The 119,648-nt window shown below is 39.0% G+C and overlaps 11 protein-coding genes and 3 pseudogenes across 17 annotated transcripts; 7 read left to right on the top strand and 7 right to left on the bottom strand.

Annotated features, from left to right (window-relative positions):
* Window positions 1-746: 746 nt before the first annotated feature.
* Window positions 747-10,422, bottom strand: LOC110042674 (vesicular glutamate transporter 3-like). The gene is made up of 10 exons (XM_089283768.1): window positions 10,244-10,422; window positions 8,402-8,435; window positions 7,538-7,737; window positions 7,339-7,426; window positions 5,323-5,418; window positions 4,891-5,015; window positions 4,336-4,491; window positions 3,717-3,846; window positions 2,789-3,027; window positions 747-1,546 (listed from the first exon to the last, which is right to left on the bottom strand). Exons 1-10 carry the CDS (start codon window positions 10,403-10,405, stop codon window positions 1,388-1,390), a joined length of 1,389 nt encoding a protein of 462 aa, XP_089139894.1. The 5' UTR covers window positions 10,406-10,422; the 3' UTR covers window positions 747-1,387.
* A 730-nt stretch (window positions 10,423-11,152) lies between these two features.
* LOC110042675 (vesicular glutamate transporter 2-like) lies at window positions 11,153-18,096 on the bottom strand. The gene is made up of 10 exons (XM_089283790.1): window positions 17,444-18,096; window positions 16,598-16,631; window positions 16,163-16,362; window positions 15,519-15,606; window positions 15,054-15,149; window positions 14,599-14,723; window positions 14,325-14,480; window positions 13,846-13,975; window positions 12,945-13,183; window positions 11,153-12,133 (listed from the first exon to the last, which is right to left on the bottom strand). The coding sequence occupies exons 1-10, from the start codon at window positions 17,597-17,599 to the stop codon at window positions 11,969-11,971; spliced, it is 1,389 nt and encodes a 462-aa protein (XP_089139916.1). The 5' UTR covers window positions 17,600-18,096; the 3' UTR covers window positions 11,153-11,968.
* A 1,272-nt stretch (window positions 18,097-19,368) lies between these two features.
* On the bottom strand, window positions 19,369-23,043 carry LOC110042676 (microfibril-associated glycoprotein 4-like). The gene is made up of 4 exons (XM_089283767.1): window positions 22,706-23,043; window positions 22,301-22,391; window positions 21,586-22,012; window positions 19,369-20,831 (listed from the first exon to the last, which is right to left on the bottom strand). Exons 1-4 carry the CDS (start codon window positions 23,018-23,020, stop codon window positions 20,612-20,614), a joined length of 1,053 nt encoding a protein of 350 aa, XP_089139893.1. The 5' UTR covers window positions 23,021-23,043; the 3' UTR covers window positions 19,369-20,611.
* A 957-nt stretch (window positions 23,044-24,000) lies between these two features.
* On the top strand, window positions 24,001-33,076 carry LOC110042688 (2,3-bisphosphoglycerate-independent phosphoglycerate mutase-like). The gene is made up of 12 exons (XM_020748054.2): window positions 24,001-24,261; window positions 25,245-25,417; window positions 25,977-26,093; window positions 26,401-26,533; window positions 27,330-27,508; window positions 28,052-28,145; window positions 28,645-28,754; window positions 29,085-29,211; window positions 29,683-29,831; window positions 30,390-30,507; window positions 31,208-31,342; window positions 32,007-33,076. The coding sequence occupies exons 1-12, from the start codon at window positions 24,192-24,194 to the stop codon at window positions 32,147-32,149; spliced, it is 1,548 nt and encodes a 515-aa protein (XP_020603713.2). The 5' UTR covers window positions 24,001-24,191; the 3' UTR covers window positions 32,150-33,076.
* A 12,248-nt stretch (window positions 33,077-45,324) lies between these two features.
* On the bottom strand, window positions 45,325-50,786 carry LOC110042683 (uncharacterized). The gene is made up of 7 exons (XM_020748047.2): window positions 50,666-50,786; window positions 48,822-48,996; window positions 48,061-48,165; window positions 47,047-47,100; window positions 46,507-46,605; window positions 46,120-46,221; window positions 45,325-45,861 (listed from the first exon to the last, which is right to left on the bottom strand). Exons 1-7 carry the CDS (start codon window positions 50,731-50,733, stop codon window positions 45,748-45,750), a joined length of 717 nt encoding a protein of 238 aa, XP_020603706.2. The 5' UTR covers window positions 50,734-50,786; the 3' UTR covers window positions 45,325-45,747.
* Window positions 50,787-50,790: 4 nt separating this feature from the next.
* Window positions 50,791-55,814, top strand: LOC110042677 (uncharacterized). Of its 3 annotated transcripts, XM_089283753.1 has the most exons (7): window positions 50,791-50,903; window positions 51,885-52,019; window positions 52,736-52,840; window positions 53,752-53,805; window positions 54,114-54,212; window positions 54,693-54,794; window positions 55,037-55,814. In XM_089283753.1, the coding sequence occupies exons 2-7, from the start codon at window positions 51,891-51,893 to the stop codon at window positions 55,148-55,150; spliced, it is 603 nt and encodes a 200-aa protein (XP_089139879.1). In that variant the 5' UTR covers window positions 50,791-50,903; window positions 51,885-51,890; the 3' UTR covers window positions 55,151-55,814. The 3 variants fall into 3 exon arrangements, with proteins under 3 accessions (XP_089139879.1, XP_089139868.1, XP_089139877.1); XM_089283742.1 differs by having other exon boundaries at window positions 54,693-55,814; XM_089283751.1 differs by having other exon boundaries at window positions 50,794-50,903; window positions 51,871-52,019; window positions 54,693-55,814.
* A 541-nt stretch (window positions 55,815-56,355) lies between these two features.
* Window positions 56,356-60,462, top strand: LOC110042685 (uncharacterized). 2 transcript variants are annotated; one of them, XM_020748049.2, is made up of 7 exons: window positions 56,356-56,470; window positions 57,548-57,692; window positions 58,025-58,129; window positions 58,714-58,767; window positions 58,903-59,001; window positions 59,315-59,416; window positions 59,857-60,462. In XM_020748049.2, the coding sequence occupies exons 2-7, from the start codon at window positions 57,564-57,566 to the stop codon at window positions 59,968-59,970; spliced, it is 603 nt and encodes a 200-aa protein (XP_020603708.1). In that variant the 5' UTR covers window positions 56,356-56,470; window positions 57,548-57,563; the 3' UTR covers window positions 59,971-60,462. The 2 variants fall into 2 exon arrangements, with proteins under 2 accessions (XP_020603708.1, XP_020603709.1); XM_020748050.2 differs by having other exon boundaries at window positions 56,356-56,475.
* A 742-nt stretch (window positions 60,463-61,204) lies between these two features.
* Window positions 61,205-86,627, top strand: LOC149117654 (uncharacterized). Of its 3 annotated transcripts, XM_089283704.1 has the most exons (8): window positions 61,237-61,332; window positions 62,363-62,498; window positions 63,265-63,369; window positions 67,263-67,316; window positions 67,556-67,654; window positions 68,059-68,160; window positions 68,809-68,918; window positions 84,549-86,627. In XM_089283704.1, exons 2-8 carry the CDS (start codon window positions 62,370-62,372, stop codon window positions 84,682-84,684), a joined length of 735 nt encoding a protein of 244 aa, XP_089139830.1. In that variant the 5' UTR covers window positions 61,237-61,332; window positions 62,363-62,369; the 3' UTR covers window positions 84,685-86,627. The 3 variants fall into 3 exon arrangements, with proteins under 3 accessions (XP_089139835.1, XP_089139830.1, XP_089139841.1); XM_089283709.1 differs by lacking the exon at window positions 62,363-62,498 and having other exon boundaries at window positions 61,205-61,332; XM_089283715.1 differs by lacking the exon at window positions 84,549-86,627 and having other exon boundaries at window positions 68,809-71,580.
* Window positions 69,194-71,122, bottom strand: LOC110042684 (dynein light chain Tctex-type 5-A-like; annotated as a pseudogene). The gene is made up of 2 exons (XR_016205735.1): window positions 70,823-71,122; window positions 69,194-70,232 (listed from the first exon to the last, which is right to left on the bottom strand). The product of XR_016205735.1 is annotated as a dynein light chain Tctex-type 5-A-like (transcript).
* LOC110042681 (acid-sensing ion channel 1C-like) lies at window positions 72,437-81,759 on the bottom strand. The gene is made up of 6 exons (XM_020748046.2): window positions 80,454-81,759; window positions 77,960-78,107; window positions 77,025-77,090; window positions 76,134-76,302; window positions 75,744-75,835; window positions 72,437-75,196 (listed from the first exon to the last, which is right to left on the bottom strand). The coding sequence occupies exons 1-6, from the start codon at window positions 81,489-81,491 to the stop codon at window positions 75,081-75,083; spliced, it is 1,629 nt and encodes a 542-aa protein (XP_020603705.2). The 5' UTR covers window positions 81,492-81,759; the 3' UTR covers window positions 72,437-75,080.
* Window positions 86,628-87,028: 401 nt separating the features above from the next.
* Window positions 87,029-100,107, bottom strand: LOC110042711 (acid-sensing ion channel 1C-like). Its single transcript, XM_020748078.2, has 6 exons — window positions 95,158-100,107; window positions 91,242-91,389; window positions 90,194-90,259; window positions 89,555-89,744; window positions 88,935-89,026; window positions 87,029-88,618 (listed from the first exon to the last, which is right to left on the bottom strand). Exons 1-6 carry the CDS (start codon window positions 96,091-96,093, stop codon window positions 88,482-88,484), a joined length of 1,569 nt encoding a protein of 522 aa, XP_020603737.1. The 5' UTR covers window positions 96,094-100,107; the 3' UTR covers window positions 87,029-88,481.
* Window positions 100,108-106,261: 6,154 nt separating this feature from the next.
* Window positions 106,262-108,155, top strand: LOC110042679 (uncharacterized; annotated as a pseudogene).
* A 254-nt stretch (window positions 108,156-108,409) lies between these two features.
* LOC149117653 (uncharacterized) lies at window positions 108,410-109,338 on the top strand (annotated as a pseudogene).
* A 9,071-nt stretch (window positions 109,339-118,409) lies between these two features.
* Window positions 118,410-118,874, top strand: LOC149117652 (uncharacterized). The gene has a single exon (XM_089283683.1). The coding sequence runs from the start codon at window positions 118,410-118,412 to the stop codon at window positions 118,728-118,730; it is 321 nt and encodes a 106-aa protein (XP_089139809.1). The 3' UTR covers window positions 118,731-118,874.
* The last annotated feature ends 774 nt before the right edge of the window (window positions 118,875-119,648 follow it).

The following is a 119,648-nucleotide window of genomic DNA, read 5'->3' as shown; positions in this document are numbered from 1 at the left end:
AGTAAACAAAAATTTTCGCATGTCATCGTCCAGTGTATTATATGTCGTATACTAAATATCGCGGCAAGAATAGATTTGTCTAGATCTACAGCAAGAACTTAGGATAACAAAACAACTGAATGATTCACCGTCTCGTGTGATAAAAGACAGCTGCAACTGACTCATAAATTAGAAATTAATGTATGGAGCGTAAGCTAACAGCATGTTGAGAACTTCACCTTGCATATCTTTTTTGTTCCTTTGGGTACAAATCCACCCCAACTGAAAACAATCCACAAGCCACTGAAATTGTTTGATTGCAACTTTCTATTATTTTTTACATTAGTATACTATTATCTAGAGGTTTTCTCGACTCGACATTTTTTCCGCTCTAGCAAAAAAGTAGAAGATGCCCTTTTCAGTTTTAGTTAGCCTACATTACGAGTTAAGCCCCTAGCAATCCTTAACTTGAAATTTCACAAATCAACTCAAATAAAAGCTGCTTCCTGTTAAACGTCACCAACTGTTATGCTTACATATGGACACTCTTTTCTGACAGATTTTTCATTAACTTATATAACCTGCCCGTGGAGATGATCACAGGGGTTGTTTTACAACCAAATGATAAAAAAGTCTGCAAGATATGTTATTTCAAACAGACAAAAAAAAAAGTAATTTTTTTAAAAAAATTAAAGCTTTAAAAGCATGGGAAAGCGATTTTAATTGATTAACACATGTTAACACAAACGTTATCTGAGACATCGCGCTCCAATTTGACAAACTTTTAATCAAACAAAGAGACTTTCCTTCTTTTAGCTGGCACAGGAAACTCTACATTCATATATTTATCTTTCTCTATCTTGTTTTGTTTATATCAAATGCATACAAAGTATACGTCAAGTATACAATATGCTTTTTTGCCAAATGTGCTCGAATTATACGCCTACCTTATATAAAACCTCTCTCTCCTTTATTTATTCTTCATGGCTTCTATACAAGATGTAATTATTTTAAGGCTCAGTGACTACAAATTGAAAATGTACACTGATATAATGACACTATTACAAAAAAATAAATGAAACATGAATTTTAGTAAAATCATTTAATAAATTAAATAAATAATTTTATTAAAAGCAAATATAATTCATAAACCTAATAGCACATTTTTGAGTTCTAAGCGAGGCCTGGTGCACAACCATTCATATTAAAATGAGTTTAATTTGCATATAAATGAAATCTCATTTTTATATGAATGGATGGGCACCAAGACGCGCTTTGAGAAAGTGGCTAAACGTAATTTAGAAATGGCCTATTTCGCCTATTTGGCATGCCATTTGATGCCTTCTACAATGACCATCTATGAACTTGTACTACCTGTATAATATAAAATTACATTAACAAACAAATGCTATCTAGGCGTTATGGACCCCTCTGTAGGTTCCCTAGACACGCCCTCCACTTTGTCCCACTTCTGTCTGTCTGCTTTCATCAGCGTGTTAAACACAATAGAACCAATAAGATAGAATAAGAAGGTAATCCAAAAAACTGTACGCCATTCTCCTGCAGTCTGCAAAAAAAAAAAAGAAATGAAAGCAAAAGCAATGTTTCGTTTATACTCAGAGATGTTTCAACTTCCCTTTGTTTCAAAAAGTGTTTGCTTCCGATGTTCTCAAACTCATTAATAACTCATTAACTTTAAACAAAGGAAATCATTGTTGTGATAGTGTTGGGATATATGATCTTAAATAGCATACATTTTTACGACTTCATTTCTCCGTTTTCTTCTTATTTTTAGTTTCAATTGAGAAGATATATCAAACACACAAGACAGTGTTTAGCCAAATTTCCAAACACTTCGAATCCGCTGCGCGTCGAATTTTCAACTCTCTTCTCGGTGTTTGAAATGTGGTCAAACACGGTCGTTTGTGTTTGATATTATTTCCTAAGTTTCGGCAGCACGGATGTAATATGAAGAACTTGGATAGTTATCGCATTTTTGTGCTGCACTAGTTTCCCAACTGTTTCAAAACATGCCAATTCATTTAGTTAAGTAACTTACGTGACATGGAAATTTTTTTTGCCGTTAATTTTACGGGCCAAACAGTGGTCCATTGCAGCAAAGCAGAAGATCACATTTTCAAATAAAAAGGAATGTTCGTTATCTTATTGCACGACATTTTCCACCTAACTGAATTTTACAATTATAGAACAGAGAATTATTTGTACACACACATATTTGAGAATTTCCAGAGTCTGCTGAACTTTCCGTGTTCCGCTATATAAGACACTTTGTGGCGTTTTACTTCAACAAAGCATCATTAGTGAGAAGACTTAACCCTCACGCTACTGCCTTAAGTCAACCATGTTTCGCTCCTTGATTTCTACATTGTGTGTTATTTGAAATAGTTTGGTTTAATTTTGTCTATCTACTCAAATTCCTTAATTTCCTCTCTTTTCTCTTATTCTCCCTTTTAACTAAACTAGATAATACTGTTACAGTAATAGTAGCTCGCCCAGAATAGCTTGCTACTAAGGCTTGTAAACCTATTATATATTAAAGTTCCTGTTATCATTACTGTTCGTAAATGTTCCTTTGGAATCAGAATTTAACTCGGATTAGGTCTTAGGCATCTTTAAAGATTTTAACGACCTTTTAATTTTGGGTTAGTAAACAACAATGATCGAGAACGAAAGAGGAAAAGAGGACCGTATACTAATACTAACTGAAGAACGAGTACTAATTAAAGAGTGAGAGATACTTAGAGATTTCAAGGAAAGATTCTGCAAGAAGAAAGATTGAAAATGTTACCTTACGATGGGTTATAAACCCAACTAACATAGGGCTAAGGAAACCTGCTGTATTACTGGCAGCGTTGACAATTCCCATGACAATAGGAGCGTTTCGCGGGGCGATATCTAACATGTTAACTTGGAAGCCTGCATATAACGTGCCAGCGGCTGCCCCCGCCACGCACATACAACCAATAACGGCATCAGGTTTTTTAAAATACCCTGCCATTAAAATAAACAGGCCGGCAGTGAGTGCACCTACAAGAAAAATGAAAAGAAAAATGTGTAGGCATCACAGAAGTTTAAAAAAGCTCACTTTAAAAAAGCAAGTTGTAATGTTAAACGATATGGAAATATGAAAGTTTCGTTTTTGCAGAATGGAGCACGATGACACAGTCTGAGTGTAAAGTTATTTCTCTTGCATTTCTATCATTCGGGTGATAATCTATGGACATTATGAATTATGAATGATGTGAAGTGTCCAGTGGGCAGCGTTTCCGAGTGGTCTAAGGCGCAGGTGTTGTGAGCAAGGAGTCCTAGATTTGTCCTCGGTGATCCCAAGTGTGACGTAACTCTCGACCACATCATGTCACTAAGAATTGTATTCTGTGTTGTTTAAGAGAGGAAAACCCTTAACCAGTCCCTAACCGTGCCACCATACCGCAGGTAGGAAGTGTTCTCGAGATGACTAATGAACAGGAAAAATATAAAGACGCTCGTAATAGCGGAGCTCCTGCGCGCAGAAGAGCGCGAACAGAGCACCATTGGTTAGATAATTTTAACTAAACGGATTTAAGGCCGAGTTTAACAAGCCTCTAGCATTGTGTTAACAACGTTTCCTGCATTTTAACATTCATACCGGGCATTTACTTGAGAACGTCTCAGTCGTCGTGCTTCGACGATAACTCATTTTAGAGGAATTAGTTACATTTATAAACCTGTTTTACCTGCTGTGTAGTACACGCGTCTCACTGTTTTAGTGGAAAGAAAATTTCGTCTAAGAAGGTCAGCGGTGACACCCGCAATGGGACAGGACAGAGACTTGAACACAAACGGAGCAGCCGCTGCAAATCCCATCTGGTAAGAAACGTAAAAAAAAAAGCTTTATTCTAGATGTTACATTTTCAACTTTCTAAACGTTATCTATATAAGTGGAACCACGTCTTACAACCACCTCGTTAAAACGGCCCCCTCGTTTTTACGGCCCCTTATTCTGGCCTGAACAAAAGCTCAGTCAGTCATTTTCGTATTTAAAGAACCCCTTTAAAACGCCCGCCCCTTAATGCGACCAGATTCAGTTGTGGCCCATTAACGAAGTTCCACCGTACTGACTATTTGATCACTAACATAGGTCTTATGCTAAGAACCTAACCAGACGGAAAAAATACGTTTAATATTAAAACCTTATGATATTATCTGACGTTTAATTTTGATGAATTTAGATGAAAAAATAAACTAAATTACAAACTAAAGAGGATTACAAATGGTCCATTACATCAACAAACGTTTGTATATTGAGCAGATAGCAAGGAAAACTTTGGCAACAAAGCATTGGAATTTACGCACCGCTGCAACTTCGTAGTGTAGGATATCCATTAAAAATAATGGAACACAAATAAGTAGCACGTATAGGCCCCAGTCGGAGGCAAACGCAGCCACAATGATGCCCCAAACAGGTCCTGAGGTGATGATGGACCTCCATGGGACTGTGCCCTTCGTTACCTGTGGGAAAAATATTTTTGAAATGTGCAGAAATTCAGTGTGATGGTATTGTTATAAATTAAGTTATACCTAGCTGTGTGCATGATTGCATGAAAGTGAAATCGCTTAAAATGTCTGGTCCGTGAAATGGGATTATGCAGCCAAACTAAACCATCTGAGCAAGGAGATTACAAATATGTCAGGAAGGGCTGGATATTTCTAAGTCGTAACTATAAATTTTATTTGAAAGAGATTCTGAGTGGAAGTTATATATCTACGTTATTAGTTTAGATTAAGAGGTAAAGACAATTTCTGGATTGCTTTACATATATTACTCCGTCACAATTTGTCAGACCTGGAAGGCCCTACAAATATTTCATGAAGACAAAAATGTTTTTTCGGGTATCTTTCTAAACTTACCTCATCCATATTAACAGCACTCAGCTCGATATAAGATCGTTCATATTCTGTTATAGTTGGATGAGCAGATGGCGACTCAAACGCCAATACGTACCACGCCACGTACCACAGAATACCAAACACTCCTGTTTAGAACAATTAAAAGGTGAGCGTAATAGCGTCAATCGGAGAAGCATCGACCTCTCCCTGCAATATTCTTGGGAACAGATTTTTAATAAAAAGACCATTTTGTTTACATTTTGAACGATAGAGCTTTTGAACTAAACTGACACACGATCACAAAATCTACAGGATAAAAGAAGACCTTAAAGTTGAATGTCTCTCACAAACGGTCAGCGGTCCTGCGCTGAAGATAACTAATTTGGGAAGAATGTACCGCGAAAGTAAGTTGACGGAATCTTAACAAATAATTTTTTAGGCTACAACTCTTACCAAATAAGTAGAACACCGCTGGCCAGCCTCCATCAAAGTCATATCTTGTCAACAAACCTGAAATTGGCATTGTTACTATACTTCCAATTGTGCAGCCTGAAAAAAAAAGTCACATTCACATTCAGAATCGTCACTTAATTTAAGTTTGTAAACATCAACGATTTCCTAACACAAGCAGTCAGTAGATTACTCTAGCAGGGTTTGTATCCTTGTATTCAACACTAAGACAGAGGCTTTTGCAAAAGTGAATGGTTTGAATTATTCCACGAGCGCACGTTGGATATGGGTTGGCTATTATCATTCCATATCAAACAAAGACGAGTGGAATAATTAAATGTGTTTTATTGAAAACGCCTCCAAAGTATAGAAAAATAAACTAAAATAAAAACAAAATCGCCCCAAAAATTTACGTGTACGCTTACCATAATTATTTGTGAAGCATGGTATAATGGCTCATAACTCATGATGGCTAAGCCGATGAAAACTCTCGAATTGCATTGTCCGATGATCAGGTTTTCAATAATCTAATTTATACAACGTTTTTAGAGAAATTCAGTTTGCGAAATGTGTTAACAGGCAAAACGTGGACCCACCACACTAAGAGGTGGCTCAAAACGGTTTCCAGCACTTTCCAAGACTCAGATTTTGACGGGTCATTATAACCACTCTTAATCAGCTGATGCTGGAAACATGGTATCAAAAGCCTGCCCAATCATTGGTGAGCACGTTGTTATCATTTTTTGTGATACGATAGGTTACCATAGCAACAGTATGACCTGCTAAGATCACCCTAAATTATAGCTTTAGGGGCTTATAATTCAAAAAAGGTTCGGTGAATCTTTTTTGTATTATCAAATTTTGATAAGCAGGATGAGATGCAACTTGTGGCAAAGTTTTAATTTGAAAACTCTGTACATGGGATTCAAAGCCATCTTTAAGTTTCCAAAATCAACCCTTAAAGTTTTCAAACTTTGAGGTGGCCCTGAACCCCATGGACGGATTTTTTCGAAACTCTGCCAAAAGTTGCATCTCATCCTGCTTATCCAAATTTGATAATATTAAAAACTTCACCGAACCATTTTTGAATTATAAGCCCCTAAAGCTATAATTAAAGAAAGGGTGATTTTAGCAGGTCATACTGTTGCTATGGTAACCTATCGTGTCACGAAAAATGTAATTTGTGATGATCTTAAATTAGCATAAATTACTATTTTGCCGGCACGGACCAGAGGGCTAGGTACGGGTTTGAGGTGCGCAGTGTATAGTGGGATTTGAGTTTGTAATCGGTGACAGTTGGCGAGGTGAGACATTCTATGGCCAGCCTTTGCCGTGTTTAGGTTAAGTTTGGTTTTCTTTTAATAATATCATCAGTTGTAATCCACTGTTGTACGTTTATTTAGTTCTCTTATTGCTATTATATCGCTGTATGAAGCCTTAGGTTTATTATTCTACAGTACTGATGTTAACTAAGGATACCCTAAAACCCCGAGGGTTGCACCACTGCCTTGGTCGGGGGTACACGTTCCCAATTTTCTCCACTTGCTGGTTTTAGGGTTTTCATGTCCGGCTTTGGTGCACTTAGCAATTGTCTTTTTATTCATAGCTTGTATTATATGCTGAGATGGAATAAACGGGACGATGGCTTGGCTGGCCAACGCACCCAATTTAATCACTGTCTAGTGTGTCCGGATGTGTAGTGGAGGCAAAATTGATAACAACGTGTTCACTAATGATCGGGCAGATTTTTGATACATTATTGTAGCATCAATTGAAAAAGAGTGGCTATTATGACCCATAAGTAGAAAGTGCTGGAAACTGTTCTGAGTCACCTTAAGAAGCAGTACGTGGTAGGTTCCGATTGATTGATTTTATTACAATTAGCAAACAAATCCTTTGCAAAGCGAAAAATATCGTTTGGAATGTATGCAAAACAAAACGAGTTTGGCAGCAGAAATCAATTTAATGATTAAGCTATATCTTAAGACCCAGTCTAAACCAAAAATAATAATGGAATACCTGTGACTGCAATGGTAACCAAAGTAGTTCGTTCCATGCTGGGCGCCCATTTACTCCAGATGGCGTGGTTACAAGGAAACAACACTCCCTTAGAACGAAAATTTTATTGTTAACGCTAAGCATCCACCTAGGTTGATTTTTGACTTTCATAGGATGCTTTTGTAGTTAGAATAACACACCACAGAAGCTGTATGCTCACCAGTACCAGGCCCTCTCCAACTCGTATTATTATTAACAGTACTACACTGGTTCTGGACGCCACAGGCGTCAGTAATGTCAATGTTGAAGCTATCAACACCGCCAGACCAAACAAGCGCGTTCCTCCTACTTTGAGAGCAAGCCAACCACCAGGGATCTGTAACGCAACGTAGCCGTAATAAAATGATCCAAGCACCACACCTAAAATATACAATGAGTTACATGTAACGGGAGCAAGATATTAGGGACTTTTAGATCCCCATTAATCGCAAGCGGCAAACGCTAGGGGTCACGTGACCAGAGCCAGCCGTCACGGTTTTTAGGTTTGAACGTAAAGAGGTAGGTTTGCACGTAAGTCATTTACCTGAGACTTTATTGCCTTGAATTTTATTTTATACCACGTACAAATGCTGAAATCGAATAAAGTAACGCTTTTCCTACGAAGTGGTTATAATTTTTAGGCAAATAAGCAATTGCGGAGCGTAAAATTATATTGAGAGGAGATCCAATATGGCGGCGGCTTAAGTTGAATGTGCGTTTTATGATGCTTTTTTTCTTTAGGAAGTTACGCATGCTAGGAAACATACTTTTTCTTTACATTCTTTTTGGCATGATTTTGACAATTTCCAATGCATTTCTATTCGCCGAACGGCGGACGACAAACGTCCAACCTCAAACCGCAGTCAGACGTTTGCGGCAAACGTAGATCTCAAGGTCTCTATTGGGCCTTGTTTACATCTCCCACAGGGATTTTGTTTTAATTCGATTTCCCCTTTAAAATGTTGACTGGCATACGTACCGAAAAAATAAATCGCTTCAGTTAGGAAATTACTTTCATAAACACTCTAAAGACTCTACACCTCACCTTGCAATTTTGAGCTCCATTTAAATTCCGCTACCTAAGAGACAAATTCACAAAGAATTCATCATAGACTCCAGACGACCTTACTTAACACCACTTCGTATTGACACAAAAGGAGAAGGATTTGAAGAAAATTTACAGTTTGCCACTTTATTTTTCTCTAGTAAAATAACGAAACATCGCAACCCTGCAGTTGCCACTTGGTAAACTAATCTCCAATTTGTTTGGATATTAATAACCAATGGCCAACTAATCTCCAATTCTTTGTTTATTCTTTCCATAGCCATATGCAACATATATTTCTCTTCTCATATTTATTTTATAATACTGATGTAGTGTGGAATAAAAATTGACTGATTGATTGATCGATCGATTGATTAATTGAGTGATACTAAGAATTTTGTCTTTTAATTTAGACCTTTACTTAGTTCGAACGATCGACAGCAATTTTGTCCTACAGTTAACAGACTCTTAACAGTTATTAACCGCAGTGGAGGTAAAAAGCGATGGATATTTACCGAGCCGCGAAGCTTTCACTGAGACTTGGGTGAGTAATTGTTTCAGTATATACCACACAAGCTGAACAAATATCGGGCAAGGATTTCCTCTTCGGTAACCGAAGCAAAACGGGAAGCCATTTTGTTTCTCTTCGGCTGCTTGGAGGTGAATATTACTTCAGTTATCACCTCCAAGCTAACCAATCAGAACGCGTGAAAAGCACTTTTCACTTGTGTGGTGTATACTAATTATATCAATATAGAGAGTTTATTATAGGGGGTCATATATTCCGCAAACTACCATACTTTGTTCGCTCGAAACCGCAGACTGTTTTCGGTTTCTACTGAAAACCGAAATCGCCCTACTAGTAGGACGATTATCATCATAAGCGATTTCTTAACAGTAACCAACAATCGCAGTTCTCCTCACAAAGGCCACCAGATCTTAAGAACAGAACAAATTGTTTCTAACTATATTCAGTAACCAGCGAACAAAACGTTTTGACGTCTTATGGCCTGTTCACAAGCACAAAGATGCCTCGAAATGTTTACAAGGAAGCTTAAATGCACGAGTTTTGAAGGCTCTATTTTGAGCCTCTTAACTTTGTTTGAATAACTTACACAAAAACACGCAAAACCGAAAACCTCGAGCTAAATTTATGATTTCCTGCAGCCGCGCGACAATTTCTAAACCGTAAACCGCCAGATAAATGCGAATGTACCTGCAAACCGGCAAATTGGCTTAAACCGCCAAACCGCCAGAGTATAATGGACTCTTAGTATATTGTTAGCAGACAGGTTATATCCCCTTTGTTGATATTTAAACTTGTCATAACAGTTGTGAATCCAAAGAGAACACGCTGAGTGGACCAGCAGGTTATTTTGAAATACCAAGACAAACTGGTTTGTCCGCCGTTCGTCAAAGTCGGACTTAAAATGAAAGTCTAATTTAAAGACTCGGTTTCACAGTGTTAAAGGTCATTATATGGTCAAGCCATTGTATAAAAACTACTTTCTAAACAATGCGTGCTAAGTTTACCTTTTGCAAGGGTGATATGTGAAGAATACAAGATGAATTATTATTCTAGTCCAGTGGACAACGCAAACAAATGAATTCCGGCATGATTCACATGTATGTTGATGTAGCAGCATTTTGCTTTCCGGAAGAAACATATTTTTCAACAATCGACTTTTTACCATTTCAGTGTGCTCCTACCACAAGAACTCCAGCTTAAAATACAATACAAAGCAATACAATAACTTGCGCGAAGTTCTCAACTGCTTCATAGATCGATAATAACATTTCGTGAATAAGCTGCTTAAAAAAGGTTAAAGAAAACTGACTTACCTTTTCAGTTTCCACTCCATCGATAAACACAGTGTGGTTTTTTACCATTGCTCCGATGGCTACGTTTAAATTGGTTCGCAATGCATACATAGTAAAGAAGCCCCAGAAAACCAATATGGACAGAATGTATCTCTTTGGAATTCCATTTGAACACATAGTCATTCTTTTTGTAAAAGTCCCTAAAATAAATTAGCCTCAAGTGAATATAGGATAGCACAAATATTTGAACCGCGGAGAAAGATATGAATACATGATAGATCATCGAAGTTGTAAGTCATGTTTTCATATCTTTCTCCGCGGTTCAAATATATGATCTTTCATATAATCACTTTTATCTTTACCATCTACGGGTATATTTCGAACTCACAAAATAACAAGCTCCCGGCCAGTTGCCTCGATAGCTCAGTTGGCAGAGCACTACACCGGTATAACAAAGGTCATGGGTTCGAATCCCGTTCAAGCCTGAATATTTTTAAGAACTTAAATTTCACAACTGCTCTACTTGTGTTTATAACTGCGATACTTTTGCTGTAATAGTATTTACGAATATCACAACCCACCGTTTCTAGATGTAAACAATTTCTATCAGTCTAAATGTGTTAAAATCTGTCTCTTGCTTTTACAGTGCTGAATTTTCGATGACTGTTGCAAAGGAGCGTTGAGATGAAATAACATAAAATTTCTCATGATCGGAGACACAAACAAGACACATACCTATATTAGACGTGCGTTTCTTGTTGAGAGAAAGCAGTGTTAAGCTTATAAATTAAATATCAGTTTATCACGTTTCAATAGCAAAGCAAAAGAAAAGGATCTATTTCCGATAGTATCAGTAACTAAATGAAAGTTTCGTCTTGATAGAGCAGTAGAAAAGACAATGTAACCGAATTTATAACAATTAACAATCATGAACGATAGCAATCTTTTAATATAAAACTTCGCGGAAGATATGCTAATTAATTTCCGACCGTAACAGGTAGCAGTGGCTTTTTTTTTTTAATATGACATAATAAAGCACCAAATGTCCTTGAATAAAAGGCCTTATATACTTATTTCAGATTTCGCACTTTTCTCGACCTTATGTGATTAAGCTTGTTGTAATTATATAAAAAAAAATGTTTTGGGAAAAATAACCTAGAATAATAACGCTTTCTCGAGACTCAGCGATTCCTTTTGCTAGCTTTTAAAGAGAAGGCAGGGCTTTTATTTATTACAACTTACATTCGTTTGATAACAGCAATTTTCTTAAAAATGTTGACTTGCTATGCGAAATTTTATACCTCCGAGTCAAATACGTTTTCCGAATGGAGAAAAACGTATCACGTGTTATGGGTCAAAACTCACTAACTCCCCAACAAAAACAACAAGTTGAAGTTTCCACTCGCCCGTGATAAGGTCGTGCACCTTGAAACCGCAGCAAATTGTGTGCCAGCAGGCATCAAGCAACACCTTGTTCGTATTTTTTTTTTCTATTTTTGAGCCGGTATGCATAACAAAACACTTAATGACCGGCTCAACGGGAAACAGTGAGTTGGCCTCCATTTCCAAAATTGGTTCTTTTCATTTGTAAATTACTGTTCTACAAATCAAACCATCACTGATGGTTTTCGTGAAACTAAAATGTCTTTTCAGGTTGTCAAACTCGAACCAATAGCACATAAGTAGAGACTACGCGCGTAGTAGCGTAACGCAAAAGCAGTTTCGTTATTCGTTATTGGTGATTTGTTATCTGCCAGCAGCATATTGTGATTCCATAGCATCATCAGTGGGTTTTGAAGTAGCTTTGTCCCATTCCTGGCGTTCTCCCGACAGTAAGACACAAAAGATGACCGTCCCACCGACTAATATTGCAAAAGTCAACCAGAATACTCCCTGCCATTCTTCTGCAGTCTGCGACAAGAAAAACGGCCAACAGTTATTTAACGGGTTCGAAGAGATTAAGACAAAATCTGATACGAAACCGGACAATTTCGGTTTTTAGTGGACAGAATGATTTTAAGTGTATTACTGTCCATTTTGCATTTTCTAAAGGCTAAAGATATAAATATTTGCCTATAATAAGACCAATAATAATTTCGCATGCAAGGAAACTCGAGAAAATAAATTTCAAAGCTCAGAGAAATTGTGCAAACACAGGTAAAATTTCATTATCAGTTTCATTTCATCAGTACTTTCAAGTGCGGATATGAATTGCAAAATTTGTTTTCGACATTTGGTGTTGGTAGAAATGGTTTCTTTTGAGAATATATTTAAAACAGTCGCACAACAGAAGTTTAGATTCGCGCGTATTTTTTAGAATTATTTTATAAAAGCAATAGTTAAGAGCACTTTTTCCGTGTTTACATAGACTCATCTAAACACTCGGAGGTTTGGGAGAATTCTCGAAAGTTACGCAGGCCCTCGACTACGTCTCGGGTTTGCATAACTGTCTCGAATTTCCCAACCCTCCTCGTGTTTAGATGAGGCTATGTAAAGACGGAAAAAGTGCTCTATTGCTTAATTAGTCCCTCTATTCGCTGCTACACGTGCGCGAAAATCAAAACTGACCAATTGTCAATCAGACTAGTATACGCATTTCCACAAGCTTACGTCACGGGTCTTATCTCAGATATCAAGAGAACATGCGAAAAGAGAAGTCTGTTTGGCTAGTTCTCAAGCAAAATACCCGGATGTTTTTGTAAATTAAAGCTAAGGCACCAACCTTATCTTGGGTGATAAAGCCCACAATAGTTGGACTAACAAAACCAGCTGTTGTTCCAACTGTGTTACACACTCCCATGATGATACTAGAGTAGCGAGGTGCAATGTCCAGCATGTTCACAGTGTATGCTGGGAAGGCTAGAGACGTAGTCATTCCCGCAAGACTCATGCAGATAACGACAATTGTGACGTTTAGCGAGTATCCTGCTATTAAAACTAGAAATCCACTTGCTACAGCTCCTGTTAAGAAATAAGACGGAAGAATAAACAGTGATGGGGCAGTTTTGTGACCTGATACTAAGAGATCGAGCATTTTGACTTAAGTCTCAAAATTAACCGTAATTGGTTTTGTGTTACTACGCAAACACATTTGGCTTAGAAAACTCCCGTCACTCTATCATCCAGCAAGAATTAAAACCAAAACCAGTTGTAAATCGCTCCCACACGTTTCCCCGCGCTTTGCATCAGCTACTTAGGTCAAGTTTTGATTGGTTGATTGGATTGTCTGTGTCCTTACTGTTTACCCAAAGTCATAACATTGAACAAGCATAGGGTTTGGTTTTATGATAATCAATTGAAAACGGCTCTACAGTTTACTGCACCTTCAAAGCAGGAGGTAACAAGGACAATAGACAGATGTAAGGACGGACGCATGGATGGATGGACAGACTCACAACGATAGATCTAACAGGAAGGCAGAAAGACTCATTGACTGTCCGACCACAAATCCAACCACTGATCAACTGACCGACCGATTGACCAACAGACAGCTCCACTTACGAACTGACTGACTCTCTGTCGGTCTATTTGTCTGTCTGTCTCTGTCTGTCTGTCTGTCCGATTGACTGACTGACGGACGGACGGATGGACATTAAGAATGGCATAAACATGTGGTGGCCTACCTGCAGCATAAAAAACTTTCCTAACATTTTTGGTTGACACTTTGCTCTTTCTAAGAACATCTGCCGCTAATCCCGACAATGGAGAACACAGCCCTTTGACGAGAAAAGGTGCTGCAGCTAAGAAACCCATCTTAAAATAAAGGCAAAAAGAGAGTTAATCATCTATTGTTAGGCTTATGTCTACACAGGGCGTCCAAGGCGAGCGATCAATTCTCAAAAGGAAAAACGAAAAATTAGCAGTCGTGGCTCGCGTTCTTCAAAATATGCAAAATTTGATGATTTCACTTTGTTTTTTTTGCAGAGAACGTTACGAGATGTACAAAGATTTATAACGTAGGTGTATAGCTATTGTTTTGCTCATTAAACCTTTTGGTGACGTTCTCGTTGCCGTTGCCGTTGCCGTTGGGGTTTGCTTAAGCTCCCTACAAGGAGCAGGTTTTACAAAAAAAAATAACCAGCTGTCCTTTGATAATCCTCACCTTGGTGATGGTTGTTTTCATGACATCTATCAGAAAAGTCGGCATTGATATCAGCAAAATATAAAACGCCCAGTCTAAAGCAAAGTTGGCAGCAATTATTCCCCACACTGGTGGTGACAAAAGAATAGATTTCCACGGTATAACAATCTTGTCCACCTGAGATACGAGAAAAAATAAGTATAAGACAGATATACTTCAGATTTAACTGCTTCTTAAACTGCCAAATTTTGGATACTTGTAAAGTAATGTCCCTTTTTGTAAACACAGGATTTACCTTGGATAGATCCAATGCTGTTTCTTGTATTAATCTTTGTTCTTCAGTTGATATCGTGGGATGCAATGCAGGAGACTCGTACACGACCATCAACCAGACAACATACCACACAATGCCGAAAACACCTAATAAGGTAATAACGGGTCACTCTGTCATGCCATGCTGTTGCCTTATGGGTAATTAGCAACCTCGTTCCCAAGGCTTTTCCCTTAGAGAAAGGGAAAAGCCCTGGGAACGAGGTTGGAAAATTACCTCATGTAACCATAATAAACTGTACCTTCTTGAATTACCGGTGGGTCCAGTGTCCCAATGCATACATAATCAAACCCCGAGTTAACAACGAATCAAAGTGTTAGAAAAGGAAGTTGTGAGGCCTCATGATCGGTTAGTATAAATTCGGCGTTATTAAAGCTAATAAAATTTGCCAACGTGATAAATGCAACAGCAATTCTTACCAAAGCAGTAAAATACAGAGGCCCAGCCTCCATCAAAGCCATATTTGGTCAATAGACCGGAAACTGGCATAGTGAGTAAATAGCCGATGCTACCCCCTGCGAAAAAGAGTAGCACAGAAATGGTAATAGAGAGAAATTTTAAGGGTGAAACGTGCCTTTAAATTATTACACTAGAATGCATCCCTGTCAATCTTATTACTGCTTCCTTTTTTAACAAAATTTAGGCTTAGATCGATAAATTTGTACACAAATCCTTTGTTCCAACCGTGATTTAGTAATTATTATATTTTGATTTCTTATCGTGTCTGTTTCATCCTGAACTATACTATCAAATGAACTGATCAAGCTTTCAACAGGAGCCAAAAACAATACTTCTCTCTACTAATACAATTATCTTGAGACCAGGCAATAGTTTAGTATTTGTGACATAGACGGCCCACTGTGGACAGACACAAAAAGACAAACCTGTGATGGAAACAGTCACCAGCGTTGTTCTCTCGGCAGATGGCGCCCATCGGCTCCAGATAGCGTGGTTACAAGGAAATAAAACACCCTAAGAACAGTGCATACCAAAAATGTTAATTTGCAATCTTCTTTTAAGTTAATTGCACTTTTATCGATCGAGCTTTGATTTTTTTCAGTTGCACTTTTATTTGCCATTATACGGCTTTATCCTAAACCAAGCATTCTTCTCATTGAGGAAACACACAGGTTTTTTTCCATCCTTTTCCATCCTGAAGATTGAGCCAAAATAATTATATGCAAGTAAATTGTCACTGCAAATATCCATGTACGGTGATTAGCTAGTACTCTCTCCTCTCTCGACTAGAGAATTTATCGGCTAGATCAAATAGACCCTTCTCCTATTCCACTTCAGTGCGTACGAACAATAGTAACCAGAGCGAGGTTGCGGTGGACATTTCCATACATTTTCTTATTTTTGTCCATCCTGACCTCGACTCGGCGCCATTTTTTGTTAGAATCTGGGAGGTCTATATATGAAGCTGATGGACGCAGAAGATGTTTATCTCACGACTGTGCCACGACAGTAAATTTCTCCCCCTGTTCACCTCAGTGGGTAACACCGGTTTAAGTGCTAATGAGCTTACCAGCGCGAGGCCTTCTAATATTCTCAACACAATAAGAGCAGCAGGACTCCAGCGAGCAGCCGCTGGGGTTAACAAAGTGAGTACTGATGCAGCAAGGACTGCTGCTCCGAAAAGACGAGCCCCGCCCACTCGTAACGCCAACCAGCCCCCAGGGATTTGGAACACCATGTAGCCGTAATAGAATGCACCAAGAATCACACCTAAAAAAAAACATAATGTCCTTAATTTACACAAAATACACGGTCACCGAATGACTGCAGACACCTGTCACCAAGCTACGCTGCTACCAAGTCGCATCTGGAAATTGTAGAGGGATATCGTACCTCACACGGTCCCAGATCAATGTAGCGCGTGTTGTTTATAAGCATCAATTAATTATCAATTTCAATTTAATTATTTTCTTGTTTGATGTTACTTAAGTTGATGGTTTCTAACCTTTTAGCTCAGGCTCCCATTTAAATTCTGGTTCCTGTAGATAAAATCATAAACCAAATGTTTATATATAAATGCATTCAACTGAGAAATGTAAAAACGTCTTTAAGGTGTCGATTGCATAAATCATCGCATTTATATAAAAAAAGAAGTCTCTCTGCAATTTGCTAAGCCTCATTCACGAGCAGCTGTATTTAAATTTCTCACTGCTGTTGTTGTGTTTTTTGTTGCTTCGCTTGGATTTTGAGTTTGTTCTCTCTGTGTGCTCCACTCTGTGCACGGAAGCTTCTTCGTCTAGTATCTATGATATTCATTTTCTTTTGTTAAACTCAACAAAAAATGATGGCTATGCCATTTTATCTATAAAATAAAAATAAAATAAAATGTTGTTGTTAAATACTGGAATGTTTCAGACGTTTCCTGCTTCGAATCTTTTACACATTTTTCAAACCGGCGGTGTACAAAAAAAGAAAAAAACGTTAAGCAGCGACAGGCAGCTATTTCCAGCAGGTATAAAATGCTCTTACGTCTTCAAATGTCATGAAGCGCTTCGAAATTTTTCTCTTAATGCTCTGTTTTGTTTTGTTTTGTTTTGTTGTTGTTGTTATCTGGGAGTAGAAAATATCAAAAAAGCTATGCCCTAGAGAGTTGTAACCTTAAATGCCCAATAAAAAAAAAATTGCGTTACATAATACTAATGAATGGTCAGTAACGTTTTATATCGGTTTAAAAATTGCAATTATTCCATCTTATATACTGATTTTAATATTCCCATCGAGGGTTATACGCGAAATATAATTCTAAAAACAGTTTTATATCTTGTTTTTGTTATACGGTAATTTAACTTACCCTACAGATAGTCTCTCCGTCCACTACGGCGGTGTGATTGTTGACCATTGCCCCGATAGCGACATTCAAGTTTACTCTCAAACCAGACATCGCAAAAAAGCCAATAAAAATCATTCCAGACAATACATAGCGCTTTGGAGGCGCATAAACAGGCATTTTGTCTTAGATAAACATTAAACAATCTTTGTTGACGACAACGCAAACGGTGAAAAGTTTAAGTATTTTTCGCACCTTTTGAAGTGTCATGTGAGCTGTCGTTCCCTTGCATTTGCCCCTGCACTCCACACAGGTTTCGACAACATTTCCTTTAACAATTATTTATCGGTTTCCATTCGAAAGTTAAACCTCGAGCTGTAGTTTTTCTTGACCATAGTGAAACATTGGAAAGATTGAAGTCTATTACTTTCAGCTGATTATTTATTGAAACTTGCCTTGGAAACAAGAAAGCAAAGCAGGTTGTCAATTGAGTAATGTGAGAGATACCAGAGGTCTTTGTTTCTGGAAAGAAACTTTTGAATCCATTTACAGGTTTAAATCTTACTTTTGAAATTTAAGCCCACAGGTTTTGCTTGGGTATACGTATCAGATACACACCGTTCCTCTTCTTAAACATATCTAAGCAATTCATTGAATTAATTAGCTTCATATTGGGAAAATGAAAGAAATATAACAAAACATAAAATACACTGGAACTTATCACCTGCAAAGAAAAGCAACCCGCTTGAAACACAGTAAAATTATCGACAGTTAGTACAACAGGCTTTTGTACATTATGCTGGCATTCGGTCGAGCATTTTAGTGGCATTTACCCAGAAAATTAATCTTGTTTGCACAGAAAATAGAAATAAAAATTATTTTTTACAAGAAATGAAGACTTAACTCGAAATTGAAACACCAAAATGAAAGGCCACCCTAATACAGCAGAGTGGAGACTGAGGAGAGGTCAGCTGTAGTCAAATCAAATTAAAGGCGGCCATGTTTGTTTAGTCACAATTGTGAGACTGTGACCCTTTATACTACGTATACGGTTGTTAAACACCCGAGCTGTTAATTTCGTTAAAACGTTAAAATTATTAAAATTTAAAAAACCCTTTGTATAAGTATTAACCGAGCATTTTTAGTGACCTTTTTTTTTGGGGGGGAGGGGGGGGGGGAGACTGAGAATTTTAGTGAGAAAAATGGTCAAAAATGGAGCATTAAGGTGGAGCATTTTAGTGGGGGAAAAGTAAAATGTACAAAAGCCTATAGCACACTAGCGTGTAAAATCTCAAAGTTTTGACGGGGATAATCTATACTGTTTCTAAAACAAAGGGGAGAAATTTCATTCATTTGGGAATCACAATATCTCGACGTGAGGTCAAGAAGGGAAGATGGGTTCTGTGAGGAAAGCAAAAGGTATTCACATAGCCGGGAATACTGGGGTGGAGTGCACTGAGGCCACAAGGTGTACTCCGTATATGCTGAGAAATGCCCACCGTGTCATAGGCTCCGCCACAAAGTCGGCTACCGCATGTCCTTGTCATAACCCTGGTAATGCAGTCCCACTGCAGCTGAGCGACAACAGCATAAGGCCGGTATCCGGCCCCCTTTAGAAATTATGACGGGATATAGTAGCTAAGGGAAGGCCACCCTGACAGAAAACCCTGGCCCTCCAGTTTGGGGGTTGGGCATGGTGTCAATCTTCCATCCAGTAAAAATTACTGATCACGGAAACCGATATTTCTTCGAACAAACAGGACGCAGCACAACTACCTGCCTGACTTCAGAGGATGACTTTATCACACGTTGGAGGATGGGCTCATGATGGCAGCAGGCGCAAGCCGGAAGGAAACCTGTTCACTGAAAAGGTCGTTGGTTTCCCCAAAGGTCGGTCCAATATCTCCAGGGGGTATAGCTAAAGTAGTAGTAAGTACTGTAGCCGGGAATATGGGCTATTTGAGTGTTGTATTTTGACTATCCTTTCTTGTGTTAAATCCTTTACAAACAATAGAGTATAAACAATATTTCACATTCAGCGTTCGCGGAGTTCGTGCTTTTTTTTAAGGGTGCATAACAAGCTAATTTTTCAGAATTAATCTGGGACCCGCATGGCCACGAAATCAACAACAAATACGTAATAATGTGGTTAAACAAGGTTTTGAATCGCTGGCAATTTATATGGGTTCCTGTTCTTCCCAGAAGAAATGACTGAACTCCTATGTTCCCAACAAATTTCCCTGTCAGCATTTCCCAGCCAGCAGAGAGTAAGACATATAACCCACTTTGTACACAAGAGTACGGGTGTGGTTCACGGGCCATATCTGAGAGTCTCAATATAGGGCTAAGCGATAGCCTTTAAACAGGCCAGAAGCTTAGCTGTTAGGCGTAACAACTGGAAAAATGTTAACCGTAAACAAAGTTTACATCTCGGAATGATCTTTAGACCTTCAAAGGTTTAATTGCGTTTTACAGTAATCAAAACAAGTTGTTAACTTTTAGTACGATGAAAAATAATTTGTAACTTTTTAAAACAATTGTGATTAATTTCTAATTATAATCGTTAGCCGTAAAAAAGCCAAAATATTAGCTACTACCCCATTGAGACCCTCATATCAACGCACTCAGCGAAAAAGGGGATTAGGTATTTAGATAACAAAACAAGTTTCAAGCAGCCAATAAATACTTCTTCTTCGACCATAACCCTATGTGGGTATAGGGCCAGGGCCAATAAGTACAACCTATGGAAAATTCCCCAGTTAGATTAGTAAGGACAATTGCCTCTTCTTTTTTCCACTCATCAAGAAGCTAACTGCATGCCTCTGAATTTTGACCACTTTTTAAGGATTTAATCACAAGTGTATTTCGACTCGTCCCTTGTCATTCCTCAATGTCTTGAATATTAATTGACGAGAGACGCGCGGCGTGAGCGTGAACGCGTAGGGGGTTATGGGAAGGAGAAAAGGCTTCCCTTCGCCCCTCCCTTCCCATCAACCCCTGCTTTATCACTTTTCCCCAGTCGACTCTCGCTCTCGTCGGAGACTCAGAGTCGGCTGGGGAAGAGTCAGAGTCCCCTCGAGCTGCTCGCGAGAACTACGTGATAACTTGTTCTGGTGATTGTCGTTAGAAAACGCTTTGCTTTTTAAAGTAACAGCACCCAGTTCTCTACAAAGCTAAAAACACTACTTAGTGTCACAATGGTCGAAGTTTGATTTCCATGTGCTTTAATGAGTATTCTTGGCCTCTGAATGGCGCCCACGTGAGTCCTTCGGCAGGTCCTCCACCTTGGTACAGACCATTGGGGTTGGCAGTATGGCAAGCGTTATACCACCAGGCACCTTTGAAATACGACGCGCAGTTGTGGTTACCATTTACGTCGTTGTCTCTATCTTTGGTAGAGAACTTCATATTGCTAAAAAGACAGAAAAAAAAAAAACGGTTAACGGGGAATGTATTGATCAACGACCATACAGCTGTTTCGTGAAAGGTTGTCCTACAAGAACGCAAATGTTGAAAGTTATTAGGGAATTAAAGTAACCACGATGGCGACGACGAGGACGTCAGCGTCGATCAAAAAATTAATCAATATTTTATCTGCAAATCTCGAGATACTCTAAAGTCGTTTAGTTTATTTCGCTTTGTTAAAAAGTGATCTCGAAACTGAATATGAAACTCAGCGTTAAATTCAAGAGATACATTTTAAAGAAATAGCAGAATTTAGTCATTTCACGCTGTACAGAGAACGGCAGTGCAATGTACCATTTACAACGCACGTGCACAGCCATTGTTCTCCTTTGAAACCTTTTGTTTAGTGACGTTCCCTTGGCGGTCGCCGTTGTGGATTGTTTTAGCCTGGTTCACACTGGTGACATAATGACATATCAACATAACAGAACCGACCTCGCTACGCTCGATCCGTGGTGCCATGACCTCAGGTCATTATTCCCCAGTACGGTTCTTGCGCTCGGTTATCCTCCCTATTTGTATTTGATTGAATTTTTTGTATTTTCATGGTCACGCATTGTTATCATGAACCCCTGTCTCGGGAGAATGGGCAAACACTCCCTATGTCACGACTTTAGATAAATTACTAGTTATTATTACGTATTCATTTGATTATACACTGCGTATTGTTGTCAAAGAGTGGATTAATACTTGCTGCATACTTGAAGGGTTTGTTAGAAGACACCACTGCATCTCCTGCCGTGCCTTGGTATCCGTTGACCGTCAGCCGATAATCGTCGCTCTCGTCGGCCACAGCGAAGGTCGTGTATTCGGCATATCTTCGGTCACCTTCGTAATCTTCCATATCAAATCGAACTACCATGTTAGCAGATGCGGTCAAGCGATGAAGATTATCATTTCCCAGCCAGAACTCGCCTCTCAGATTTCCAAATCCTTTTTTGTACGATTCCCAGCCGAGAAAGAAATCCACGGATCCATCCATACGCCTTTGAAAAGTGGTCCAACCGCCGCCGTCATTTGTCATGTCGCACAGCACTTGAATGGGTTCTTGTTTGTCAGGGTAAACCCAATACACACCGTCAGTGGTGGAACCGTTTTGGTAATGGTCACGACAGTTTCTAGGGCATTCTTAAATTAAAAATGCACAAAGAAAACCAAAACAAGTATTAATTATGTATGTTTGAAAGATTATTTTTAATTAAAAGTTGTGACTTTCCGAAATATTAACCTGAAATATGTCCAGAATATATTACACTTGACAACAAAGTTTGCTTGTCGTTTTGAGATAATTTTCCAAATCCCTTTCAAACCATCTATTGTTAGTCACCTCATTATTGGATGTTTCTTACACTGAAGCTTCAAGTCGTTGCTTCCTCCTCAAAATGGCTGCAAAAAAAAAAATGTTAGCACACTTACCTTTGAAACACTTGCAAAAGTGACTGCCTGTATTGTAGTCAGCATCACATACTTCGTTTTCTTTGCACGGATTGCGTCTTTCGCAGGTGCTCTAACATAAAACAGCGACTGAGTTGTTGAACATAATTCCTTTTCGTTAATCATTTTCAAACGTGACAAGGTTTTGTACTAGAATGGTTGTTATAGCTGTTCGTATTGCAATTATAGGAACATTCTTTTTACCATTTTTGTGAGCTCTAATAAATCTTTGTGTTGAAAACTCATAAAAGTGTTTTCCAAAAAGTATATATTGTATAGCCCTCTTCGTTTCATTTATTTCTTAATTTCAAACTTCAAACTCTTTTTCTCCACCTTTCGGTCTAACGACGAGGCTGAAAGTTATTCCAATATTTTAATTTCAGTTACCTGTATTCCTCTGTACAAGACGTCTTCTTCCTTTGTGAAGTTTACGCGACCAACAAACCGATCCGCGTTACTTAGCTGACATTTCCCTTGAACAAGAAAAAAGTTGTATGACAAACAACGATTGTCTTCGACGCATTCAAATTGACAAGATCTTTCGGAAGTCGCTGCGAAGTCCTTTATGACGCTCCCATTGAGTCTTTGACCTCTTAGAACTTCTGCAAAATTAATTGCTTTGAAGTGAGGCTCTGTAAAACGATTTAATCCGTGTCCGAAGTTTGTAAGTGAAAACGGTAGAAGTACCAACAAGTACATCATTTTGTTAAGTATAATTTACACACTGAAGTGAAGGCTAAATTTACTTCAGTATTAGATTAATAATTTATAATGAATTAAGCAATTATGAAGACCCCCTCTGGAGTTCTTTTACCGTAATCCTACGCTTACGCTAGTCTCTAGCTTGTCTTGAAAGGCCCTACTAAATAATTCACAGCTATCTTTTCTCAAACTTTGAACAAACATTTTTTTAAATTTTTATCAGTCTTTTTTTATTTTTATCAGTGTTTGCGTTATATCCTGGGTTAGCTTAATCGGGCTTTGAACAACCCAGACAAGGAGCTCCGCTTTTCGGCTTGGGTAAATCTATATGTTAATTTATGCAATGCGTCAACGATCCGGGGGGTACTTTGGGAATTTCTGGGTGGAGATGTGCCGCTGGGACCCTGGAACCCTTAGCCTATACCAGAGTTAGTTCAGCTGAATTTTGCTAACCTATACTGGAGTAAACTCCCCAAATCCCCCCATCTATCGACACTGTTGAGGCTGATTTGCGTAAATTTAAAATTGCCGATTTGATTTTTTGATATATTTTTGAGAGGCAATTCCTGGTTTCCTTACTCTAGATAAAACCTTCAACCAACCAGTCAGTTTTGTGGAAAATGATACCCTATTGTAGACCCAAACGCTCTGATTTATATACCCTATCCTAGAGTAAACTGCTTGAAAACCATACCCTTCACAGCGGCACATACCTATATAGCCCATATATGGCAGTGCCCTCCCGGGGTCAACGAGCGAGAGCGGACAATTTGACAAATTGACGTCAGTCGTTAATGCTTCTGAATTTCGTCATAACATCGTCAAAGTAGTCTGCGGATCCATTCAGGTATCGCCTCGGCCTCGTGGATCCGCAGCCACTTTGACAATGTTATGACGAAATTCATGATCTATAACAAAACAGACGCATGAAAAACTGACGTCAATTTACCCAGAAGGCAACGCATGGCGCCATCTTTTTATTTTTTATTTTTTTATTTTTTATTTTTGTATTTTATTGGCCATCTTTTTAGTACTCGAGTATTCGTGCCATGTTCGAAAATACCCAGAGATCCGTGGGCGCGTGTCATTAACCATCATGCACAGGGGGATTCTGGCTGGCTCTTGAACTTTGGAGCAGGTTACCGGTTGGGTAAGAGATGTAACATTCGCCATGGCTGAGATAAAGAAAAAGGTCTGTTTGATTGTCATTGATGGCTGGGGCATCTCTGAAAACAAAGAAGGTAATTTGATTTTTTCCCCAACAAAGCAATGTTTGTTTATCGTTGGCGTTCACTGTAGTACCTCTGGGCAGTTAGTGTGATTATATTTCTGCATACATGTGTTTAAAAATGTCTTCATTTGCAGCGATTTTGTTGTTGTTCTGTTGTTACTTTAATGACTAAAATGTTTTACAAGGAAATTATTGCTGTCCTTTATGACTTCTATGACTTATAAGCTTGTAAACAGAGGAAAATCTCATTTTTGTTGGATCGATCGAACTGTCACGGTCTTCAAATATCGAAGTCTTACATCTATTTGTGATTTCAACACCAAGCACTGAGTTGTCAGAGGACATGCGCAAATTTGAATTTTTAGCTTTTTTTTACTACTTATGCGATTTTTAAGGTAACTGAGATTATTTTGTGCAAAGTAGTTTATGCTACATGTACCTTGAGTAAGTGTCATGTGGCGTTGCGTGACCATCTTGTTACGATTTCACGAACCAAGGGAAGTTGTGGATTAGTCTTTGCTTGAGCTTAAAAAGCATGTCAGCACCTTGTACATTGCGATAATACATAAGAATGACTCATGTTGGCTTTTCCTGCTGTTAATACAGGTACTGATTTAGTTTCAAAAAAGGTAAAAAAAAGTTATATTTAGGACAGAGAAAGTAAGGATGCAGTGGCCTCATCGTTAGGGCACTTCTCCCGGATTGAGTGGTCCAAGTTTGTGCCCTGGCGGGGGACATTGCATTGTGCTCCTGGGCAAGACACTTTACTCTCACACTGCTTCTCTCCACCCAGGTGTATAATGGGTACCGGTGAACATAATGCTGGGGGTAACCCTGCAATGGACTAGCATCCCACCCAGGGGGGAGTAGAAATACTCCTAGTCACTTCATGCTACAGAAACTGGGATATGCTCCAGCCTGATGGGCCACTTGGATCTCACTCCTATAGGATTAAGAAAAATACTTCCATTTATCAATGTCGTATTGCTACAGGTAATGCCATTGCCAATGCCACAGTTCCAGTCATGGATGCCTTCTGTGCCGGAGAGAAGAATGCTTACACCACTCTGGATGCTTCTGGCTTGTCAGTTGGGTTACCTGCTGGACTTATGGGTAACAGTGAAGTAGGACATCTGAACATTGGAGCTGGAAGAGTTCTTTACCAGGTAACTCTTTTTCTAGAATATGTCTGTAAAAAATTGTTCTGCACTTGTGGACCCAAGTGGTTCACATTGCCAGAGCCCGTCCTGTTGTCCATTATGTCTTAAAGCAAGCAAAAATATTGTTTAACTCCTCTGAATGGGCACTCATCCATTGCAAGCTGCATGTACATGTCAACAGCATTCACTCAGTCACACCTGGTGCAAGCAGTTGCTTCAATGCCACAAAAACTGTACAGTGGCATTGAATTTTTGGGTTTGACTGCTGGAGAAGTCTACGTGTACATATTTCATCCATCCCCCTCCGCACATTGGTACATATTTTGACTCAATCTTTGGTATATAATAATTTGTCAGGACCCATTTATTTACATGCACTCCTTAGTAGTTAGAAATGCCTTGAGATGAGAACATATGTAATGTATAACTACAACGTTCACATGCATGTAATTTAATGATCACTGATAGTGCAACAGTACAGTTTAAGGGTCAGTTATGATAAGTGCATAAGATGATTCTATATGTAATTGTAAAATTTCAACTTATTTTTGGTCTTTTTGCCCAGGATATTGTAAGAATTAACATGACCTCAGAAAAGAAGCAGTTTGCAAAAAACAAAGTTTTAGCAGAAGCAGCAGAAAAAGCAAAAGCTGGTAATGGCAGGCTCCATTACCTGGGTTTGGTGAGTTAGACGGTGACGTTTGTTCATACTATAGTATATTCAAACTTAAAATTAGCAATAATAGATTGAATAATAGATTGAAATTAACTGCTGCATTGGTCCAGAGCAAATGATACAATAAGCATTTTAGTAATTATTAACATTGTTTTCTCGGTTTAGATAATGTTTCCTTTGTTTTCCCTAAACAAAACAATCAGTTTGTATTTTACAATTAAGAAAAAAAAGAAGAATTTAAGAAATAAAAATAATGTTCCAGCTGTGACAATTATATAGACCCTTGGTGTTAATACTATTTATTGTTTTCCAGGTCAGTGATGGCGGGGTCCACTCACATATTAATCATTTAGAATCATTAATTGATGCAGCTAAAGAACTTGGTGTTCCAAAGTGTTTCATTCAGTTTTTCTCTGATGGACGAGATACAACACCCACAAGTGGAGGTGAAATATATCAGTCATCGATCTGTATTAGTTATAACCTGTAACTGAAATGCAGTTTTCTATGCACATTAACACATCATGTAACATGCCCCCAAAACTGTTTTTTTAATCCCTAGGGAAATGAAACTCCCTAGGGAAACAACAGCTTGAATGCTATCTGACTTGATCAGGACTTGCCTCTTGAAAACCTTGCAAAACAACTATGAAGCAGTTGAACTATGAAGAGGGTCATACAGGGGTATTCTCGTGATGCATGATTAGTTGATTTTATTTTCCGTGAAATGTAAATTTAGGAAATTATTCTTTGTGATCCGTGATGTGAAGGTTTTGCGTGACCCATGATATTTGTGATTTCATCATTCAATCACGTGATTTTGAGATGCGGATCCTGCAAATGGTTAGAGCTGTTTATCGACAGCTTGTGACATGCAATTTGCAATATGGAGCCTCGACTAAGCCTTTCAAGATTTTTCTTTCTTCAAACACTCTTTCTAGTGTAAGAACAGGTTATTAAAAAGAGTGATCCGTGATCCGTAATCCTCAATTTTTTCCATTTGTGAACCATGCCATAGACCCCCCCCCCCCCCCCCCTGTACGACCCTCTATGAAGCAGTGGACAAAAGCAAAGGTTTTATTATTTTATAGTCTTGGGTATAATTATTAGCCTTTCGAGTCAAGAACTGAAATAAGAGTGACATATTTTACAGACTCGCCCTGAGAGAAAAAGTGAAATTCTTCTGCCAAAAAGTAATTGTTGTAGGTAAAGTATAACTAGTTTTATATATGGGTTTTACAGTAACATATGTGGACCAGGTCTTGAAGAAGCTTAAAAAGGTCAATTATGGCTCACTTGCAACTGTTGTTGGTCGATATTATGCAATGGACCGTGACAAACGGTGGGAAAGGATAAAGATTGCCTATGAGGCATTAGCTCAAGGAAAGGGTGAAGTTACTACACCAGACAAAGTTATTGAGGTAGGTACATTTTATGATACAGATTTGATTTGTTTGGCACACAGTGTTGTGCCTATGTTACTTTTAAGTTGGTAGTTCCTTACCCAATAATAAAAAAAAATGCATAAATATTGAATATTCCTGAACTTTATTATTAATTAAGAAATAGAAAACATGTACCATGGCTTGGGAGAATGAGAAATGCTGTGGAAACACAGTTCGACAGGTGAGTGTTTCCACAGCTTTTTTAAATTCTCCCAAACTTTCACTCGTTTCTACAATTTGTATAAATCAAAAGAAACACAGAGAACATGTTTTCTATTTCTTTTAGAAAATTCTGCAACTGAAAAAAGAAAAACAACTTGTTTACATTGATCATCGAAATGTAAATTCTCTTTGCTGGGTGCCATCATTGCATCAACAGCTTGTACATGATTTTAAATTGATCAGCATGCATATTTTCTTTGGTCTATTTTCTAAAAAAAAAGGTATTTTTATTTTGCTCTCTTGAAACAGTTTGAGATCCTTCTGTTTAACTTGTTTTTATGTTTTGGTATTTATCAGGTGATCAAAGGTCGATATGAAGCTAAGGGAGACAAACATGAGACAGACGAATTTCTTAAACCTATTATTGTAGATCCAGAAGGAAGAATCAAAGGTTTGTGCTAAACATTAACAGTTATCAGGCTGTAGCATTTTGTACATACAGAGAGTTGTCCGCCATTTAACTGTTAGTAAATGCAATTGCAGTATCGAATGGATATGTTATTTGGTGGCCTCGGGCAGCATTTTCAGGACCTCGGTCACAGTCATTCGCTATATGGACCGACCCTAAAGTAGTAATATGTTATTTATTTTTCCTCTCTCTTGACTGTTGACCTTTTTCACACACACATTACGTGCCCGTTACCGTGACTGGCCAGAGATACATCTGTACATGTAGGAAAATCGAGGCCGTGCTAAAAACCAATCAGATTGCAGGATTCATTTGCTGACAATGCCCTCTTGGAAAAAATAAATAAAATAATGTAGCATCTTTTGGTAGGGAACTGCTTTTTTGTGAACAAAACAGTAACTTTAATTTATAACATTTCATTTTACAGTGATAATTTAATAATAATATTGAAATTATAATAATAAGTTTTCCATTTCCACAGATGGAGATGTTCTTTGCTTTATCGACTTCCGAGCTGACAGAATGAGACAAATCAATGAAGCTTTTGGAATAAAACCACCCTTTGAGACAGACGTCATTCCTAAAGATCTTGTAAGTATCTATAAACACTGTGACAAATAATACAAAACATCAAGTCATTTACAGATGAGAGCCCAATATATTTTGTGCAGAACATAAAGATGGATTACACATGTCCATGTATTACAAACCAGACAAAGGTTATAAACTGTAGGCTTAGCTTGCACAAAATGACATGAGGATATCTGCTTCATCTGATTTTTCTTCAGGATCTTCCCACCAATTGATTTACCTACTTGTTACAAAGACAACCTTTTTATTTTTTTTCTTTTATGCTTAATGGTAATGCTTAATGGTAACTGAAGTGATATTTTAAAAATAAATACATGTTCTGTTTTTCAGCATCAGATAACCATGACACAGTACAAGAAGGAATTTCCCTTCCCTGTTTTGTTTCCTCCTGTCACCCCAAAGAATGTGCTCGCAGAATGGCTATCTGTTAAGAGTGTTCCTCAGTTTCACTGTGCTGGTAGGTGTGGCCTTGAAAAACGACTTTATCAGTACTAAATTACAATCATTTACATCATTCTGTACTACAGGATTCACAGAATAATAAAGCTTTTTCACAAGCAAACTGTCACAGATCAATATGTTTTAATTTACCACTTGCAAAACATATTTAAGTAGTTAGAGCTGTTTTCAGTTGAGTGTCGAAAGAAATTAGGCAATTACTTTGGTTTTGGTTTTGGTTTTTACTACAGTTTGAGATTGGCTGAGTAGTCTAATTGGGTAAGTAATTGGTTTGGTTTTGGTCTTTCAACACTCTATTGAAAACTGCTCTATACATGATTAGTTATATAATTATGTGCACACATGTAAAATTATGATGCCTGCATAAGCTTGATTGCTGTCCTTGAAGGCAGCAGGAAATCCTTCAGAATGTCATGAATGCATTATTTTTCTGATAAATGACAGTCGCTGTAATTTTTATTTCATTCAGAAACTGAGAAGTATGCCCATGTGACCTTCTTTTTCAATGGTGGAGTGGAGAAGCAGTTTGAGGGTGAAACTAGATTCATGGTGCCATCGCCTAAAGTAGCGACATATGACCTGAAGCCTGAGATGAGTGCTGCAGGTGTCGGTGAAGAGGTAAAGTGAAAAGTGTTGTTCTAGTTTTTTTGTTCATATTACTTCACAAATTAATACTATCTATAAAACAATAAGTATAGTACTCTCTCATCAGTCAATAATAAAACGACAACAATTATGAATACCTGTGTGCACATTGTCACTGTTGAATAAACTACATGTATCATTATCACATTTATAAAGTTAACCTCTGATAGCAGGCACACCTTTATAATTACACTATTAATGGTTGGAAATACATTTTGGATCACATTTTGATAAAGATACAACCCATTTGCAGTGTGGCATAAAATTATGCAATTTAGAGCTAGGGTCAATTTCTGTAAACCAACTCTCATACCCTTTATTGTATCTGCCCTGACTTAAAAAAAAAATGAACATACAGTGTATTGGTGTCTGGAGAAAATTCAGAAATTGGAGTTGACAAGGTTTTCTTTGGGCAGGGAAGGCATCAAATTTTCCCTTCTAATTACATTGTGACCTCTTAAGATGATTCAGAGTCTTATACACTAACCACTTGGCCACTGTGCCTGAAACTTGTTCTGTATTAATTAACAGGTCTGTAAAGCCGTAAGAAGTGGTCAATACCCGTTTGTAATGTGTAACTTTGCTCCGCCTGACATGGTCGGTCACACTGGCAAATATGAGCCTGCAATCAAGGGCTGTGAAGCAACAGGTAAGTTACTAAGCCTACCCTGCGCATAAAGTCTGTGTCAGTCCAACTCTCCTTTGCCATTGGAGCCTTTCCCAGAATCAGTAGCATGAAGGAAATAGGAATACTTCTCCCCCTCTGGATGTAAATAATGGTACATGCATACTCCCCCTTCAGCATTACATTTACTGGTATCCCCCTGGGTGGAGAGGCACTGTGAGAATAAAGTGTCTTGCCTAAAAACACAACACAATAACCCTGGCCAGGGCTCAAAGCCAGACTGCTCTATACAGAGTCCTGCACACTTACCATTTGGCCACCATGTCTGGAACAGTAATCACATTACAGGGCCGTAACCAGGAAAAATTATGACGGAGGCATTGGCAATGTCCAAGGTTAAATTATTTTCCTACACTGTACAGTAGCTCAGCAGTGCTTTATTTTCCCCTTTCAAAAACCACAAGCAACAAAAATGAAGAAAAGCGCCTTGGTTTGCCTCATATCTACTATGACCATGCTTTAAAATTAACGTTGATTAATATTAATAGTGCTTTTAACACTTCACTTCCTTGTGAGGAGACTTGAAGGCATTTTCTTGATAGTGAGACAGTGAGACAGTGCAATGTACCTGTACACTGGCTTGGGAGACACTGCGGAATGTGGAAGTTTGGAGTTTGATTTGATTGAGTCAGACTGACTTACACTTATTTGCTGTTGGTTTCAGATAAAGCAATTGGTGAAGTCTTCAAAGCTTGTGAAGAGACTGGATATGTTCTGATGGTGACAGCAGATCATGGCAATGCTGAACAGATGTTCAGTGAGCAAGGTGGTCCTCATACAGCACACACCACTAACAGAGGTAACTGATTACCTTAACCTTGGTTCTCTTCACCAGCAATAGAGTTCAAGGTTCAAGGTTTCTATTGTCGTTTATATAATTGTGTAGTTAGCAAGGTTGGGCCCAAACCAAAGAGAACTTTAGTTTAACTGAAAAGGAGGTCTATAAAATTTCTTTAACTTACACAGTTAGTTATGGTGAAGAGATAAATCAGTGTGCTGAACTGTTCATGACGAAGTCACAAGGGTTAGCCCAGGTGGCTTATCTTGCCAGTGCTTGACTCTGCTTACTGTACTGTGAAGCGGCTAGGAGTATTGCTACAGGCCATTCCCCTGAAGGTTTGTCAGTCAGCGCAGTTCTGGCAATTCGCTGGTACCCATTAAATTATGCTCCTGGATAGTGAGAGGAACTGTGAGAGACTTTATTAATTCTTGCAAGACATTCAAGTGTCTTTCCTGAGAATGTAGAATGGGAAACACATTGACCCTGGACAGCTTGTGAACCCAGACTTAATCCCGAGTCCAACAAGCTTATCAAAAGTGCACCTCAGCTGGTATAGCCACAGCAGTTTTCACGCAATAACATACAGTAAAATATGATGAAGATAAAACAATAAAACTGTTGGTTTTCATTCACGACTTTACGAGGCCATCGGGTTACTGTGACTTGTTTTGTTTCATCTTAGTTCCCTTCATCATGACGGGTGGACTCAAGTTTAAGGAAATTACTCACAATGCAGCGCTTTGTGATGTGGCAACTACTGTGTTAGATGTCATGGGACTGTCCTGTCCCGAGGAGATGGGTGGACAGTCACTGCTGGCCAAATAGGCAGTGATCATCTTCTCTGTAGCAACATGGTTGTAGATTTCTTCAAGGAACAAGTAATAGTAATAATCTATTTTATTTTATTTTTCAAGAACAAAAAGCCAAGCTACATTTTACAAAGGATCAAATTAGTGGTAATAGTAAGTGGTAAATGCTGTATCAAAGTCGAACTAGCTATTTTCTGCTGCATTTCAGTCATCAGTCAAGACCATTTTGCAGCTGGCAGCCAGGGGTTTCATTGAGGACTGGGCACTGGGAAAATTGACCGGCTGTGAGGTCGATTTTGTTCTCCTGGTTTGACCATCTAGTGGAAAGTTTAAATACTTATAAAGAATTTGAGTTCAAATAGTTTGGCCCGCCTGTAAAAACCAGTTGCCACCCTGTTGAAAACATTAATGAAACCCCTGGCATCCCATCTCAGAAGGAATACGACTTCCATGTGACAAGCTGGTAAGTGTTCTGACATGTACACGTCGCGGTGACAAATCAGCAAAACATCTTTTTCTAATCAGTTGTTTTATGAATGATAGAATGCTCAAACCGTTTTTTTTTTCCTGATTTGATGATTATATTAATTTTAGTTACACCTTGATCTTCAAGAATTGAACAGAAACAGCAAATGCACTTGTTTCATCACTGATTGATGTAATTTAAAAGATTGAAAAACTTCTGTCGATTTATTTATTTGGAATTGGTGTGAAAGTCGTACAGCGTCGCTTCCAGTAATGGTCCTGGAGACAATACTGGGATGTCGTTTTTAAGCAGAGTGTAAACAGTAATAAGCTTTACTTTATGTGTTCCATTTTCAGAATCTAGTAAGTTAAGAGAAGTAAATTATAAATCAAACAATACTTATTAAAAAAGACAGGTTATAAAGCATGTAGGTCTGTTTGTGATAGAAACTATCCAAATAAATGAAGCAAGAAAATACATTGTGTATTACACATCTTTGACTCTATAGTACCTCCTATAGTGTACTAAGGACGTTCTGCGCAAAAGGAGTACCTTTTTCAAGCAGGAGGTAAATGAAAGGGTAGAGAAAACTGCCATTAAGGGCTACATTTTTAATCAAAAATGATCGATAAAAGGATAACGGTTTGGACCTCAAGGTAGAGCTTTGCCCATGACGAGATTCAGTAGACTCTGAAATACCCAGCAGAGCATGGATGCTTATTTCCGGTGACGTCATGGTGCTTGTGCTAATCAGACTACAAATCTCTCATTACTGCACAATTTGCGGATGTTTGTGGTGTATGAGCCATTTAGCATTTGACAGAGTAATTTAATGCGGTAAACCAGGTCACCAGATCATATATGGCCTGGTTAAAATAGTTAAAATAGTAAACATTACAACCAGCCAAGGCTTCGCAGTAAAATTCGATCAAAGAATGGGTGTCGCGAACTAGAGCATGGCGGCAAATCCATGTTCTGTTCGCTTCTATCGATCAAATTCGCGGACCGTCGCTCGATCTGGGCCAAATTTGATTCGCCGTGTCGAGCGAATGGTTTCATAAACCACGAGAGTTCATCGAAGGTGATTCCTTTCCGCTTTTCAAAGCTGACATCGCAGAAGTTTATATCACATGTGGAAAAATGATAAATTGGGTCACACTTAGAAAAATGGGTCAAACTTAGAAAAGTGAATCACACTTCCAAATATAGATCACACTTGGGCAAATAAATCACAATTGGAAAAAAGGGTCGCACTTGGGTTAAATGGGTTAAACTTGGAAAAATGAGTCACACTTCGAAAAAGGGGGTCACACTCAGAAAAAGACTCAAACTTTCGGAAAATAGCTCACACTTTATAAAATAAGTCACACTTAAAAAAGTCAATCGCACTTGGAAAAAAGGGTCACACTTAGAAAAATGGGTCCCACTTAAAAAAGTGGGTCATACTTGGAAAAATGGATTACATTTGAAAAACTAAGTACACTTCAAATAAGATTCACATTTGTAAAAATGGGTCACTCTTGGAAGAAAGCGTCAAACCTGTAAAAATGGATCACACTTGTAAAAATGGGTCACACTTGGAAAAATGGGTCCACTTAATAGAAAGGGGCACACTTGCTAGAAATAGCCAAACTTGTAAAAGTGGGTCACGCCACAATAGGAAAAATGCGGCACATTTGAAAAAATGCAGCACACTTGAAAAATGTGGCACATTTGGAAAAATGTGGCACATTTGGAAAAATGTGGCACATTTGGAAAAATGAGGCTCATTTGGAAAAATGCGGCAAACTTGAAAAAATGTGCCACACTTAGAAAAATGCACCACACTTGAAGAAATGCGCCACACTTAGAAAAATGCGCCACACTTGCAAAAATGCACCACACTTGGAAAAATGTGCCACACTTGGAAAAATACGCCACACTTGACAAAATGGATCACATTTTTAAAAATGCGGTACACATCGAAAAATGGTTCACACTTGGAAAAATGCGGCGCAATTGGAAAAATGGGGAACACTTAAAAAGATGCAGCGGACCTGGGAAAACGTGGCACACTTGGAAAACGGGTTACGCCTGGAAAAATGGGTCACACCTGGAAAAATGCGGCACACCTGGAAAAATGCTACATACCTAGAAAAATGGGTCACACCTGCAAAAATGGGTCACACCTGCAAAAATGTATCACACTTGGAAAAATGCGGCAAACTTCAAAAAATGCGCCACACTTCGAAACATACGTCACACTTGGAAAAATACGGCACACTTGGAAAAATGCGCCAAACTTGGAAAAATGCTACATACCTAGAAAAATGGGTCACACCTACAAAAATGGGTCACACCTGCAAAAATGTATCACACTTGGAAAAATGCGGCAAACTTCAAAAAATGCGCCACACTTCGAAACATACGCCACACTTGGAAAAATACGGCACACTTGGAAAAATGCGCCAAACTTGGAAAAATGCGGCACACCTGGAAAAGTGCTACATACCTAGAAAAATGGGTCACACCTGCAAAAATGTATCACACTTGGAAAAATGCGGCAAACTTCAAAAAATGCGCCACACTTCGAAACATACGCCACACTTGGAAAAATACGGCACACTTGGAAAAATGCGCCAAACTTGGAAAAATGCGGCACACCTGGAAAAGTGCTACATACCTAGAAAAATGGGTCACACCTGCAAAAATGTATCACACTTGGAAAAATGCGGCAAACTTCAAAAAATGCGCCACACTTGGAAAAATACGGCACACTTGGAAAAATGCGCCAAACTTGGAAAAATGCGGCACACTTGCAAAAAAAACGCCACACTCGGAAAATTGCTCCACACTCGGGAAAATGCGCCACAATTGAAAAAATGCGCCATACTAGGAAAAATGCGCCACGCTTGGAAAAATTCCCCACTGTTAAAAAAATGCCCCGCACACGAACAAAAGCGCCACACTTCAAAAAATTGCGGCACACTTGAAAAAATGCGCCCCACTTCGAAAAATGCACCACACTTGGAAAAATGCGCCACACTTAGAAAAAAGCGTCACACTAAGAAAAATGCGCCACACTTGGAAAAATGCGCCACACTTTAAAACATGGGCCACACCTGAAAAAATGCGCCACACCTTCCAAATTACGCCACACTTGGAAAAATACGCAACACTTGATAAAATGCGCCACAATAGGAAAAATACGGCACATTTGAAAAAATGCAGCACACTTGAAAAATGTGGCACATTTGGAAAAATGCGGCTCATTTGGAAAAATGCGGCAAACTTGAAAAAATGTGCCACGCTTAGAAAAATGCACCACACTTGAAGAAATGCGCCACACTTAGAAAAATGCGCCACACTTGGAAAAATGTGCCACACTTGAAAAAATACGCCACACTTGCAAAAATACGCCACACTTGGAAAAACTTGCCATACTCGGAAAAATGCAGCACACTTGGAAAAATGCCCCATACTTGGAAAATTGTGCCACACTTGGAAAAATGCGCCACAATTGGAAAAAGGCAGCTTACTTTAAAAAATGCCGCACACTTGGAAAGATGTGGCATATTTGGAAAAATGCGCCTCATTTGGAGAAATGCGGAACACTTGGAAATATGCACCACACTTGGAAAAATGCGCCACACTTGGAGAAATGCGCCACACTTCAAAAAATGCGCCACACTTGGAAAAATGCGCCACACTTGAAAAAATGCACCACACTTGAAAAAATGTCCCACACTTGGAAAAATGCGGGGACACTTGGTAAAATGTAGCACATTTCGAAAAATGCGGCCTATTTGGAAAAATGCGGCACACTTGAAAAAATGCGCCACACTTGTAAAAAAATACGCCACTGTTGGAAAAATGCACCACACTTGAAAAAATGCGCCACAGTCGGAAAAATATGCCGCACTTGGAAAAATGCGCCACTGTTGGAAAATGCGCTACACTTAAAAAAAAAGCGCCACACTTGAGAAAATGCATCACTGTTGGAAAAATGCGCCACACTTGGAGAAATGCGCAACACTTGGAAAAATGCGCCACGCTTAGCACACTTGGCAAAATGCGCCACACTTGGAAAAATGCACCACATTTGGAGAAATGCGCCACACTTGGAAAAATGTGCCACACTTGGAAAAATGTGCCACAATTCGAAAAATGGGGCACATTTGGAAAAATGCGGCACACTTGAAAAAATGTGGCACATTTGGAAAAATGCGGCTTATCTGAAAAAGTGCGGCTTATTTGGAAAAATGCGGCACACTTGGAAAAATGCGGCACACTTGGAAAATTGCGGCACACTTGGAAAAATGTGCCACACTTGAAAAAATGCGGCACGCTTTGAAAAATGCGTCTCACTTGGAAAAATGCGCCACACCTGGCATACTTGGAAAAATGCACCACACTAGGAAAAATGTGCCACACTTTGCAAAATGCGCCACAATTCGAAAAATGGGGCACACTTGAAAATATGCGGCACACTTGGAAAACTGTGGCACATTTGGAAAAATGCGGCTGATTTGGAGAAATTTGGCAGACTTGGAAAAATGCGCCACGATTCCAAAAATGGGGTACATTTGAAAAAACGCGGCACACTTGAAAAAATGTGGCACATTTGGAAAAATGCGGCTTATTTGGAAAAATGCGGAACACTTGGAAATATGCGGCACACTTGGAAAAATGCGGCGCACTTGGAAAATGCGCTACACATGGAAAAATGCACCACACTTGAAAAAATGCATAACACTTGGAAAAATGTGCCCCAATTTAAAAAATGCGCTACACTTGGAAAAATGCGGCACGCTTGGAAAAATGTGGCACAGTTGGAAAAATGTGGCTCATTTTAAAAATGCGGCACACTTGGAAAAATGCGCCACACTTACAAAAATGCACCACACTTGGAGAAGTGCGCCACACTTGTGAAAATGCGCCACACTTGAAAAAATGCGGCAGACTTGGAAGATTGCAGCGCACTTGGAAAAATGCGCCACAGTTGGAAAAATTTGGCACTCTTGGAAAAATTGTTACAGCTGGAAAATGGGTTACACTTGTAAAAATTGGTCATAAATTTAATAATGGGTCAGACTTGGAAAAAGTGTTAGACCTTGAAAAATGAGTGACACTTGGAAAGTCGGTCAAGATGGAAAATATGTGTTACATTTGAAAAATTTTTACAGCTGAAAAAATTGATCACTCTTGGAAAAATGGGTCACTCCTGGAAAAATGGGCGCCATGTTTGGCACACTTGGAAAAATGCACCACACTTAGAAAAATGTGCCACACTTGGAAAACTGCGCCACAATTCGAAAAATGGGGAACACTTGACAAAATGCGGCACACTTGGAAAAATGTCGCACATTTGGAAAAATGCGCCACACTTGGAAAAATGTTCCACACTTGGAAAAATGCGCCATAATTCGAAAAATGGGGCACGCTTGCAAAAATGCACCACACTTAGAAAAATGTGCCACACTTGGAAAACTGCGCCACAATTCGAAAAATGGGGAACACTTGACAAAATGCGGCACACTTGGAAAAATGTCGCACATTTGGAAAAATGCGCCACACTTGGAAAAATGTTCCACACTTGGAAAAATGCGCCATAATTCGAAAAATGGGGCACGCTTGCAAAAATGCGGCACACTTGGAAAAATTTGGCTCATTTGGAAAACTGCGGCTTATTTGGAAAAATGCGGCACACTTGCAAAAATGCGCCACAATTGGAAAAATGCGCCACACTTGGAAAATGCGTCACACTTGGAAAATTGGGCCACACTTGGAAGAATGCAGTGCACTTGGACAAATGCGGCACACTCGGAAAAATGCGCCACACTTGGAAAAATGCACCACGTTTTGAGAAATGCGCCACACTTGAAAAATTGGGGCACACTTAAAAAAATGCGCCACGCTTGGAAAAATGTGCCACACTTGGAAAAATGCGCCACACTTGGAAAAATGCACCACACTTTGAAAAATGTGCCACAATTCGAAAAGTGGGGCACATTTGGAAAAATGCGGCACACTTTTAAAAATGTGGCACATTTGGAAAAATGCGGCACACTTGGAAAAATGCGCCACTCTTGGAAAAATGCGCCACATTTGAAAAAATGTGGCATACTTGGAAAAATGCGCCACACTTGGCACACTTGGAAAAATGCACCACACTTGGAAAAATGTGCCACACTTTGAAAAACGCGCCACAATTCGAAAAATGGGGCACACTTGAAAATATGCGGCACACTTGGAAAACTGTGGCACATTTGGAAAAATGCGGCTTATTTGCATAAATTTGGCACAATTGGAAAAAATGCGCCACAATTCGAAAAATGGGGCACACTTGAAAAAATGCGACACACTTGAAAAAATGTGGCACATTTGGAAAAATGCGGCTTATTTGGAAAAATGCGGGACACTTGGAAAAATGCGCCACATTTGGAAAAATGCGCCACACTTGGAAAAATGCGTCATAGTTGCAAAAATGCGCCACACTTTGAAAAATGCGGTACACTTGGAAAATGCGCAACACTGGGAAAAATGCGCCACACTTGAAAAAATGCATCACACTTGGAAAAATGTGCCACGCTTGGAAAAATGCGCCACACCTGGAAAAATGTGGCACGATTGGAAAAATGCGGCTCATTTGGAAAAATGCGGCACACTTGGAAAAATGCGCCACACTTGGAAAAATGCACCACACTTGGAGAAATGCGCCTCACTTGGAAAAATGAGCCACACTTGAAAAAATGCGGCAGACTTGGAAGATTGCAGCGCACTTGGAAAAATGCGCCACAGTTGGAAAAATTTGGCACTCTTGGAAAAATTGTTACAGCTGGAAAATGGGTTACACTTGTAAAAATTGGTCATAAATTTAATAATGGGTCAGACTTGGAAAAAGTGTTAGACCTTGAAAAATGAGTGACACTTGGAAAGTCGGTCAAGATGGAAAATATGTGTTACATTTGAAAAATTTTTACAGTTGAAAAAATTGATCACTCTTGGAAAAATGGGTCACTCCTGGAAAAATGGGTTAGACTTGGAAGAATGGAACACACTTGGAAAATACGTCACAGTTGAAAAAATGGGTCACACTCTGAATAAAGGGTCATTTTTTGAAATAAGGGCCAAACTTAGAAAAAGGTTTAGACTTGGAAAAGTCGGTCAAACTTGCAAGACGGATCAGACTTGGAAAAAGAGTCGCACTTACAAAAATGGATCGCATTTGGAAAAATGAGTGACATTTTAAAAAAATTATCACACTTGAAAATGTTGTTCAAACTTGAACAAATGGGACACACATGAAAAATACGTCACAATTGAAATTATGGGTCACACTGGGAATAACGGGTCACATTTCGATAAAGAGGTCAAGCTTAGAAAACTGGTTCACGCTGGGAAAAGTCGGTAACACTTGGAAAAACGGGTCAAACTTGTAAAAATGGGTCAGAATTGTAAAAATGGTTCACACTTGAGAAAATTAGTCTTCCTTCGAAAAATGGGTCACTCTGGGAAAAAAGGGTCAAAGTTCGAAAAATGGGTCACACTTGGAAGAATGGGTCACAAAGAGAGTGTCACACCTGGAAAGCCGGTTCACATTTTGAAAATTTGGTCACCTTGGGGAGAAAAGGGGTCATACTTGGAAAAAAGTGTCAAACTTGGAAAAATGGGTCACACTTAGAGAAAAGAGGCACACTTGGATAAATGGGTCACACTTGGAAAAATGGGTCACATTTGGAAAAGTGGGTAACATTCGGAAATATGGCTCACACCTTGGAAAAAGGAAGTCACGCTTGGAAAAAATTGTCAAACTTGGAAAAAAAAGGTCATACTTGGAAAAATGGGTCACAGGTTTGAAAGTTGTCACACTTGGAAAAATGGGTCACACTTGGGAAAATGGGTGTTTCTTGGACACAAATAATTATGTTCATTTGTTATGTTAAAAACACCAGTAATTAACAAATGGTAAACGTCATAGCGTGCACTATTGAGTTATGGATGCACGCGGGAGGTTGCTAAGCACGAAAGAAGCGTAAGAGTCGCACGAGGCGATAGCCGAGTGCGACTCTAACTTCTTGAGTGCTTAGCAAACCTCCCGCGTGCATCCATAACTCAATAGTACACGCTATGGCGTTTACCATTTGTTTTATAACATAACATTGAGACATTGGAACAACAGAAGTCCTTTTATTGAGCTACATCACAAAAAAAATGTTCGTGTAGTCTTACATGACACGAGAAAAGAAGCGCGCGAAAATTCATTCATGACAACCGACTGCACACCAGTAACTCGATAAAGTTTCATCTTCAGACAACTGTGAAGACAGTTTCGCATTTCTGGCAGAAGAACGTCGGCCATTACTTTGCAAACAATGTCTGTCAAAAGATTTGCTTTGTAAACATTAGCATACACGTCAGCAGCATACAACCATGGGCAAATAGTAGACGCTAAATTAACCAATCAGAGCGCGCGCTTTGCTTTAGTTATGTTATAAAAGCTAATCATGTATATAGAAAATGCCTTTTCCACTTGTTCATGTATTCATGACTAATGCATGTATATTTTGACTTTGTAGTTTGAGGATCCTGTTCATGATATTTTGAAACTGGTGTTCACATGGACCTTGGCACACTACTAAAGAAAAATATTCTCTGCTCAAAATGACATGATTAATTTATATTAGGCTTGAGTAGTCGGGGTTTATTGAAAACAATTGCACAAGAAAAACTAAGGTTAGCTATTGTAATAAGAAGAACTATTGACTCTGTCTGTGACTGGTCCCTCAGGCGATGTACAGTCGCCTCCCGATATCTCGAACTTTCATGGAAAATTGAAAAAGGTTCGAGTTATTGGAAGTTCAAGTTATCAGGGGTTGAGAACGAAGGACCGACAATAAGAAAAAACGGTGTTTACCATATTTCTACTTTCGTGTTTCTATTCATACAGTGTTTATTTTAATCAAATTTAATTATAGACGTAACGTGAAACAGAACAAAGCCAAGTACAACAACAGGAGATCGGAAGTCCATTTACTATGAACTTTACGGGTTTCAAAGGGAACAACGATGAGCCACTGCTACAGAGTCCATGGACTTTTTGCGACTAGCAGTTTCAATGTTTTGCCGGGACGACAGTACTGATTGTTTTGAGCTGTCACATGTTGACCAACATGGCTCGAGTTATTGAAGGTCAAATGATATAGAAAATAACCGAAAGGGAAACGAAAATTAATTAAAGTTAGCAGGAGGTTCCAGTTACATAGTCAGTTATCGCGGGGGTAAAATTGCAGTAAATGTATGACGAAAATCCAGGGCAAATCAATTTTGGTTTGAGTTAGAGCGAGGTTCCAATTAGTGAGAGTTCGAGTTATCAAAGTTATCAGGGGTCGACTGTAGCGAGTTTCTTTTGACACTAAATAGGAAATAAATAAATGTTTGGTAGCTGTAGAGAAATTGACAACGAGCAATCAGCCCTTGAATGTAGAAAGCGCTGTCAGATCCGTGTTTGTTAGATACCAGAGGTATTTCCAAAGATGCCACGCATAATTTTGAAAAGGTAACTATTTCGATTTTCGGTTTTAGCCAGATGGCAATTGCGTACGAAACTCTCGTGATTTGAAGTGGGACTGAACCGTAGCAGTGTTTTCCCCGCTTTGTTAGGCGTTAATTTATAAACGGAAACGTTTCCGTGTGAACAATTTCACGGTTAATCAAAACTATAACAAAATTCTCGAACGTGATTGGCTATCAGCAGCCCGATTTGAGCATTAATTGGACAGTGTACGTGTCATGCTTGTAATTGGACAGTGCGCGTCATTTTGCGCGCGCCGTTGCGGTGCACTTTGTTGAGTAAACTGCTGTGTTTTTCAGCATTCATGACGACGTTTAATCGTTCAGCGCTCAATCGATGGTTTGTTAGTTTCTCGAATTTTGTCATAGTTTTGATTAAGGTATCAGTATAACCCATTTGACCATCCGCGCGCGGTCCGCTCTAGCATTCGTGGCTTTAACAAAAACCCATATAAACCGTATATTTACTGGAAGCTTAATAACTACAGATTATGACCCGACCTGTGTAAAAGGGTAGAAATTTACCATGTTCGAAAATGTGAATATATTTACAAAGCTTCACGAACCCATAAATCAAGGTATACGCCCGCTCAATTTAGGTCGGAGAAAACGATTAACATGGCGTCCGTTTCTTCACTCATTGACCTCAAAAACTGTGTCTCAGATTTTTGGCACATGCGTTTGTTATTATTTTACAAGAGGATAAAGTTAGAAAAGGGAAAAAATAGGACTGCCCGCGAAAAAAAGGCATAACTTTTTAATGAAAAGAGTAATCAGAATTCGCAGACACGGTTTTGTCGGCGATCGTTCTGACAACATTCTCTCCAAATTTCAGCCAATTTGGTCCAGGGGCTGCCGACCTGGAACTCGAAATGCACATACAACTCGCCTATTTTTTACTTTCGAGAAACAGAGAAAAAATAAAATTCGGCGGCATCCAAGTGTTACGAGATTATCACACCAAGGGAGACACCGCAGAGGAATCAACTTTCTGTATAACAATAGGACTGCGACAGTTAACATGCAACAGATACAAATTTCCGCGACGGCGCGCGGTAAATTATTCACCAGTGAATAAACCGCTTTTTCATGTGTGAAGTCAGAATTCCAAAGTTAGTAAACGTGAAATTATCTTTTGATTTACTATGTTAGCGTTCGAAATTTTACATATCGGTTGACTAATCTTCAAAATTATGACCATGTCACTGTTAACATGCCGAAGGCCCGTAGAAAGTCCCCAAGAAAATGCAAGCGCACAAAGGGAAACGCTAGAGAGGACGTCGTAAACGGGACCACATCGACTGATGTTGATGCAAAGGCAAAGATACTGGAAGAAATGACAATAGCTGGGTAAGAAAAAAAAAAAATGTCGCACTGCTGATTCTAATTTTGTACAATCGATCTGCCTTTCAATTTCGTCCACTTCTCTTCGTCAATCTCCTCTGCTTCGACAGTTTCTTGCAACAGTATTTTAGCGCGGCTTGCGCTCATTTCGGCTTGCTCATTGGCTTCGTGATCGCGATCGTTGTCGAGTTCATCCAGCAATTTTTCTTGATTGTAAAACGAACCCTTTGCCGCTTTCCGCTAATTTAGCGGCCCACTCTTTGTCGAAAGTGTTTTTCGCCTTCTTTGGCCTTCCTTTAGCCGATGAAAACGTGCAAGATCGCTCTGTCTTCCTCGAAGACAACCGGCACTGATTATGGCGCGCGAATCGCGTATCAACTCAGCATGATCTTGATGTCATGTGACTTCTTGCCTCGATAATTAATTCATTTGACAGAACTTGTCAACTCTCAATTAAGTAATTAATATGCAAAAAATCTTTCTCGCGCAATAACTAGCGGCAGATATAAGATTTTTTCGTGGAGTTTTTTTTATCTTAAAGATTACTTTAAGATTTATCCGACCGCTTAAAAAAGTAAAATTATGCAAAATTGCAAATTTTCCCCTTACTGATACCTTAATTGGTAACAGGGCTTCGCGTCGTCCAATTCAGTCTGTAATCATACTCGTGATTAACAAATCGGACTTCCGCTTCGCGGTCGCCCGATTTTGTTAATCACTCGTAAGATTACAGACCGAATTGGACTCCACTCAGTCCTATTACCATTATTAAAAAAACAATACGGCTCAGTTGAAAGCGAAAAACCCGGCTGTTTTCCAGTATTGATAGTGAAAAAGCTATTGCGAATTGCTTTTTTTTACAATAACTGTCTAATTTCTCACGGGCTGATTAGTTCATTTTTATCATTAATAAGAGTACAGACGGATTTTAATTTATGCAAGCTTTCAAGTTCAATTTTCAGCTGTCAAACTGTCAACTTTTTAGCCAATGAGATTTTATGGACCTTTTTAAGTAGCCAATCAAAAAGCGAGAAAAGCTCACTTATCTTTGTTTACGGCAAGTTTACGGCGTCTTTTCCCCTTATTTATTCCCGGCATTTGACCATTTTGGGGTCTTGTTATTGTAAAAAACAAATTGACGCCAGTTTTTTATGCGTCTGTCCTCTTATTGATGATAAATTTCATCACAACATTGTCAAAGTTCACGTCAATGTTATGACGCAATTTATCATCAATAAGAGGGCAGATGCATAAAAAACTGACCTCAATTTGTTAAATATATAAGTCTGAGTGCAGTGGATTAGCACTATAAATGTTTCCAGGAAATTGAGAGGTTTTTGATTACCCTTTTGTTTTCGGACTGATTCCGTTGACAGGTAGATGCCGTCTTTAACACGTTTCTTGACAAGAAGCATCAAATCATTTTTTACCCTGCGGTTAAGTTGGCTTGGATTAAAACTAGACCCCCTCCTGACTTTTCGCTATTCACTGGCGCAATGTCAGTAGTGGGCAGCTATTTCAGAACCTCGTGAATCTCGTCGTGTACAAAACAATGTCGAGTACCTCCCCCCCCCCTCCCTGTCCCCAGTATCTGACCATTTGCCTTGTTAATTTGTTAATAATTGCCAAGTTGGAGATCAAAAGAAGTGAATTTTACTTCCCTTCCCAAAATATACATTTACCAGCTTTAAAAGTTGTTAAGTGAAACAACAGGACAGAGACTGAAAAAAGCCTGGTGTTTTGTCTCACTCCTATGCTCTTTCAGCAAGTCAGTTGCCAATCTCTGAATGATATGCTTTTGGACATTTTTACAACGAAAAAAAAGGCAAAAGAACACTATTTTCCACCAATTTATTTACTACCATTTTAATAAATATAGGTAAGCTTGTATGTAAAAAAGTCTATATAATTGTTTAAATAAAATGATATTGCAAATATACAGTCGTGTAAAAATGCTGAAACATGTAAGTCTCAAGGTCTTAATTGACTCTATCCTTATCATTATGACAAGGTATCTTTGCGAAACAAGCATCCAAAGGCAAGGTGTCTATAGTAGTGTGTTTTACTATTAGATGGAATGAGGGCTTACACTGCCTTGGTTTGCAGTGGGGCTTACATGTAGTGTGAGCCTTGTTGCATAGGGATCGCAACATGCAACAAAGACATATTCTTCTTGTGCCCACCCCCCCCCCCCCCAGTCTACGCAACTGGTGCTTGTGTTGTATATGCCAAGTATTCGCGGCTGGCTGGTTTTACCATTTATAACGATCTGGAGTGTTGTTAAGGAATTCTTCCTCCTCAGGTGTGTTTTCTCTTCCAAGTGGTTTGTTCCGCTGAGGGTATCTTCCAAACTTGTCTATGACTTCCTGTGAAGAGGAGAATTTTTTATAATTATTATTATTATTTCATTAATTTCAGGTCTTCCCTTATCTGTGAGAACATCATCAATAAGCACTAAAAGAGCTAGTATTCTCCCCCACCCCCCCCCCCCCCACCGTCCCACCTTACAGCACACCGCTCGCCTCCTCCTTCACAAAACTAGAATTGAACTGATTTTCTTGTCGTCTCATTGATTATCACTGAATCACTTAGGGTTAAGTTTTCAATCAGCAGAGATGCTTTACCTTGTGTCTTGTGGCAAACTCCAGAACTGCCTGGGAATTTTCTGCATGATCTGTACCCTTGAAGTCTTCTACCAGCTTGGACATTAAATCCACTGACAGTTCCTAAAAGAATATTAACATTTATGGTCTCTAAATTTAATTAACAGAAACTTGAGTTGTGGGTTGAATTTGATTTCTTGGAAATAGACACCATTTCCTTCACAAATTTAGAAATTAGTCCTGTTGGTGAAATTCCCAGCAGGATTTACAAAAAGAAAAAGTCCAGAATGAATAACAAAACTGACACAATCCCTGCTGGAATCATGCTGAGAACATGTCTGTTATTTGTTAAGAATCTTTTACGACCAAAAAGACTTCCAGTCTTCTGCACAGTGTATTCCCACTAACCTGATCTTCCTTGTCCTCACTGTGTTCAAATGGCAAATAGATGAAGACTCTTTCATTATAAGTTAGATCCAAATGATTGTGAGTTTTTCCTTCAAGAAACTAAATTGTGTGAAGTAATAACATTAACAAATTATAAATCATTAGTATTTTCTAGTTCAGTACATCGGCATATATCATATATATGCATGTGCACAAATGTTGTGAGGGATTAATGAGGACTAAACTTTATGAGGGACGACATGGCTCCTAAGACAAATTTGGTATGTAGGTCTACATTAGAAATCGCCATAGAATCAAAACCTGCGAAGTTACATGTATACTAAAGGAAGGTAAAAATTAACAACTTCAATCACAAAATAGAAGACCTTTCACCAATTCCTGATTTCTTAAACAAAATTAATATTCATTGATCCATTAAAGTCCAATCAATTACAGATGAAAGACAGTGAGAAGTCATTTGCTGCCATATGAACTGTAATGCATCTTCTTTCTGACAAAATCTGGTTATCAGAACCTGCATAATTACACAAAGTGACCCACCTTTCGTGAAATGACTCTGGCTCTGGTGTCGCCGGCAAATGCTTTGGCAGTATTCTGTTTGAAAGAAGTGTATGATGTATTCAATCATATAACTGCTATAATTTTTAATTTTATTATGAATTTACCCATTTTCTCCCATTGAAATAAATTGCTGTCTTATGACAGAGCTAGGACTGTTATACACCATAGGGGAAGGGCCAGAAGGCTGTCCCCCCTCCCCAGCCTTTTGTTTTTGAAAGCTGATAATCTTCTGGGCCTCCCCCGATATTGAAGCAATGAAAGGGACCACTTTCAATGTCCTGTACCCTAGAAAAGTCTCTGAATTTTGGAGAGTTTCAATTTAACAGAGCCAATAATTAATATTAATTAATTTAAATTTCATTAATTGATGAATGAATGAATGAATGAATGAATGAATGAATGAATGAATGAATGCTTTATTTAACGTGGATATACACTTAGCTTGAGAGGTAGTTTACAGGTATTCCACCTAATAACTAATGAAAACCTAACAACTAAACAATGCTAATATCACAATTCATCAGGTAAAATCACAAATTAAATACTGATTAAAACTATTCAAAACTATTATTACAATATTACCACTGCAGTCAAAATACTATTAAAACTAATGTCGCAAATTTACTAATCCCCGAAATTTTAGCGATCTAATTCTGTTTACTATTTCATTGGGGCCTACTTTTATTCTAATGTCATTTGATAGTTCATTCCATTTCTTGGCTGCAAAATATCTCCATGACTTTTAAGTGGTAAAATGTTTTTCAGTCTGTTAAGGGCGTTTATTTGAGCACTCACTTTGCGGCAAATACTCGATACACGATCATCAAATTTTAGCTTACTGTTGAGTACAACCCTCAAGAGGTTAGTCTTTTCTGTGGTCCTAACATGATAGTGTTGAACATTTGTTTGCATATTGTTTGTTTTAATAAATATATCTTACAATATTTAACAATCATTGATGCTCTTTTTAACTCCTTATTTTATTCAACATACCCTGTAAATACTTCTGGTAAATTGATCTGTGAGTAGAACTAATGCTAATGATGGTTTAGGTTCCAGCTCCCACTCCTTCATCTCTCCTTGGACAGCTTTTTCAACCTGAAATAGATAAGCCAAGTTTAATTTTCACAGTCAACAGAAAAAAATTGAATCATTTGATGGGATAAATTGTTCCAGCTGATAAATTGTGTATTTTTAGCCTACAAATTAATTTTCTCAGAGAAGGTCCCCACACAAAAGTGCCAGCAAGATTATTGCTTGAAAATGTTCTCACTTTTTCTCCCTTGTTCTCTATTGAATTCCATTGTTCTGTAAAATTTTTGTCAAAATTCCCTTGAATAATAGAGGCATCCCTTGTCCCGGCTCAAATGAATCCCAAAAACATCCCTTTTTCCTTAAAATAAATTTCACACCAACTGGCATCCTTACCAATAGCCTGTGTAGCTGGTGGGATTACACGCATGAGTGTTTTTGTTTTGGTGGCGAAGCCATGAACGTGAGCGATGAAGCTGTGAGGGGTTTGGTGAGGAGTCGCGTCATGGCTTGCAAATTTCCTTGCAGGCCACGAGGAAAAAGGACTGGCGGCTCTGCCGCCAAATATCGCTCACTCGCGAATCCTGCCAGCTACGCAGGCTATCTTACCAGCACCTACAGGGAATCCTCCTCCCCCTCAGAAAAGGTGACTGTGCCCACTCTCCCCTGCCCTGAATTTGGCAAAAAGTATACAAACTAAATTTTAATATTATTTTACTAACCACGGATCCAAATTTTTGACGCATTTCCTCATCCACTTGTGGTCCACCATGAAACCACTTCTTCTCTGCTCCTGGACTAAACCAGTAATCAAGAACATTTTTCCACTGATCTGAGACATCACCTGAACATAGGGACCTTGAAATCACTCTTACAGCACTGCCACATGCATTCACCCTGAAAAACAATGAAAGTAATAATTTGTAAAACAGCACTGATGCTTATTGGTTTGTACTGAAACCCAGAATGGTGGAACGCCAGAATGCCAGAACACCAGAATGCTGGAATGCTGGAACGCTGGAATGCAGGAACACTGGAATGCCAGAACACTGGAACACCAGAACACTGGAACACTGGAACACTTAAACCAAGACTGTTGGAAATACTAAAACGCAGAACACAAAATTACCAAAACCTGGAACGCTTAAAAAAATCCTAAATGGTGGAGTAATAAAACCAGGAACACAAAATTAATAAAACCAGGAACAAATAAGAAGCCGTTCAAACCTGGAACATGGAAAAAAACATAGTTCCAGGAATAATAAAGCACATGCTTCCAGCAGGACAAATTGTGCACATGTGCTGATGTCTTCCCACCAAAATATAATTATGATAATGCATCTATTGTAGTCAGGTGTGCTTTCATCAAGAGATGGAGGGCACTTCCACAAGGTGAGTTTTGTTCTCATTTAGTTTGTTTCTTTTCATTTAAGAGTTACAAAGGTAAAAGATTTGCTAATTAATCATTGTTTTGCCAATCATGTTAGCCAGTTTCAGTCCCTAAAGCCTGGAGAAGAAAAGGTTAGCAGTTGTTTTAGCTAGCAACTTGTCATCTACCAAAATGAAAACAAAGATTTTAGGTTTCAGTCCAGTGTAGGGCTTTAAATGCTTTTAATATTAGATCCTGAAAACCTGGGTGTTAGCTGTGGAGATCTCCACTGAACAATCATTAGACCTTGTTGAGTGTTTGGTATGGCATTTTATTTTGTGACGTTGGCAAGGAAAACCTTACATAACACAAATTTGATACAGTTTTTGTGTGGGAATACACTGTGAAATAGTTTCCATAATTCCGTTGAATTCTGATCGCAAAATGCATGAGTTTGTAACTGCCGACCAATGCATTGCCTTTGCCTAAAATTGAGCTAACCTCAGGAAATCCAGGAATTTGTTTCTGTGTCCTGGCTTTAGTATTCCAAATGGTTTCATTTATTTATTGATTGATTATTGTTTGTTTTTTGACATTCCAGGTTTCGGTGATCCTGCATTTAGGATTTTTTATGCATTCTGGGTTTTAGTAATTTTGTGCTCTGGGTTTCATTATTCCTGCATTTTGGGTTTAAGTATTCCGGCATTCCGGCATTCCGGCATTCCGGCATTCCGGCGTTCCGGCGTTCCAGCGTTCCAGTGTTCTGCGCTTCAGTACAACCCAAGTCTTATTTAATAATTTTACAGTAAAGCAGCAGATTTTTTCCATTGTTATAATGATGTTACTGTTTGTAACACTTTTTACTTGTGCGTTTGCCCATGAATAACGCAGAAGAAGAATGAGATTTTTGCCACCGCAAATTGATTGGTGTGAATGCGATTTAGGCACTGTATGCAATATTACATGCAATGGTGGGCTTGTGTCTGGCTAGGCCTTTAAGTATCTTGATGAACAAACACAACATTGAGACTAACTTGTCCTCTCCAGGTCAGTTATTTAGCAGCTTACACTTTATTTCAGCCTATGATATTTCGACCTTGGTCAACTTACAGTCGTTGACAGATGAACTTATTAAAAATCCCACGTCAGTAAAAGATAAATTTACGATTCATACACAATATTCGTTTTATTACTCACCACGTTTTGAGGTTTATTGGCTTAAAAGGCTTCACAAACGTCGCTCTTTGGACAATCACAGACGCCATATTGAATTCTTGACTAGCCTGAGTGACACCCCCGGTTGTGACCTTGTTTGCGTGACTATCGCGCGAATTTACATAAAGTCGTTCAGTTGTCTTGTTTGATTTGTTACTACATATATATCTCAAGCAGAAAACGGTTTTCTTGGAGTTACAAGGACTTCGAAAAAAACCCGGTAAGGTGATAAGAAATTCTTGCCATTAAAGGTGCTAAATTTGTTGCTTTAAAAATCCGAAATAAATCTTTTGGAAGCGGCTGGCAACTTGAGACTCGGTGCCCGTTTCATTTTGTTTTAATAAAAGCGACTGTTTTTCTCGTTTTCAGCAACAAACGTCGCCCCAGATATCGTTAATTATATGAAAACTAGAATCTAGAAGACTTTTTGTAGACTTTGCCTCGTAGTAATTCAGAGAACTTTCTCAGTTTCCGAGCATCTGCTGAAAGTACGAATTTACGATCCTTTTGTATACTCGGCCTCCACATTTTAATTATGTAGATGTTATTTGCCAATGTTTCGGTTTCGTCCGGGTGTCTCGAGGTCAATTTCCAAAGGCAATCTTTATTCTTCATCCTCAGTTCTAAATGACTCACGCTTCGATGCTTTCCTCTTGAAACAACTGATGTTGAATTTTATGTTATAATTGCGACTTAATTAAATAAGACAACGGTTATAGAGTGTGTATACCAGCGCTAAACTCCTGCTGCAGTTTTCGATGTTATTACTTGTCAACGTCAATTAGTGAAATGCATTACTATCACTGTGCGTTTTCTTTTCTGTTCTACGAAAAAGGCGTTAAAATTGATTCGTTTGAGGGTATGCAAAAGTAAGTTCTTGCGGCAGTCATTTGCATAAATTTGTCACGAATAGTTTTATTTTCCGTGAAAATTGAACTCGCCCCAACTCGCCACAGGTTGTTGCAGGATCACACTAGTTATGCAACACTTTGAAATGGTATACTGTGGAATATCCCACGGGTCACTTGTATTTTCACCGCTATACACACCAGCCTTTAGGCGAGTGTGTATACCAAGAAAATGCAAGTGACAAATGGGATTTTTCATAGTATACCATGCCGTAGAAAATATACACGCAGAGCATGATGGGAAGGTTGGGTGTTCACCGGTGCTGATGTTGGTTTTAGTGCGTTTATTTTAGTTCACAATGTCATACAAAGAAGCAAATGATGTGTTAAACTACTGGCTTGGAGGTGGTGATCGTTCAAAGAGACCACGCTGGTTCGGAGGTGGAGAGGAAGCCGCGCAAGAATTACGAGACAAGTTTGGAACGTTGGTCAGTGAAGACCCCACAGTTCTGGTCCTGTATTTGTCACGCAACGCTACGCTCACAATGTACACACATGTTGAGCGCTTTCACGTAACGTCATAAAATTCTAAAATCAAAAACTAAAGAGCCACCAAAGTTTTTATCCTCATCAGGCAAAAGAGGTGCTAAATTCATTTCTGTTTACATCGTTTCAGATCCAGAGTGTCTTTTTTGTTAATGGGGTTATGGTGTTTATTATCCTTCAAATATTTTTCCCACCACAAGGGATCTGAAAATCAGGGAATATCACTGTCACTAACCATTCAATAAATAAGGGACGGACCATTATTTTTTGAAGGGGGGGTAGGGGGTGGGCAATTTGGAAAAAAGTTCCTGCACAGCAAAAACTGCTGAAAAAAGCGTGCAAGGGGAGCCATGAGGAGCCATGAGGAAAGAAATTGAGCAAGTGCTTTCTATTATCCAGGACCTATTTTTGATATTTAAAAAAGCTTGGAAATCCAATGGTGCTCTATCGAGCTCTTATAGGATCTTATATCTGATAAAACTAGAACCTCAGAAGGATTGGCAATTTTTAATTTTGGCGATATGACTACATCCCATGAAAATTGAGGGACGTGTAGGTGTGGCTGGGTTTGAAATGGTCACGTGCAAATGTTACTTAATGTAACCTTTACCTCTTAGCTTGCGGAAAACCGGAATACACCCGTTCGTTTTCTTTACAGGTTGAGAAAGCAAGAAACGACGAGCTAAAACATTGGGAAAATGATCCTAAAGCAACTCTAGCATTAATTATTTTACAGGATCAGTTCCTTCGCACTCTTTACAAGGTTTGTGGCAAATATCAGGTGACCAACCGACTTATATTAGTTATATACTAACCAAACGAACGTATCACTAACTCAACGAACGAAAGAAAGTATGATAGCATACACGTGCGAACAAATGAGTGAATGGAGAAATTTACGAACGAGCTACCATGCCAACCAACAAACAAACACGAACGAACGCACGAACGAACGAACGAACGAACGAAAGAACGAACGAGCGAACGAGCGAACGAGCGAACAAACGAACGAGCGAGCAAACGAACAAACGAACGAACGAACGAACGAAAGAGTGAACCAACCAACCAACCAGCGAGCGAGCGAGCGAGCGAACGAACAAACGAGCGAACGAACGCACGAACAAATGAAAAAACGAATGAACGCACCAATATGCGCACGCACAAACAAAATATAATAATAATGAAAAAAAAGGTTCTTATTGCACATTTAGAATTCTCAATGCGCTTACAATTGCATATGATTAAAAAGAATAAAAACCTAACTAAAAGATGCAATTATTAAAATCTATGACTAGGTTAAAAGGAAATGTTTTAAGGTTCTTTTTAAAAATCGCTATGCTCTCAGACTGTTTGGTATAAAAAGGTAGGTCATTCCAAAGTTTCGTGGCGTAAAAAGAAAAGGATCAGACAGACGTGCCAATAAACGAATGAAAGTACACACTTACGTAGGAATGTATTCTCGAACGTATAGACTCACGAGGGAGGGAACGAACAATCGAATGAATTACCAAACGAACGAGTGCGCGAACAAAGGTAGGATGGAAAGAGGTAGGAACCGATTTAACGTGAAAGAAAAAGTCAAACCGGGAAAGTTATAGAAAGAGTTGTCTATCCAATCAAAATGCGTCTTGAAGTGTCCCACTAGGTGAATTAATATTGTTTTGGTTATTCCAGGGTAGCCCTGTGGCTACATCGAGGGATCTTTACTGTCAAGAGCTCGCCGAAAAGGTAAGTCATACAAGGTACTTTTCACATTGCACTCAAGTTTTAGAAGGAGCGTAGCCAGAAAAAATTGTGACCGTGGTAATGTCTATGGTTCATTCTTTTACTAGCTATTAAGGTGTTTATGATGACTAAAAACAACAAAACTGAAAACTAATGAGTGAGGCAAGTGCCTCGGTTTACCTGTTAGGAGCGTACGGCCCTGCTTATATAGCTGTTCGTTTCAATCATTTTCATTTTCAACCACACACTTACCAATGACACGCACTTTGTCATTGTTTCTTAATCTGTTTTACTTTTTTCTCTTTTGAAAGTTCATACAACGTGAGACTCACGACCACTTGAAGTTCAGCCCTGCTGCAAGACTTTTTCTTTATCTTCCACTCGAACACAGTGAGGATAGAGGGAAACAGGTACACGAGACATTCATTTAAAAAAGCCGTGAGGTGGAAATCACGTTTTGTCGTTCTAAAAGTAATGCCAATCCCACTCATCCTCCTCGCCCCCCCCCCTCCCCCCCGCGGGCATTTGACGGGCATTTGACATTTTGTTTTCTAAATTTGGCAAATGTCCAACCGTGAGGCAGCTGGCTCCATGGTGGGGCCTTGAAAAAAGCGCAAATGCCCCACCCTTGAATAACAGTAGCTCAATGCCTCAGTCTAAAACCGTATATTTAAATTTTCAAAGGTGTTTCTATTCGAATTCTCACAGATCCTTCATAAAACTATGGAGACATGTCAAGACCGATTCTTTTTCTTCTGGTTCTTGGTTTGATGAAATGAATCCTTGAAAAGATTTTCCATTTTTCTAAAGCAGATGGTGTCTAAGCGTCAGTTTCCCGACGTGCCCTTCAAAATGTTGATTAAATTGTTAACTATCTCCGTCCTTTGCAGGAACTTAGCGTTCAGCTTTTTGCTCAGCTAGAGAATGATACCAAAGGTAGTGAAGAGGAAGCCTTTGGGAAAGGAGGATATCGCTTTGCCTGTCTTCATAAGGTGTGTTTACGTCATCTCTCAAAGGAGCGAGGCGGACGCGAAAATGAAAGGCGACTAGGGAAAGAAAGGCTCGAACTTTTTCATCCCAGTCCTACCTTCAAGTTTGCTGTTACGCCCGAGGTCATTCGCGTTCAATCCGGAGGCCTGGAACACTCTGTCCACGAACATTTGGAGTGTTGGACCAATGGAGATGAATCGAATGACAAGTTGATAATCGAGTATTTTTTGTATTGCATTTTCAGGAAGTCGTGGACAGATTTGGTCGCTTTCCACAGCGGAACAAAGTTCTGGGCAGAGAAAACACACCAGAAGAAGAAGATTGGCTAAATAATTTACCTAACAAGTACAAATGGTGAAGCATACACAGAGTACTACTGAACTGTACACTGATTTTGGTAATACACTTTAAAAATGCGCCGATCAGCTCGAAATTTCAATGTTTGATTTCTTTGGTTCATATTCCCCTCATTTCAGTTTGTACAAACTCAGTCGCCTTTCTCATTATTTTAAAGAACACTTGGTTAGTTGTCAGTAACGTTCACCTTGTTTGTCACGTACCTCTCCCACATGAGGAAAGATTGCGTGGCAGGCTGACAACAAAATCACGTCTGAGGACGTGATCGGGCCTTAATTTAGCATATTGATTCAATATTAAAGTTATTCAATATTCAATTTTTAGTTAGCTCACCGAATTCATCCTTGAACAAATCCCGGGAACAAATATGTTCCAAGTTGAGGAACGTTCTAATCGAAAAAATATATATATTATTTAACAAATAAAGAAGCCTATGCCGTGCATTACACTGTGATAAAACACGACGGGCATTTGAGAACACGAGGGAAATGTAGAAAACATGAGCCGCGCGTGAGTGCTTTCTACATTTCTCTAGTGTACTCAAATGTCCGGAGTGTTTTATGACAGTGTAATACACGGCTTAGGCTTGGGTTTTTGACCAGTCAGAGCGCGCGCAGGGTCCTAGCTATATTATGAAATAAAATAAAATGTTTTCATTCATATTATCATTGCATTTAGTTTGTTTATTCCCACAAACCATACAGTTGATAGAAACCGAGAGTAAACCGCCAAACTGTTTCAAGATAACCCACTGACCGATCTATCAAACACAATTACCCTTTTATTTGTAAATGTCTGAGATGGAACACCCCAAAATGTGTAGTATGAAAAAACAAGCGTTTTTCACCTTAACTGGCACCCTCACTCGTCACCTGAATTACAGGAAACTTCTCTCCTGCTCTGGAAAGCTCTGTGCCCAGTCTCCCCTGGCCTAAATTGAGATATAATTTCACTGACCATGGGTCCAAATTTTTTCCTCGTCCACCTGTGGTCCACGATGACAGCACTTCTTTTCTGTTCCTAGCAGAATTCAAGAAGCATTTCTTCCCAAAAATGTACCCCTTTTTGTACCACTTGCATTTTGAAACATTGAATTATTTGTTACCACGTTTTGATGTTTATTGGTCTAAAAGGCTTCTTAGACGTCGCTCTTTGAACAATCACAGACGCCATAATGAATTCTTCCCTTGCGTGAGTGACACTCCGGGGTGTGACAATGTTTGCGTGACTATCCCGTGAATAAAGCTGTTCCCGGTCTTGTTACTTACATATCTCAAGCAGAAAACGGTTTTCTTGGAGATACAAGGACTTCTAAAACCCGGTAAGGTGAGAGGAAAGTCTTGCTTCTCAAGCTGCTAAATTTATTGCTTTGAAAATCCAAAATAAATATTTTGGACGAGGCTGGCAGCTTGAGACTCGACGCCCGCTTCGTTCTGTTTTATTAAAAGCGACTGGTTTTCTCGTTTTCATTGTCAGAAGTTGCCCCAGATATCATTACTTAAATGAAAACTAGGATCTAGAAGACTTTTTGTAGACTTTCTGTTATAATTCGAAGAATTTTCTCAGTCTTCGAGCATCTGTTGTAAGTATGAATTTATTTTGCCATGTACACTCGGCCTCCACATTTTAATTATGTAGAAGTTGTTTGTCAATGTTTGGCTTTACTTGTGGGTGTCTCGAGGTCAATTTCCGAAGGCAATCTTTATTATTCATCCTCAGTTCTGAATGACTGACGTTTTAATGCTTTCCTCTTGAAACAATTGACGTTGAATTTCATGTTATAACTGTGAAAGCGTGGGGAACAACCGCATGCATGAGATTAGGGACAAAAACACATGTATCAAAATGTTCCTTTACATATAAGAGTATTACAGAATTTATCGTTCTTTCCGTCGACGAAGAAGATGGCATTCTGCTTTCAAGACAAATGAGCCCTCTACCAGCTGCAGCGGAGCTGTATCCTAAATTAAAGGCAGAATAAAAATGTGGCTTAATCAAGAAAACGGCCATTGAATGCCAGAGATAAACTCCTGCTGCGGTTTTCGATGTTAATATTACTTGTCAACGTAAATTACCGAAATGCATTACCATCACTGTATTTTGGTCTACTTTTTCTGTTATGTTCTGCTAAAGGGTTTGAAATAGATTTTTGAGGGTATGCAAAATCTTATTTTTTCACCGCCAATAACAATAGAGACAATATGAAACTTAATCCTTCGCTGAAGGCGCCCTAAAATTTACGACTCATTTGCATATGTCACGAATTTTTCGCGAAAATTAAAATAACTCGCGACGGGTTGTTGCAGGATTAGGTTTGTATTTGACGTGAACTGCCAAACCCGTGTTTTGCTGGACTGTTAATCGTCGCACCTGTTCACCCTGTTCTCGTTTGGTTCAGTTTAATTTAGTTCACAATGTCATACAAAGAAGCAAATGATGTGTTAACCTACTGGTTTGGAGGTGGTGTTATTTCAAAGAGACCACGATGGTTCGGAGGCGGAGAAGAAGCAGCGCAAGAAATACGAGACAAGTTTGAAACGTTGGTTAGTGAATTCTGGCGCTCTCTCTGTCACGCAACGCTACGCTCTCGGGAGAGATTGGCTGGCTGTCTCCCGAGAACGTAGCGTTGTGTGACAGAGAGAGGGCCAGAACTGGAAGATTAAAGATTTTTTGACGGTTTAAAAAGCAAGTAAGTCTTTTGCAGGAACAGAAAGACGCACTTAAATAGTAATGGCACATTTTTGCTGACCTGAAATGTTCTATAGTATAGTTGAGGGAAGGGTGGGTGTGGCTAGGTGTGAAACGGTCACGTGCAAATAACAGCGACTTATTAGGTCGCAGAAAACCTGAATTCACTCATTTGTTTTCTTTACAGGTTGAGAAAGCAAGAAACGACGAACTAAAACACTGGGAAAATGACCCCAAAGCAACTCTAGCATTGATTATTTTACAGGATCAATTCCTTCGCAGTTTGCACAAGGTTTGCGATAAATGTCGGGTGACCCACTGACTTATACACCAACCAAACGAACGACATACCAACTGAACGAACGAACGAAGGTGTTAAGGTATGCACGTGCGAACAAGTTAACAAATCGACAAATTAACGAACGAACTACCAACAAACAAGCGAACGCACAAACAAAAGAACGAAAGAATGAACGCATGAACGAACGAACGAACGAAAACGGACGGACAGACCGACAGACGGACGGACGGACGAATACGCGCACGTAGGAACAAACGGACGTACGAATGAGCGAACGAACGAATGCACCTACGAAGGAATGCATGTACGAACAAATGTACTCACGAAGGAGCGAGAGAACACTCGAATGAATGAGCGAACGAACGAACGAAAAAAGGTAGGATGGAAGAATGTAGAAAGCGACTTAACGAGGAAGAAAAAGTTTAAGCCAGCCTGTTATAGAAAGAGTTATCTATTCTGTGAGTGTTACAATAATACGCGACTGTTTATCCAATCAAAATGCGTTTGCCGGTTAGAGACAGTGTTCTCTAGGGCTGTCTTGAGATGTCCTCCTATTTGAATTTTGGTTATTCTAGGGTAGCCCTGTTGCCACATCAAGGGATCTCTACTGTCAAGAACTCGCTGAAAAGGTAAGTCAAACAAGGTACTTTTCACATTGCACTCAAGTTTTAGCTGTTCGTTTCAGACATTTTCAACCACACACTAACCAATGACATGCACTTTGTCATTGTTTCTTAATCTGTTTTACTTCTCTCTCTTGAAAGTTCATACAACGTGATACCCACGACCACTTGAAGTTCAGCCCTGCTGCAAGACTTTTTCTTTATCTTCCACTCGAACACAGTGAGGATAGAGGGAAACAGGTACAGGAGACAGTCCTTTAGAAAAGCCGTGAGGTGGAAATCACGTTTTGTCGTTCTAAAAGTAAAAGTAGAGTCAAATCAAAGGAAACTCGAGTATTTTCAAAGGTGTCCTTCGAATTCTCCCAGATCATTCATGACTCTATGGAAAGAAGTTAAGACCGAATTATTATTATTTTCTTTGTTGATTTTTAGTTTGATCAAAGAAACGTTTGAAAACATTTTCCATGTTACTAAAGCAATTGGCGTCTTTGGGGCCAGTTTTTCGATGCGTGCCCTTCAAGATGTTTTAAATTTGTTTTTTCATCCTTTGCAGGAGCTTAGCGTTCAGCTTTTTGCTCAGTTAGAGAAAGACACCAAAGGCACTGAAGAGGAGGCCGCTGGGAAAGGATGGTATCAGTTTGCATGTCTTCACAAGGTGTGTTTACGTCATTTAGTGAGAGTCGCAAGGTTCGTGTCATTTCTGAAGGGACCGGAGCGCGTGCGAAAATGACAGACGACTTGGGAGGAAAATGTTTCGTCCCAGTCCTCGCTCCAAGGTCCAAGGTCATTCGCGTTCAATCCGGGAGCCTGGAACAAGCCATGACAGAACATTTGGAGTGTTGAGCCATTGGAGATCAATCGAATGACAAGTTCATAATCGAGTACAGACTGTTCACAGCCTCTCTTTTTACGCCCGCGAAAGAAAAAGCGAGCGAAGCGAGCACGAAGTACGCGGATGTGGGGTTTGCGAGCGAAGCGACTGAGCTATTTCTCTCGCGATTCTATCCGCTCGTTCAACCATCGAATAAATATACGAGAAAATAGAGGGGTGTGAACAGTCGGCTAAATAGAGTATTTTCTGTATTGCATTTTTAGGAAGTCGTGGACAGGTTTGGTCGCTTTCCACAGCGAAACAAAGTTCTGGGCAGAGAGAACACACCAGAAGAAGAAGAATGGCTAAACAACTTACCTGTCAAGTTCAAATGGTGAAGCATACTTGGAGTACTACTGAACTGTCCACCGGTTTTGGTCATACACCTTGAAAAATGCCCCGATCAGCTCGAAATTTCAATGTTTGATTGATCCTTTGGTTCACATTCTCTCCCTCCCTTTCAGCTGGGACAAAACTGAAGGGTTAATGTACGGTGTTCTGTTTACGGAACTTCTTTTTTTTTAAGTCACGTTTCTCATCATGTCAATAACGATAAGTTGTCAGTAACATTCTTCTTATTGGTCACGCAATCTTTCTCTCACGAGGAAAGATTGCGCGACGGACGTGGAACAAAATCGCGTTTGAGGACGTGAAATCTTCGTGCAGGGGAATTGAATTTTGAAAGTTCAAAGTTTGAGCGGGGTTAAATTAAATATATTCATACAATGTTTATTCCTTTTTTTTTAGTTAGCTCACCGAATTCATCGATGAACAAATGTATTCCAAGTTGAGGAACGTTCTAATCGAAAAAATAAAATGTTTTCATCATATTATTGCTTCTCAGTTGTGTATTCCTGCAAATCATGTATTCGATAGAGATCGAGAGTGAAGCCATTTTCAAAGATCGGCCAGCTCTCAGTGCTCTCTATGAGATTGGGCGTTTATCTGCTGGTCGGTCAGTAGGTTATGGCTACGATCGATACTCGGCACCGGAAGCTGGTCAATCTTTGAAAATGGTTTCAACTTCGCGTTTTCGTGGTCATACTGAAAAAGATATACCTTTGATTTCTCGGGAATCACCTACAGGTGCACATGGAGTTGTGTAAACGGCAAAGAGCTCAATAACAACTCTATGTCATCTTATTACGTGCTTCGAGAAAAGGGATCTTTTCAAGGTTTAAGGCTAAGTAAAGCCATGTGTTCTTGCCAATTTGCGGCATTACTTTGAAAAGCAATTTAACGAGCAAATCACGGAAGCTGATTATAATTCCGTAGCAAAACCAAATTCGCTCTCTTACCACCTCTCTGTAGCGAGTTGACACAAATAGTTTTGCAAAAGCAAAATGCAAACAAACTGCATTTATACTTGTAGACGAATGTTCAGTATCAATACAATTTCTTAGAACTAAATGAAAAACATGCCATTTGGGCACACGGTTGTCCGCTTGCCCAGTCTGTTAAAAGCTTTCCACTCTAAACTCGACCCAGGTTCTCTCTCCCTCACCGCCTTGGTCGTTGAGGCGCGTGAGTGACACCCGTGGTGTGACAATGTTTGCGTGACACCCAGGAAGCTTATCGGGCGCAAACGTACCCAATGTAGTGGATAAATGATAAGGCAGTTTCATTGTCGGTTGTCTTGGTACTTACTTATCTCAAGCAGAAAACGGTTTTCTTGGAGCTACAAGGACTTCCAAAACCCGGTAAGCTGCTAATAAAGTCTTGTTTTAAAAGCTGCTAAATTTGCTGCTTTGAAAATCTAGAATAGATATTCTGGAAGCGGCTGACCGCTTGAGACCTTTATACGTCTGCCTCATTCTGTTTTATTTAGAGACAAGTTTTCTCGTTTTTACTACTAAAATCGGATGCCCCAGATATTAATTGTTAATCACATGAAAAGTAGGATTCCGAAGGCCTTTTTGCAGAGTTTGGCTTGCTCCGTTTTCGAACATGAAATCTGTGGTGAGTACGAATTTAGATATTTGCCATGTATAAAGTCGGCCCCCAATTTTAATTATGTACATGTCCTTTGTCTAGCTCTCAGATGTTTGGGTTTCTAGCGGGTGTCTCGATGAAAATACCAAAGGCAATCTTTATTGTTCGACTTAACACTTTCCTCTTGGAACAAACTGGTGTTGGATTTCATACTATAATTCTGAAAGTGTAGGAACAGAATTGTAAAGGAGAACAACAGAAATACATGTATAACAACGTTCCTAATTAAAAAAATATATATTAATCAATTTATTGTTACGACGAAAAAAAAATGGCATTCTGCTTTCAAGATGAATGTACCCTTTACTAGCTGCGCACAACGGAGCTGTATCCTAAAGGCGAAATAAAATTGCGACTTAATCAAAACTACGGCTATAGAATGTATAAACCAACGATGCACTCCTGCTGCAGTTTTCATTGTTATTACTTGTCAAGGTCAATTAGTGAAAAGCGTTACTATCACTGTTCCTTTTCCATTGTTACTGGCGGTGAAATAAATAACAATTTTGACCAATGAGAATCTTGATCCTTCGCTGAAACTTATCAAGATCTTGCGGCAGTTTTTTTTTTTTTGCATAGAGTTATCACGAAAAGTTCTATTTTCCTTGAAAATGGAAATAAGGACAGGTTGTTGCAGGATCATGTTTGCATTTCACTCGAACTGCCAAAACCCGCGTTTGTTGGATTGTATAGTCGCCTGTTCACCCGCTCAGTGCTCGTTTGGTTCATTTATTTTAGTTTCGCAATGTCATACAAAGAGGCAAATGATGTGTTAAACTACTGGTTTGGAGGAGGTGATCGTTCAAAAAGACCACGCTGGTTCAGAAGTGGAGAGGAAGCGACGCAAGAAATACGAGACAAGTTTGAAATGTTGGTCAGTGAATATTAGTCCTGACCGTTCTGGTCCTCCCTCTGTCACGCAACGCTATGCTCACATCGTCGCGTTACGTAACATAGAGGTCTGATTTTGAAGTCTACGATTGGACTGTAATTCGCGTAGTCTGGTAAAACTGGATTTTCGGTATCGACTGATATTTTTTGGTTATTTTTCCTACCCGGTTTTCCAGAGCACAGAGAGAGGGCCAGGGGCCCGTTTCTCGAAAGCCCCGAAAACTTTTCGGGCCCGTAAAGCAACAGCAAAATCTCGAACCTTACGATTACAGAGCTGTTTTATTCATATTAATATGAAGAGAAGGTTCCTTCATACAAGAAGTTTCAGGCGCATGCACTTCTCTGGTTTTAGATTCAGATGGACTAAAAATGGCTTTACGGGCCCGAAAAGTTTCCGGGGTTTTCGAGAAACGGGCCCCAGAAGAATACGCGTTAGTGGTGGGCAATTTCACCTTTGAGGGAAGGGGTGGTTGATTTACAAAATAATATATCATGGAAGTATATTTGTAAATGTCATTCCTTGTTCATTTCATTGTGTTTTTTTTCTTTTTGTTGCTTTCTTTTTATGGTTTGACGAGCAATAACGTGTTTCACACAAACAAAAAGACCTACTTAATTGCGCATTTCTGCTAACCTGGATTATCCTATACTGGGTTTAGTTGGGGGACGGGCACGGGTGGGTGTGGCTGGGTGTGAAACAAACTGTTACCCAAGAGGTTGTTGAATTCACCCATTTGTTTTCTTTGCAGGTTGAGAAAGCAAGAAACGACGAACTAAAGCACTGGGAGAATGACCCCAAAGCAACTCTAGCATTGATTATTTTACAGGATCAATTCCTTCGCAGTCTGTACAAGGTTTGTGCACGACAAATATCGGGTGCACGACAAATATCGGGTGACCGACCGACTTATATACAAACCAAACGAATGTGACATAAACGGGTGAGCGAGCATGAATGAATGAATGAATGAATGAATGAATGAATAATGAATGAATGAAGGAATGACAACTTTATTTAAGTCTCAGTCTTAACAGCTGAGCACAAGTGTTCTACTAATTGGGGAGACTAAAATATAAAGTAAAATGTATTCACGTAAGATTTAGTAAAATTAAGAAAATATTAGAAAATTTAAATTGAATAAAAAAAAAGAAAGTAATTTGTTGATAAATACTATCATAACATTATCACCTAATAGTTATTTAATAACTAACTACATAGATGAACAGCAAGAACGACGCATACATCCGTCGTCCAGCAGAGAACTAACGTCTGCATGAAGGCATACACGTGCGAACAAGTTAACTTATGGACAAGGGAACGAACGAACTACCAACCAACAAACAAACACACGAACGAACGAACGGACAGACGGACGGACGAACAAACGAACGAACGAACGAAAGAACGAAGGAACGAAGGAACGAAGGAACGAAGGAACGAAGGAACGAGGGAACGAGGGAACGAGGGAACGAGGGAACGAGGGAACGAGGGAACGAGGGAACGAGGGAACGAGGGAACGAGGGAACGAGGGAACGAGGGAACGAGGGAACGAGGGAACGAGGGAACGAGGGAACGAGGGAACGAGGGAACGAGGGAACGAGGGAACGAGGGAACGAGGGAACGAGGGAACGAGGGAGCGAGGGAGCGAGGGAACGAGGGAGCGAGGGAACGAGGAAACGAGGAAACGAGGGAACGAGGGAACGAAGGAAAGAAGGAACGGAGGAACGGAGGAACGGAGGAACGAGGGAACGGAGGAACGAGGGAACGAGGGAACGAAGGAACGAGGGAACGAGGGAACGAAGGAAGGGAGGAACGGAGGAACGGAGGAACGGAGGAACGAAGGAACGGATACACGCACGAAAGAGCAAATGTACGCACCCAGGATTCAACCTACGAACAAACTAACGCGCGCGCGAACGAAGAAACGAACATACGTACGTACGAACGAACACACCTACGAAGGAACACATACACGAACGTATGAACTCACGAGAGCACGAAAAAACGCTCGAATGAACGATAGTCCGTCAGCTGAGGTGGTTGTATGGCTCACTTAAGGGGAACATACGAAACTTGTATATTCTTAATCTTTGACTCTTGAAGACCATAAAAATGCATGATAGCAAGGATGGAACGGTAGCTTTCACTTTGTAAATCGAATTTTAAATATACCTCCAATACCCTCCTTTTGGTCGCCATCTTGGAATTCTAAATAATATTTTCTTATGTTTCTTTTCTTAGAGGCACACGATATTTTGCCTGGGCGTATATTTGGAATAATTTGTATCTTAGATATTATTTCAGTGTTGTCTGTAGTTGTTCAAGCTATGATGACGTCATAAATTACGTCACAATGGCCGCCATTTTGTTTTCTAGTTTATCAAAAATTGTCAAAAATACTCCGCTACTAGCGTCGTATTTCAACTGTCTTCTTTGTGGTGACGGCTCCTCTCCAGATTGCTGCTTGATAATTTGCTCTTGTAACGCGACGTCATAGAGATGACTGACATGGCTGCAAAGCCTCTGGCTAGACTTTCCCGCCTCTGGCGCAGTAGACTTCATAGTGCAGCGCATCCATACTCTGGCACCCCTTCTCGTACAGCTGTCACATGAGCGCTTCCTCCAGTATCTCTCCGGATGCTGTTCACTCCTTCCCAATTCTCGCCATAGTTCGGACCTACCTTTCACTGTATTGAAGAATTAGAAGCTGAACTGCTCACCAGAGAGTATCACAGCCTGTGATTCTGTGTACGCCAATTAGGACTTTCATGAAGTAGAGCTTGTCAATGCCTTGGTCACGTTACTTCTCCAAGCTGTTAATAACTAAAGAAATTTTGTCATTCTGGTCTTTCCGCCTCTTCCATTCTTCATGTAGCACATTCCAAGGTTTTGGCTTTGACCAAGCAGGAGGGCAAAGATGTCAGTGTCGGGGTGGATGACGCACCTGCCTCCCACGAACCAAGCATGGAGAACCAGCCTCTTCATGTTTACACCCTATCTCAGGAACTGGTTCGCATGTGGCTGCGTCTTAGTCTCTAGCACTGATCTTCAATTGTTACGTACATGATCCGGTCACTGAGCCTGCCTCAGAATGCTTCTTTCTTCCACAGTAACACGAGGGAATTGGCAATGTCAAGCTTGTTTGCAGTGACACTGAAAAGCTTGTTCCCTGACTTCGCAGTATAGGCAGGGAGTATGTTCTTGTACTGTTCAACGTCAGAGGTAGACACTCTTTAAAATCTTTCGACATTCTTGATTGATACCTCTCGATACATGTCACACACTCTTCCACGTGCCTGTTGCCGGTGCTCATTACCAACTCAAACACTCTCTTAGCGACCACATGAGACATACCTCCAGAGGGCGGGATATTCAACTTCTTCAAGACCACCATTCCAGGTACACTGAAAATACTGGTTGCGTTCTCTGGGTATTTCTCGGTGACTGTGACACTCTAGCTGTTGGGAGGCTTTGTACAGTTGTTTTTCGCGGGAGTCCACAAGGATCGGCAAGAGACCGACAAGTGCCATCAGAGCAAATACATCTCGATCCATACGAGGAGGAAGTACTACATCCTAGTTGCGAACCTTACGCACAGCCTACAGATCCTTAAAAGACTTCAGCTTGGCTTTCTTCAATAGATCTAAGTGATCTGAAGTGGGATTAGATGAGCAACGGTCGTTACAAAGTCATTCACTGCCTTCTTTACCTTGCTCTTGGCCTGCAATAAGTCATCACTTACTTCTGTTGTCGCTTTGATACCCTGGCGTGGAGAAGCTCGTTAGTATTGCATCTTGTTTCCTGATCCACCAGCTTTCCTACAGCTTTGATGTCTTCTTTGATGCAGGCTAGAACCAACTCCTTAAGGATGTAGGTCTGTGATGAGGTAATAGCCCAATACTCGTGAAGAAGCTTCCTAGGTTAACCTAGAACCCTGACAACCGTATACAATGCATTCATTCACCAATGATCAGATCATAGTTCAGAGGAAACACGTTCGCACTTTCGTTTGTGAGACCGCGTGTTTGGGAACTGGTGCTGGATGTAGGAAACAGGCAAATGTTTTTGAGGGCTTTGTTTCAACAAAGTTGCAATTTAAACAAATATTTTATCTACTTGCCCTATTTTTATGAAGTAATTTTGAGAACCGTACCCACAATGTGTTTGCAATGATAATAAGTGCAAAATGATCATATTGTGACCAATAATCAGGAGTTGTGACGTCACTTATGACGTCATGTACTGATAATTTAAGCACTAGAACAAATTGACATCATGTTTGTAGTTCCGATACGTTTAAAATTTACATTTGAAACACGATTCGCTTACATTAAAGGAATACAAACCACTTTTCAGCGTTCCCCAAAAATCCAAGATGGCGGCAAAAGAAGGGTATGTAGGGCAAAATTCAAAATACGCTTTACAAAGTGAAAGCTACCGTTCTTTCCTTGCTATCATACATTTTTATGATGTTTGATAGTCAAAAATTAAGATAAGACATGTTTCGGCTGTTCCCCTTAAGTGAGCCATAAACCCAAATTTTCGGCTCTCAGCTGATGGACTACGAAGGAATAAAGGTAGGATGGAATGAGGTAGGAAACAACTTAACGAGGAAGAGAAGGTTTAAACAAAAGTTAAGTCATTCATTTACTGGGTTATGCTAAATATAGACAGTGTTCTTTAGTGCCGTCTTGAAATGATGGAAGTGTCCCACCAGTTTAATAAATATTATGTTGGTTATTCTAGGGTAGCCCTGTTGCTTTTTCAAGGGATCTTCACTGTCAAGTGCTCGCCCAAAAGGTAACAATGTACTTGTTTCAGTAATTTTCATTTTCAACCACTCACTTACCAGTGTCACGCACTTTGTTATTATTCAGCTCGATTAGCTCGATTAGCTTTTTAGTTATCCTGAGCAAACATTACCTCTTTTTTGTATTAATATATTATATTGTAAAGTTTAACTTTTTTTATTATTTGGTAATAAAGCTTGTTGTTGTTGTTATTGTTTCTTAATCTGTTTTACTTCTCTCTGTTGAAAGTTCATACAACGTGAGACTCACGACCACTTGAAGTTCAGCCCTGCTGCCAGAATTTTCATTTATCTTCCAATCGAACACAGTGAGGATAGAGACAAACAGGTTAGTCAAACATGGTACTTTCCTTTAAAAAAGCCGTGAGGTGTAAATCGCGTTTTGTCGTTCTAAAAGTAAAACTAGAGATTGTTTGGCGCGTTTCCCAAGGGAAGTTATAGAGGTTTATAGTTATTCAAGTGTACAGATGCTTCAAAGAAATAAAAATCTAGCTTGTCGAAACTCGGGTCTTGGCCTGGTATGTTCAAAGTTGTTTTCCGTTGAATTCTTCCAAAGGTCTGTGACTTTATGGACACAAGTTAAGACCGACTTTTTTGGTTTATTTAGTTTGATGAAATTAACGTTTGATAATATTTGCATGTTTCTAAAGCAGATAGCTTTTAATTAAACGCCAGTTTCTCGACGTCCCTTCAAAATATTGATTTGTTTTTAACTATCTTCGTCCTTTGCAGGAGCTTAACGTTCAGCTTTTTGCTCAGTTAGAGAAGGACACCAAAGGTACTGAAGAGGAATCCAGTGTAAAAAAATTGCATTGGTGTGCTGGTCTTCATAAGGTGCGTTTACGCCTCTTAATAGGGAGTTTAAGCAACGACGGCGGCAACGCCGCGGACGAAGCCTTGTCAAAAATTAATTATATTTTACCAGCGAAATTCGCAATTTTCTAGATCTGTTCAGTCCGCCAATGGCTCTTAAAACGTGCTCAGACTAAATATGCAAATACGAAAAATTAGCCGTTGTCCTTCGCGTTCCTCAGACTAAGCAGAACTTGGTAATTTTACGTTCTTGTGTTGCAGAGGACGGTTAATGGACAAAGATTTACAATGCACGTGCACAGCTATTGTTTTGCTCATTAAACCTTTTGTTTGGTGACGTTCGTTTCCGTCAACGTCGCGGTTTGCTTAAGCCCTTAAGCCCTTGTCAAACGGCGCATGATAGTCGATGATAGTTGATGACAGTCGGTGAAAATTTGGGGAGAATCATTCAACTATCATGATAGTCGATGACAGTTGAATGATTCTCCCGACTATCATCAACTATCATCGACTATCATGCGCCGTTTGACCAAAGCTTTAAACGGTGCACGTAAAAACCTCATGGCACCGGCTATTTCTCAAAGGAGTGAAAGCGGGTGCAAAAATAAAAGGCGACCAGGGAAAGGCTCGAACTTAATCGGCCGTCGCTTTTGTTTTTTGCATTTTTAGGAAGTCATGGACAAGTTTGGTCGTTATCCACAGCGGAACAAAGTTCTGGGCAGAGAAAACACACCAGAGGAAGAAGACTGGCTAAATAATTTACCTGACCAATACAAATGGTGAGGCATACACAGAGTACTGAATCGCCCACCGATTTTGGTCATACGATTTTAAAATATTTGCCAATTAGCTCGCAATTTCAATGTCTCATTTCTTTGGTTCACATCCCCCTCCCCCTACCTTTCAGTTTGGACGAGAAAGCGAGAAAGAAATGATCGTTGAGCGATCGAAACATGTCTTGTTTTAAACTTAAAGTTGTCGTCCATTTCTTAAGAATTGTTATTTACCTGCTATTATCCAGACCATTTGGAGAAAGAAATTGAAATCACAGTCGAACCGTAGCATATTCAGTGTATTATAACGCTTTCCAGGTCCTTTTAGGCGCCGTCTACATTACGAAATTTCAAAACGCATCAAATGCTTTCCGTCCACACTACGCCGGAAAAATTTGAAAACGCAACAATCACCGGTCATTTTGGATTTGTGTTTGAGGAAAACTCGGGAAGGAAAATATCATGATTATATCGTAACCTCATTATTCTCGGTAAGCTTCGTTCTTAACATGTTTTCTGCCCACACTAATCGTTTACATATAGATATAAATTTTTAGATATCTTTTAACCTTTTTACAATTGTAAATTTAGTTAGCATCGGGCAGGCGAAGAGCCATCCTGTGGATATACTGCCCGAAATGCCATTATTATTATTATTATTATTATTATTATTATTATTATTATTAAAGCCGGCGTTTTCAAATTCCTCCGGTTTGAAGAGCGTTTTCGAAAAAGCTCCGTTCCCATGACGGATTAGTGTGGACGGTCGGCCTAACCGGAGAAATAGAGCTTCCTTTTTTAAATTCCTCGGGCCTAGAGTGGACGGGGCCTTATAGTCTTTGCTTCTGCACGTGGTGATTCGAATTTGACGCTGCATATTTTAATGAATCCTCGCCCTCCCTGTTTTTCGGCTATTTTTAACAGACAAAATGCGATGCAATCGTGGAACAAGATAGACTAAGCCCTAATCCGTTATCAAATACGTTTTATGTAATTTTATGTATCGTAAACCTATTTATTCTTGATATACTCCGAATACCAAAGCGACGGCAAACAGTGAGCTGTTTATAAAACTGCATTCCGCAAAGTTATCCGCTTTCTCATCCCAGCAGCACATGCTTCCGACCCGAATCGCCTGCCCCATCTTCGGACCAATATGCGTGATGCACACGATCTTGTATCGATCGAAGCCGAGCAGTTTCACCTGGGACTTGACCTCGTCGGAGATTTGCAGGGTTAGATCTCGGCACACCTTCGGCTCGTAGCTTACATCTGCGAGTCTCCTGACCAAGATTTCCTCGGCGATTCTTTTAACAGCAGCTGTGAAGGATCAGTGACAGTATTAAAAAAGAGAGTTATTTTAATTGTCGTGAAAATAAACAAATTGACGTTTCATCTTTTCGGTTCCAGTCCATACGAAAAAACTATATAAAGAGTTTCCTTAATGTTCTGAATGTTTCATGGAGAGAAACAACGTGAAGAGAAACAACTCTTATGTCTTCTCATTACTTCCTTGCCGGACATTGTATTGAAGATGTAAAGAGAAATTAAACGTTCTTCTCTTAGAGATCATTTATACAAGCATATGGAGTTCTATAAACGGCGGAGCGCTTAATAATAACTCTGATCTCATCGGTATAAATCTCCTTCTAGAAAACGGAATAGTTTGAAGGTTCAGCCTTTCCCATTTGCGGCATTATTTTGAAAAGAAGTACTTGACTTATAATTAGCAATTTAATGAGCAAATCACGGAAGCTTAATTCTGTGGAAAAACCAATATCGCTCTCTCAGCATCACTTAGTACTGAGTTGACAAAAATAGTTTTAAGAAAACAAACAATCTGCTTTTATATTTGCAGGAGAAAGTTCAGTACCATACGATTTATTACGAGAACTTGATAACTAACTTACCGGTTGAGAATTTTTTCTGCGGGTCTGGCCCTACACGGTACGTGTTTTCCAAAGTAATCTTGTCCGCTTGACCACTTTGCTCCGACTCCTCTAAGAATTCATCTTCTCGAATCGAACTTCCACTCTTAAGTCTAACACTAACGCTTTCATACCCTTGTAGTTGGTTTAGAGGAGCTTGTGGTGGCTTCTTGACGAGAAAGCTCCGAGTAGAAGCGAGCGAAAGGCTTGTTTTTGAACTTTACTTTTCCCTGGCAAGCTCTGTAGTGCGTCCGCCATGTTGGACACTTCAAGTGAATTCATGATGCCAAAATTCCGGTTATAACTTTGGGCCGTGTCAGGAAGAGAAATATTTCGTCATTGAAATACTTGTCGGAATATTTTGTCTCCGTTTTTCCGTGAAAACAATGCCAATTTTATTGATAACAACAAAGGCAAACTTAATGCGAACTACCTTGGGTTTTGCCCCATTCAGAACTTAATGACCCGTCAAATCGCGGTCTTTTTGTTTGTTTTCTAAAAACCTGTGAAAAGTAATAATAAAAATGTTCTTTAATTGCCTCGAGGGAAATTAACTTAGAACGTCGGTGTTTGGCAAAGACTTTGAAATGTTGCGCCTTCAATACTTCTCAATCTCGCTTTGAAGATTAAGCCATTGAGTAAGACAATGGTTAAGCCGGTTAATTGTAAACAAGAAACAGAGTGGAACAGTGGAAAAAAAATAAGAAATGCAAAAAAAAGAAAAAAAAAGAAAAAGAAAATGACGAGATTAACATGGCAATTTTAAAACGCAAGGAATCCTAAAAGGGATTGTTTAGGGAATCACAAGATTATAGAAAGGAACCTTTTTAAAATGCAAACACTAAGAGCAGTCTTCAGTCTTCACATCAATCGCATTCTCATATTAGTTAGAACAAATATCTGAGAAAGTTCTTCCATACTGGAAAATAATTGGATGTTGCCCTTTCGTGTGCAAATAAGCCGACTATACTTTGTGCAGATTCAACAGACTCAATCGATCTGGACAATCCAGTTCTCTCGCGGACCTTCTGATATTCCAAGCTTTTGGTTTATAAAGCGGTTTTCATTTGACTGTCGTAAAACCAAAACGAAAGTAATCACTTAAGCCAATCACAAAAGACACAGACAATCTAGCGAATCAATCAAAATTCGGAGTAAATCCATGAAGCTAATGCAAAGCGCGGGAAAACGTGTGCGGACAAGTCAGGATTAGTTTCTGTTTTACTTCCGATTGGTTGAGAAAAAAATTTGTGCTAGTTTGTAGCGAATAGTTCTTTAGCACTCTCGGTTTCTCAGAGGAGAAAAAATAAGTAGAGAGCCAGAAAGTAAGAAAATGGCTGATAGTTATGCCAAACCATTACGCTTAATGTAGCAGATGGTGCACACAGTCAGTTGAATTTGTGTGGTGCAGTGTTGAAGTAAATTCTAATTTGAAGTCTGTAGCAATTTTTGGTGTGGGCACCAGACATGCACGATTTTGCACACTGGATTAAACCTACCCCTTATCTGATATCTCTTTACTTCGAAAGGATTCCCGACACCAAAAAATACTGAATTAGCCAGCGTAGTCTTTGAAAGAAGAAACGAGAAATACACTTCGCACCAATAAACAGCACCTTTATTATGGTAGTTTGAAGCTGTACAGAAGTTTAATCCGCCTTACAGATCCCACGGCAAGCATTGCCTTAGTCAACACTTGAACCCGTGATGCCAACACACAAACTTACCTCGGCACATTTCTTTTAGTATTAACAAAGAGAATTGCATCAAATAGTGGAAACCAGATGTAAACGAGCAAGCTCATTTGTTGGATTGAAAGAGAATTAATGAAATTATGTCGGTTTTAGCGAAATAGCCGAGAATTGGTCAAAACTTTTACCATAACTTATCGCTGAAATCTGGGAGCTGTAGTTACCGATATTTTAAAAATGGGCTGCAATTTTAATTGTTAGCTGAAAAATCGTCAAGATTTGACTGGCAACTGAGATACCATGTAGCTGTCCAATCCAGACCCTCTTACTAAAATTGCGAGATTCGTTATATCCCACTCCCGCGTTATATCGCGAGATTTGTAACATCCGTGCGCGGAGTTTGCTTTTTACTTCCGGTTTACACTTGCACTGTATTTTCTTGAATTTCCCCTAAGTGATTAACTACTATATTCCCATGACTTAAACGCTTGACTTTGTATTAACAATTTGAGGGGAAGCTAGCTCTCCATTTAAATTTTTGCACAAAGTGCAAAAATTCCCAATCACATTTCAAAGTAGCTAAAAGGTCATGCCATGTAATGGTCACGCCATGTCATAGTCACACCAGGTCATAGTCACCCTAGGTCAAGCAAGTTTCTTACCTCTTTTATTTCTAAGCTGAAAAAGGTTAAAACGGACATGAAACTTGAACTTACTAATAAAATCTCCGCTATGTTACGAACAAACATTATCTATGGGCGTAAGTTAATTGCTTTCGACTCGAAAGAAATCTCTTTTTTTTTTTCGATTTTGAACTAAGCTTCAACCGCAGTTTTGCAAAGATTTTACGTTATAGGAAAAGGCGTCATTCTTACTTAAACTAACAAAAGGCGTTTCAGTATAAGCAAAGAATTTCGTGATATCTACAACAGACTCTTTCAACGAACCCTTAACTCTTAATCTTTAAGTCTCCCTTGCTTATTGCTAATAACATTTCAGTTTAAATATCAAACAGTATTGAGGATATTACATGTGATTCCTCCAGTTGATGGTTTTCTTTGAAATTTTTTCACCTTGCGAAGCGTTAACGCATAGATCTAAATTTGCTGATCGATAATAAAACAGTCCGCATTTTGAAATTTAGAGACTCTTTGTTGTCGTTAAATTGATGCAGGTATAATCTTAATGAAAGTTTACTACAGAAAACTTGAAAACAGGAAAGGTATTCGAGTACTTTAGAGAATTGGATATGAATATCCGCCATTTTGGATTTTAACTCTCCAGCGCGCGGCCATTTTGGATCCCGTGACGTCACAAGGTTGAAGAAATACTCTAACATTTATTTTCTTTTAACAAATTTTAAGTTGACACTACGATTAAGTTAAACGTAATTTGCTCCAACAGCGGAGGCTTTTTTGTTATAGTTTCAAGACAAAATCCTAATTATACGTTTAGCAGTTTTTTAAGGTACGCGGCAGGCAATATGGTTCCAGACTCTCTATAAAGCTACTCTTCGCGAAGTACGTATAACGCAAATTAGAAAAAAATATCATACGCATTTCAGTATAATTTGCCAATTTTCCCCGTAACAGAACATCGAGCTACATTCTACATTTTTTTTCGACAAAGGCAGTCAAAAAATGCTTGCCTCTGCTTGCTTCAGTAGAATTTTACAATTTGCAAAGTTTTTGCCGAAATCGATACCAGTTTTTAAACCCTAAAGACTATTTACACCGTGGTTTGCTTCATATAATTACATCTCCGTTAGTAACTTCACTTTTCACTTCCTAAATAATTATGTCGTTTACCCAGACAAAATACGATAGTTAAAACCAGATAAGATGTACCACACCGAGACCGGAAATATATACAGGCTCTAGTTAATTTGTCTTTCAGAGTAACTTTCGTCTAACAACATCACAAAAGGACCAATGATTGACAGGTAAACGATCACAAATTTCCCATGAATTATAGTTCGATTTTTGTCAACGTAATTTTCTGCTTAAATTGTAAATTTTGTTGAGGTTCAATGCGAATACGTTTGTTAAAATGTCAATTGGATAAAGATAACATCGGTTAAATCTTTCTTTTTTCTAATTTTTATTTTGACGTCTAATAACTTTTCTCCGCCACGCGAGAATAGAACTAAAAAATAACGTATTACCGCTTAATATTAAGATACAGTGCCTTTGGGACGCTGTATCCTGCTTATTAATAACGCATATCAAATTTTATCGTGATATTATTAACCCGTATTAATTAAACCCTTATTAGTAGTCTTAAGCTCAAGTTTCCTAAAGAGGCTGATAAGCCCGATTAATCTAACCCAGGATTAACGAGAATTTTGATTTGAATTTTGTAACTAACTTTTCGGTGAGGTTTTCAGTTTGTATTGTTTGGTTGTCTGTTTTGAGTTTGAATAATCTCAAACTACGCAAAACATAAGAACTGAAAAAACATTTTGACACCAGGAAAATTAATACTTCCTTTAACTTTTAATCCTGAATTAGCGTTAACCGCCTTTCGAACAACCCTGCCCTGCAGTACAATTATTTATTGCGGTATTTGTACTTGGTAAAAAGCACCATCGCACACAGGTCCAAGTACTCGACCAATGTCAGGAGACTGGCGCCGAGGAAGAGACCAATCTGACCACCCACGTCACCTGAAAGATGCCGTATTGACTGATAAGTTGATAAAATAGTTATTTTAATCGGTTAAGTTGGTTTACAGCCAACTTTTTTAAACGGTGTCCAGGGCAAAGTGCGAAGGGACTTCGAACATACATCAGTTTGAATATAGCTCAGGTGCTGATCACCGCTGGAGCCAATATAGTGCTCTACAATGAAGGAGCTGTTATAGCGAATTATGTTGAGAGACTACTCAGTTATGACAGTTTGAATACATATGAATCTTGTCATGCATCACGACATTGTCCCCGTAGTTAATGAGATTTTTTACTGATTCCCGTCACATGTTTGATTAAGACTGTCTTGATGTTACGAGGAGAAATTACAAGTTGATCTCACATCGTAATTGGAACATGGAGAAGTTAATACCTGCCGGAATGTGAGCGTTTCCGACGAATATTGTAGCATTGGCCTTTCAATCAGAAGACATGAACGCTCTAAAAGATTTGCTTCTTTAGTTTTGGCAATGATGATGAGCGAGCTTTAGTGTCCGAGAGGGCGATAATAGAATATGTTGCTTACCTAATAAGCTATAGAGATCGTAGCTTGGAACCTGCCTGACGTCAGAGAAAGTCAGGCTCTCGTAATAAATCCTCAACTCAAGCAGGTTGTCCCTGAAACGTAAAAAAAAAAACTTAAATACAAGCTTCGTGTGAGACAGAACAAACACACAACATGGCAGGCTGAAGAGTATAATCTGCTTTGTCGCTTCACATATTCATCTCCATTGGTTTCACAGGGCGTCTCATCACACTTCTTATTGTAGATTTACAGAAATGTTTTCATGCTATCCAATACCTAAACTAATCGCGGATAAGTTTCAACCTGCACAGAAAATCCTCCTTTTATCTTGCATGGAATGATCGAAATGAAGACCAAACGATTTTTCCAAAAAATAACATTTTACTATACCTGAGATATTGCCTGTTTTCCTGAATTGTGCCCGTCATATTCCTCTGTTTAGACAGCAGCTTGTCCGCATAGGTGTTACCAGGATAGCGTGCGTAGGATAACTGTGCTGAAAACTCCACGCTTTCGCATGCCACAGGACACTTATCCAATTTCTTCTCTTGGAAATGTTCTGAAAGGATTACAAGAAAAACGAGAAGAAAATAGTGTCATAACCACACAGTATATTTAAATACCTTATAATATGGCTAGCTAGTTCCGCGAGCGGTTTCGATGAATTAAATACTCTTATTTGATTAGCTACCCGAGCCTACCTTGCCCGCGCTGGACTACCCGCTGTTTTCCGCGAGAATTTCTTTTTATTTGACACCGCGATAAATTTGAACTCGGTACAATTTTCCGCGGGAAAATTGGGTTCTTTATGCTATATTATAAATCCTTTATTAGCAAAGCTTATTCGGTCTAGAAGGCTGGATATTAGCACGCTGGATTTGGCACGCAGAGGTCCGTAAACACACGATATAAAACACGCGGTCAATATCCAGCCATCTTGACCTCCCGCACGGAAAATAACCCATATATATTTGTTAATTACTAACACCATTAGCCAAAGTGTTTCCGATAAAACAATAACTGTGGTTCTTTTGGCGCGCTTATTAGCTGATTTGTTTCTCGTCAATAAAAAAACAGACAACTTCCTGTGTGGACCATCGCGTGCAGATTGGAGAAACATTTCGTCAACTCTTAAGCGTTGCCAGTTCTCGATGTAACAACGAGATTGAGGGCACTCATTCAGGCGTTTTTCATAAAGAAAATCGGTAGGAATTCCCACGATGGATTTTATGCCATCTTCAGTAAACAAGCTAAGGCTGACAATGTACAAAAGTCGCTAACCCCAGGCTGGCCACATACAGCTGTCACTTGTTTTGAAGTCACACACGGGAATTCCTTGATCACCGCCTGAAATAAAAATTAATGTTAGATGTGGTAGAGCACTGCACCAGTATCATAGAGGTAATGGTTTCGATTCCTGTTCAAGCCTGAATTTTTTCAGGCTTTTTTTTTTTCACAACTGCTTAATTTGTGTACATTACTACGATGAACCGTTATGTCTTAACAATGTAAATTGTGATGACTTTCAGGGCAGTTGGTTCAAATATATAAGGGAAAAACTATAATAGGAAGAGAGATAATGCCCTGGAAGAGAGATTATGAAGTTGAGCGATGGGCTTGCTTTAAATAACTGTAAAATTCCTTCCGGCCTCTTTTTCGCCCCAAATTAGGTTCCGCGCAAATCAAGAAACACGAGTCTGCATTCGGGTGAACGTGGCCTGCGTCACTGGATGTGATCCCGGTCTCCAGAGCTGATTCTACCTTCAGTCATGAATGTTATGCTGATTCATTCCAGACTACCGTCACCGTATTTGTTTCCAGATTGCCCCAACAGTTTGCTCTTACCCATACAATGCGGGAGCACTTAAGAGAGCACTTTAGTGTTTTACGCAAGAACATATCACAACAATCACAATATTTGGAGACGAAGCCACGGCAGCCTTAGCTGGTTCTCATGTAGGTCCTCTATCCTGGACGAATTGGAATATGGAGTGTTGGTTTTTGAGGAGGAGAACCCGGCGAAAAACCCACGGAACAAGGCGAGAACCAACAACAAACTCAACCCACACATGCCACCGGGCCGGAATCGAATCCGGGCCACATTGGTGGGAGGTAAGCGCTCTCACCAATGCGCCATCCCTGCTCCCCACGACTCGATCTAGCGCCTTACGCGCGAATCAATTGCTCACAGTGCCTCCCAGTTATTGCAACCTTACCTGGCATAAACCAATCTCGACATTTGCAGAGTTTCGTGACGTAACGAGTCAATTTGTCCAAGAAACACTTGGATTTGCTGTAAGTGTCAAAGAACCGAAGTTTCGGCATTCCACAGTCGGTTTTGTAAGGATGCGGCAAATTGGTGACCTGAAAAAATGAAGAAAGGAAACTTAACCTAAGATGCTTTTGTGAGGGCCTAAAACTCCCCTTCCCAGCAGTGTCGGCCTCTTTATACATTTTAACACAAAACTGTGAAGCAATGTTGTGAATTTTTCCCTATTTTCTGTCCTTTTCGCCTTCTCATTTTCCGTCTCTTGTAGACTTCCCGCCCTCGCCGCCCTCCTCTACTTATCCCACTGACTCCTTCCGCATCCTAAAATCCCCCACTCATATTGTGAAGAAAATACTCCTTTACAATACTATCTACGTAGTAGCATACTTTTTTAATCTTATTAACAAAAAGCAGGTAATTGAGGAAAACTTTGTTCTTGGTGAAAAAGCGTGTTAATTAAAGCGAGTTTTGCTAATCTTCTCAAATTTTGAGCCTAAAACTTATTGACTACATGCAGTAACTGTATCTTCGCTACACAATAAACAAATTAGATTTCTTGGTGTTAATGGCAATATTCATTCACAAATTGAAGGAAACGGGTCCACCGGGTTTGAAATTCGTTAGCATTTTATTGATTTCACGCCTCCAGTAAACATACTGTGTGTCAATGACTCGAGTTGTTGCTGTGTCAGTTCCAGCGTCAGTTAAATCTTAATAGCTCAAAATGTAAAAGAAAACAAGTAACGAAAAGATTTGACGCCCTGACGAAAAAATCCCAATTACTTGGATAAGAAGACACTGCTTGTGGCAGCCACGATTTCCACTGCATGCCTGCTGCGGAGCCACTAGATAGTAGTCATTTTTGTATTGTATAACTTCTCTTCAAATGCGCGTTACTTGAGGATATTTTTTAACACACACACAAAAAAAAAATTGAGAAGTTTTAAACTTGCAATCCGAGGAGCCCATTTCCAATAAATAATATTTTTCACACTCTCGTATATGTGATAAAAGTTAACCGAGCTTTCAAGATCCATAGCGAAAGGTTTCATCATTATCTATCAGCTGAAAAAAAAAAAAAATTAAATAAAAAACATTAAAGAAGCTTTAAACTTGCATTCCGAGGAGCTTCTTTCAAGTAACTAATATTTTCACATTTTCGTATATGTGATAAAAGTTTCAAGACTTTCAAGATCCTTAGCGAATGGTTTCATCATTATCTCTCCACTAAATTAGCGCGCAACAACCAGTTTGCTGAAAATTGGTTTTTGAATTTCTTCGAGTAGTTGACAAATATATTAATAACATGTAATCTCTTTTTACGAGATTAAAACGCTGGCAAGGAGACAGGTCATGAATATTCAGAAATTCATCACCAAGGATTCCCTCTCTTCAGGCACCATCGCGAATCAATACATGAAGAAATACGTGGCAATTTGGAAAAGTTATCTTATTGCAACGTTAAAATAAATATCGCACAATATCGGAATTTTAACAAATATCTAGAACTGAAATATTATAAAAAACCATATTAAGCTTTCGTGTACACTTCATGTATTTTCTTAAAAAACAATATTTACTCCCCAAATAATTCTTTCCCTGACTAATCGCTATTTATAATTTTTTTTCTTATAACGAAACGTAGGGAAACTTTGCATGTTCTCCGCCAAATGTGTTAAATTATGAGCCACGCTGCGCACAAGCGTCAGCCATGTGATCCCGACTGCGTTTGACGTTTCCAGTGGTCAACCTTCTTAACAAGACAACAGATTGCTTTTAATCAGGCATTGAGATAAGGCTTGTAGCCGATAATTTTTTCGAAAAACATTTTCACGCAATGACATCTGGTAGAAAATGGCAAACGCTCGCGAATTTGGGCGGTATTCTACCGCGGTAGAGCACCATAGTGTACTTTGTTAATGCCATAAACTTCTTCTTTTTGAAAGGACGAAGACAAAACAACATAACCGAGTACGAATACGAATTCGAAGGTTCTCTTTTATTTGGCTAAAAAAATAATGCGATAATATTAATTTCGCTTTTAAAAGCGTATAAAAACCTGTCTCACTTTGAATTCTTGATAAAGAGCGAAGCGACGTAACGGCATCATTTGAAAAGAGATTCGAATTTCCTGATTTTATTGTTTTTAATAAGTAATATTTAATAGCGTGGTTCGCGACAAAGATTTTATCACTTTTATCGCTATCATATGATCTCCTTTACCTAACTTCAACGAAAATTGATTTTCAAAAGGCAAGTTAGCTATAAAAACACTTAAAAACGTCAAAAGTTCCAACGTGTATCGAAAACAACATTACAGTTGCTTCAATTCGAAGTGTTTATTCAATAATACGAATTAAATATGCAGGCATATAATCAAAAATACATCTTTTCCCAACTGATACTGGAACGTTAGTAAGCAAAAGAGGGAAAAAACGTACCTTTCGCTTCCGAAGTTCCATGTAAGTGGTGAAACCCGGAGACACCGCTAAGCCTTGCATTTTTACTGGAGTCTCTGCTTGATCATGTAAAATTACTCTAAATCCGGCGCTCTCGACATCGTAGTAATAATCATAATGCTGTACGTCGATTAGAAGACGAAGACCTCTCTCCTGACCTGTATTTGTTGTTAGAAGAGGTGTGCCATTTTTCCCAGAATTGAACGTATAGCACACATCAGCAAAAGCGCTTTTGAACTCGGTGAAGTTCCTGTAGTCGCATTTTTCATCTTTATTCCAAGTGCAATCCAGGATCATTTCGTCGAGCCGATGCGCGGCCTTTGAAAGAGTGCTTTGCATAATTTCTCCTGTGAGCTTACTTTCAATGTCACTTCCATTTTCGCCCTTGATGTATTTAGTGACAAAAAGCTGGTCTACCAGCGTTCCATTTATTTTGGAAAGGCGGGCGTCGTTGTAATTACAGATGGAGACAGCGGGAAAAAACAGGCTGTTCTCGTAGACGATAAGCGTGGTAGTGGTGAACGGGTACTCGAAGAAATTCATAATGCTGTCGGTGCATTTTTCGAAAAACAGTGCAAACGCTCCGAGCAAGAGCAGAGTCCATAAAATACGCCGCACGGGTGGATTGCCAGAGAAGCAGAAGTGAAAACCGTGCAGGGTACACGAGTCGAGAAATGACACCCACAAATCATGAATTTTGTCCGACTTCTTCTTCTCGTCGAGAAGTTTCTTGCAACTTTCATAATCGTTGTTTTTCTTACATTTTTCATAGTCATTCTCGGGATAGCTTCCATCGACCACGGCGGGCCAATTGGTCTTGAGTGTCTCCGAAACAGCCATTTCTTTTCCATTTGCCTCAGACTTGATGTACACAACAGAAATGTCCTTCTTGCAGTGATTGCAAAACGCATACACGTTGTTAGCCCCCGTGCTTAGCTTGTTGTCGCCTCCCTTGATTATGATTTTTACATCTCCCGTGTCTTCCGCTGAAGAATCGTGTTCGTTATACAAGTTCGACATGTTTATCGAGAATGAAAGCAAAACAGCTCTTCACAGAAATTGCAAATTTTTTCTTGTTGTCTTGAGAAAATATCGTTCAGAGACAATGGAGTTCAGTCCGACGTACGTCATCGATAAAGGCCAGAAGGTATGAGATTGAAGGTATGAGCCAAAACACTTTTAAATTTTACTTATATATCCATGCTGGCCTTTAATTGAATCTATCCCGTAACTGCTTGTATAAAGTGTGCAAAACCAATCACATATTGTTCTGAGTGCACCATACCTGTTGTTCTGCCAATTAAAACGCGAATTTGCATGTCAAAAGACGTCACACATTTGGTGAGTGGTGTTGTTTCATTCAAGGTGAAATTATGACCGACAGGTGGTATCGGACTCGGGAAATACCGCACTATATCACCCTGTGACATATTTCCTTCAAATTAACTTTATCTGCCAACAAATATCGCCACTTCTCATTCGCTTGAATGTCTAAGCAAATTGAAACCTAGAAAATGTTCGGCTTCGAGAACTTATTAACCCTAGTAATAAACTGAGAAATTGTATCTTAATAATTACGTGAATTCATTACATTTCTATCCATATTTTAAAAAATATGTGATTTATTTATCTTGCCGTATTTAAATTGCTGTAAAATTATAAATTATTGCCATCTGCCTTGTCTGCTCAGATGACAATCACCGACCGTTACTAAATATGTCCATGAAACGCACGGACAATCATTTGTCGACGAGCGGCCTGCCATTCCTGCAGCTTTGTACTGTGGGAGATTATTTCCGAGGCCTTTGAATTGTCGCTGTTCGATGATTTAGACGCGTGTGCATTATTTATTATGTGCTTTGTCCATCAAGCCCGTAAAATACCTTGAAAGCAAAAGAATAAAAAATCTAAAATAACACAAAACTACTCAAATACAACGCCCGGCAAAGGAACAGGTTATGAGAACTTCTGAAAAAAATTTAATTAATAGATACCTTGTTTGGTTCCGTATGTAAAGAGATTTAAAAATAAAAGTGGAAATAAGGGAGACAAAACATGGAGACTTCAAAGAGAGAAAGAGGGAAGTCATTTGCAAGTTTTAACGCCCTTGTTATCGACGAAACAACGCAAAAAAATCTCGTCAAAAATACGGCGTTAATTTTTTCACACCCCTAAAATTTTCACACTTAGTTACCGATGGTTTGCGTTATTTTTATTTCCTATGCAAATTGTTAACTTGGAATATTTTGCGAAAGAAAATTCTAGTTGCTATGAGACAAAAAGGTTTTAGCCTTTGGCGAATACAGCACTTCAACCTTGATCATTTACGAAATACAGTGAAAGATTAAAATCAAGTGTTTAATTTCCTATAAACGAAAAAGAGTTAATCTCTTTTCAGGCAAGATTTAAATTATGCGTACTGAACATTGTTTATTTCAACAGTACTATTGATATTATCAATACGATACTGCTTTCCCATAACAAGAAAATGAAAAAAAAAAAAAAAAAAAAAGATTCAATCAAAAATGCATACCTTACCTTCAACGAATTTATTTAGCTCAAATTTACCATTTTTTTAAGTCGGTCAAAATTGCTAAATTTGCTTTCACCAAATTAACCAACAATTAATAATTCATTTAACTGGTTTAAAAGCCGAGATTTGGCAGAAAAAAACACAAGCGATTGACTGTGTTTCTTAACAGGGAAGCTGCAACTGAGTGATTTAGGTATCCAGAACGAATTACGAAGAATTCCCAGGTCACGCTTTTTTTTAAAAAAGAAGAAAACAAGCAGTAGAAGGCATGGAAACGGAAAAGAAAGGGAAGAATCATAACTTCCTGTTAGAACAAACACGACAGCGCAATCCACACAATCCACACAATCCACAGAATTTCAACAAACCAGCATTATTAGGTTTAGCGATTAATAAGAGACCCTGAAATTGCAAAATAACCGCGACTAGATAAGATTAGAATAACGAACGGGCACAATTAACACCAAAAGAGAATAAAAAAAACATTTTAAGAATTGACTGGAAATTGCCGACGTTGGACGCTAAAAACCACCACTACAGAAGACAAAACAATATGAATAACGACTCAATAAAGTTTTGTAACGAGGGTTAAGCACGTTGGATCTCTTGGAAGGTGATTTTTCTCATGCCGGGAATCCGAAATTGGTGGGTTTTGTTTACTATACAAAGAATAAAACAAGATTGTTGTGAAATCAGCAGTGGCGCAGTTGCTGTCAGTGTTGGAAGTTTTCTTTGTGAACCCAAAGGTCGTGGTCTACAACTTGGGACTGATTCCTATCTTGAGTGAGGGCTTTGTCTTAACGTCTGTACACACAAGAAAACAAAAGAAGCACCTTCATAAATAGTAACTACTATACTCTAAAACAATACATTTTAACTCAAGAACAACATTGTCCGCTACATCTACATTGCAAACATCCTGGAGAAAATGAGGTTTTCTTTTTTAGCCATAAATTGTTGGGCCGGCACGAACAATCAAGAAGAAAGTATTGATTACGTGATTTCCGCATTGTAATTTGCCGTCATTTTGAATAAGAAATTTATTTTACTTGTGGGAATATTATTTGATACGTACTACTTTTGTGTGGAAGATAAACTAACTAAACATATAATGGTTAATTTCAAGCTACACTTGCTCAGTACATCTGGAAGGACAAAGAGATGCAAAGATGGCCAAAAATCAGACTGATTCTTCCTAGACGTGTGGGGAATAAAACTGAAAAAATTGAGAACTTTTGTTCCATTTGAAGCTGATTGGTGGCCATGATTGGTGACCATAGGTTTATTCCGATATCAAGAAGCAAATGTTCACATAGACGCTAAAAGCATCTTCCGAATTTAGTGCTGTAGGCAGTTTTCCACATTTAGTGTTAAAAACACTTTTCCACACTCATTGCTCTAATTGTTGGATTTTTTTACTGCCGCTGTTTTTCTGCGAAAAGTTTCCAAAATATAATTTCAGAATTTCGTCAGAATGGTTAAAAAACCTTGTACGTGGGAACTAATGTAGCTTTTTTAAAATCTTGGTTTGTAATGTTCCATAGGAAACTGTCAACACTTGTAGAACGGGTTCTTTTCATGAAGCGAGTGAGTTCCATCAGAACGTATCTCAGAGGGCTGGACTATAACGCAGAACTGAAAGAAATGATTCCATCCACAGCTTTTCAATCAACTAAGTGACACCAATAGGGACAAGAAAACCAGAACAGATAAAGTAAGCAACGACCGATCAATCACTCACTGCCCGTTGAGGAAAGGATTTATCCAGTGTCACGGCAAAGGAAAACAGACAAGGCAATCTGCTATTCCGACAATGTTTAGCAAGAACAGTTTGTTTCCAAATCATCATCAAACTGCACATAATATAAAGTGTCTAGAAAGAAAACATTTGAACAAATGTCAGCAGGATAGCACCCTTCAAAAGGAATCTGGGGCCCACTCTTTAGATCTTGTTAACTGACTGACGTAAACAAGGCCGACATTTACTTAAAACTGTCTTTTGGTGCTCACACTGTCAACATTTTAACTACAGGCCACATAAAATTCAACTTGAGTTAACCCTTTTCTTGTAAACACAGGGTCGTAAACATTTAATGCAAAAACCGTCTCTCCGGACCTACGCGTGATTTGGTTGCAGTGACACTTGTCCCTGTTTAAAGTAGTGAAAACGTTAAAGTATCGACCCCAAACTATGTTTTCAGGCTGCCTACGCGAGATACGTTCACACTTGTTCTGTTTATAAGTTTACCAGGAAAGGAGAAGTGAAAACTCCTGTAGAAAGTGACGGGGAGATACAGAAGATATTTCATGATGTTTTAATAAGCAATTTAAATATTTTTGGTGGTCATAAGTTTGCAATGGTGTTTTGGAGATTCGAGAGGCGGCTAGTAGTGTCCTTAGAGGCATTTTAGGAGAGGGGGTAACAAGATTCACAATAAAATACAAAGAATTGGAAAAAGCTGCCTCTGATATTATTGTAGAATATGATTATTCAGTTCATGAAATAAAATTCATTCTATAAAAAAATCATTATCTCATATTTTGGACATGAAGCCCAAAAAATTAAAGAGTATTAATATAATTCAAACTAGGATGACATAAAAAAATTAGGAATTGAGGTGGAAAAAATGATCAAATTTTAGAAATTTTTGGTTGAATGACTTTGTATTTTTTTTCACTATTATAATATTGGTTGTATCATGGGTCTCCGCAGGCGCTGCACGCTATACCCTTTATTAGTATCACCCAACTAGTGGACTGATGCAAATCCTGCATTTTGATTGACTACGCTACTAGGGGACTATTAGTAATAGTCATCGAGTAGCGAAACTGGCGCCATCGAGCGTGACGCTCTCTTTCGTTTTATTCCCAAATAAATATTTCTTCAACTTGCATTTGCTAACTTTATTATTACCTTTTCTGTCCGACTAGTTGGGTGATACTAAAACAATTAGACCCTTCGCCCTCAAGGGCCACGGGTCAATAGCCTATTCGGCTTCGCCTCATGGGCTATTGACCCGTAGCCCGCAAGGGCTATGGGTCTAATTGTTACATAGTGGGCTATTATTATTTGTATCAAAAAATATACAATTTACATGTAAATAAAATATATATAGTTTTTACATGTTAATAAAAATATAGTTTTTTTTATTCAAAATGTTTTTTATTTCTAGCTTCGTTGGAACTGACATCACTTCAGCACTTGAAATTGTCTCTCGAGAGTTCGTTTATTTATGATTCATTTGTCAGTTTTGTAATATTTTAAAGCAGTTGGTTGATCTAATGCTCACTCGTTTTGTATTGTAGCCAAATATTGAATGATAATTGCCTCAGTAAACTATAATAGTTTTGTTTCTCTAAGGTTTTGATATTACTTCAGTACATATATTTTCCGAGTCTCCTTCGTGGATGCGCTTTGGGCGTGTCACGTGCTCAGACAGAGTCTGCGCAGGAGAGTAGATTTTCTATTCTCTATTTTCCAATTCCCCATAATTCACTCCATTTGCCCCCAAAATGTCCATAAAGTATTATATTTTTAAATGCTCTTGGGATGTCTGCATATCCCCAAGAGCATTTTACGACAATGGTGTATGCAAAGTGTGTATGTGTGTGTGTGTGTGTGTGGGGGACGGACTGGTTTACGAGGAATTGGAAAATATAGAATGGGATTTACAAATTGGAATGTCGCAACAAAGCTAAAACACACTCATATGAACTGAGGTCTACCTTGTTATATTGGTAAAGAAATAAAACGCCAGTCTAACTTCAAAAAAATAACTTCTTAAGTAACACTCTGGGCTTACTTAAACAAAGGATGGATAAATCACTTTGCAATCGACAAGTGCTGACAAAATAAACAACGCTGTCCACTGAACATCAACTCATTCAGTCGATAACGTTATGCACCCTTAAAACAACCGGAGCATTAGTGTTAGTCATTCATCGGTGCAAAACTGAACAATTTAATCGCATTCTTAATCTAAAAGTTAATTACAGCTAATAATCTCAACAAAAAGAAACTTAATTCAATATTCTTAATAAATCGTCATTTATTTGATTTTGTTTCTATTTTTTTACATATAATTACTCTATTGACTAATTCTACACCACAGCAAGAGAACTTCTTTTCCTTATCTACAGGATTATATATTTCTAGCTCCTGCTTTCATTTCTACTTTTGACATATTTGCGACCAACTTCTGCCAATGCTTTTCTCCAGCAAACTGACAGCTGCTATTAAGGAGTGTTTTTCTTTTTCTTAGAGAGTTTCTTTCGGCGATTCTCCTCACGAATTTAAAAATAATTACGCCAGTTCACCCTTGGCTATGGCCAAGTTCGCAATCTTTAATCTACCTCCAGAAAATAACGGGTAAAACCAAAAAGATTGTATGCAACTGTCAAAATGCTGCAAAGATCGTATTTGGAATTATGAAGCTACGAGAGGAAACTAAAAGATCTCTTCCAAGCGAATGTCGTTATATGTTGTCAGAACTGGTTTTATTATAACTAGTAAGTTAGTATGCACTTTTATTTTCCAGTAATCTCCTAACAACAAGATTCACCATAGCCTAACTTTATTCTGTTAAACTACGTTCTGTCCGCCCTGGCCTAACAGCACAAGACTTGATCAAAAAAAAAACAAAAAACATGAATGAATTAGTTAACTTTTGCGATGTTATCCCTTCTATGACGAAGCGAATGCGTGAAGTGATTTCTGCGTTTGGCTAAGTTTAAAAAAGTTCAAAATGTACAGAAATATACAAAGGCACTGACGGATTTTAAACTGCATTTTCAGATGTAAGATTTAAATCCCTCAGATGTAGAAAGGAAAAATCCCAGTCTTGGATCTGGTTTCCGAGGTAAAACGAAGAACAGACTAAAATAACAGCTTTTTACTTTTGATAATAGTTTTCTTTAATGGACTTTACCTTCACTGTTAGCTTTGGTAAGTGCAACAACCTCTATAATGCGATTCTATCCCCGATAACTTGCTAAATATCTGGTTTTTTTGAGCGCAGGCCTTAAGATGATTTTCCCGCCTTTTTCGACAACTCAACGGATGATGCAGATAGTTCCCTTTTAGTTCTTAGCCGAGCTGAAGCAATTTTCAACTCACTGTTTCCAAACTTGATATTTGGAATTCACATGTATCGCCTAGAGTGCAATCTAGGTTTCGCAAAATTATCTCGATCAAAATAATTTTGGTAATGGCCAGTCTTACGCTTTACACTTCCTGATGAAGTTAGATTTTACTGTCATCCATTAAACAGTGTTACTGGGTATGTTCAGCATGTTTGTACGGTCAGCCTTCGAACGAATATCCAAACGGAAGACCTCATGCACACAGTACTGTAGTAGCTTCCATAACTTCAGGGTCAGCCTCATCCATTTACAAGATGCTTCACAACATTCATTACAATCACACGGTGTTTCATCGAATCAGCAACAAAATATCAGCTGAGCATCAAGCACGTGATTCACGATATATTTGTGGTTTTGTTGGGTGGCTTAGATCGAAACCAGTTGATGGCAAACATGATAACCAGGTCGATAACTTCCAGTATTGTGATGAAACTAGCTCCTAACACAAGGCCAAGTTGACCACCCGCGTCACCTGAGGACAAAATAGAACAGTAGTGCATAACAACAAGTATATGTTCATTCAACTACAGGGATACTCCCTTTATAACTGACCAGCTGCTTTCAAGCTTACCAATCCAAAAGAAAAAATATAAAAATTTGTCACAGTCATTTGATAATACATAAAGTTAATAACTAATTAAGGAAATCATTGCCGTGACTGTAATGAGGTTATCTGATCTCCATACACTTTAAATGACAACAAACGAAATAAAAATATCAAGATACTACTTGAATATAACATTAGTGATAAACGAAACAAAGTGGTAAATATTTGTTAATTAACTTACCCACTAATCTAAAAAATCCATAAGAAGGAGTTTGCTCAAAAATGTCAATTCTCAATTCACTGAAGTATAACGACAACACCACATAGTAGTCCCTGCAATAAGGAAGTTCCATAACCAGCTGTTAATGAAGGATTTTCACGTAAACCTTCCTCTATGTAAGTCACGTCCGGGTTTTATCTGCCCATTCAATGAAAAATTAAATTTTGTCCGAGGAAATTCACGGACGTCTTGTGTTCTCCAGACTGTCAACAAAAGAACGTTCCCCTGATAAGATCCGCTCTGCCCAGAAATTACATTAAACCTGTGCAGTGTCAGTTAATTGTGCTTTTCACCGATGTCACACAATATCAACAATTTTTAGTAATTTTCAAATAAACAAAAAATTGCCTCCATAGTTCACTTTATTATGCCGAAGTTAGTAATACTGCGAAGTTTCATAAGAATCCGTAGCAAACTCGTAAAGATATTTATAAAAAACAAAGACCATTCATAAATTCTTCTTTGGTTAAAACATGAGTACTTTGGATATGAATGTTTTTGAAACGCTTCATCATAAACATTCTACCATGCTTCATTACGGCAGACAACTGATAAAACTATTTATTCTAAACACCACTTACAACATAAACTGAACCATGCCGTCTGTGTCATTGGGCATGTGCTTGGCTTGCTTGAGTTTCTCGTGTTTTTTTAAAGGCACAAGTTTTTGAGGCAGGTAGAGAGTTGCAGATAACTGGGCTTCATAAGACACCTTCTCACAATCTACTGGACATTCAACTGGGCTGTTAACATTGGATTGCTCGTATTCCTCTGAAAGACAAATTAGGAAGTAAATGATTAAGTCACTTAGGAAGGGTTACCCACCACAGTGGGAGGCAGGTGTAGTAACTACACTCTGGCCGCGAGCTGAAAGATGGTACATGGTGTCCAAAGAAAGAATCAGTGTATTCTGTGCTTAACCACCAGAACATTTATTTGCGACAAAGAGAATAGGCCACTTTCGATATACAAAAAAGATTGATAAGACATCGAGGCTCAGTCATCCTCATCTTCATTTTGTTTGAAGCAAGATGACTACTAGTAGCAAGTAGAACAACATTTCTTGGCCAGAACAAGCTAAATGCTTTACTTCGGCTAATAATAAATTTAATTTGACTTTCGAAAATCAAATCTAAGATAACGATTTAAATGAACATGGTTTTCGAACGTTCTTTCACAGTCCTTCCTTTCTCGTTGAAGTCACGTTTGCATAGGCTTACCCCATGCAGGCCACATACAATCCAGAGTCTGGTTCAATGAACATGCGGTGATATTATCCGTTGTTTCTGTGGAAAGAAGGAGCAGGTAAATAGATAAAATGCTAAACGTTGAATGTTTAAAGTGGTCGATGGACTTAGCTACACCTAGCTAGTTCACAGGCATGACACTTACACTGAAAGAAACAAATATTTCTGCTAAACACTATAGGTTAAAAATTCCAACTTGAGAGGGCAGACCAGTTGGCTATTAACAAGCATGAGCGGGGAGTTAAACTAGGGTCTACCGAGAAACAACTCTTACTTAGTGGTCAGAGCGGAACTTGAGCGGGACGCGTAACTACTCGGCCAGTAATGTCTTATCTTAGTTAAAAAGCCAAAACCAAACCAAACCACAAAAAGCATAAAAAGTACCAAAGGGTACACATTGCAAGTTGTTTTAGTGAGCCTGAAATAGTATGTGGGTTTTGACCGTTTTTGTCTGTAACAACATACGGTTTGTGCATTCTGGTCTTGGGACTTGAACATGATTTTTAAAAGACTGTTTTTTAACGTTTTTCATATCTTAACAACAGCCATCTAATATAAAATAGACTATCACATTCCGAGTCAAGTCAGAATAGGGAAGTGAAAATAACATTTTTTGGCATTTCGAGGACCAAGGATTTGTCGAAGCACGCCGCACAAATAGAGGGTTTCGGCTAACGTGTTTACATGCTGGTTGCCACCCAATTCAGATCATGTGATGATTCATTTGGAAGGGTTCTGTTTACACATACCCTCATACACTCAGTTGCGCGTGACAAATATCACAATTTTAGCCTCCCAAATGAATCATCATGTGGTCTGAATTGGGTGGCAACAAGGATGTAAACACGTTAGCCGAATGTGTCCATTGTACTCCACCCGTTTTTTTTTTTTATTTATTTTGGAGGGGGGAGGAGGGAGGGCTGAAATCCGCCGTTTTGTTATAGAACGATTACTTTTGAAGGGTTATGCAGTCAGTATGTTTTCGTTTCACAACAGTAGGTGAGTATGTTTAATACCTTACCTGGCATGAACCAACCTCTGCAGCCGCATTTGTTAGTGACGTATTTGGTCATTCCTTCCAGATAACATTTGTTACGAGAATATTCCGGAAAATAGTCCAGACTTTTTCCGCTACAGTTGGTGCTAAAAGGATCTCGAAGGTTTTTAAGCTGGGAAAGTAGACAAATGTTATGTCAAAAATATTATCTCTTTATATATAATATACTTATAACCTCATTGCAAGGTAACACTTACGATGTTAGGTAGCTTTGCATATGGCAGGGCCATCTTAAACTTGCCGGCGCGCGACAATCGAAATTGAAATTCGGTGCTATTTGACTGCTTCTCTTCAGTTCTTTGTACATCTTGAATTTTCCTACCCTTTTCAACTTGTTTGTATGTTTCTACGTCAGTGAATTACTGTGTTACGGAAACCGAAGAGGGTCAGTCCCAAAATATTTTCAAATCCGAAAAAATTACCTCAAATTATAACTTTGTTTGCAAATCAAACTATTACAAAAATCTTTTAAAAATATTACATAAAAACATTTTTCCAAGTCCAGACGTAGTTTGGAAACGGAAGAATTAGAAAAAATGTGGCGTGATACCGGCGTAAGTTGTCAATTCGTGTCGGAGGTTTTTTCCGCCTTAACCGTATTTTTGTGGATTTGAAAAAATATTTTGGGTTTGACGAGTAGCACTTTGTCAACAAAAATCATGAGTTCGCTGTTTTACCCAATGTGGTTGCTAAGGAATGTGATGAACATTGATCACAACTTCTGTATAGATCGTGCTACTGTGTTTCTAATTTTTGAGGCTTAGCCATACCAAACGCTTTATTTATAATCAGTATTTTGAAAACTTTTCAAATAAACTTGGTCATGTTAAAAGGTACCTCGAATTTCGAAACTCGTGCAGGGATTTTTTTTTTTTGGAAAGTACATGAAATCCTCTTAAAGTCATTTCGTTTGTAATATTCAAGAGATGTCAATGCATTCTTTTCGGTGGTTAACACTATCGAGGACAGTTTCAACAACAATATGCACCATAAAAATATATAACAAGTTCAGCTCGAACGAAAGGTCCACCCAGAATATGACACTGAAAAGAGGGAATTGGAGTGGACTTGGAATGGAATGAATTTTTCTTGGTCAAGAGATATCAATGGGTTAGGTATTCACGGGCCAGCAGGCTCGGTGCTTAACTCTTGTTTGCGTAGAATGAAGAGGCTGAATTGGCTACTTCACCGGATTTCCTGAACGGGATGTGAATCTCTCGTTTTCTACGGTGCCACAATAATTTAGCTTAATTCATACATCTGGGAAAGAGAGGCGCTTGGAGAGTAAAGCGTCCTATGTTTAGGCACGGCAAGAGCCCTAAGACCCTAGGACTGCCCTTAATTCCTAAGATCACGACGTTTGTTTCCAACTAGGACACCTAACACCTAATGACTACACATCCCAGTAAGCTGGAGATTTCAAACCTTTTAAACGAAAGGTTTAAACAAAAGGCATGTTTTGCTTCATTTACAACTTTGAGAAAACCTTGGATTTATTTGCCTCCAAAAAGTCTGTCAAAACAACGACAGATAAAAGACACAACGGCAGGTATTTTCTAAACAAGTTAAGTAGCACCAAAACAGTTTTAATTACAAGGTTCCTTGCTTACAATAACTATGAATTTTAAAATCATAAATATTGTGCGCCATATATAGCAAAAAAGAGATGGTACTACTTTTGCGGTAAATACCATAAAGAAAAATTCCCTTTTTTAAAACCCGCACTTTTTATCATGCTAAACAGCGAGGATAAATCCTCTTTGTAATGGGCTTCGTTTCGTCAATCGTTTTTTTCCTGGGTGTTATAATACAGCTAAGGGACTTATGTAAATAACATAAGGCGAGCATGGATTGAAAATCTTCTAATAAAGAGCCACTTTCCAAAGAACACACTTTAGGAAAATTACTCTCCAGGAAATTGTCTCGACTGGTGTGAAAGTAGAGCAAATATGTCGATTGGAAGAGTCGAAAAACACCACTAATTAATACCTTCTTGAATGAATCTCTTTCATACTGTAATACGACAACTTGCATGGAAATATGGAGACCATCAGCAGGGAATTTTAGATTTCTGTGATATGGAGCACCAAAACAAAACGAACTCACACTGTGTAAAACTCATAAACCAAAAACGAAAACTAAAATACGCCAAAGTCATCAAATTTAAGTTAAATTTTAATATTTGACAAACCTACTTTAAAAAAGCTTGTCAATATACAAATAACAATATAGACAACCTTGGTGAAAACCGTCTAATTTATATTTTGCGTAATTCTCATAATTTTTCAACGATAGTCAGATTATTATATTGAAAGAATTCTGAAATAAGCGGAGGCGCTCCGTTGAAATAACTCTTAAAACATCCAACTAGCTTCTGATACAAACACGAAACCTTCACGAGAAAATGATTTGTTGTGCCTACTGCGTTCGTAATTAACGTATTCGGTAGAGTAAAATAAACTATACATTGCATTCTCCCTGGAAAACAATCAGGGCTATAAATCTAAATAAGAGCTGGCTTAATGAAACAGTCTTTGGATAGAACTGATGCAATCTTCATACTAACTCAAAATTTCAAATGGCATATTTTATTCCATAAACAATAAAACAGAGTGCAGTGAGAGTGGGTGAAGATACTTAAGTGGAAGAAATCATTAAAGTATTGAACAAGCAAGAAACTAAATGTGATGTTCAAAGACGACATTATTTCTCACTGAACTTGCTGTGGTGCGGCTACGAAATTTACATGCAAAAAGAAAATGTTGCCACAAATTCCACCCTCGTAAAATTTTAATGTCTGCGGCGAAGCTATATTCTTCACATGCGTCACTGAGAACCGAAATTTCCTTTGCAATTTGTAAATGATTGTTCGATCATGAATCTTAAAGCTAGCTGCAATAAAGGCGATGCGAAAAAAAAAAAAAACGAAATCGTCAAGCGTTTGAAAAAAAAGGCAAAGTTATCGAGAAATTACAAGTTGGCATTGATTCGCTGCCTGGTTCATTATGTGACGAAAATATTCAAAAACTCGTAAAAACCAAAGCCGGACATTTAACAATAAATTTACCATTCATTCGAATTTGATGATTTAATTTGTTTGCTGGGGACCAACCGATGCGCGGCGAAGGGAAAATAATTACCCTTGTTCTCGTCTTCAAAACACTCAGCGTGTTACTAGATCCTTCACAACTACTGTTTCAATCGCAGTGATAATATGTATCTAGTTTTCATTCTCTCCGTGTCGCTATTCGTCGTCTTCAAAAGGGAAGTCGCTTTAGGTTGATCGAAAACATTTCCAACTTGAAAAGAAAATATAAATAACGTATGCAGAGTAATACACTAAAAAAGGTCGTTATTTGTTAAAACGAGTTGCAACCGAGGTGACTAAAGCTTGCCGTTTGTATTAAACTCGCGTCAATTTTCTGGTTGAATTTCTCGTTGCGTTGATGAAAAATGAATAAGTTGGTTGATTGTTTGATTAACACACTTATACACAGAGAAGGAAGCACACCAAAAAGAAAGCGAAAAACCTATCACCTTCGAAGGAGTCACATCAAAAACAACGTACCAAAAGCTTTCTTTTCTTCCAAATAAACACTAGCCATACGTCCAATGTTTGCTATCGCATGACAACAAATTTTCATGCGGAAAATTCTTGAAAGTGCTTCGCACATTAAAACGACATGTCAAATACGATATAGGGGAGTCTCGAATACAAAACAAGACTGCGTGAGTTTAACGATTAAAAACCTCAAAAACTCTAAAAAAAAATTGTGTCAGCGCTCGCACGCAAACTGTAGGGGTTGAGTGCATGACCAAAACAACAAAACAACTCAACTTACACTAAAACATGGCCGCAAAAAAAATCGAATAAAATTACCTTTTGCTTTTTCATGTCAACGAAAGTCACATAGCCCGGAGGTACGTGAAATCCTACTCTCTTCAATGGCAGTTCGTCCTGCTGGTGAAGAATAACTTTCATTCCACTTCCACCGTACATTTTGCCTTCCTCCAGAGGCCGCGTATTCAACACCATATTTACTCCGTAAAGTGGGCCGACATTATCCGTTTCTATAAGCGGGCGGCCGCCAGCCCCCGAGTTTAACGTGTAGCAAGTGTGGCCGTCTGAAGATAGGAAGAGAGTAAAGTTTCCACTATCACACGGCACTGCCTTGCTAGACGTAACACCTCGCTTCAAAGAACAAGAAATTAAAATTTCATCTAAGATGGAGGAAGCTTCATTAAGAACATCGTTCATGGAGGGTTCCAAATTTTGCCTTTTGGAATTCGAGCCGGTGTCATAATCACGTTGCCACTGTAGGTTTGAATTGCTTAGAATAGTTTTCCTTATGTCGCGCAGATCACAAATGGAAATGGCCGGAAGTCTTATTTTATCTGGGTAATCAACGGTAGCAATTGTGCTAAACGGATATTCGAAATACTGTTTGATACTTTCCTTGACCTCGTTGAAAAACATTCCACCAGCGATTAACAGGACTGCGACCCAAATCAATTTGCGCCAAATCGACTTGGTGTCGAACACATAGTGAAGGCCGTGTAAAGTGTTGTGCCGCAGGTAGTACTCCCAAACGCGATAAATCCTTCGTTTTCGCTCTTTTTTAACGGCTCCAACGGAGTCATCGCCAGCTAAGCAAGGCGCACTTTCATGTTCTGCATCCCCGTTATCATGTTGATGGGTGAATCCGTTGGGTAGCGGTACTAGCTCTTCCGTAACTTTATCGCTTTCGAAGGACAAAGCATCGTCAACTTTCCTTCGACGCGATGGTGACTGACAGGTACAAAATTTCGAAGTCATTTGTTCGTCGTCGTCGAGTGCATTGCACTTTTAAAACGCATTATTCACCTAACTAACATTGGACCTCTTTTCCCAGCGTGCTCGCCTGCGCTTGGCGAAGCGGCCAAAGTAAGAACAGGCAACCTCGTTAACTCAGAGTTGAAAAATAACGCGGCACGATCTCATGTGCCAGGAAAAATCAAGCCAAGCTTACAAAACAACAGATAACATCTTTGAAGCGCTTCAAAATGCAGACCATTTTTGATTGAGCGAAAATTACTTTTTATCGCTTCCACGTCACGGTTTAGAGCTCAAACATTTCACAATTACAACCCAAACACCTGTCACTATTCGGGAGAGCTGCTGCAATTCATTATTCAACAAGAGAACGCTATCTATTATAATTCTGCGACTAGCCAGTCACATTGTCTCTCCATTGTTTCCCATCTACTGTTGATAAGAGTATGTTAATTTTGGTTCGCTGGAGACGCCAACGCCGTTCAACACGAATCGCATAATTCATCGCCTTTCACATGATGCTTTTGTGACTTTCCCTTGAAAGTCTTTGGTATCTCAAATTACCTGGAGCGAGTAATGTTTCTGTGTAAGAGACTCTCTGCAATCTTCTCATAAACAAAGAAGTCTGCGTATAGACTTCTAATTAGGCTAAGTGTCGTCTGGTTTGGTACTAAAATGCAAATCTCCACCTATTTTCCCGCCAATGTTTCATTGCCGATTCTAAAATTACTTTTTCGCGTTTATCACATCAGAAACTTTCGGAAAAAAGACGAAGCCTTCAGATTTTATTGATTAAACGCCCTTTCTACCTTTTCCACCTACAACGTTTGCTATTCAGTTACTGTCGCCTATTTCTGTATTTCGGTTTTCCATATTTTGCGTGGGTTAGCTTTTTATATAAGCATTTTTTCCGCTTCGCAATAAATAACATCGATGTGACAATCCCTAACTAAAATGCGATTGAAAAAAGATTGGTTTTGAGGAAAATAAAATGATTTATTTCGATCTTAATCAAATAAAGGAAACTGTAAATTTGACTGGCTACCCAACACAAAACTCGAGTTCTGGCAAAATTGGAATTTCACACCAACACAAAGGAAGGAATCGCACACAAATTTACGTCCAAACGGCGAATTTCCTGACTTTTCAAAGCAACCTGGAAAACATCCCGCTAATTGGTTTCAGAAAGTTGTTTTTGTTATAGTGCCTTCAAACTGCATTGCGGCAAACCGCGGGTATGTTCATTTGCCGTGAAACCGAGAAAAAGAAGTGCTGCAGACGACAACAAGGGATGTGAAACGTCGAGCAAGGCCATAGGATGTGTTAGTTACCGCATGGGGTGCAATGAGGTACCAGCCAATATATTGACCGATTACAACAGGTTTTCCATTCAAACGACTTCCTATCGAACTTGTTTCGCGTGGTTTATTGGAAAAATAATAATAACTATAAAATATAAAACTTGGACGAAATAAACTTAAGACTGATTAGCAACCCAAACTATCGTGTCGATTCTTTTGTCATCGTCTCGAAAGTATTAATGATTTCAACACTGCCTGTAAACACATAAAAAAGAATAGTTTACGAGGGAACCGTCAAAAAAGCCTCATGTGATGTTTTGAACATATTCTATGACGCCGCTATCTAGAACAAAAACCTATTTTCATCTGCACGAAAATTGAAAAGTTTACAAGCAATTTGGGATAACTATGATAACTACGCTTGAACGATAAATTTAGTTTATTTTGGGTGCGCAGGCTGAGACATAGATTGAGTAGCCAAATATTCATCTGGGAATTGCTGAAAACAATTTCACGACCTCAGCAAGAAACTTCCCCAAGGAAAACCTCGATAAAAGAAAACCAAAGCAAATCACGACTTAGATTTTCATTATGTTCTGTCAAACTCACTTTCTATCTATTTTTGACCCGTTTACTCTTACGATGCGGATACACTGGGGTACTGAGAATAATTGGCTCTTAACACACTTCTGAAAAATTCGTTGTCAAAACCTTTTACCACCAACAAAAAAAAGGATTTAATCTTGCAGAAAACAATCTTCAAATTAAACCATTGACGTCGGCTATCACCCATGTTACTTAGCAAGTTTATACCGCATGAGATAAAAGGCGATTATCACTTCAGTGGTGTGTGAAAAACAATTGGCATTCTAAACACACTCCAAATGAAATTTTAAGTGGCTTTAGCTAAGTAGTAGGCATGGGACGTTCATTAACATGACAAAACAACTGTTTGCATTGACGACGTAATGATTTGAGCATTCCTCTTGGCCAGTGCGACTGCTGGTTCTGACTTTTGGCGAAAGTCAAGCTGAGGCCGAAAGACTCTGAGAATTTCAATCTTCGTGTTTCACTCGTGTCGAATTCAATTTGAGTCAAATGTCGAACTTTTCAATTCCAGTAGGCCTGATACCAGTGGCCAATCTACGTGGCTTCTTTGCGCAATCGACGCGATTATTTCTTCTCTGACGCAAAATGAAATCATCGTGGCGTCATATAATATTAACAATTAATAAATGGAAAAAAATAATTGTTACCTCACATATAAGCTCTTCCAAAAGAGCGGGCAAGAAAAAATAGGTGTGATTACCGGCCTGAACAAGGGCGGGAAATGACTGACATTTAAGACTGCGTGCTTATGAACTTATCATTGACTTTCCCCGAGGTTGAACCGCGGGAAACCCTCGGGAAAACCCAGGGAACATGCGGGAAACGGTGCATTTTTGAAAAACATTTTGTCCCGTAGGGTAGGGACATTGTTTGTTTGTTTTTTAAACGAACGCGCCAGACTCCCGGGATGCACCTACGGGATTTGTTTGATATTGGTCAGCGGTACGTCACTTTCAAAATACTTGTCATTCTTTTAAAAAAGCGAAGAAAAATCTCCATCGCTGTGGGAATGCCTTTTCCGATATCAAAACAAAGGAGTTTCGGCACTCACTAGGTTTTAATACATTCTGGAGCAGTGGTTCATCCTACCTAAACCGTGTAGAGCCACAAAATGGATGCCTGGTTACTGTCCGTGCAAATTTCTGCATACCGTCTACTATGCATGGCTCCAAATGTGATGAAACAGGAGCAATTGACTATGGAAAGTTGAAGACAACCGTGACACAGCCAGATATGTTTACATCAGTTGTTGTGATCAAGCACCATTTGCTGGATCTCAAATACACTTTTTTAAGGGGTGTAATAATGATCTGTCTGAGAAGCTACAGGAAAGACGACCCTTATGGCTGACACTTCTCAAAGGTAGTAAACAAGCCAAAGTAAGCCTAAAGGAATAACACTAATTGCTCTATGATTACTTTACTGAGGTTTGGGAGTTGCAAACCAGACATATGGTCAATGACCTGCCAAGCCAGTATGTGTTTCAGCTACTGCTATGCTACCAGAAAGGTTGTCCACACCAGAAACAGAGTACTGCTGGTATGAAGGAGGACCTCCTCTATCTTACCTTTCATTTCCTATTCCTGACAGTGAAAGACCATGGGGAAGCACAAATTGTGCAACATGCTCTGAACACCGCAGTGGTCACTACTTGAATGCCAAAGATCACGCCAAAGATCACGTCAAAGACTACAGCAAAGGAAATGGTGCAACAATGGTATCTAACCCTTCATATTAACACTTCAAAATCCTTACAAAACGAGGCACACCTGACATCGAAATGGCTGAGCAGATGTTACGCAGTTGACAAGGTCAAAATGTGGTCAAAGCATATCAGTGATGTAGCAAAAGCACTGAAGCTGGGCGCCAAAAAGGCAGCAGCTACAAGAAGAAGAAAAGATAACTTCAAAGGCATGGTTTAGTCCCATGATATACGGTGTTGTTAACCTTTTTTGTTTAACATATAAATTGACAAGTTAATAAAGATGGTGAATTTTAAGCTCGGTAATGAAATGTGAAGGTGAATTAATGAACATGACACGAGCATGGGACAAAGAAAAATTCTGAGTCCCCGACAGGAATCGAACCCATGACCTCCCGAACACCGGGACGGCGCTCTATCCACTGAGCTACGAGAACTCATGGAGAGCAAGGTCATTTAACTGAGTTCATATATCACAGGTGTCCTGCATACTGCTAGGATCAACACTATCGAAGTCATCGTGAGTAGTGATAAGTTAATGAAGATGGTGAATTTTAAGCTCGGCAATGAATTGTGAAGGTGAATTAATCAACATGACACGAGCATGGGACAAAGAAAAATTCTTAAAATTCACCATCTTTATTAACTTATCACTACTCGCGATGACTTCGATAGTGTTGATCCTAGCAGTATGCAGGACACCTGTCACATATGAACTCAGTTAAATGACGTTGCTCTCCATGAGTTCTCGTAGCTCAGTGGATAGAGCGCCCGCCCGGTGTTCGGGAGGTCATGGGTTCGATTCCTGTCGGGGACTCAGAATTTTTCTTTGTCCCGTGCTCGTTTCATGTTGATTAATTCACCTTCACATATAAATTGACGTTGCCTTTTATATTTTGTCTTCAGTAGAATCCACCTGCAGCACTCCAGAAGTAGTACACGAAGAAAAGGAATTATCAGATACAAGGGAACTGTGGTGTCACTGTCAGAAACCTAAATATGGGTACATCTCTGTTACAATGAGTTGCTTGCCTCTTTATTTTAACCTTTTTTTACGTAGTATATTATTCAGATAGAACATTTTTTTTAATTCCCAGGGTCATGATAAAGTGTGATATATAAGGGCCTAGCTGTCACATTTGGTACCACGGACCCCAAGTCAAGATTAGTACAAAGAGCGAAAAAAAATCATAAATTTGTCTGTTATTGTTGTTAATGAAGGTATTCTGTCTTCAGCTTAGCCTCCGGGAGAGGGAAAATTGGTCTGAATTTCATGCCCTATACCCGGGGATTTAGTAGGTTTTTGTTTCATCCTTAAGACCAATGATAAGTGCATTACGAGTACTTTTTGTGTCAGGCGTTCCACGCAATTCTGAGACAGACTAGAATCCCATATTTCGATGTTCTGCAACGTTGCTTGGCCCAGCGATGTTATTCCCGCTTCGTTTGTAAAATTACCATGAAACGACAACAAAAGCTGATTTTTTTTGTCCGAAAAGAGAAAAGTCGTTGAACCTCCGGAAAATGATGGACTCCACGAAACATGAAACATCAGAAGAGACAAATGGTGCTTACTAAGCACACCTCTCATCTCATCCACATCCCAGACGACGTCCCCGATGACAATTGGTCCCATGTTTCCTTTAATAGTGACCAAGGACAAAGCAAGTATTTGGCTTTCACAACATACTTCTTGATGGATGTACGCATAATAACCTCGAATCGTTCAGACGATTTAGACCTTCAGATGTCGCTCAAATGTTGAGTGTTTTTGTGAATTAAATACGCTGAATGAATACAAGTTATTGCTAAGAGCAGTTGGCCACTACAGATTTCCTTCTCTTTCTGCTCGGTGAGAGACGAGGGGGAACCTCCGTTCGCAACCGGATCATGAAACATGAAACACGAAACATCAGAAGAGAGTTCAATGAGTACCACTACGAGTCAACTTCCGGATCTTCACGAGCCAAGCACAATTTAAAATGTCAAGTGGGTCATATGACCAAATTTGACTTATTTCTAGATTGAACACTGTGATCATCGCCAAAGTGTACCAAACTTTCCCGAAAGGGCGGTAAAGTAACAAGATCAGACTACCGATCTTGTTCCTTTCCTATCATCATTAGGTGCAAGCACGCATTTTTATAACAGAGTGACATTGAGAAATTAGAAGTTTAAGCATTTAAACTGTGGTTAATGAACTCTGTAGTCTACATCATAGCTGTCATCTAAGGTTGTCACCAGTTCTGTTATCTTCCCCCTATTAGCCATTGTGCAATAAACTTAGGTCAATGTCCAATGCAACCCAATAGTTTTACCATATGGGAAGTCATACGACAAAGCTCCCAGTGATTTTCCACCATGCTGTCATATGATTTCAGCGTGCTATACCCCTTCCAACTACTTCAATCCCCCGTTACTAAAATCCCATTGTTTTCTGACCCTGTCCCAGTTGTGAGCTAGTATTCAAGCTAGGCCGTTCTCCGCTTTCCCCTCCCTCCCTCCCTGTATTGGTAGCTTTGTCCTTTCCCATCTTTATCCTCCATGGGGCTGTAATTACCTTTCGTGAGAAGGCGGATTTCGCCTGCTGAACCTTCTCGGTTTATTCACTGCCACGTTCTATTTGTTAAATTGTGTGTAAACCATAGCTGCTTAGTCAATAAAGGTTTTTTGGTGGCAGGGAAATGCAACCTAGGCTGCACTTTGCCCCACAGTAAGTGCTATGGCCACCCTTGGAAATAGGTCCGGATCTCTCCACGATGGTGTCATCGTACCATCTGACCTATTGTCCTCCCAGAGGGGCACCCCTCTTCTGGTCCATCCTATGTTACTTCCAAGGAAATAGGTCCGGATCTTTCCAGGATGGTGCCATCGTACTATCTGGCCTATTGTCCTCCCAGAAGGGCACCCCTCTTCTGGTCCCCTTAGTAACATAGGTTCCCTTAGAGACGCCGTTACTCTAGGGGAGTAAGCCTGCCACCCATGTTTTGCCACCATAATCAGTGTTTTGTTTCTGTTTACTGTATCTACCCAGCAAAAGGGGAGGGGGGGGGGGGGTGCAATCTTGTTACCAATATAAATATCCTCGCTGGCACTGTTAGATCTGTCCCTCCCCCTGTGTGGGTGTGGCTTTAATAATTTACACTAAATTGCACACCAGCAGGGTCTCATTAAGTTGTGATTATGGAATTCACTCTCAGTGAAATTCAACAAAAAACACTGAACTGGGGAGCATGCGCGTGACGAAGAGGTCGGACGTGTTCCGTGAACTGCAGTTTTTCCCGTCCTCAAATTCAACTCAGGACAGTTAGTCAACCCGAAATGTGACTACTCTTCTGAAAAAAAGGTGGATTTTTATGACAGGCAAGGAAAAGAAACTCGTCCAGCGCGGTAAACACAAGAGGTGATAGGGGTTCAAGCGAAGAGGGAAACAGCGCCGCCAAGAAGTAGAATATGGCGGCTTGCGAGGCGGTCCAGACAACAACGAGGCTAAGGATGTTTTCGAGCCAAGCGAAGAGGAAGAGACAAGCCTTAATGAAATTAAGGCTCTGCTTGAAGGAGTTCAGCAAACGCTTGTTGAAATGTGCACTGAGAACCAATGACTGGCGGCTGAACTCACGGAGCTGAAGTCTTCCTTCAAGAAGCATTCAACGGAAATAAGCTCTTTGAAGACAACTTTAAAAAAGGAGCACAACGAAAATGAGGAGTTAAAAAGGTCGCAGCGATCTTGGTATTTCCGTTGCGCCCTGAGATTGACAGCTTTTCAATCAGTAAAAATCTATAATAAAAAAAATCAGTCATAATTGCAGCTTTTCAATGTTGTAAAACGATGATTTGTAAAACAAAATAACTTTTTTAGGGAAACCGTTACAAAAAGTAGTCTCTCCGGAGGTGACCTTTTGGATATAAGTTTTTCACATTCGACAGTGGAGATCGAGATTCTGTCAAGCAGGTTCTGTAGCCTGCAGAACAGGCGGATTAGCGGCGCAGAGAGCGAAACGCGATACACGAGGTCGCGATACACGAGGTCGCGATACACGAGGTCGCGATACACGAGGTCGCGATACACGAGGTCGCAATACACGAGGTCGCGATACACGAGGTCGCGATACACGAAGTCGCGCTCCGTACTCGTGTATCGCGTTTCGCTCTCGTTTCGCTTTCTGCTCCGCTAATCCTCCTGTTCTGCAGGCTACAGGCTCTGTTGACAAAGTCGCGGCGATGATTTCAACCTTTTCCCCGCTCACATGTTTTCTTCTGTAGAAAAACACAATTGTTACCCTTTCATGGTTCAAAGAAACAATCATTAGCGGAAATTACTTTGGGAATAGCCTCGGCAAGGACTGGGCGCATGTGGTGGCCAGCAGTAGTCATTAAAGCCATGTCACCTGGTTTGCCAGACCAGCGTTTAACATACTACGCTACATGTACACGGGAGTTCTATCAATGTCGCGATAAATATGCAACAAATGTAAGGAGTACAACATGAGGCATGAGGTGTGTGTTGGAATTACTTAATTTGAAGAACTCGGCTTAAAAAAAAAATAAGTTTAGAGAAGCTTAGCTTACATTTGATTGACCTAGATTCTTCGACATCAATATTTGTAATCTATGTTAGTTATACTTGATTAAAGTGAGTGAAAACGTTGATTTTATTTTTAATCAAAACTATAACAAAATTCTCGAACGTAATTGGCTATCAGCAGCCCGATTTGAGCATTAATTGGACAGTGTACGCGTCATGCTTGTAATTGGACAGTACGCGTCATTTTGCGCGCGCTGTTGCACTTTGTTTTTCAGCATTCATAACGACGTTTAATCGTTCAGCGATCATTCGATGGTTTGTTCGTTTCTCGAATTTTGTCATAGTTTTGATTAATTGGTATCAGGACATCGTGTCGTCCAAGTCAGTCTGTAATCATATTCGTGATTAACAAATCGGACTCCCGCTTCGCGGCAGTCCCATTTTGTTAATCACTCGTATGATTACAGACCGAATTGGACTCAGTCCTATTACCATTATATATTGGTGCATTATATATTGGTGCATTATAAGACGTATTATCGTGGGTGACAAATTACGCCTCAATTTTGGCGCGAAATTTCGGCGTTGTTTTTGTGCTAAAAATTTCACTTTTGAAATTACAAAATTGCCACGGTAACGTTTGGCACAGAAATTTCTAGATGCAACAAACAAGTCAAAAACTCATGATTGTGAGCATAATTTGTACCCATGATATTAAAAGGTAATCAAATGGTATACTCGTGAAATTTAGAAACAACTTCACCTGTATTTGATCAAAATTATAAGAATTTTTACAAAAACATACTTTATTTCACTTGTCACATTTGATTACCCGTACTGATTAGGAGCAATAAAATTGTAAAGGGATATTTTACAAGTAGTATATTAACTCGTGGTATTTTTTGTCACAATGCACGGAGGGAAAAATCAACAAGATTGAATGTTTAATAAAGTGGTTTTACTAAACCTGTGAAATAGATAGTGGAATTGTACACGCCACAACTTCGTATTAGTTCCTACTATCCCCCTATAGTTAGTAATTCTTTTGTTGTTTGGTCTTTGTTTTTGTATGTCACGCACTAATACTAAATATTATGGCGCTCAATCCAATCACTGTCTAATAGTGCTTGAAGGCACGCTCATCAATGTATTGATGTGTATCAGTAGCCAACTTAAGTATCTTTCTATTGAAAGGTCATGCTAACTTTGTTCCTTTATCACTTGAACATGTAGGTGGAATTCAGCTTGGATGGCAGAAGTCAATTTTGCCTGCTTCCAGCCAAGAATTTCAACCAATTTGACTCCCAAAAGGCTTTTCATAAATGCTCCAGCAAAGATCCAAAGACACTTGCTACTGAAATTCAAAATGCCCTCCTGGGCAAGAGGACAGAGAGTAACACAAGCAAACCCGGAAAAAGAAAGCACTCCTTTACATCAGCCTCTGTTGCAAAAAAATGTGCCATGAGTGATGGCATGCAAGAGTCATGTGACAAGTGTCTTGTTTCAAGTAAGTGTGAATTGTTTTACATGTAAGTGTTGAATGTGTTATGTAACCTAAGGGTTTACACCAGATAGTTATAACAATTTTTAAAAAGGAATGAAGCAGGCAGTTACAAACCTTAATTTTATGGACCATAAGAAGGGCTTATTACATTGGGTCGCACTTCCTAGCCAGTAGTGATCCAAAGACTTGTAAAAGTAAGCTTATACATGCAATTTATAGCTGGCAATCTACATGTAGATGCAGTGTAATGAATTAATAGGTGCTGTGACAGAAGACCGTTTGTTTTATTATAGTCAGCTATGAAAATAAGCATTATTTTTTACATATTTTCATAAGAAATTTCATTGCAGAAACATCTCAGAGAGAGAGAGAAGTAGGCCTGGTGATCGAAGCTGTCGCAAAGAAGTCGTGTACAGAGGCCATTGAAGCCGAAAAAAGATGCTGGACCGATGGGCAAGAAGAATCCGAGTCGGGTAACGTAAAGATCGGAGCATACATACATACACATACATACATATACTTTATTTATTTTCTTATGACATGGGCTGGCAAAAACGGAGCAAGGGACACAATAGCCTGACAGGTGATTACATTTTTATGTTGACATCAGACTAGCTGCTACCATGAGTGTTTTTTCCGACTTCATTTTTCATGTGATCTTCCCGTACTACCACTTGCCTAGTGAAATCTCTTACATTCAGGAACTAAAAGTTCTTGACAAACATTCAAGTTTGTGTTACCTAAAACAATTTTCTGAGTACCAGTGCTTTCCATTGTAGTTCTGTAATTTGCATTATTGAAATAGCTGATTACTAGACTCGGTCTTTTTCCACATCTGGTTTCCTGGCTGTCTTGTGTTTTTATTTTTGGGAAGGGAATTTGGCCAAAAATGCCTGCCTTGGAACTTTTCCTAAAGCTAAATTAACCATTAAAAAAGCTACATGTGTCATATAAAATTTTGCATTTGTCACAGGAGTTGGTTCCCTCATTGGACTTCATACAGGCAAAGTTTTAGGGTACAGTACAAGGACAAAGCGTTGTGCAGTTTGTGAGGCAACTGTTAGAAATGGCAGTGCTCCAAGAAAACATGACTGTCGAAAGAACTGGACAGGGTCCTCCAAAGCTATGGAGCCAGATGTTGCTGCAGAGTTGACAGTGTCTGCATCACAACACCTTGTCCAAGTCAACATACTTGCTGGGGATGAGGACTCAAGCACCATAAAAAAGGTCAGAGAGAGTGTGACACATGATGCTGAAAGTGGTCGGACAGAGTGGATGCTAAAAGGTCATTTGGAACCCCTCTGTATGCCCTACAGAAGCATTACAAAGGCATCCTCAGTGTTAAAGTTATTATCTACTTGTTGACATGTTTTGGCTATGCATTGTCCCAAAACAAGGGTAATGTTCAAGGGCTTCAGAAAAACCTAAGAGCAATTGTCCCTCATGCTTTTGGGAAACATGAACACTGTGACCTATCTTGGTGTGGCTTCCTCAAAGACTCAGCTGCTTACACACACAAATCACTCCCGTATGGCAAAGATCTCCAAGATGCAAAGCTGCAGAAAGACCTTGAAGCAGTAGTTGAGGTCTTTGCCAAAAATGGTGAGAAACTTGTCCCACTTGGCTCAAGCCAGGCAAATAAGTCACTGAACAACTCTGTAGGAAGCAAGGCTCCGAAGATCCGCCACTATGGGGCAAGCGAGAGCAACGACTACAGAGTGGCTTGTGCCGTCAGTCAAAAGAATCTTGGGTATTCTTATGTTCCAGAGGTAGGTACTGTTGTACCTAGTTTTAGGAAAAATAGATTTGGCTTATTAGTCCCAGACATCTCTCTGAAACTTGAGTACCCCCACTAATTTATATGGTGCTTCACTTGACAACTTTATCGTTAATCCTCACCAATAATATTTTAACAATTTGACACAATCTATTTTTACAATAGTCGACCCCCAATGCATTGTTTGTTTCACCAAACATATATATATGATAAAATACATGTAAAGCAAAACTGTATCCAATTTGTGTTACATGTACATTTGTTATATTCTAGGCATTGAGTGACATTCAGTTATCTCCAGGTGCACATTGCAAGGTGTATGCAGAAAGATTAGACAGAAAGAGATCCAGGCTTAGTGTTAGGTCAAAAACCAGGGAGTACAAAAAGAAGAGAAGGGAGCAGAGAGAGAAGAGAAGTTCTAAAGTCAGGCAGCTAGAAAATAGAGAAGGGGTCCAGTATGAAAGTGGTTTGGGTTGGAATGAAAACTCAGATTCACCTGTAGAGATTCCTCCACCAACTGTAAGACCTGAAATCAAAAAAGTCACCCCTACAACTGCTCTGAAGAAAGTTACAATTGACTTGGAAACATCTTCAAGGGGTATTCTTATATTCTTTACAGAAACAACAATCATTTGTTAAAAAAAGAACTGAAACTTTAATTTAAGCATCTGATTGCAAGGGTTAAAGTTAGTGTAACAAAGCCTTTATGGCATTGTTTATTTGTTAAAAAAATTTAGAAACATTATTTTCATCCTTAATATATTTTTTTTCCCATATACACATGTTAACATTTTATAGTTTGAATCATGGTAGTCATGCTACTGCTGAAACTGATACCAAGGCAATGGTTTTTTCAGGGAGTCAAAAAATACTGTTGTCCTAGCTAACACGACTAAAATGAATGTGTGGGTAACTTGCTAGTTTTCTCTGGAAATGCAAAAATTCAAATTCATTAATATAAGTTGCCAGCATTACAATATTTTCATTCTGATTCAGGTGATAATGCAGAAATATGTGAGATTGCTGCAGTGGAAGGAAATGACCAGTTCCGTGTATACATTCTACCAAAGTGTGGTATAACAGCTGGTGCTTCAGCTGTGAACAAGCTCTCTGTCAAGGATGGAGTTCTATTTTATGATGGCAGACCAGTTGAAGCAACAAGTTTGGACAACGGGTTGTCAAAGTTCTTGAACTGGATCGAGCCAAAAAAACCATGTTTGTTGTTGGCACACAATGCTAAGAGCTTTGATGCCTAGCATTTGTACAAGGCTCTAACATCATGCAGCAAGTTTGATGAATTCTACGAAATCGTTCTTGGATTTTCTGACACACTGCCTGCCTTCAAAGAGCTGTATCCTAACAGAAAGTCCTTCACCCAGCAGAATTTGGTCATAGTTCTTCTTGGTGCAACTTACAACGCACACAGTGCCCTTGATGATGTGCTGATGCTTCAAAAGTTGAGCACTAGCTATCTAAGTGATGCTGTTCTTCTGAAACACAGCTTCTCAAATTCATGGTTGAAACAATATGCAGTGTTCTTAACTGAGAAGAGTAAGGCTCTAAAATCTTTGCAGCCACTCATTTATTAGAAGAAAATATCCAACACAATGGCTGAAAAAATTTCTGCTTCTGGTCTGAGCCTTGGCCACCTGCAATTGGCATACTCAAGGGGAGGAGTAGATGGTCTTTCCAATATTCTGACAGAAAGGTTTGACAGGAAACCAAGAGTAACCACTAACAAAAGAATCATCACAAATATCTGTAGTCACTTTCAGAGTGAATGAAGTTAAAGAGCTTAGCCTCCAGTAGCTATTTCTTTCTGGTGTAATTAAAATCATCATGATGCCACATATTAATGTGAGCTGGACTATAAGCTACATTTTACAGTTATGTTACATTATAGGCAAATATTATTGTATGAGTCATAATTAATATGGCTTAAATTTGACCACAACTGAAATTGAATAATTTTCTCCTCAAGTGTTTTTGCCCTTATGTAATTAATCTCATTATTCAGTGTCACAGAGTCTTAGAAATAAAAGTTAAAATATTTTGGAAAGTCGTCACATCATAGCATTGGAAAGGTTTTTTTATGAAAATTAAAACAAATCAGTGCAATTGTATTTCAGCATGTGGAGTTTGACATGCATTACAAAACCACAGCTACATGTAAGTACATTTGGTTTCTGAATGTCAGAACAGTTGTGCTATGGCTTCTTTGCTCAAAGTGGACTATCAAGGTCAACAAAAACTTTCTTTGTAATACAGGATTACGTGCTGCCCTAAATGGGCTTCATTGCTTGCATATTACACTTGTACCAGCTACATTACTAGCTATTCAAAAGAAAAGGCCATCAATAAATTGAAAAAGTGGAGCTATATTATTTGAATAACAGACTTCTTAGAATCTATTTTAAATTCAAACTAGCATGTAGGCTGGCTTAAAAATATTTTCAAGAACATTTTGTGCACTGAAGCCCTTTACCTCTACAATTACTCCCTTGTGGTTTCCATGGTAACCAACATTCAATATATTACATTTTGAGTTTTATCCGTCTGTTTCTTTTGTTTGTGTTAAAAGAAGCTGAAATCATATTGTTGCTATTTTTTGGGCCTTTGGCAGGTTAGAATGCCATTTCTATGGATGGCAGGGTAGGGAGGGTGGTTGAGGTCCCCTCAGTAACTCAGAAAGGAGCATGGGCACCCCCCATTTTTTTCAGTTAATTTTAATCAACTATCTATAACCTTTGTATGAGAAAAAACTGATCTGATTTCTATTGCTGGAAATTGAATAAATGAGGAAAATAGAATACCATGTGGTATTTTCTAGTTTTCATTTATGTAACCATGGCAACCGATTTGATTCAATTTTTTCCTTAAGGATCCAGCTTTCTATCTAAATCAAACTGAAATTTTTTATTTGTGTCCAATACTCTGTATTGACTGTAGTTCAGGGCATGTTATGATTAGTCTGGGTATGGCAAGCCTATTGTAGCAATATTCAATACCTAAATTCAACTTCAATTCAATGAAAATTCAATTTCAATTCAATGAAAATTCAATTTCAATTCAGTGAAAATTCCAATTTCAATTCAATGAAAATTTATTCAATGCGCAAAGCATCTTGGGTGGAACATCCGGGGATCGGCCACATCTCCTCCCGCCATTTTAGCCAACAAAATGGAGGAAAGTCTTCGAAATCTTGCAGATTCGCTGGGTGAATGCTCGCGACTGGTTTGGCAAGTCTTAGCTAGTAGTAGTTCCAGCTCAAATGGGAACGTTACGGATTCAGTTACACGAGGGGTATCAGGAAATAACTTCAGTTCAACGAGCAACGTTTCCAGTGCTGTCGAACGAGCTCGGTCCATGTTGCAAAGAAGTCGAAGTACAGGATTGTGTTCTCGCTTGAGTCAACGGGAGTGACTTCGAGCAGCATCACCTTCTACCGTACTTAGTAGTAGTGGAGCAAAGAAACAAAAAACAACTCCAGAACAGCCTAAACCGTTTGAATTTGCTCTTATGTATGTGGAGGACGACGACGACGACGACGAAGAAAATTTGTCAATTAACCATGACAACATTTTGCTTCGAGGATTTGTTAATTTAGTGAGCACGGATGGAGAGGCAGAAATTCGATCCAAAATTGGCGATGCAATTAGATCCGTTAGTCGGTAACGGGGATTTTGTGTTTCATCGTGCTAACCGGCGGAAGTTAAGCATACCTGTCAGTTGTGGAGAGTACTCGTACAAGCAAGTGAAACTGCTCTGCGGACAAGGAGCTATTTATGCTAAACTGAAAAGTGGACTGAACTGTTTAATATGCGATGGCGACGTAAATAGCTCATCAGATCATGATTTGCCTGGTAAGTATGTTATTACTGTCATTAATTTGGGCCCAGTTAATACAAAATTTTAAAAAAACAACACTAACATTAAAACATTAAATTTGCTGCCTTTTTTGTATGTCAAGGTATCATGGACCATCCCCAGGGAACCTAAGACAAGGAGGGGACAACGTTGTTAATTTGCTAGTCCTGGATGTAGATAATAAATTATAAACAAGAATGAAAACTTTGTTAAATTGAAAATGGGTTGTTTGTCCTCCAGAGGTTAAACATACTCTCATACATTTGTGGAAATCGAAACAATGTAGATTGTGTGTTCCCATTAGTGTAATAATTTCCTGGTGTGCCAGCATTGCTCTGTATAGTGACACTTAAGACAATTTGAAACTGCCTTTCTTCCTTTGCTACAGTTATTTGAGGCAAAGTTTTAATGCCAAAACTAAATTGTTACCATAGTAACATTTCTTCCTTTTTACTACAGTACTTGAATTCTGTAAAATAGAGTAAGAGATGTAACGCAAAAGACTTACAGTTCTATCGGGAACTACAAATTGTACTTGCAAGTCTTTGATGTTTGTTTCATTGCTGCTTATATATTCCTCTGTCCTATCCAGCACAGACGACAAAAATTCGGGTAAATCCATTTCCGCGTCAAACTCTGATTAGGCACGCGCCATATTGCCAGTAAAATGTTCCCGCGGAAAAATTATAGCATACAGCTCCCGTATTCTAACTACCCCGGATGCAACTTACCATTTCCGGTCACTAACCGGAAGTGATTTTCAACGGGATGAGTAACTATATATACTTTCTTTGAATCGTGATTTAATTTCTTCATTGAATGAATTTCGTTGCATTGAAATTGAACTTTCACTGAATTGAAACTGAATTTTCATTGAATTGAAATTGAATTGAAATTGAATTTTCATTGAATTGAAATTGAATTTTCATTGAATTTTCATTGAATTGAAATTGAATTTTCATTGAATTGAAATTGAATTGAAATTGAATTGAAATTTCATTGAATTGAAATTGAATTTTCATTGAATTGAAATTGAATTTCATTGAATTGAAACTGAATTTCACTGAATTGAAATTGAATTGAAATTGAATTTCATTGAATTGAAATTGAATTTAGGTATTGAATATTACTACAATTGGCTTGCCATATCTGGGCTTATGAGGCCGTGACAGTAAATTAGAGTGAATTATTATAATGAACACTAAATAATGCCAAAATGGGGCATTTTCAATGCCTCACTGCTCCTTAATGAGCACGGGCACCCCCCTTATTTTATTTCAAAATTGAAGTTATCATATGACAAATATTCAGTGGACAAAGTATGAACAAAAATCTATTGCCAGTTTATTTTCGGAGGAATGACCTTAACTTTAAGAAAACAATGATTTTACTAGTTTTCCAATATTAAACCTCTGGTAGAAAACCAAGCTGGTCTGCCTCAGATCAGGAAAAGTTCAGGGAAGAAATTAAAATAAGGGGCTGCTACATGAATGTGTGTCTTACATCATGTAAATTTATTTGGTAAGGGAAATTTGAAATTTGAAATTTGAAAGCATTGTGATCATTTAATCCTTTTTCGAAGAGCACTCTATTTGAGTTTTTGGACCAATTAATAGTCAATGAATCTGACTAGCCCTTAAAATAAATATACTTTTGGCATAACTAGAAACCCCTAACTTCCATCAATCTATTTTCATGTTTCTCTCAGTATCTCTAAAATATCCTATCAGGTCTCTTATGGTGAAATATTATTAAAAGACCTGAGAATGGAAGCGGGCAAGATGAAGACACTCAACGCTGTCTAGTCTACTGTGATGTCCTTTTTATAATAGAAAATTGGGATGAGACAGTCACAAGATTTGGTGCATTGGTTGGCGATGAGAAGCTGTTGCGATTTGCAGTAAGGCAGCAAATGAATCATTCTAACTTTCTTTTTCGCCTTTATCAGTCAATATTGAACTAACAAAGTTATTCTGTAGAATTCTGTTTTGCTGTCAGATTATTTAGTCTGAGCAGTATCATCACGTTTTGTTAGTAATTCAAGTTGAAAAGGAGTGCAATTTCTGCATGCATTTGGGGAAGAGATACATGTACATTGTACATTGATGTACATGACGGCATGCATTGTAAAACCAAATGTTGACCAGATCAGCAAGGAAGCCTTTTGTTTTATAGGTTAGTAACTACATGTAACCAAAGGTAATGTTGCTGCTGTTTCCTCATTTAAGGGAAATTTTGAGGTTTCGCGTGATTTCCAAGTGTACTTGAAGAGGTTGAAGGAGAGTGAATCTTCAGGAGAGACCGAACTTTGAACAAGTGGGGTTGAAGAATTTACAAGCATGATGATCGTAACAAGGGTCATGCCATTTTTAGATCAAATCTTGATCGCGTGACACAAAGCATGGAGTGTTTTAAATCAAACTTTACAGGCACCTCCCTTGCCACTGGAGTTGTTGGCTTTGATCGTGAGGTACAAAAACCTTCTAGTATGTTTGTTTGTACAGCACCGCTCAGTGGGTGGGTAATGTTATTGAGAGGGGTGGGAAAGTGATAAAATCAAGAATGAATTGCTGATGTCTGAATCTCAAATTTTAAGGAGAGCTTGATAAATAAAAGCTCAGAAAATTATTAGAAAATGACAAAATGTAAATGATAACAAAGGGGATCTTAAATTTAGACTATGACTTTATTTGTTTACTTGTAAGACACAAGCGTACAGTTCATGTGTCTTGTCTTCCAGATGCCTTGTCGATATCTAGCATACATTTATTAGATTCTATGGTCTGCACTGTTTGAACATTTTGATTAGGAAAATTCTTGATTTCTAGGTACCACTGAAATTGCTGAAGACTTTACAAAATTATATCTCTGTTTCAATTATCTATTTGCTTTCATGACAAAAGCTCACAACCGGTCCGTTAATTATTATACCAACCGGTCCGAGTATTTTTATAATTACTCTCACCGGTTTTTAGATGATGATTGGCAATTTCTTCCACCATTTTGCTGCGTACTTTTCTTACCAAAGTCATCTGGATTTGGAGCAAGATGGCGTCCAAATAGTAAACCTGATTGCAAGGCTCAATTTTACAATCCTAAGCTCATTCAACTGTGCCATTGTGTCTTGTTTCTTTGGCACATATTGTGGCAGATTTTTTTTCAATGGAAGGAGCAAGCATGACTCAGAAAGGGTTGTCCATCATAAGAAGCCACCTAGCAGTAAACAAGGTGAGCAACCCTACAACATCTGCTGGTGTGGGAACTTAGAAGTAGTCATTTTAAATGTGGCTCTCTGCAGTTTTAAAAGTGGGAAGCCCATTCATCTCTTTGCTCGCATTGCAAGTAACGGTAGTTAGCAAGGATTGCTAGTGGGAAGTACAGTGGAACCCTGTTAATACGGTCACCAACGAGCCATGAAAATTTGGCCGTATTATCGGGGTAGGGTCAAATTTCATCCCTGATTTAAACTGACGGACGTCTTAACAGATAAAAACAATAGCACTTCTAAAGCGCTGTACTTTAATTTTAAACACCCAAAATGCAGATGTAATTTTTAAAAAAAATTGAAACTTCAATCAGTTCATACAATATTTACATTGGAAAGATAAACATAACTGGTTTGAGTGGCTGCATAAACGGGGCAAAATTAAAAAGGATTGTACAGGTTGGGATTTCAGAATGTAGCCGTTGGCTGTATGAAAGGAGTGGCCGTGAACAAATTTGTGAGAGCTTTAAGTGTTTACTGGCGTATCTTGGCTTGTATGTACATGTACAATCATTCATTGAAACTTTGCCTGCTTGTACCTGTTACTGCTTGTACCAAGATGCAAGAGATGGTTTCCGCATTTATTGCTGGCAACCGGGCTTCCTCCAAGATTGTAGGCAACAGCCATGTGAACTTTCTACCACCACCTCCAAACATTGTTGGGGTGATTGATGCAAAATTGGGGGAGGAGTACCCCATTGCATTTTACAAGCTACTGATCAGTTGGTTTGCAAAGGATGGGGACATCATCAATCCTTATTGCCCCCAGTGGGGCATGGAGCTGCTAAAGGATGGGGACACTGTTCTGGAAATAGGATGCAGAAACGAAGTTGGCAATGGACAAAACTTATCTCACCAGTATTTCTTTGTTTAAGATGAAATGTTAGTGGAGATGCAGAAGGAATAGGGACAACGTTTTTCTTTGGCTACTATACAATTCAAATGTGGAAAATCCCTAGGATGGAAAAGACAAGACTGGATTCTATGTGACATTTGTAAGAAGTGGTTGCATTATGAATGTGCTGGTGTCGTCCCTCCTCCCAGCAAAAATTATGATTGTGGCTGTAGACTGGAGCAGCTTGAAAGATCGTAAGTATATGTAGCCAATTGATAACCCCTACGTGTTGTGGACGATCTCAGCTCAGGTATATAGTTCCTGTGATAAAGTCCCCCTTTGTTTAGTTCAGTATGTTTTACCATGTGCCTAAATTTCCTTTCAAAAAGAAGTCAACCCCACACACACTCCTAGAAACTACGCAAATAATTATAAATAAAATGCGTGCAGGGAAGTCAACTGAGGAAGAAAGGTGCAAAGTACAAAATAAAATTAAATTAAACAGCGCAGGCCTCGATTCAGAACAAGCATCCTCTTATGCTTTCAAAAGATGGTGAACGGCTTTGTGACAGTTTGAGTTAACTTTACCATTGTATGTACACTGAAATCCTGATTTCTCAACCTTCAAACTGAGGAAAAGACAATTGGTTCAAAAAATCTGATTCTACTAAAGCCTACAAACGCACCACCCTGTTGGGCCCGTCACGGCCTAATTGGCCAAAAACCATCAAAATGCAAAGAGGACCACGAAGGGTACACTCCCTCCACAAAGCAGCTTTGCCTGGAAGATGAAAGTTCATCTCAGGCATCGAGCAAGGAGTCCTACAACAGGCCCAATGGATATCGACTGCAGGATGTCAACATTCTAAGGCAAGTTAGCCTGTGCTGTTTGCAAAGAGTGCTTACAAGGAACTTTGCAATTGTTTGAAAACATTCTGTGCTGTTATGAATATGCCAGGCCTGGTGGCAAAGAAGTCATTTGAAATGCATCTCACGGCAATTGCTTGTGTGTCCAAGCAGGTTGCAGAGGCTGGAATGCAGAAAGCAGTAAAGGAAATGAGAACTACATACAATGCTAGAAAGAATCAACCCATGGATATCGCTGTTTCCTGTGATGGAACATGGGCAAGAAGAGGATTTCAGTCTCTCTATGGTATGGTTTCAGGTATTCAAGTGGACACAGGAAAACTTGTGGACTATGAAATGAAGAGAGAGGTTTGCTTCAAGTGTCAGGCCAATAAAGACCTAGATCCTACTTCCCAGGAGTACATCGAATGGATGGAAACCCATGCACCCGAGTGTTCTGCGAACTTCAAGAAGTCATCAAAAGCCATGGACAGGATTTTCCCTCCAATTTTTTCTTTGGGAGTTCCTTGGACTCCTTCAACCTAAGGTTGAGGGTCCAGACGAAAAACTAGGAGTCCCACGGTTAGTACAGTTTTAAATTCTAGGAGAACAACCTAATCTTTTAGCAAGTAATTAAATTTACCACACTGCACAGTAATATGGTATAGGCACACAAGAATAAATAAATTGAATGGTACTGAAAAGAAACTTCACAAATTACATTGAAATTTGGTCTAGAAGTAGCCTCTTTAGATTATCAGTGGCATTGCTTTTCAAAACCGGGTGCAAGACTCAAGAAACAAGAGGGTGGAGGACCCATTCTCCTTGCCGTTTTGCATCCCTTTTCCATTTTTCAGCCAAACAGTACATCTCTGATGCGCATTTGTGCATAAGGAAAAACCCTGCATGGAATCGCATGTAGTCACAGTCGAGCACAACTTGCGATATGGTGATTTTGTAGGTGATTGTGATTGTTCTTCCCATTGTGATGTTGTAAAATCAAAGTTGTATGGAGAAACTGATGTGAGGAAAGTAGAATGTTTGACATATCCAAAAGAGAATGGGAGTCAGGTTAAGAAGACTTGAAAGGCAAAAAATTGGCAGATGGGAAGGCAGTTGGTGGGCCTAACCGTCTCACTGAAAATTTGATTGATACCTTCCAGCGATATACGGTAGTAAATATTACGTATACATTATCGACTATTTTTCATTAGAATATTATCAATTGTAACAACCCTCTTTTCTGCACTACTTTTGTAATTTGTTGCAATATTGTAATGTTTTTATCAATAAAATAAAAGAAAAAACCATCGCAGAGAAAGATGAACAAAAACTACGCATGATTCGAAGAAAGATGACTGAACGAGAGAAATCACGTAAACAATCGATTTTCGTTGAAGACGCAGACGAAAAGTTGCCAGATGGTGAAGAAGTCTCAATTGACTGAATTAAATGCATTCAGCACTTTTCATTTCTTGATTTTTTTTTTTTTTTTTACGCTGTAAATACATAGCTTTTCTCTGGCAAGATTAACTGTTCAATTTCGGATACGTTTGCCAGCAATCTATATACACTGTCTTAAATTAGACAATATTAAAAAGGGTACTTCACTGTGAAAAAAAAAAAAACCTTCCAGCGATATATGGCTCTCTGCCAAAACAAGAGTGACTTAACTAGCATGGAAAAAGCTGTTAAAACTATTTGGCACCACTATGCCTCAACCAAAGACACTCCACTTCACGGCTACTGTCCTGAAGGACCTGATATGCAAGTGGCAGTGTGATCAGCCAAATGCCACTAACACGTTCACGCCGACGAATGTGGCTCCTGCTGTGATACATTTGAGGCTTTGTAGGAGACTTGACAGCTTGCGCTGTTGCTGTTACACTCTGCAATGGGGGAGCTAGAACAGTCCAAGGAAAGCTAAAAGGGCTTGTCCTGGCTGTTGGAGAGCACTACAAGTCTGGTCTGACACCCACTGATAAACAAAGACCACGCAGCAGCAGAATATTTCTCAGAGGCAACAAAACAACAGCAACTCGGCCTATGGAGTAGAGCAAAGAACATGATGTGTTTTTTCTGAGAGAAATGCTCGCAAGAAAGGTTCTTAGAACAAAGAAACGAAGTCCCACTCGTGGACTGGCTTGGGAAGCGATAGTTGACAGTCTGAATGAAATCCACTGTCCAAAATTCCAACTGAAGGATAAAAAAGCTGTACGAGAGCGGTGGAACCTTCTCCGCAAAAAGTTCAGCAAAAGGATGAGCGAGGAAGAGAAGGCAAGTGGGATTTCTGTGGAAGAGTTAACGGAGAAGGAATCACTAATCGAGGAGTTGGTCAAGAGAGAAGATACCATACAAGCAAAGGCTGAATCAGCATCGAAACAGCACCTCAAGGACGAGACAGACTAATTTATATGCCGAACAAAAGAGAGGGCCAGCAAAAAGCTCTGTATGGTATCCAGTTACAGAAAGTGAAATGAAGGCCTGGATTAGTCTGTACCTAAATATGGGGTTGATTACTAAACCAAACCTTAATTCTTACTGAGTACTGATCCTGTCCTAAGTTCTCCTTTCTTCCCATCTTTGATGTACTGGACTTGATTCTTTCAAATTTTGCTGTACCTGCACTTTGCTGACAACACCCGTGCTCCCCCGTGCGACTCCGCAGACTACAAACTGTACAAAATACAGCCTTTCCTACATTTAACCATGGCAAGGTTTCAGGAAGTGTACACCCCTGAGCGACAACTTGCCATAGATGAGACTTTAATTAAGTTCAAAGGCAAAGCACACTTCAGGCAGTTTATCCCTATAAACCCGGGACGATTTGGTATAAAGGCTTTCACCCTTGCAGAATCCACCAGTGGCTGTGTTGAATAGCAAGATTTATACGGGCAAAGAGAATAATGAAGTACAGAAAGACTTAGAAAGGAAGGCAGTTACGTCTGTGCTGCAACCTTATCCAGATAAGGGATCTTATGCTTTCATGGACAACTATTACACTTCGGTAGCTCTGTTTAGAATTAGAAGAAAGAAAAACCCTTGCATTTGGCACAGCTCGGTCCAACAGGGTAGCCTTGCCAAGAGAGATTTGTGGTGTGAACAAAAAGGAAGTGACAAATCTTAATAGAGGAGAGTGTTTGTACAGGCAAAGGGAAATTTGAATTGCGTGACATGGCCTGACAGAAAGCCAGTTAGTGTGTTAGATACCCTTCCCACCAGTACAAGGGACTCGAGCCTAGTTCAGTGGTCAGTAAAAGTAAATGGGAAGTGGGAGAAGTAATTTTCTAGACCAGGTGTAATTGACCTCTACACCTATATGGGTGG

The sequence above is a fragment of the Orbicella faveolata genome, unplaced genomic scaffold (assembly GCF_042242905.1).
Source record: "Orbicella faveolata isolate gen_17 unplaced genomic scaffold, um_ofav_v1 contig_1, whole genome shotgun sequence".
In the NCBI taxonomy this organism is placed as follows: Eukaryota; Metazoa; Cnidaria; class Anthozoa; order Scleractinia; family Merulinidae; genus Orbicella; species Orbicella faveolata.
Note: the sequence above shows the minus strand (reverse complement) of the source record. Positions and strands in the feature narration are given on the sequence as shown.

Excerpts from the sequence above, each read along its gene's own strand:
- LOC110042685 (XM_020748049.2), top strand. The coding sequence starts at position 57,564 with ATGTCATACAAAGAAGCAAATGATGTGTTAACCTACTGGTTTGGAGGT. Across the intron at positions 57,693-58,024 it reads GAGACAAGTTTGAAACGTTG|GTTGAGAAAGCAAGAAACGA; the intron begins GTTAGTGAATTC and ends TTTTCTTTACAG. Across the intron at positions 59,417-59,856 it reads AGTTTGCATGTCTTCACAAG|GAAGTCGTGGACAGGTTTGG; the intron begins GTGTGTTTACGT and ends TTGCATTTTTAG.
- LOC110042677 (XM_089283742.1), top strand. The coding sequence starts at position 51,891 with ATGTCATACAAAGAAGCAAATGATGTGTTAAACTACTGGCTTGGAGGT. Across the intron at positions 52,020-52,735 it reads GAGACAAGTTTGGAACGTTG|GTTGAGAAAGCAAGAAACGA; the intron begins GTCAGTGAAGAC and ends TTTTCTTTACAG. Across the intron at positions 53,806-54,113 it reads GTCAAGAGCTCGCCGAAAAG|TTCATACAACGTGAGACTCA; the intron begins GTAAGTCATACA and ends CTCTTTTGAAAG.
- LOC149117652 (XM_089283683.1), top strand. The coding sequence starts at position 118,410 with ATGCTCGCAAGAAAGGTTCTTAGAACAAAGAAACGAAGTCCCACTCGT.
- LOC110042683 (XM_020748047.2), bottom strand. The coding sequence starts at position 50,733 with ATGGCGTCTGTGATTGTCCAAAGAGCGACGTTTGTGAAGCCTTTTAAG. Across the intron at positions 46,606-47,046 it reads CCAGAGTCATTTCACGAAAG|TTTCTTGAAGGAAAAACTCA; the intron begins GTGGGTCACTTT and ends CACACAATTTAG. Across the intron at positions 45,862-46,119 it reads AGTTTGCCACAAGACACAAG|GAAGTCATAGACAAGTTTGG; the intron begins GTAAAGCATCTC and ends TCCTCTTCACAG.
- LOC110042681 (XM_020748046.2), bottom strand. The coding sequence starts at position 81,491 with ATGTCGAACTTGTATAACGAACACGATTCTTCAGCGGAAGACACGGGA. Across the intron at positions 77,091-77,959 it reads TCGAGATTGGTTTATGCCAG|GCGGTGATCAAGGAATTCCC; the intron begins GTAAGGTTGCAA and ends TTTTTATTTCAG. Across the intron at positions 76,303-77,024 it reads CTGTATGTGGCCAGCCTGGG|AACATTTCCAAGAGAAGAAA; the intron begins GTTAGCGACTTT and ends TAATCCTTTCAG.
- LOC110042676 (XM_089283767.1), bottom strand. The coding sequence starts at position 23,020 with ATGATGTACTTGTTGGTACTTCTACCGTTTTCACTTACAAACTTCGGA. Across the intron at positions 22,392-22,705 it reads TCTTGTACAGAGGAATACAG|AGCACCTGCGAAAGACGCAA; the intron begins GTAACTGAAATT and ends GTTTTATGTTAG. Across the intron at positions 20,832-21,585 it reads TCTTCTAACAAACCCTTCAA|CAATATGAAGTTCTCTACCA; the intron begins GTATGCAGCAAG and ends CTGTCTTTTTAG.
- LOC110042688 (XM_020748054.2), top strand. The coding sequence starts at position 24,192 with ATGGCTGAGATAAAGAAAAAGGTCTGTTTGATTGTCATTGATGGCTGG. Across the intron at positions 25,418-25,976 it reads CTGGAAGAGTTCTTTACCAG|GATATTGTAAGAATTAACAT; the intron begins GTAACTCTTTTT and ends CTTTTTGCCCAG. Across the intron at positions 28,755-29,084 it reads ACGTCATTCCTAAAGATCTT|CATCAGATAACCATGACACA; the intron begins GTAAGTATCTAT and ends TCTGTTTTTCAG.
- LOC110042675 (XM_089283790.1), bottom strand. The coding sequence starts at position 17,599 with ATGCCTGTTTATGCGCCTCCAAAGCGCTATGTATTGTCTGGAATGATT. Across the intron at positions 15,150-15,518 it reads GGTGACTGTTTCCATCACAG|GGGGTAGCATCGGCTATTTA; the intron begins GTTTGTCTTTTT and ends TCTTTTTCGCAG. Across the intron at positions 12,134-12,944 it reads GCTTTATCACCCAAGATAAG|ACTGCAGAAGAATGGCAGGG; the intron begins GTTGGTGCCTTA and ends TTCTTGTCGCAG.
- LOC110042674 (XM_089283768.1), bottom strand. The coding sequence starts at position 10,405 with ATGACTATGTGTTCAAATGGAATTCCAAAGAGATACATTCTGTCCATA. Across the intron at positions 4,492-4,890 it reads GTGCTGTTAATATGGATGAG|GTAACGAAGGGCACAGTCCC; the intron begins GTAAGTTTAGAA and ends TTTTTCCCACAG. Across the intron at positions 1,547-2,788 it reads GGTTTATAACCCATCGTAAG|ACTGCAGGAGAATGGCGTAC; the intron begins GTAACATTTTCA and ends TTTTTTTTGCAG.
- LOC149117654 (XM_089283704.1), top strand. The coding sequence starts at position 62,370 with ATGTCATACAAAGAGGCAAATGATGTGTTAAACTACTGGTTTGGAGGA. Across the intron at positions 68,161-68,808 it reads GGTGTGCTGGTCTTCATAAG|GAAGTCATGGACAAGTTTGG; the intron begins GTGCGTTTACGC and ends TTGCATTTTTAG. Across the intron at positions 68,919-84,548 it reads TTACCTGACCAATACAAATG|GAAACTGTCAACACTTGTAG; the intron begins GTGAGGCATACA and ends AATGTTCCATAG.
- LOC110042711 (XM_020748078.2), bottom strand. The coding sequence starts at position 96,093 with ATGACTTCGAAATTTTGTACCTGTCAGTCACCATCGCGTCGAAGGAAA. Across the intron at positions 91,390-95,157 it reads TTGACATGAAAAAGCAAAAG|CTTAAAAACCTTCGAGATCC; the intron begins GTAATTTTATTC and ends CTACTTTCCCAG. Across the intron at positions 90,260-91,241 it reads CAGAGGTTGGTTCATGCCAG|AAACAACGGATAATATCACC; the intron begins GTAAGGTATTAA and ends TTCTTTCCACAG.